Source organism: Temnothorax americanus, unplaced genomic scaffold (assembly GCF_048541705.1).
Source record: "Temnothorax americanus isolate GAGA-0224 unplaced genomic scaffold, ASM4854170v1 Scaffold21, whole genome shotgun sequence".
In the NCBI taxonomy this organism is placed as follows: domain Eukaryota; kingdom Metazoa; phylum Arthropoda; class Insecta; order Hymenoptera; family Formicidae; genus Temnothorax; species Temnothorax americanus.
Window position 1 is genome coordinate 2,251,465 of NW_027509349.1, and position 107,978 is coordinate 2,359,442.

General features: G+C 34.5%; 9 protein-coding genes and 1 long non-coding RNA gene across 19 annotated transcripts; 6 read left to right on the forward strand and 4 right to left on the reverse strand.

The window, feature by feature from the left end:
* Positions 1-645: 645 nt before the first annotated feature.
* Positions 646-6,150, forward strand: L(3)77cdf (phosphatidylserine synthase 1 homolog l(3)77CDf). Of its 2 annotated transcripts, XM_077406591.1 has the most exons (6): positions 649-1,099; positions 1,955-2,509; positions 2,704-2,973; positions 3,332-3,554; positions 3,844-3,910; positions 4,707-6,150. In XM_077406591.1, the coding sequence occupies exons 1-6, from the start codon at positions 870-872 to the stop codon at positions 4,760-4,762; spliced, it is 1,401 nt and encodes a 466-aa protein (XP_077262717.1). In that variant the 5' UTR covers positions 649-869; the 3' UTR covers positions 4,763-6,150. The 2 variants fall into 2 exon arrangements, with proteins under 2 accessions (XP_077262718.1, XP_077262717.1); XM_077406592.1 differs by lacking the exon at positions 3,844-3,910 and having other exon boundaries at positions 646-1,099.
* Positions 5,446-16,610, reverse strand: LOC143897725 (endothelin-converting enzyme 2). 3 transcript variants are annotated; one of them, XM_077406579.1, is made up of 16 exons: positions 16,154-16,610; positions 14,706-15,761; positions 13,857-14,289; positions 13,573-13,683; positions 9,239-9,344; positions 8,983-9,178; positions 8,534-8,692; positions 8,368-8,460; positions 8,043-8,228; positions 7,707-7,838; positions 7,407-7,589; positions 7,123-7,226; positions 6,696-6,883; positions 6,281-6,447; positions 5,930-6,079; positions 5,446-5,711 (listed from the first exon to the last, which is right to left on the reverse strand). In XM_077406579.1, exons 1-16 carry the CDS (start codon positions 16,349-16,351, stop codon positions 5,496-5,498), a joined length of 3,678 nt encoding a protein of 1,225 aa, XP_077262705.1. In that variant the 5' UTR covers positions 16,352-16,610; the 3' UTR covers positions 5,446-5,495. The 3 variants fall into 3 exon arrangements, with proteins under 3 accessions (XP_077262705.1, XP_077262706.1, XP_077262707.1); XM_077406580.1 differs by having other exon boundaries at positions 7,407-7,585; positions 7,703-7,838; XM_077406581.1 differs by having other exon boundaries at positions 16,143-16,278.
* Positions 16,611-16,762: 152 nt separating this feature from the next.
* Positions 16,763-22,103, reverse strand: LOC143897729 (uncharacterized). The gene is made up of 9 exons (XM_077406589.1): positions 21,670-22,103; positions 21,205-21,279; positions 20,276-20,534; positions 19,767-20,112; positions 19,296-19,490; positions 18,392-18,955; positions 17,988-18,257; positions 17,703-17,915; positions 16,763-17,476 (listed from the first exon to the last, which is right to left on the reverse strand). The coding sequence occupies exons 1-9, from the start codon at positions 21,698-21,700 to the stop codon at positions 17,282-17,284; spliced, it is 2,148 nt and encodes a 715-aa protein (XP_077262715.1). The 5' UTR covers positions 21,701-22,103; the 3' UTR covers positions 16,763-17,281.
* Positions 22,104-23,167: 1,064 nt separating this feature from the next.
* On the reverse strand, positions 23,168-44,877 carry LOC143897910 (uncharacterized). The gene is made up of 4 exons (XR_013257033.1): positions 42,628-44,877; positions 42,444-42,555; positions 42,025-42,359; positions 23,168-24,018 (listed from the first exon to the last, which is right to left on the reverse strand). It is a non-coding gene; the product is annotated as an uncharacterized LOC143897910 (long non-coding RNA).
* Positions 38,809-63,840, forward strand: LOC143897906 (acyl-CoA Delta(11) desaturase-like). 3 transcript variants are annotated; one of them, XM_077406871.1, is made up of 7 exons: positions 38,809-38,935; positions 49,957-50,240; positions 51,149-51,279; positions 58,593-58,798; positions 60,943-61,128; positions 61,492-61,782; positions 62,270-63,840. In XM_077406871.1, exons 2-6 carry the CDS (start codon positions 49,991-49,993, stop codon positions 61,772-61,774), a joined length of 1,056 nt encoding a protein of 351 aa, XP_077262997.1. In that variant the 5' UTR covers positions 38,809-38,935; positions 49,957-49,990; the 3' UTR covers positions 61,775-61,782; positions 62,270-63,840. The 3 variants fall into 3 exon arrangements, with proteins under 3 accessions (XP_077262997.1, XP_077262998.1, XP_077262999.1); XM_077406872.1 differs by having other exon boundaries at positions 62,494-63,840; XM_077406873.1 differs by lacking the exon at positions 38,809-38,935 and adding an exon at positions 45,038-45,108.
* A 247-nt stretch (positions 63,841-64,087) lies between these two features.
* Positions 64,088-71,275, forward strand: LOC143897907 (diacylglycerol O-acyltransferase 2-like). Of its 2 annotated transcripts, none has more exons than XM_077406876.1 (6): positions 64,088-66,828; positions 68,541-68,826; positions 69,072-69,346; positions 69,526-69,712; positions 69,934-70,133; positions 70,233-71,275. In XM_077406876.1, the coding sequence occupies exons 2-6, from the start codon at positions 68,600-68,602 to the stop codon at positions 70,391-70,393; spliced, it is 1,050 nt and encodes a 349-aa protein (XP_077263002.1). In that variant the 5' UTR covers positions 64,088-66,828; positions 68,541-68,599; the 3' UTR covers positions 70,394-71,275. The 2 variants fall into 2 exon arrangements, with proteins under 2 accessions (XP_077263002.1, XP_077263001.1); XM_077406875.1 differs by having other exon boundaries at positions 65,547-66,802.
* Positions 71,276-72,435: 1,160 nt separating this feature from the next.
* LOC143897908 (uncharacterized) lies at positions 72,436-74,783 on the forward strand. The gene is made up of 3 exons (XM_077406877.1): positions 72,436-72,553; positions 72,629-73,759; positions 73,862-74,783. The coding sequence occupies exons 2-3, from the start codon at positions 73,635-73,637 to the stop codon at positions 74,778-74,780; spliced, it is 1,044 nt and encodes a 347-aa protein (XP_077263003.1). The 5' UTR covers positions 72,436-72,553; positions 72,629-73,634; the 3' UTR covers positions 74,781-74,783.
* A 57-nt stretch (positions 74,784-74,840) lies between these two features.
* On the forward strand, positions 74,841-77,087 carry LOC143897909 (uncharacterized). 2 transcript variants are annotated; one of them, XM_077406879.1, is made up of 3 exons: positions 74,841-74,976; positions 76,507-76,637; positions 76,838-77,087. In XM_077406879.1, the coding sequence occupies exons 1-3, from the start codon at positions 74,974-74,976 to the stop codon at positions 77,085-77,087; spliced, it is 384 nt and encodes a 127-aa protein (XP_077263005.1). In that variant the 5' UTR covers positions 74,841-74,973. The 2 variants fall into 2 exon arrangements, with proteins under 2 accessions (XP_077263005.1, XP_077263004.1); XM_077406878.1 differs by having other exon boundaries at positions 74,908-75,044; positions 76,838-77,070.
* On the reverse strand, positions 76,379-81,733 carry LOC143897904 (retinol-binding protein pinta-like). The gene is made up of 6 exons (XM_077406870.1): positions 81,450-81,733; positions 79,855-80,079; positions 79,199-79,358; positions 78,787-78,892; positions 78,303-78,669; positions 76,379-78,136 (listed from the first exon to the last, which is right to left on the reverse strand). The coding sequence occupies exons 1-6, from the start codon at positions 81,628-81,630 to the stop codon at positions 78,063-78,065; spliced, it is 1,113 nt and encodes a 370-aa protein (XP_077262996.1). The 5' UTR covers positions 81,631-81,733; the 3' UTR covers positions 76,379-78,062.
* Positions 80,080-106,693, forward strand: LOC143897903 (putative cytochrome P450 6a20). Of its 3 annotated transcripts, none has more exons than XM_077406868.1 (7): positions 80,080-80,108; positions 100,879-101,051; positions 101,602-101,971; positions 102,224-102,564; positions 102,731-102,961; positions 103,073-103,324; positions 105,297-106,693. In XM_077406868.1, the coding sequence occupies exons 1-7, from the start codon at positions 80,095-80,097 to the stop codon at positions 105,458-105,460; spliced, it is 1,545 nt and encodes a 514-aa protein (XP_077262994.1). In that variant the 5' UTR covers positions 80,080-80,094; the 3' UTR covers positions 105,461-106,693. The 3 variants fall into 3 exon arrangements, with proteins under 3 accessions (XP_077262994.1, XP_077262995.1, XP_077262993.1); XM_077406869.1 differs by lacking the exon at positions 80,080-80,108 and adding an exon at positions 87,068-87,594; XM_077406867.1 differs by lacking the exon at positions 80,080-80,108 and adding an exon at positions 92,589-92,697.
* The last annotated feature ends 1,285 nt before the right edge of the window (positions 106,694-107,978 follow it).

Genomic DNA, 107,978 nt, shown 5'->3' on the forward strand with positions numbered 1-107,978 from the left:
TGCGTTTTTATTTTTCTAATTATTTTCCAATTATTCTTATTATTTTTCTTATATACACATATATAAACAGAGATTATACAAAAAAGAAAGAAAAAAATACATATTTATATATATAAAATTTTTGTCCTGGATATATATATATTAATAACTATATACATCATATAATACATTATACATTATATAATATAATATAATAATAATAATAATACCTTAATTATATAATAATAATGCCTTAACTTAAAAGACGCTTATATCGATGCATGTGGAAAATGGGCTAATCACGTGATAAGGCATGACCTCGCGTGTGTGTGTATATTATACACTGTATAATATGTATATACTTTTAACTATAACACCAGTAAAGTGCCGCTGCTATATATTCATTTTGATATACACATGGTCAATTGGTAATTGTTCCCTAATTGACGCATCTAATATGACGTTGAATAACGATCGGGAGATATAAAAGTGTTCGCAAGAAACGGATCTATCTAAATCGTCCTATCAAGCGAGCCTCCTTCCCGCCTGTTTCCCTCCCACTCCAAGAAAACGCGCGAGTCTCACGCCCATCTCACGCTCGCTTCCGTCTACGTTATATCGCCTCGTTCACGGCCAATCGCGCGCGCGCGCCCATCGGTGTGAAGTTGCGCGCGCTCGCCGCTGAGCGGAGTAGCGGAGTTCAAGCGAGTTGTTGACGCGCCGCGCGCCGCGCGAACGCACGCGAGTTCACTGGTTCACGCGAATCAGCCGCAGGCGAGGCGAGGGCAGGCGGTAGGTAGTGGACACGTTTTTCGGTTTTCGGCGCCGAGTACCACGCGTGTCTGCTCGCCGATGTTGATCGAAGGCTGAGGCAGAGTCACCGCGGTAGGATGTCAACAGCATTGCAGGAGGGCGACTCCAAGGCGGCCACCGCCGCCGTCGCCGACAACACCGTCGTCGATCATGCCGAGGAACACAGGCTTCGCGCCGGGACCGACAGCTTCCCGAGCATCAACGAGAGGCCGGTCGACGACATCTCCCTCGAGTTCTTCTATCAGCCGCATACGATCACCCTGCTGCTCATCTCCATCGGCGCCGTCATATACTCGGCGTTCGCCAGGTAGCCGCAGGCTCTCACGTTGACCTTTTAGCTCTTTCGAATTCATGCGGATTACGTCTCGCATGAATCTCTTCTCCTTTTGACTCTTCCCTCTTGTCTGTCTTCGCACGATATGAAATATACACCTGTCTCAGTAGGACCGCGTAAGAGACCGAAAGGAATTTCGTGTTCTGAGTGTAATTAGGTTTATATCTGCTACGCGATCAGTATCCAATTTCGATAAGATAATCATCTGAGAGTACAATGCGAAACTCCTTGGTGATAATCTGATATTGTGCTTTAAATGATGCGAGCTTTGTTATGCTATTGCATATAAACGAAACCTTAATTTTTTATAAACAAGAAAATGTTGGTGGAAAGGAAAAAATGTCGTTGCAATTTTTTCTAATTTAAGTAAATATGCAGCTAATTCTATCTATGAAAATACTATAGAGGGATTTCTGTCCTTGGCTCGTCTATTATAAGCCATTCATGCTTTTGTGTTTGGCTTATTTTACATTATATAACTTATATAACTTGCGCCATCAATTCTGCTTGATATTTTATGTCCTTGTTTAGACAGCAGTCCTAATTGTCAGAGATTTAAATTGAATTTGATCTAGCTTGTATTATTAAGTTCAATTTTTCACACAATAGATATATAGAAAAATATGCATCAATTTTTATATGTTTATTACGGCTTGAAACGCAGGTGAACTTTGAAACTTTGATTATTCTTTTAGTCGTTGCTTACAATGGAGTCAATGAGAAAATTTATGTAGATGTAATTCACAAGTCACAGGGGCTAGTGTGTCGTATTGTCGGGATACACAATTATGTTATTAATTTTGTCACATTTAAGTACATTTCTTTCAGAAATACCACCAATGTGGAGGACAACATGTGGGCGGGCATGTTGTGCGTCATTTTCTTCTTCCTCATCATATCTGTCCTGACATTCCCTAACGGTCCATTTACTAGACCTCATCCTGTAGTATGGCGGATAGTATTCGGCTGCAGCGTACTCTATCTGATGTTCCTGCTCTTCCTATTGTTCCAAAACTATGAGACGGTCAGGAGGATCCTGGTATGGGTGGATCCAGGTTTAGCTTCTTTCCACATTGATATGGACAAGGAGTACGGCGTCAACTGCTCGGACGTCACGGTGGAAAAGATTTGGAGCCACCTGGACGTGTTTGCGCTGGCCCACTTCCTCGGCTGGGCCTTCAAGGCTATTCTGATTCGACACCTCGGTATCCTTTGGGCTATCAGCGTCATGTGGGAGGTGACGGAAATCGCCTTTGCTCACTTATTGCCAAACTTTGTCGAGTGCTGGTGGGACGCGTTAATTCTGGACGTTCTAGTGTGTAATGGATTGGGTATCTGGGTAGGCCTGAAGATCTGCTCCATATTAGAGATGAGAGAATACAAGTAAGAGTTAGTTTGAATCTTAAAATGTCCTTTAAATTAATTCGTTTGTAACAAAGAGTTTATTTTGCATAATTTTATTTCTTTTTTTTTCTGTGGAAACTTTATTTCTGTTTCATAAAAGAAGTAGTTTTTCCTTTGTTTCAACGAAAAGTGTTGAAGCATACTGAATCTTTTTATTTGTTTCCTGAATACAGGTGGGTCAGTATTCGTGACATCGAGAGCACCACTGGGAAGCTGAAGCGAGCAATGTTGCAGTTTACTCCTGGCAGTTGGACATCTGTCAGATGGCTGGATCCAACTTGTACACATATGCGATTGGTCGCTTTGTGCCAGTTGGTGATATTCTGGCAAGTTTCTGAGCTGAATACCTTTTTCTTGAAGCACGTGTACGAATTTCCACCATCCCATCCGTTTGTTGTGGCCAGATTAGTATTGATCGGCGTCATAGTCGCGCCGTCCGTTAGGTGAGTAAGAGCACGAATTTTGACATTTAATAAGATGCAAATAATAGTATGCCACATCTTACAAATATTAGGTATGTTAGAATTTTATATTTGTGCCAAATTTGAACATTGAAATTTCAGAACATTGGAAGTGTGATTACTTCAAAAAATTATATTGTTATATATAATTTGTAGATTAAATATTATTAATATTATATATATATCATATTTTATAATGGTATAATTGTAAATTTAAAGCTTCTAATCTAATTTGGTCTCATATATTAATAAATTGATCTAACAAAATACTTTAAAATATGTGAATACAAGCATATTTGAGTATGCGAGATAGGGTTTGTTATCATAAACATAATTACAGACAGTATTACATGTACGTGACTGATCCGACGTGTAGTCGAGTGGGAACTCAGTGTTGGGTTTATGGGGCAATTATGGTGACAGAAGCTTTGCTATGTATACGCCACGGTGCTGCCCTGTTTGAGCGCACTCAAGCTCTCAACATCCTCCTCTGGCTGCTTTGCCAGTCTCTAGTCTCCGTTCTCTGTGTCTACGGCTGCGTTTTGTGGCATCAATACTTCGAGGTAGGTATAAACACGTTCAGATTTTAATCTCTCTCTAGATTTTTAAGAATAGGATTCAGGAAAAATGTTACTACAATATTTTTATTATCAGAGAAAATGAAAGGATAATTATTGCATAATAATTTAAAATGGAAGTATCGTATAAATATCTTTTTTTTTTTACGCAAACTTACAGTGATTTTACGTGTCAACACTGTCAACCTAGATAAGCATTGTTCGTCAATAGCTGATTAATTTTTGTAACTAACTCTCATTGCTCCTTTCAAATGCATGGTGCTGATCACTACAGACAGGAAAGAAAGTCACTATAAGACGGTCCATCTCCTATCTGAACAAGTTTGACACGGATATAAGTGGTATGTGTTAATTGATTACGCGTCATACGATGTGTAATCGCTTAGTGGTTTGCAATCTACTGAGTTTGCGACACTTGATTAATCGTTTGTTTGCTACTGCCATTGTTCTATCACTGTTATTTTCAGTCATCCTAAAACTTGTCCGTGATTTATTCATGACTTGTATGTACATTTATAATATTCTAACTGAACTATCTTGTAAATCTTGTTTTTATTGGTGACTCAAGTAATGAAGAACAACGATTAATCATCCGCAATTTCTGAACTTTAGGATTCTTCAGATCTTTGAATATTAGATTCCCGAGTCTTGGATTCTAGCATTTTTTAAGGCTCCTGGGTACTCGTCGCGGCTATGTTAAATCATGACATCAAAGGCGAGACCATAGGAGCCTTAATTCTGGACTTTTTGGATCTTGAAATACTTTAATTCTTGAATTTCTAAAAATTTTATCCTTTTACATCCTCGGATCTCTTCTTTAAATTCTAAAATATTTATAATAAATTATTTCTTGATTTTTTGAAAAATAATCAGATTAGAGAAATCGATCTTGATTGAAAATTTCTTTTTAATTACATTTCTTTTTCCATGTTTTGTATTTTAATTCAATTTTTCTTTTTTTTTATATCTACTGTATATCTATTCTATATATTTCTATATTCTATATGCGTGTGTGTGTGTATATATATTTTTTTTTCAAATCAAGATTTTTAAAGTTCTCAATCAAATGTCGCAACTCAGTCGACGTTGAAGCGACAGTCTCGACGTGCTATTTACGAACGTATCTGTGTATTTCAGGGAATATGGTTCGTCGTACGAAATCCGTGGAAGAATTGGATAAGAAGAAATTGTGAGAGGAAAAGTGAAAACCGCTTGATCGTGAACTGTGGACACTAATTATACTTTCTAGTCGAATGGGACAATCGCGCGTAAGAGTAAGATGGATGATGATGCGTGCGTGCGATTGTTTATGACGTGGTATGAGTGGTCTCCAAAGCTGTTGTTACTTTTGTTCCTCAGAATAAATGGAGAACGTTATTATCGCTTCAAGTGATCCGCGGGCGCTCGTATTTAGCGTTTCATCAAATTCGATGGAAAAACTATTCGCGTAAAAATCATTTATAGGTAGATTCGTATTCATTTAGTGATTACATTGTTCATTTACTTTCATGTTCTCTTTTAGTTACCTCGCAAATGATGCGCTTGCGGCAACCTGTTCATCGAAGCATTGCTTTTAATCTTAAGACACACGTTTTTATTGTATGTGAATGAGAATCTCTTCATATATTGAAGGATACAGAAGCAAAACATATGTTCTCCAACTTCTTTTTTTTATTTTTAGAACTAAGGACAGTTTTACGCCTCAATCACGGATGAAACCGTGATGAAATTGACGCTTGGTATTTCTAATTCGATTTCGAAACTGCATGTTAAAGATATTGATACGCGAATCTCGTAAGATGGACCGATCCAAGTTTTGTTTCTGTGTCTGTCGATTAGCCCGCGATTAATCATAGCCGATTGGCTCATTTGCTAGATCGCAACGTCCGCGGGTGCTCGTTCAGTCCTATTTTCCGCGAACGGCCCTCACTCTGGGATCATCGCAGTCTCCTTGGTCTCTATGTACGGGAACACGCTGCAAACGTCGTTGGGCGCGATCTGCGAGCCAAGTGGGCAGTTCCATGCCTCGGCAAGAAGCTTGTCGTTCGACGCCGAGACGAATACGCGGATCCGACTCGGTAGGTCCTCGCTCTCATACAGGGAGACGTACGACGACGCGAGTGGCATCTTCGTGCAATACGTCTGGAACGGCAGAGATATAAAAATGTTAATCATCTGAGGCAACTCGACGATGGTCAAAGGTTTCGAGGAAATTAAGAATCGACCGTGATCATTGCAGATTTTCGGGCTTATCTGAATAGTCATACAGGATCACACGATTCTCCGGCATGCTCCGAGAGAAATCATTCGCCTCATTAAATGAACTGCTGTTAATGTAAAACGAACTGTGAGAACAGTACCTGAGCGTAGGCGAGGTAGAATAATTGGTCGATGCGGAGTTGTATCCATGGTAGTCTCTTCGCATCTGACTTCGTAAGAGCCAAAGTATCATAGGCTAGTCTGAGTCCCATAATTTCAGACAACCGCTCGTTCAAGGTCAACCGCGGGATCTAGAATATTTACACATGTCGACATTTTGCGTCTACGAACGATTTAATAAATCAAGCGTTACGCAAAAGAAGCATCACGTTTGTTATGTTAAACCTTGAACAGAGTCTTTCTAACTATCCTTTCTCCCGTTTTGTTATTTATTGTATTTTACAACGAGGGAAATTATGCGTTATGGGACTAAGCATTCTTAAGCAGCTTACCCTAAAGGATACGGTTTGGTTAGTGAAGGGTAACGTCATGTTCATTGGTTCTTGGTACAGGTTCTCCTTTTGACAGTTGATGTAATCGTCGAAATGAGTGTTTGTGAGAGTGTTTCCAAACATCAGGGAATTCTGAGTATTCCTAGTTTGGTCCCAATAGTGTATACCTGTTACAAAGAACGATTCGGATAATAGAAGATTTAAAAGATGTTAGGAAAAAATGATTATTGTGATTTATTTTAATTTTTTAAATTTTTTCTTGAAATCTCTCTCAATATTATGCAATTCTTTTCAATTATTTTAAATTTTAATATGAATGATATATATAGTTGCATAGTAGATCTGAGAAATGATAAGGAAAAAGTTATTAATGATTTGTAAGATTTCTAGGTATTTGTATTATTAGTACATTTACCATTTGTGTCGAAATGATGGGCGATTTGGTGAGCTATTAAATTCCCAAGCGTTGCCAGCAGAAGATAGTCAAAAGATGATTTGTCGTTTATTAAGGACCAATCGATGATACCATAAGGAATCACGATAAGGTTTAGGGGATAGATCACTCGGGCCTTGGACTGGAATGGCGTGGCATAGTATGTCCAACTGCAATTTATGAAAGTAATATAAACGTAGATTTGAAAAGATTTTCCACACAAGTCGGAGAACTTATAAAGAAATTGAAAATTCTTAAAATTAAAGGACAAAAATTTTGATCTAGATTTATGATTTTTAATATAAATATGTAGAGTTAAACAAGCGTCTTTCTACGACAATTCTACGAATACTTTTAAGTTGGATTAATTAATTGGTCGCACTGAATTAATTATTTGTATCTTATTTACATTTGTTTTGGGTCACCAACTTGTCTTCTCAATTCGGCGTACATTAGAGTTCTGTATCTTTTCAGCAGAATCATTGAAGTGTTAAAATAATCGTACAGGGTTATCTGAAAGTTGATTGTCAATATGTACAGAGCATAATTGAAAAAATCAAGCAAGACACGGAATGATTTTTAATTACATGCCAATACAGAAGATGAATTCAAAATCCAAAATAAGAAAAAGACGGTACACGTTATATGAATGTGTAAATGTTATAAAAACCTTTGTGTTGTAAAATGTTTTACCTCTGATACATTATACTCGCTATATAGTAAGTCTCTGTTCTTGAAATAGGAAACAACTGGTAGTGCGAGCTCCAGACTGTTGATCTTTTTTAACAATTCTTCTCGTCCTTTCTCTTTCGCCCATTGCGCTTCTTGCATTTTTATTGATAACGTTTGTTTCAACTCGTTGAATATTTTTTCTATCTATTGAATGAAATAATAGCAAAAAAGACACAAATAATTCGTAAATTTGAAAAATTGGGCATTTATTTACATTTAATATATCTATATTAAATTTTATTTATATTTAAAATCACTTACCATACTATTCATTTGCTCTATTTCGTGATCGGCAAAAGATGATATATATAAACTGGACGCCTCCAACTTCAGAAGATAGGTAGCCACATGCAAACAATGATCCTTCACATTATCGCGCTTCGGCAAGACCAGCTGTGAAGAATTTCACTTTATCGTATCAATAAAAATAATTTTTATTAATACAAAATACTATAAAATTGTTAAAAACCAATTTCATTATTCGTTAAATTGTAATGTACTTTATATACATATGTTTCATATTTATTTCAGTTAAATTTACGTACGTATTTTTATTTTATTATATTTGAAGGCAAAGTATCTTAACATGTAAATTACCTCACGATAAAGTCTGTGCGCATATAATCCCATTATCGCATTGTTAAGACCCATAGGATCCTTTTTAGCGTATTCTTCTAATTTGCGTAAACCTTTAGTCAACGCGGTATAGAAATAAACTTGAATACTCTCGCTAGTGTTCATGTCCAGTCCTGTTAACGAGGGAATTAATTGCGCCCAATTTACCTGCGAGAGAAAATTGAAGGGAAGGGTAAGAGCTAAAAATGTAACACTCTAACTAAAAGATTGGAGTTAAATATTCTATTTCACAATTTTTTGTCTTTTTTATGGAAAAATTACTAAAATTCCCTGCGTTGTCACTTACGAGATTACTGTTGCTCTGCAATTCCTCTAAACTGACTTTGCTATAATTGTTCATCAAGTATGCTTCCCGTACTTCACTTTTAGACGGAAAGTTCTGCGAAATTAATGCAAGATAGCATTTTATTGATGAATAAAAATAGTTATCAAAGGCTCTGTCATTTAATTACCGAAAAGTACTCTTGCATTATAATAGAATCAATCACGTCAACGGTTTTTTCTATGTACTCTGATTCATTCTGTTCTGAATAGCTGGCATTTAAGCCTTTAAAAACGTTAAGCTCTGTTAGCGCTTTCCTGATAGATCTCATAAACCCACTCGTATCGTTCTGTAAAAAAAAAATTATTCGCTTTTTCTTCTATACACGCTTTACTATTAATCCATTTTATTAATTTTCTAATTTATATTTTATAATTGACAAATATTGTTTAAAAATTAACAAGTTTATAATTATCTACTAATTGTAGATGAAGAGAAAGAGCATTGACTAAATTAGACATATTAAAAAACTAAAAAAGGATTTTATAAAAACAAAAGAAAAATTATTTTTTATTTCTTCGTATTAATAAAATTTAACTTTCCCTTCAAACAATTTGCGATAGTTTAAGCGATTTGTACCTTACAGCTTTTATAATTATTGTACAAAATTTCGAGATCCACATATTGTCCTTTCATCTCGAATTTGTCCTCAGAACACGGATCTTCCGCATATTCCGCTTTGAAAGGACTCTCGTATGTAGTAGGACCTATCTTCAACGTGAAAATCTTTGGACGATATTCGTCCAATTCTGGCACGACGTCAAATAAAAGAGCGCTGAAGAGAAATAATCCTAATTTATAAATTTTATTTCAATGAACCTTCCTGAGAACTTACCTATGGTGTAACATTAATTGAGCGAATAATTTGGTGAAGTTCGTGTAATGATCAGACCACGTGGCAGGTATATAGAACTGTCCTATTTTTTTTAACGCGTCATTAGCTGCAACAGAATTGATTAACGGCCGACAATTTTATATAATTTTACTATATGTTTACATTCACGTAAATCTTTACCTCAAAAAAACCTAAGTAACAAGTGGTAGATCTTTATATCTCGAAAAATCTCGAAAAAATCTAAGCAGTAGTATCTTTATTTCCGAAAAATTATAACCCAAGTGATACACGTCACAAAATTATGTTACCTTATCAAAAAGAAGAGTCGCGTTTCAAGTGATCTATTACAATTACAAAAAAGAAATGATATCTCTTTAAGTTAGAGCGCCAATTACAGAGAGAACATGTATATTGCCTCAAAAAATAATTGTTGCACTACATTGAAAAATCTTTACATTGTGTCAATTAGAAAAGAATGTATAATAACAATTTTATAAGATTAAAAAATTTTATTTAAATTTAACAAGGGAATACAAGATATTTAAATACAAAGTTATTTACATGTGTATTTTTTAATGGCCACAAAGAATTACAGAAGTAACAGTACAAAATAAAAATATTTTATTAAAATACATAAATTTTTCTTGTAAAAAAACTTGGCGCTGCTAGACCTCGAAATTTTAAATAAATAAAAACAACAATAAATAAAAATAATTCAGAGAAGAATACAATGGGAGTAATATTAAATGATTATCAGCGTGGATGTGGGAGTGAGTGATATGGATGTGCGTGACTACGCGGACGGCGGATAATGCGGCTTATAATTAAGTATAGAATAAGTTTATTTATTTATTTAAAATTTCGAGGTCTAGCAGCGCCAAGTTTTTTTACAAGAAAAATTTATGTATTTTAATAAAATATTTTTATTTTGTACTGTTACTTCTGTAATTCTTTGTGGCCATTAAAAAATACACATGTAAATAACTTTGTATTTAAATATCTTGTATTCCCTTGTTAAATTTAAATAAAATTTTTTAATCTTATAAAATTGTTATTATACATTCTTTTCTAATTGACACAATGTAAAGATTTTTCAATGTAGTGCAACAATTATTTTTTGAGGCAATATACATGTTCTCTCTGTAATTGGCGCTCTAACTTAAAGAGATATCATTTCTTTTTTGTAATTGTAATAGATCACTTGAAACGCGACTCTTCTTTTTGATAAGGTAACATAATTTTGTGACGTGTATCACTTGGGTTATAATTTTTCGGAAATAAAGATACTACTGCTTAGATTTTTTCGAGATTTTTCGAGATATAAAGATCTACCACTTGTTACTTAGGTTTTTTTGAGGTATAATACTACCACTTTCTTTTTTTTTTTAGGTAACAACATATACACTACTATACGTGTACTTGGCGCCTTTTTTTACTTCTTTTAAAAAAGGTAATTTTGTGCGGATATCACGCCTTTTTGTAGTATATTACGCATTGTATAAACAGTATGTACAGGATAAAGCTATTTGGAGGTATAATACTACCACTTTGTTTTTCTCGAGGTAACAACATAACAGGGTAACAACATAATACATATACACTATTATGCGTGTACTTGGCGCTCATTTTACCTTTTTTTTAAAAAGGTAATTTTGTACGGATATCACGCCTTTTTGTAGTGTTACGCAACTTAATCTTATAAACAATATATCTTATAATTTCATAAACCGTATATAATACAAGGTATGAAGCTAAAAGTGTTACGGACTATTATTTCTAAAGAAAACAACAATTTAATATTTTGCTCAGTTTTTTAAAAATAATAATCTGTAACCCTTTTAGTTGTACACCTTGTATATATTTTTCAATTTCAACATAAAACATAATCGCAATAAAGCATGATTAATGTTAATAAGTCGTTAACTGTAAAATTTTTTATTTATTTTTATTTGCGTGTCTTACTGAATGTTGTTCGCAACTGTATATGTACCGATATCTTCAGGTATCGATATTTTTGATAATTATTTTTACGTCAGACATAATTTTAATTCATCCAATTTTTATTATGTCTAAACATAATTTTTGTCCAATTTTTGTTATGTCTAGACATAATTTTAATTCAGCGATTTTTATTATGTCATGACATAATTTTAATTCTGCCGCTAGGGAAATTTTAAGTCGATTTTTATGAATCAAGCTTGAATTCAATGTTTAGGTGTCCCAGGTTGCCGATGACGAGGTCCACATAGCGCGCTCTATAGTTTTCGGTGTTCAGGTGTATTAATACCTTGAATTTGATGGCCACGTGTTCCAAGTTGCCGATGACGAGGTCCACATAGTGCGCTTCGTAGTTTTCGGTGTCTACATGTATTAATACCTCGAATTCGATATCTACGTGTCCTACATTGGGTGCGTTCAGCCGATACTTTGCTAGCCTAGCAATCGTGAGCAGTCGCTCGTTTTCGCTCGTTTCCTCTTTTTTGACTTACTGGATTAAAAAAAGAAGAAACGAGCAAAAACGAGCAACTGCTCACAATTGCTAGGCTAGCGGAGTATCGGCTGAACGCACCCATTCAGATTTAAAGTTATTAATACACCTAGACACCAAAAATTATGAAGCGCATTATGTGGACCTCGTTATCAGCAACCTGGGACACCTAGACATCAATTTCAAGGTATTAATACACGTAGACACCGAAAACTACGGAGCGCAATATGTGGACCTTGTCATCGGCAACCTGGGACACCTAAACATTGAATTCAACATATTATTACACCTGGACACCGAAAACTACGAAGCGCACTATGTGGACCTCGTCATCGGCAACCTGGGACACGTAGACATCAAATTCAACGTACGATTACACCTGGACACCGGAAACTATGAAGCGCACTATCTGGATCCCGTCATCGGCAACCTGGGATACGTGGACATCGAATTCAAAATATTAATACACGTAGACACCGAAAACTACGGAGCGCATTATCTGGATCCCGTCATCGGCAACCTGGGACTCGTGGACATCAAATTCAAGATATTAATACACGTAGACACCAAAAACTACGGAGCGCACTATGTAGACCTCGTCATCGGCAACCTGGGACACGTAGACATCGAATTCAACGTACAATTACACCTGGACACCGAAATCTATGAAGCGCATTATCTGGATCCCGTCATCGGCAACCTGAGACACGTGGACATCGAATTCAAGATATTAATACACGTAGACACCAAAAACTACGGAGCGCACTGTGTGGACCTCGTCATCGGCAACCTGGGACACCTAGACATCGCATTCAACGTACGATTACACCTGGACACCAAAAACTATGAAGCGCATTATCTGGATCCCGTCATCGGCAACCTGGGACACGTGGACATCGAATTCAAGATATTAATACACGTAGACACCAAAAACTACGGAGCGCACTATGTGGACCTCGTCATCGGCAACCTGGGACACCTAGACATCGAATTCAACGTACGATTACACCTGGACACCGAAAACTATGAAGCGCATTATCTGGATCCCGTTATCGGCAACCTGGGACACGTGGACATCGAATTCAAGATATTAATACACGTAGACACCAAAAACTACGGAGCGCACTATGTGGACCTCGTCATCGGCAACCTGGGACACGTAGACATCGAATTCAACGTATTATTACACCTGGACACCGAAAACTATAAAGCGCACTATCTGGACCTTGTCATCGGCAACCTGGGATACATAGACATCAAATTCAAGCTTGATTCATAAGAATCGACTTAAAAATTCCCTAGCGGCACTTTCTGCCAAGCATAGAGAACCTACTTTTCCGTTGACTCAATATTTATTATATATATACCTAATTTTTACTTAAATAGAAATCTTCCTCCTGACCGATAAGTTTATCGACCTAATTTTGAAATACGCGCGCGATATCGAAACTGGCGATACCTGCGCCGCCAGCGTCGAAAAAGTGAAAGTGACGTTTCTCTGATAGATCGCGGCGTTAGGAGGAGGAGGAGGAGGAGGAGGAGGAGGAGGAGGAGGAGTATCTTAAAAATAAATTTTCACATTTGGACTTTGCGTCGCAATATCTCCGCTCGTAAGGCACGTAGCGGAATATTATGAGAGAAACCCCCCCCTAATTGGACCCCAAGCTATCGATCAAGCCTACTTAGAACTTGATCCGTTCACACGTTATCGAGATCTCAACATCTCGGGTACTCGCAACCCGTCGCGTCGCGTAAAAGAGTCACGGTCGGTCTCGCTCCGCGTGTACTTGGCGCGAGACACTACCGTGTCTCTTGATTCATTAAATACTACACGGCTTCAATTTACCCATTCTTGCTCTTTCACTAAACATCATATTTCTTTCGTATTGCACGCAGCTGTCGTAATATGTTGCGAAAGTCGAATGCACGTTCTCATGCTTCTCCTTTAACATCTGATCTAAAATTATTTAGAACAATTATTATCACATAATGAGAGATGTAAACATATTCAATAATTAATCTCTGTAGCAAAGTCAATCTTTTTCATCTTGGATCAAGATGAATGCTTCCTGCATGGTTTGATTTGCATGCTATTTATTATTTATTAGCAATTATGCGTTATAATCTTACCGGCGATTCGTTGGTAATTCTTAGATCTCCGAACTAGATCTCCGTCTGTCAACTGTGGATTTGCTTCAAAACCACCGCAGGCATACTCGTAGAAATCGTCGCAAGGATCTGCCAAGTGATTCATGTAGGACAATATCTTGCTGGCGACATGCTTGCAGTGTCCTGTCTCGCAAACGCTCGTATTCTTATCAGGAAATGTGGTCCTTGTCGCCCTTGTGGTCCTTGTCGTAGTCGAGGGATTTGTTTCATTGTAACTTATTGAAACGGTTGTGCTGGTTGTATGGTTGTAAGAACTAGAAGTAGCAGTTGCGTTCGTATAATTGGACGTGGAAGGTATGCTGTATTTCTCCATTTCATCAAAAGTCACGTTGTATTTCTCGGTAGTATAATTCTCCTCGTTCATAGTCGTTTCATTCATTACGTTTTCAGCTTCCTATAAAGTTAAATAATATCATAAATATTGATATATGTAAGTTTTGCAGATTTGAAAATATCTATGTAAAAAATCTAATTTATAGAAAGAATTAAGTTTTATATTATAATAGAAAAAAATGAATGATATATATATATGGACTTTCACACAATAATGAAACTAGCCTAATGTGGAGTGAATAAAAGACATTGAGAATACAACGCAATTATTGGTGAGTGAGTTATCCAAATTACAATATTTAATTATACGTATTGTTAATACTTTAACTTTATTGTTAATAATAATTAAATATTGTTATTTTGATAACTCACGCACCAATAACCGCGTTGTATTCTCAATGCCCTTTATTAACTCCACATTCGTTAATTAATACGTTATATCAAATCAATTTCAATGCATTAGACTTTCATTTATACATTTTTAACTTCCGTTGTTGTTGATGAAAACTTCTCATCCATAAGTGGAGTATAATTTATTGTGGAAGAAGAACTCTCTCTCGTTACGATCTTATTAATTAACGTCGCATTGTACTCCGTGACTGTAGATTCCTCATAATTTAAATGTTTTGTTGTAAAATTTTCAGTATCTCTATCTTCTTCAGGGTCTGATTGAGTTGGCAACGTTGAAATAATATCACTCGTTACCTCGAATTGTGAGTCCTCAGAATTATTCTTATCGGAGGGATATTTAGCACTTGCGTTTTCTTTAAGATCAATCTGATGAAAACTCGGCACCGTTGAAAATGTAATATCATCAATACCGATCCTTAATCTCTCATATTTTTTAGTAAAATTCTCGGAAGCGTTGTCTTCGAGACCATTTGACCGAGCTGACAATGTTGGAGTTATAATATTATTAGTTACAATGTCAACTTCTGATTTATTCAAATTGTAATATCCATCAGTAGAATCGTTCGTAGAAGTCTTAACGAATTTTGAAGTCACCACATCCTTTATAATATCAACAATCGTAACGCATTTTAACGTAGTGGTGCTGATGGTTGGTCTACTCGGCGATGTTAAAGCTGCTTCTTTAACGATAACATCATCAGTCACAATATCATGCCGATCATGCGGCAATGTAGACAAGTCGATGCTTTCTTCTGTAGTTTGTATATCTTTTACGATTTCCTTCGTGATGTAGTCCTCAGTATCTTCTTGAGCTATAGAAGCAGGCGATGTTATTTCATCTACGCTCTTTTCGAAGTAACGCTCGAAATAACGAGAGCCTTTAACATTTCTTAGAATATTATCCTTAGAATAATCTATAGTAATGGCATCGTTATCTTCTATTGGTCTATTGGTTCTGTTGTCTATGATCGGTGTACTGTGTGTGGATGTAATTGTTGAAATTACTGTTTTTGGAGGTTTCAGAGTTCTTGAAAGAACTGCCCTTTCTGTCGTTGAAGTTCTTTGAGTTGTTGATGAATCTGTCATGATTGTTGTTTCCTTTGTGCGTTCTTGATGATGATGCTGTTTAAAATACCCAATAAAATTATTTAAAGGTAAATAAATTTATTAGCAATGAATATTAATAAGTAAATTCAAAAAGAAAGACACTTATATATATATATATAAGTGTCTTTATATATATATATATATATATATATATATATATATATATATATATATATATAGAAGAGACATGTTGCAGGAAATATCTTATTAAATTTTTTTTTCTTTAAGAATTTTTCGGAAAATGTTTGCTAAGACAATTAAGCCAACAATTAAGAAGAAAATTGTGCGTAAAATTTGTAATGATTTCTGTGAAATTTTCTTAAATTTGTTAAATAAGTTGCTTCCTATTTTTTATATAATTTACTTATATATTTAGATTGTCTGAAGATATTTTACTCATAATACACCTGTGGCTCGTGTTCAATATATCGATCCTTGTATTCTTTTTGATTCCGCATCTTCCAGGGTACGCAGGCGAGTATAAGGATAAGGCATATGAAGAAGAAGATGAGCAGGGTGATGAGGCAGCTTCTGTACGACTGATCCCGTTGAGCGGCCTTGCCCTGCTCCCGATTGTTAATCTGATACGTTTTGCGGAGCGGCATGGTTTCTTCAACACAGTTAACTCACAACTATATACGTCAATTGGAACGCAGCTAAGAAAGTCTCGATTCTACATTGTAATGAATATGCGACGTATTTTTGCTTCTAATCTTCCAAGATTGATTGCGGTTTTCACTGACCGCTTCCTTTCAAATATCACAAAAATTATCACAAGATAATAGCTTGCACACAACAGAATGTTTAGATTGACCCTAAACTAGTAGTAAATTCAACTTTCTTTTTCATTCAGTATAAAATATTCTACTTAGGTGTAATGTAAATATTAATTTAAAAAGTTGATAAATTTATTTAATTGAAATAACTAACGCATTGGAGTTGAAGGAGCACTGATCAAGTAGGATTTAAGCCTAAAGGAAAGAATCTTCAGGAATAATTATAATACAAACTTGGGCTATTTCATAAAATTGATATTCTTTCTTAAGTTATTTTACACCTTTCGCATTTGCGACTTCTGATCTAGATTTATTATTTTATAACAAATAAATTAAAAAGACGTCGCGCTGTCAAAATGTTTCGTTACAGCTCTGATATCGTGCGTATGCCTTGTAATTGTTAAAAAATGTAACGAACGAAAGTGTTCGAAAGGGTACTCGGAGTATAACTACAGCAGTGCCTATACAACGAGTTTTCTCATAGAAGAATCGAAATTAGCGACATCGAACATCTTCGATGTGCGCGCAAATGTATATATAAGTTACTTACGTCGATAGAGCATTTATAATACAATTATCACAGATATGTAAACTACAAAATACCGTACGCAAATATAAAATGCAACTTGCGCCTTCGCCGATGATCCCATTGCACGTGCTACGACGATTCGTCTACGTCCTAATTGATGTACAATTTAAATACGAATCAAAAATATATATATACGCGTGTATGTATATAGGTATATATATTGTAAAACTCTACTCGCTCGCGTCGGGCGAATAGAACTCCATGTTGCGTTTTAAATCGTTCTCGAAGTCCATAACTGGCGAGTCGGAGCGCTCGTTTAATTCACCGGTGGCCGATTCGACTGCTTTCGAGATGGGAGGGACGTTCCCCATTTTTTTGCTGGATTCTTCGTTGAAATCGCCAGATTTAAATGTTTCGGAGGCTATCTGCAATGAGATTAAAGAATTTAGTATAATTAATATATACAGAGAAAAAGAAAGAAATCCCAGATTAAAAGGAAAAAATTTATATGCAAAATATATAAGTTCTTAAACGAGAAGATTACAAGCAGGAAGATTGAAATACGATCAAAATATCAAAGCAAAAAGGAAAAGTTTTATACTATATCATATATTGAGAAAGATACGAAAAGTAATTTAAGATGTAAATTACTTTTTTCTCTATCTCATCAGTCTTAAGCTTTTCTAATTTCTCTTTGTCGGCGAGCGGGATTGCAGTCTTTGATAACGTTTGTCTCTTTGGGGTGGGCTTCCTCGGCTTAAATGATCCGGATGCTTTTTTCGGTAGCTGCGAGCTCGTATGCTTCTTGGTCTCGTTCGATTGTTCGCAATTGTGAGTAACCAGCTGCTCCTTAGTCTTAAAAGCCTGCATAATGTTAATAGTCAGGTTAAAGAGTTACCCGAATAGCGTTCCGAGTGATTCGAGAATGAGACTCACGTGAGAACAGATATCGCACTTAAGACTGTGCTTGTTCATCTCGTGATGCTTGAGCGCTTGCGCCCGGTGGAAGTTGCGATTGCAGTGGCTGCAACTGAACCGCTTGACGTTGCTGTGCGTCAGCAAGTGTCGTTTGAGTTTGTCTGGCCGTGAAAACTCACTCATGCAGCCCAGATAGTTGCGAAATGGGCACTTGAGCCTTTTTGTCAGATCGTGAATCAGCATGTGCCGGCCCAGTCGATCTTTCCGCTTGAATCTGGCTGGGCAATGCTGTAATTTTAAATACAAAATGCAAACATCAATTCCCAAATAAGCAATATGCAGTTATATCTCAGTTTATTTGCTTAATTGCGGAAATTGTTTTAGCATCTTAAACATACATTATTGCAATTATTCATATTTACCGGACATGTAAAAGGCGTCTCCTCGCTGTGTATCAGCTTATGATTGGCCAGGTACTGCTCGGTTTTAAAAGCTTTGCCACAATCCTCGCAGGCGAATCTTGCTGATGCCGAATGAGTCTTGAGATGGCGGCGCAGAAATCTCTCAATGAGAAAGCTCTTGCCGCAGTGCAGGCACGCGTAATTGTGTGTGGTGGTTTCTTTATGATGCTGCAATGCCTCCAGATTCGAGAACGATGATTTGCAAGTCGAGCAGCAGTAATACTTCTCCGTGGTCTTCTGCTTCTGGACGGAGTGGACGTACTGATGGTGACCAAGATCCGACAGGGTGCTGAATACTTCGCCGCACACGTGGCACCGGTATTCCGAGCACTTGTGGCTGCGCGTGTGCTCCAGGAACTCTTCCAGATCCGAAAACATCATGCTGCAGCTGCTCTGCACGCATTTGTACACTTTCAGCGCCAAATGCGAGACGATTAGGTGGCCTTTCAGAGCTTTATACGAGTCAAACGTCTCCTTGCAGAATTGGCAATGGTATGTGCGGTCGATACTTCCATCCGGAGGTGCCTAAAAGTTTAGAAGAAAATAATGAAAATAAAATATAGTAAATAAAGTGAAAAAAAAAGAATATAAAGATTAAGCAGTAAAAAATATAAAATTAAAATTTAATTTTTTAAAATGTTTCTTGTGCCTTAAAAATATGCAACTGTTTGTTATAATATTTCAAACGGTTAACCACAATATAGCAATAATAAAATACGATATAAAACTTTTCTCTTAGAAAAGTTGTTATTCTAGCAAGAATGCAGTTTTATAAAAAAAAATACATAAGAAATTTTCTCCTTGTAAATATTCGAAAGAGAAAAAAGTAAATCTTACGTGGTAATTTTAATTAAAAATTTCTTACCTCTGGTGGTAACGAATGAATGGCGGTGCCGGGCCATACTTTGTGCGAGGACATGTGCTTCTTCACGTTCGACTTCTGCGCGAATGCACGACCACACACCACGCATTGATAAGGCTTTTCTCCAGTGTGAGAACGTTCGTGTTGCTGCCAGTAGAATTTTTTCGCAAACTGCTTGTTGCAATAACCACACTTATACTGCAACGATCAGATGTGTAATCAGATGTGTGTCTTAGTACAAAAGGTTTGTATTAATCTCGTGATTTATTTAGTAACTTATGAAAACTTGCATTTTAGAAAAATTACTTGAAAGCACAAATTTGTATTATATTTTTTATTATTATAATTAAAGTAACATTTCATAATCAAACAATTTGAAATTTATTACAATTTAATTTAACATTATACAATCGAATTTTATGGATCTTATGTTTCATTTTAGTTGGCAACAGAGAGTCGCTAACACAACAATACCTTTAAGTTCTGCGTCCGACTAATGCCATTTTCTGATTCACCGAGTGGATCTTGGAGGGATGTCTCGTTGTTCTCAAAAGAGGATTCGTTGTCCTCTAAAGGCGGCTCGTTTTCCGCCAGGGATGGCTCGTTGTCCGTCAACGAGGCGCAAGGTTGTTCAGACTGGCTGGAGGCGTCCTCCTGTGAGCTAATGTCGTTTTGTAGATGTATCGTCGGCACCTCGCTCGAGTCTTCCGTCGCCTCGATAGCAGCGTTACCGAAAGTGTCCAGGCTCTCTGTACTCAAGATAATCGGTACGCTGAACGTGGAGTCTGTCATAAAATAATTAGCAGCATCCTGGTCCACGCTGTAACAATTGAATCAGATTCATTAAAAATCGCATACATATTAAAGAATAAATTGTACAAAAGCAACAAATGATCTATATGTTCAAAATGGTACAAAATATTTAATTCAAATTTATTGTACTATGTAACGAATTATAATTACAATTATCAATGGTGATATACCTAAATAACATGTCTGCTTCTTCGAGAATAATAGGTTCTCCAAGCTGAAAGGTTTCCTGCGAATTGTACTGCGACTCATCTTGAGCGGCATCTTCCACGTGCATCACCTGACTCTCGTCGTTTGTTAAGAACTGAGTCAAATCCACTTGCTGTTGCGTCTTCTGGTGCGTCCTCTTATGGAGTACAAACATCTGGAGCGACGTAAACTGGCTCTTGCACTTGCCACATTGGAATATGTCTTCCTCATCTTGATCAATCGCTGGTGAAGAAATTAGTATTATATAACACACAAATGATATATGTATAAAGAATAATTAGAAAATATATTAACTTATATCTATATTTCAGATCAAAAATAATATCTGTATTTATATAAATTTCTGTTTTTTCCGAGACAATTACAAACTAACAAGTTAAACTAAAGTTGGAATACATATCCTTTGATACTATGATAAAATTGTCAAAGTTACATTTTTAAGAGAGAAGATCTTTTAATAAAACATAACATAATCAAATATCAATGCCAATGCTTAAAGAATAAATCTAAACCCAAAACAAAAATTATGTAAACAAGTTTAGGATTTATTCTCCCAATTTATAATAAATTTTAAAGAAATATTCAAAGTATCTGTAGCGGTTTTTTACTACAGCAAATCTTAAAACCGTAATATATGTTAAAACATCAGGTCGCTTCGCAATGCCCTAAATCTCATTGTGAAAGACGAGCACTTTTAATTAGATCTCTTAATTTATCGTAACTCAGAAAATGACATCTAAATAATCTGTGTCCGTCTGACATTCTCTTCTTGTCTTAGACTCCAGATTCATCCTTTGAAGCATCAATATACGATATAAGATCGTTCTGTACATAATAAAATTATTATATAATAAAAAAAATATCTATTCTTTGCGTTTTTAAGAATATATACCTGACTGTTCGACTTCAGCTATCAAGGTTTGCGACTCCAGCAAGGATTGCACAGAGGAACCGTCCAGCGAGACATCTATAAAAACATAACAAAGTTGAAATAATTAAACAATACCAAGTGTTAACTACAACATCTGGAGATGGTGGTAACGGAACGTTGCTAAGAGTGCAAAGCACAGGTCGCTGTATATAAAATGCATCGAGTCGACGGTCAAGTCAGCGTGACCCCTATTCTCTATACTCTTCAAACTTGCGTCTAAAGGGTCTAAAGAACCGCACACCCTCGTGCCACTGGAGCATATTCGAAATCGTCGCCGAGAGACGAGCTTGTCGAGGGAACGCAACCATCGGGAAGGAGACAACAACCCACCCAGAGGCCCGACGGAACGGAGGCTCGGGGCGGGTTGTTGACGTTTCCGGGCTCGGGTAAACCCCGCCTATCTCACGGGCCAACGCGCGCTCTCACCTGTCAGAGCATCGAGGATAGACTGCGCCATGTTTCGCGATCAGCACGTCGTCATCGTAGCGGAGGCACCGGACTTCCTAACTCGCGCGGGTCGGCGGGATCCGCCGGGATGGGAACATGACGAGCACCGCTCTCGCGTCCCCGTCGCTCGTCGCTGCCGAGACGGCGCCAGCGCACTGATCGATACCTAACACCTAACCTCAAAGCGCGACATCGCGCGACGCCGCCACCGAGGGTGCGTTCCTTTTGGGCGCTCAGCGCTCACGCGCCGTAAGCATCGCTCTATCTTCGTTTGATATTCGATGTGCAACGAAGATAGAATGATGCTTATAACAGCAGCTTTTACAGCGCGTGAGCGCCCAAAAGGAACGCAGCCCGAGCGAGCGCTTCACGGCCGTCACGTCGCGTTCGTCCAGCGTTCGACAGTTCGTCGACTTGATTGACACTTTTTTGTTTCAACGTTCGGCGATGCGATTCGAACGACGCGTCCTGTTGAATTACATTTAAATGTAACTCTTTCACCTTTTGTGAAAATAAATGTATCTTTCGAACGCAATCGAGGGTAAAAATATAAATATAAGGTGTTCGTTTACATGCGCCGAGTTTTATACAACTGCCAGGGAATTTTTGGGCTTGCAAACATCGATTGAACTAAAATATATATGGAGTTACATAATTGACATAAATATGTTGTAATATTACATAATTACAAACGACTGGTTTCAGAAATGATTTACATCAAATTACAAAAAATAAGTAATTCTAATTTACAAAAGATACCGAATTCCTAACATTATATACATACGTTCCCATTTTAAATAAATTTAAATAAATTGTCACCTTGCGCTTCCTTTGATCTGATCAGACCATGCAAATAATTAATATTTATTTGAAAAACACAAAAGAAAAAAATTAAATATAATGCCATGAAAAAGAAGTAAAATAATAGTATTATTTCAAGTATATATATTTATTAGAATGAGTAATATCACATAAAATATATATGATATTTTGTACAAAAAATTGAATTTAAATTTAGATACATGTTTTCCGCATTAATTCCTACAGGCTATTAATCTACAATGTGTTCTTTATTGCTTCCTGTTTTCTGCTCTTATTAACCTCTTTGCGACTATCTCGTATTTCGAAATTCCGTTGCGTAAAACGCTTCCTTGGAAAGCGCAAGGTTACAATTTACAATTTATTTAAATTTATTTAAAATGGGGGAACGTATATGCACGATGTAAGCCTGATCTACAATATGTGTTCTTTGCTTCCTGTTTTTTGCTCTTTTAACCTCTTTGCGATTCTTCCTTAAATTGGAAGAATAATATTTATACATATTTACATATTTACTTATTTATAACTTTTATTTCTATTTTGACCTACAAAGATTCCTATACTTTACTTGGAATTATATGTATATGCTCATATATAATGATATATGGGAGCCATATATGTATATACATATATATATATATATATATATATATATATATAATATATATTTTATTAATATATATTAAAAAATACATATATTTTATATTATTTAATTATATATTGTAATTATAAAGGTAAAAAAGTATGCGCAATTATATAATATTTATTATTATAATATATTAATGTAATCTAATTTAAATATATATAAGAGATGAATATTTAACGAGCTCGCGCGAAATGATTAAACGTGAGTGAATACATCGTGTAGTCCGTCCCATTCATCTTGCGCGTAACAAGGCAACAAAAATGATGGAAATTTTTTTATTAAAAAATTGCGTAGTTAATCAAATTTTATCTCTTCTAAATTTTACATTTGCATAAATAAAAAAGATACAGACACACGACAACCGATTATACTGGTATATAGGTACGTAATAATCTTATATATACAATATGTGTGAAGCTGATTAAACAAGTATAGCATATTTTCTTCGGAGCGGTGATTGTTAGTAAAATGACAGAAGAACAGGGAAGAAGGTGGATGGCATATATGAGGGTGATCCAAGGACTCCCTATCGCGAACGGTGGCGCAAGTTATCCCTTTTGGACATAATTCACGTCCGAGGGGTGGGGGGGGAGGGGCCCCACGTTTGCTCACTCGCTCGCATTGTTCTCCGGTGCCCGCGCTTCTCCCCTCCCGTGGCAAGTTTTTGAGCTCCCGCATTCTGCATAGCGTCACTTTATAATATTTACAGCCCTCCGCCAAATTCCTTCCGCGCGCCGTTTTATTTCGCTGACTGGAGAAGAGAAGGCGGTCGGTGCCGTTTGCCTCCCTCACCGATTCCTTCTCCTTCAAATTTACATGCATCATTGACGTGGTGTCCTGACAACGTCAAGACAAACGCAAAACTAAACAAAAGATAAAATAATACATTTAACAATAAAAAACTATACAAAATCGTCATAATATCGCGCTGGTCAATTGGCCAGTTGGGTCGAAAATAAAACGACTTATTTAAAAGTGTATTATGTCATACTTTAATTATATATTTTTTATAAAATTTTTTTTTAATTTTTTGTTTATTTGTAGTTTTGTAATTTACAATTTGATTTTAAGTTTATTTATATTATAAAAAAATTTTTAATTAATTAATTAACTCTCTTAAGGTAGCCAAATGCCTCGTCATCTAATTAGTGACGCGCATGAATGGATTAACGAGATTCCCACTGTCCCTATCTACTATCTAGCGAAACCACTGCCAAGGGAACGGGCTTGGAAAAATTAGCGGGGAAAGAAGACCCTGTTGAGCTTGACTCTAGTCTGGCACTGTATAACACTGATTAACTTTGAGGGCCTCTTCGCAAACTTGCATACCCCTCGATTCGAAGACCTCCACACATCCCAGGTACTTAACGTGAAAAGCGCATGTAGCTGAACGCACTGCACTTTCATCCGCTTGCCACTGATGAGGCTTGCTAGATTCGGGCACATGAGGGTCTTTCCGCCGACGGAAGCTGTCCCGGAAGCTTCGTCGAAGCCGATCCATTCTCTTTCCCGGCGACCTCTCGCGCTTCGAGAGGCGAAGACCATTTCCAGCATGGCTGGTAGCCCTCTCGAGCGGCTGGTGGGCGGACGGGTGATTTAGTTAAAAATCTTTCAATCATTTTATTAAATACAAATGGAATTTAATTATAAGCAAATCACTTGGAGCAGCCGCGCGCGCTTGATCTTCGCACTTCAAACGACTGCTGACTGCGTCAGTCCCATTAGGCACATCTCAGGAAATGTAGGAATGGATCATGTACTGAGTACAATTGATGAACGGCTTTTAATGGTACATCCTCCTTCTTCTATAACAAGAACTCCTCGCTCCATTAAAGATATAAGTAGGTGCGGAAAGCATCCGAGTGGAGAGCATGGTTATTATTTTATTCTATGCCATGTTTGGAAGGTCTGCTGAAGAAGAAGCATATATGAATCATTTTGCAATGTTATCTGCAGCAACTAATATGTTGCTTCAAAAATCAGTAACACGTGAAGAAGTATTTTAAGCTCATAAACTTTTTCTGTGCTATATGTATTTATTCCAAAAGTATTTCGATAAGGAAAACATGGTGTACAACATTCATCTTCTGTCACATATTTGCAAAGGTGTTTTCAACTGGGGCCCATTATGGACTCATAATTCCTTCTTATACGAAGGTCAAAACCGTCATCTTATGCAATTATATCATAATCCTTCAAATGTTATTTTACAAATCGCGCGCAAGTTTCTCATTTATACGTCAATACCCTATTTGTGCTCAAAGCTCGTTTTGTCGCAAAAGACTATTGAGTTTTCTGAAAGAATTTTAAAAAGAAACTTTATTCGTTTCATACGTTGTGGAGAGGAAATTATACTTTTAGGAAAAGGTGAAAGATGTTTATTATCAACTGAAGAAGAGCAGTTACTTGCGATAAATGACATGTCAACTACAACATGTTTAGCTTACCAGAGAATGATTTATAAGCGGATAAGATATTCATGCAGTAGATATTGTAACAACAAACTTAATAATGACTCATACGTATTAATTAGCTCTGGAGAAAATGTTATTAAATTAATCTTAAAGTTTCCAGTTAGTGTCAAACTGATTGAGCAGCAAATTAATATGCACGATGAATCTGTTATTAGAAATGAAAATATAACAATTTTCCATATTCGGAAAATAGATAGCTATGGCGGTTTAAAATGTATCGATGTAAGTCACATAAGAAGTCAGTGCATTTTTATAAGTGTATCATGTACTAACTATGTGTGTGATATGCCATTCGGCTGTTACGGAGACTAGTTGAGACATCTCAATGTAATGTCTGTTTTGTTTTTCACTCTTTTGCGCTTACTAAAGATTGCTTGAGATTTAATTTAGCAATGACAGTTATGTAATAACACACGCACAGTAAAAATTATATTTATATCATTTAAATCTTTAGTTGATATACTTACGAGAGATATGATGCGCATTGCTTAACATTTAAAATTTGTATCGTGTGTATAAACTTAATTTGTATTAATAAAATGTTTTCCTGCAGTTCTTTTTTATTTTTTTAAATGCTCTCTGTAAGTTATGTAAGTAAAATAATAAAATAAGATAATTTTTATAAGATAAATGACTGAAGTAACTAAAATCTTGCTTATTTTTCACTGTTTACTATAAAACAACTTATCAGATTGTCCGCAGTATCGTTAACCAGAAAATTAAGAACTGGATTATTTATTCAGAAATGTGTGTTTATTACTAGTACTTCGATCCCTTATTCTTACGTTAGAAAAGTGTATATGGCATGTTGAAAACAACATTAATTATGTTTTTCTCAGGATGTTGGAAGTTGTTTCCGGTGTTTCGTAAATTATTTAGAAGTGCTTCTGTCGTAGTATTTGAGAAGTGTTTTATTTGCGTTTGATTTGCCGTTTTTAAAAGAGATCTTTATGTTGTGGAGATGTTTATTAGTTGCTTATAAACAGAACGTTTGAGAGATGTTGTGAGACTGTATTGATGCACGCTGAAATAAATGTTACGTGACTGTTTTCAAAGAGTTTTTTATGTTGTGTTTAAATGGCGCTTAATAACATAGTGTCAAACATTTCCATTGTAGTTTTCTAAGTATTTTTAAAGTGTTTTTATGTAGCGTTTAAATGGCGTTTAATAACATAGTGTCAAACATTTCCATTATAGTTTTCTAAGTATTTATAAAATGTTTTTGTCAGCAGAGAATTAACCAGGTGTTTGCAACGTGCTTCTAAACAGTGTAACCATCAATAAAACACTTCATAAATAATGTAACCATTGATAAAACTTTTCATAAACAAATATAAACATTATCTCTCACTAACCATTTTCGCCAGGGTACGCGCTTGGAGCAGCCGCGCGCGCTTGATCTTCGCACTTCAAACGACTGCTCAGACTGCTGACTGCGTCAGTCCCATTAAACTGAAGTCTGACCGTTTTCTTCTTTCATTATACGCAATAATTTAATAGTTTCTAAATTTTCAGCTATTTCAAAAGAGTTTTACTGACCTAATTATTGCGACCACTTATGCGAGGTGCTGACTCGCTGCGTCCCATAACTGTGCGGTCTGACAACTTTCTAACGGTTTTTTATATTATTTATTAGTTTCTCACAAAATTTGAGCCATTACAAAACACTTTTATCGCACTTAATAATTTAATCTATTTCAAAGCGCGCCGGCGCCAGGTGTCCCAATACCTGACCTTGCGAGTGGGTGCTGACTCATGTATATACACCCGCAATATAACGTTATGTGAAAAAATCAGCCATTACAAAACTCTTGCAGTTTTTTAACGCCAGTTCTCCGCCTATCACTTTTGGTGAGTTTTTCAACTGAGAGAAACACGAGTATATATAAATATTCTAAAAAAAGTATCTTTTTCTTTTTACAGGACTATGGGAATTGCAGAATTATATGTATGCAATGCATAAATATGTTGCGCATATATTGGTTTATCTACTAATTAGCGCTTTATTCTGAGAGATATTTGGTAATGATGATACTTAAGTATAATTCATGATGTAAGTAATAATGAAGAGATACAAAAATGCGGTTACATGTATTAACGATAAATTAAATAATTATATAGCATAAAAAAATGTCTATGAATATTTTTGCATTGCATTTCTTAATTGAGCTAACATTTGAAAACAAAATCACAAATAATTTGGCGCCGACTTCAAAAAATTGAAAGGAATTCTTAAAAGTATTATTTCATACTTTTTACAGCTTTCTTAATTTTTAAAAAAAATTTTTTCATGTTTTTTAGAGCTTTGTTGTTCAAACGTTTCTTAATATTTTTTTACGGTTATAAAACTATATGTACGTTCAAAAAAAAATATATGAAACTAATATGTGCTACCTGTACTACGTTTACGCGAGCGTTATTACTGTAGTAACTTACGATAATTCCTTCGCGTAAACGGGATTTTGTAGTAACCAACGATAATTTACTCCGCGTAAACGAGTGATATATCGTAAGTTACTACAAAAGTAACGCTCGCGTAAACGTAGTATTAGTAAAAGTTTTCCTTAGGTGCGGAATATACATATCAAGAGACACGGTAGTGTCTCGCGCCAAGTACACGCGGAGCGAGACCGACCGTGACTCTTTTACGCGACGCGACGGGTTGCGAGTACCCGAGATGTTGAGATCTCGATAACGAGTGAACGGATCAAGTTCTAAGTAGGCTTGATCGATAGCTTGGGGTCCAATTAGGGGGGGGTTTCTCTCATAATATTCCGCTACGTGCCTTACGAGCGGAGATATTGCGACGCAAAGTCCAAATGTGAAAATTTATTTTTAAGATACTCCTCCTCCTAACGCCGCGATCTATCAGAGAAACGTCACTTTCACTTTTTCGCCGCTGGCGGCGCAGGTATCGCCAGTTTCGATATCGCGCGCGTATTTCAAAATTAGGTCGATAAACTTATCGGTCAGGAGAAAGATTTCTATTTAAGTAAAAATTAGGTATATATATAATAAATATTGAGTCAACGGAAAAGTAGGTTCTCTATGCTTGGCAGAAAGTGCCGCTAAGGAATTTTTAAGTCGATTCTTATGAATTAAGCTTGAATTCGATGTCTAGGTATCCCAGGTTGCCGATGACGAGGTCCAGATAGTGCGCTTTATAGTTTTCGGTGTCCAGGTGTAATAATACGTTGAATTCGATGTCTACGTGTCCCAGGTTGCCGATGACGAGGTCCACATAGTGCGCTCCGTAGTTTTTGGTGTCTACGTGTATTAATATCTTGAATTCGATGTCCACGTGTCCCAGGTTGCCGATGACGGGATCCAGATAATGCGCTTCATAGATTTCGGTGTCCAGGTGTAATAATACGTTGAATTCGATGTCTACGTGTCCCAGGTTGCCGATGACGAGGTCCACATAGTGCGCTCCGTAGTTTTTGGTGTCTACGTGTATTAATATCTTGAATTCGATGTCCACGTGTCCCAGGTTGCCGATGACGGGATCCAGATAATGCGCTTCATAGTTTTCGGTGTCCAGGTGTAATCGTACGTTGAATTCGATGTCTAGGTGTCCCAGGTTGCCGATGACGAGGTCCACATAGTGCGCTCCGTAGTTTTCGGTGTCTACGTGTATTAATACCTTGAATTCGATGTCCACGTGTCCCAGGTTGCCGATGACGAGGTCCACACAGTGCGCTTCGTAGTTTTCGGTGTCCAGGTGTAATAATACGTTGAATTCGATGTCCACGTGTCCCAGGTTGCCGATGACGAGGTCCACATAGTGCGCTCCGTAGTTTTTGGTGTCTACGTGTATTAATATCTTGAATTCGATGTCCACGTGTCCCAGGTTGCCGATGACGGGATCCAGATAATGCGCTTCATAGTTTTCGGTGTCCAGGTGTAATCGTACGTTGAATTCGATGTCTAGGTGTCCCAGGTTGCCGATGACGAGGTCCACATAGTGCGCTCCGTAGTTTTCGGTGTCTACGTGTATTAATACCTTGAATTCGATGTCCACGTGTCCCAGGTTGCCGATGACGAGGTCCACACAGTGCGCTTCGTAGTTTTCGGTGTCCAGGTGTAATAATACGTTGAATTCGATGTCCACGTGTCCCAGGTTGCCGATGACGAGGTCCACACAGTGCGCTTCGTAGTTTTCGGTGTCCAGGTGTAATCGTACGTTGAATTCGATGTCTAGGTGTCCCAGGTTGCCGATGACGAGGTCCACACAGTGCGCTCCGTAGTTTTTGGTGTCTACGTGTATTAATATCTTGAATTCGATGTCCACGTGTCTCAGGTTGCCGATGACGGGATCCAGATAATGCGCTTCATAGATTTCGGTGTCCAGGTGTAATAATACGTTGAATTCGATGTCTACGTGTCCCAGGTTGCCGATGACGAGGTCCACATAGTGCGCTCCGTAGTTTTTGGTGTCTACGTGTATTAATATCTTGAATTCGATGTCCACAAGTCCCAGGTTGCCGATGACGGGATCCAGATAATGCGCTTCATAGTTTTCGGTGTCCAGGTGTAATCGTACGTTGAATTCGATGTCTAGGTATCCCAGGTTGCCGATGACAAGGTCCACATAGTGCGCTCCGTAGTTTTCGGTGTCCACGTGTCCCAGGTTGCCGATGACGAGGTCCAGATATCGCGCTCCGTAGTTTTCGGTGTCTAGGTGTAATAATACCTCGAATTTGATGTTCACGTGTCCCAGGTTGCCGATGACGAGATCCAGATAGTGCGCTTCATAGTTTTCGGTGTCCAGGTGTAATTGTACGTTGAATTCGATGTCTAGGTGTCCCAGGTTGCCGATGACAAGATCCACATAGTGCGCTCCGTAGTTTTCGGTGTCTACGTGTATTAATATTTTGAATTCGATGTCCACGTATCCCAGGTTGCCGATGACGGGATCCAGATAGTGCGCTTCATAGTTTCCGGTGTCCAGGTGTAATTGTACGTTGAATTTGATGTCTACGTGTCCCAGGTTGCCGATGACGAGGTCCACATAGTGCGCTTCGTAGTTTTCGGTGTCCAGGTGTAATAATATGTTGAATTCAATGTTTAGGTGTTTCAGGTTGCCGATGACAAGGTCCACATATTGCGCTCCGTAGTTTTCGGTGTCTACGTGTATTAATACCTTGAAATTGATGTCTAGGTGTCCCAGGTTGTTGATGACGAGGTCCACATAATGCGCTTCATAGTTTTTGGTGTCTAGGTGTATTAATAACTTTAAATCTGAATGGGTGCGTTCAGCCGATACTCTGCTAGCCTAGCAATCGTGAGCAGTTGCTCGTTTTTGCTCGTTTCTTCTCTTTTTAATCCAGTAAGTCAAAAAAGAGGAAAGTATCGGCTGAACGCACTCAATGTAGGACACGTAGATATCGAATTCGAGGTATTAATACATGTAGACACCGAAAACTACGAAGCGCACTATGTGGACCTCGTCATCGGCAACTTGGAACACGTGGCCATCAAATTCAAGGTATTAATACACCTGGACACCGATAACTATAAAGCGCGCTATGTGGACCTCGTCATCGGCAACCTGGGACACCTAAACATTGAATTCAAGCTTGATTCATAAAAATCGACTTAAAATTTCCTTAGCGGCAGAATTAAAATTATGTCATGACATAATAAAAATCGCTGAATTAAAATTATGTCTAGACATAATAAAAATTGGACAAAAATTATGTTTAGACATAATAAAAATTGGATGAATTAAAATTATGTCTGACGTAAAAATAATTATCAAAAATATCGATACCTGAAGATATCGGTACATATACAGTTGCGAACAACATTCAGTAAGACACGCAAATAAAAATAAATAAAGAATTTTACAGTTAACGACTTATTAACATTAATCATGCTTTATTGCGATTATGTTTTATGTTGAAATTGAAAAATATATACAAGGTGTACAACTAAAAGGGTTACAGATTATTATTTTTAAAAAACTGAGCAAAATATTAAATTGTTGTTTTCTTTAGAAATAATAGTCCGTAACACTTTTAGCTTCATACCTTGTATTATATACGGTTTATGAAATTATAAGATATATTGTTTATAAGATTAAGTTGCGTAACACTACAAAAAGGCGTGATATCCGTACAAAATTACCTTTTTAAAAAAAAGGTAAAATGAGCGCCAAGTACACGCATAATAGTGTATATGTATTATGTTGTTACCCTGTTATGTTGTTACCTCGAAAAAAACAAAGTGGTAGTATTATACCTCCAAATAGCTTTATCCTGTACATACTGTTTATACAATGCGTAATATACTACAAAAAGGCGTGATATCCGCACAAAATTACCTTTTTTAAAAAAAGGTAAAAAAAGGCGCCAAGTACACGTATAGTAGTGTATATGTTGTTACCTAAAAAAAAAAAGAAAGTGGTAGTATTATACCTCGAAAAAACCTAAGTAACAAGTGGTAGATCTTTATATCTCGAAAAATCTCGAAAAAATCTAAGCAGTAGTATCTTTATTTCCGAAAAATTATAACCCAAGTGATACACGTCACAAAATTATGTCACTTTATCAAAAAGAAGAGTCGCGCTTCAAGTGATCTATTACAATTACAAAAAAGAAATGATATCTCTTTAAGTTAGAGCGCCAATTACAGAGAGAACATGTATATTGCCTCAAAAAATAATTGTTGCACTACATTGAAAAATCTTTACATTGTGTCAATTAGAAAAAAATGTATAATAACAATTTTATAAGATTAAAAAATTTTATTTAAATTTAACAAGGGAATACAAGATATTTAAATACAAGTTATTTACATGTGTATTTTTTAATGGCCACAAAGAATTACAGAAGTAACAGTACAAAATAAAAATATTTTATTAAAATACATAAATTTTTCTTGTAAAAAAACTTGGCGCTGCTAGACCTCGAAATTTTAAATAAATAAATAAACTTATTTTATACTTAATTATAAGCCGCATTATCCGCCGTCCGCGTAGTCACGCACACCCATATCACTCACTCCCACATCCACGCTGATAATCATTTAATATTACTCCCATTGTATTCTTCTCTGAATTATTTTTATTTATTGTTGTTTTTATTTATTTAAAAGGTCTAGCAGCGCCAAGTTTTTTTACAAGAAAAATTTATGTATTTTAATAAAATATTTTTATTTTGTACTGTTACTTCTGTAATTCTTTGTGGCCATTAAAAAATACACATGTAAATAACTTTGTATTTAAATATCTTGTATTCCCTTGTTAAATTTAAATAAAATTTTTTAATCTTATAAAATTGTTATTATACATTTTTTTCTAATTGACACAATGTAAAGATTTTTCAATGTAGTGCAACAATTATTTTTTGAGGCAATATACATGTTCTCTCTGTAATTGGCGCTCTAACTTAAAGAGATATCATTTCTTTTTTGTAATTGTAATAGATCACTTGAAGCGCGACTCTTCTTTTTGATAAAGTGACATAATTTTGTGACGTGTATCACTTGGGTTATAATTTTTCGGAAATAAAGATACTACTGCTTAGATTTTTTCGAGATTTTTCGAGATATAAAGATCTACCACTTGTTACTTAGGTTTTTTCGAGGTATAATACTACCACTTTCTTTTTTTTTTTAGGTAACAACATATACACTACTATACGTGTACTTGGCGCCTTTTTTTACCTTTTTTTAAAAAATCGAAGTTACTCTAAAGCTGTACGGCGTAAACACAGGAATTTTTCTAATATAAAAAATATTACGTCGAATAATCAAGTACGACTAATACAAAGGTAACAGTACAAAATAAAAATATTTTATTAAAATACATAAATTTTTCTTGTAAAAAAACTTGGCGCTGTTAGACCTCGAAATTTTAAATAAATAAGGACAACAGTAAATAAAAATAATTCAGAGAAAAATGCGATGGGAGTAATATTAAATGATTATCAGCGTGGATGTGGGAGTGAATGATATGGGTGTGCGTGACGACGCGGACGGCGGATAATGCGGCTTATAATTAAGTATAGAATAAATTTATTTATTTATTTAAAATTTCGAGGTCTAACAGCGCCAAGTTTTTTTACAAGAAAAATTTATGTATTTTAATAAAATATTTTTATTTTGTACTGTTACCTTTGTAATTCTTTGTGATTAAATATTTTATTCTATTGAAAAATACATATATAAAATTTATATTTAAATACAAATTGTATTCCCTCGTTGGATTAAATATTTTAATAAAATATTTGTATTTTGTACTGTTACCTCTGTAATAATTCTTTGTGACCATTAAAAAATACACATGTAAACTTTGTATTTAAATATCTTGTATTCCCTTGTTAAATTTAAATAAAATTTTTTAATCTTATAAAATTGTTATCATACATTCTTTTCTAATTGACACAATGTAAAGATTTTTCAAAGTAGTGCAACAATTATTTTTTGAGGCAATATACATGTTCTCTCTGTAATTGGCGCTCTAATTTAAAGAGATATCATTTCTTTTTTATAATTGTAATAGATCACTTGAAGCGCGACTTTTCTTTTTGATAAGGAAACATAATTTTGTGACGTGTATCACTTGAGTTATAATTTTTCGGAAATAAAGATACTACTGCTTAGATTTTTTCGAGATTTTTCGAGATATAAAAGTCTACCACTTGTTACTTAAGTTTTTTCAAGGTATAATACTACCACTTTCATTTTTTTTTAGGTAACAACATATACACTACTATACGTGTACTTGGCGCCTTTTTTTACCTTTTTTAAAAAAGGTAATTTTGTGCGGATATCACGCCTTTTTGTAGTATATTACGCATTTTATAAACAGTATGTACAGGATAAAGCTATTTGGAGGTATAATACTACCACTTTGTTTTTTTCGAGGTAACAACATAACAGGGTAATAACATAATACATATACACTACTATGCGTGTACTTGGCGCTCTTTTTTACCTTTTTTTTTAAAAGGTAATTTTGTACGGATATCACGCCATTTTGTAGTGTTACGCATCTTAATCTTATAAACAATATATCTTATAATCTTATAAACAGTATATAATACAAGGTATGAAGCTAAAATTGTTACGGACTATTATTTCTAAAGAAAACAACAATTTAATATTTTGCTTAGTTTTTTTAAAATAATAATCTGTAACCCTTTTAGTTGTACACCTTGTATATATTTTTCAATTTTAACATAAAACATAATCGCAATAAAGCATGATTAATGTTAATAAGTCGTTAACTGTAAAATTTTTTATTTATTTTTATTTGCGTGTCTTACTGAATGTTGTTCGCAACTGTATATGTATGTACCGATATCTTCAGGTATCGATATTTTTGATAATTATTTTTACGTCAGACATAATTTTAATTCATCCAATTTTTATTATGTCTAGACATAATTTTTGTCCAATTTTTATTATGTCTAGACATAATTTTAATTTAGCAATTTTTATTATGTCATGACAATTCTAATTCTGCCGCTAGGGAAATTTTAAGTCGATTCTTATGAATCAAGCTTGAATTCAATGTCTAGGTGTCCCAGGTTGCTAATGACGAGGTCCACATAGTGCGCTCTATAGTTTTCGGTGTACAGGTGTATTAATACCTTGAATTCGATGGCCACGTGTTCCAAGTTGCCGATGACGAGGTCCACATAGTGCGCTTCGTAGTTTTTAGTGTCTACATGTATTAATACCTCGAATTCGATATCTACGTGTCCTACATTGGGTGCGTTCAGCCGATACTCCTCTAGCCTAGCAATCGTGAGCAGACGCTCGTTTTCGCTCGTTTCCTCTCTTTTGACCTAATGGATTAAAAGGAGAGGAAACGAGCGAAAACGAGCGACTGCTCACAATTGCTAGGCTAGCGGAGTATCGGCTGAACGCACCCATTTAGATTTAAAGTTATTAATACACCTAGACACCAAAAACTATGAAGCGCATTATGTGGACCTCGTCATCAGCAACCTGGGACACCTAAACATCGAATTCAAGGTATTAATACACGTAGACACCGAAAACTACGGAGCTCACTATCTAGACATCGTCATCGGCAACCTGGAACACTTAGACATCGCATTCAACGTATTATTACACCTGGACACCGAAAACTACGAAGCGCACTATGTGGACCTCGTCATCGGCAACCTGAGACACGTAGACATTGAATTCAACGTATTCTTACACCTGGACACCGAAAACTATGAAGCGCACTATCTGGACCTCGTCATCGGCAACCTGGGATACCTAGACATCGAATTCAAGCTTAATTCATAAGAATCGACTTAAAAATTCCTTAGCGGCATTTTCTGCCAAGCGTAGAGAATCTTCTTTTCCGTTAACTCAATATATATTATTTATATATATACCTAATTTACCTAAATAGAAATCTTCCTTCTGACCGATAAGTCTATCGACCTAATTTCGAAATACGCGCGCGATATCGAAACTGGCGATACCTGCGCCGCCAGCGTCGAAAAAGTGAAAGTGACGTTTCTGATTATGACGTCATCATATCAGACGTCGGCGTTAGAAGTAGAAGAAGTATCTTAATAAAAAATTTTCACATTTGGACTTTGCGTCGCAATATCTCCGCTCGTAGGGCACGTAGCGGAATATTATGAGAGAAACCCCCCCCCCTAATTGGACCCCAAGCTATCGATCAAGCCTACTTAGAACTTGATCCGTTCACTCGTTATCGAGATCTCAACATCTCGGGTACTCGCAACCCGTCGCGTCGCGTAAAAGAGTCACGGTCGGTCTCGCTCCGCGTGTACTTGGCGCGAGACACTACCGTGTCTCTTGATAATACGCTGATTTTTTTTTATGTGCAATGACCTTTTCTGCCGCATCGGTCAATTTAATGATAACTTCCACGTGGCATTTTTTTTACGCGGCTGAGACTCGCGTGTGAATAAGCTTTGTGCTCTCCACAAATTAATAAACATTCAAGTGATATGTTAAATAACTATTAAGTAATTTTTTTACAAATCATTATTTTAAATAATTAATGCAAAATAGATATTAAATAAATGTCACACACACATAAATATTTTCTCTACATTATTTATTTAAACAAATAGTTCATGTAAAACAAATTTCAAAAGAAGTCAGATTATCGTAATAAGTACGATCGAGTAAGCGGAGTAAGAACGTTTAGCTTACTGATATACATATAATAAGTTTAATAAATACGATAGAAAGAAAGAAAGATACATTTTTTGCCCGCACATAAAAAGCACCGCGTAAACGGAGGAATTATTTACCGTGTAAAAAAACTGCGTAAAAGAAAAGCAGCGTATAAAAATCGCATATTGCTTCATGTCGCTATATTTTATTAAAAATGCAATTTAACAAATGTTTTTATTTATTAGGTGATAAAATTTTCAGTGTAATAAAAGTTATTTAACAATAAAAACCGATAAGAAAAAAAAATACATATATAAACTTTATATTTAAATACAAATTGTATTCCCTCGTTGGATTAAATATTTTAATAAAATATTTGTATTTTGTACTGTTACCTCTGTAATTCTTTGTGACCATTAAAAAATACACATGTAAACTTTGTATTTAAATATCTTGTATTCCCTTGTTAAATTTAAATAAAATTTTTTAATCTTATAAAATTGTTATCATACATTCTTTTCTAATTGACACAATGTAAAGATTTTTCAAAGTAGTGCAACAATTATTTTTTGAGGCAATATACATGTTCTCTCTGTAATTGGCGCTCTAATTTAAAGAGATATCATTTCTTTTTCGTAATTGTAATAGATCACTTGAACGCGACTCTTCTTTTTGATAAGGTAACATAATTTTGTGACGTGTATCACTTGGGTTATAATTTTTCGGAAATAAAGATACTACTGCTTAGATTTTTTCGAGATTTTTCGAGATATAAAGATCTACCACTTGTTACTTAGGTTTTTTCGAGGTATAATACTACCACTTTCTTTTTTTTTAAATTGAATAAACATGAAACATAAATTCTAATAACTTTTTATTCCACATACACCACAGCCACATACATAATTTTTTTTATACGTTTTACTCTAACAATAAGGATACAAAACTGATTTTTTGTAACTGCATACTGACAACTCTGCTGTTATTTACATTTATTTTGCAAGCAATAAATTCAGAACTTGGATATATCCAGAGCAACCAATACGTCAGTACCAAATTTAAACGAGCAACAAATGTTTTTCTAATACTTTACTCTTGTAATTTGCTGCACGCTTAGTTTTTCCGCTATTGTTTATACTTATTTTGCAAGCAACAAATTCGGAACTCGGATATTTTGAGAGCAACAAATTTAGACAATACGCCAGTACCAAATTTAAACGAGCAACAAATTTTTTCTTATACTTTACTTTTATAACTCCGCACGCTGAGGTTTTCCGCTGTTATTTACACTTATTTTGTGAGCAACAAATTAGCAACAAATTAGCAACAAATTCTTACGTTATTGTTATGTGTAATTTCGTTATTATATGTATATTGTCACGCTAACTTAATCTTCTTTTAGCGGAACATTGTTTTTTAAGAAAACTTACAGAGCAACAAATTTTTTTCTTTGGCAATTTTTTAGCAACAAATGAGCAACAAATAAAAATATTAATTAAAATCGATTCTGCTCACTTTGTTCCGCTAACTTATAAGACGTTTGCTTCTATATAATATAATCCAAATTATTTACAAATCTCATAATAAGGAACAGAAATATTGAATTATGTTACGTACATTGTGTTACTCTGTGTTAATTTTAGTCTACATCGAAAATTTGAAGCGTTGCTTACATGAGACAATTTGAACTTTTTGCGCAAATGTGCGCCTAAGCAATTTAGATACAAAAAACTATATAACCAGGGCTGCGTTGAGAAATTCAATCTGGATAACTTTGAGCTATAGTTTACGTCTACAGCATAGCATTAGATGAGTTACCTAGGTCAATAAGTTAAAGGCAATAAAAAATATTAATAAAAGTTTAAGTTATGTTAATAAGCATGCAAATGTAAATAAGCATGCGTAGTAAGCGTAGTTACGCAATGTTATAGTTGTGCAATCTGTTCATATTCCACGGCTAGCCGGTAGAGCTCTTTGAGAGTTTTTTCGGGAGGGTTTTCAGCGAAGTCTTTTACGACGGTCATTGTTCCCCAACTAATATACGCAATATCATCGTCCCTTCTCGAATCGTTAACTCGAGTGGGGAAACAATATAAAAACATGCACATCCGACCAGTGCGCGCTTTCGTTGTTGAGTTGAACTCCAATGAGTGCGCACCAGTTCTGCCAAAAACTACGTTATAAAGTAAGTACACTGTATTGTTTCAAGTAATTGTTTCAAGTAAATATGCATGTAAAGTAAATGCTATATTTCTTTGAATTTATCAAATATAGGTCTAACTCACTGAAATATTTTGTAATGTGAACCACATGTTTTGTTGGAAATATCATAGTACAATTAATTCAACAAAATACTTTTTTAATGCTGAACATTTCCTGTATCAGTACTGGATATGTTTGAGCACGTTTTATGGAAATTATTGGATATTACACTTAAATCAGATTGCATAGGATTTTTTTATAAAATGTGTTTCTTTAGAGCATGTATACCTTTGAAAGACTGATAACATTTGTTCGAGTTACAATATAAAATCGAATACATATGAGCTCTGTGTTTTAATTTAAAATGCGGTACGATATAATTATAATTATCAAAAACATAATCGCACAAAGAACATTGAATCATAGTGATGATGAGTTTTTCTTGAAATGAAATAATCTTATTACAAAATGAACTTACAATTAGTCACAAGTAGAAAAATTGCTAAGATATATAAATTGTAACAAAAATCTTTCGCCGTCCACTATAACTCTTCAAAATAAATACCTGATCGTTTTATTCTAATCGGTTGATATTTTGTATATCGGCGGAGCACAGTTCTTCGATCATAGGCAAATCAAGGTCCCACTTTGTCTTAAACTTATACAACACTCGCTGAATTATTAACCACAGATATCGACTCTCAGGTGGATATTCGAGGTGAAGTACATGAAAAAGCTTAAACAACGCATCTAGTGCTTGCAGTGTACTCTCTATCTTGAACAAAATATTATTAAGGCAGAGAAAATTTTCTTTTATCTCTGTCAAACTTTGTCCCACGACAATCATGTAATGTCTGTACAGTGCTGATTACCAAATGTTTTGCTGATTGAATTCTTTTTTCTTTGATTATTTCGATATCTCCAGAATGCTATAAAAATAAAATACAAATATTGCGGTAAAGACCATTTAAAAAAAGGTAAAAAAAGGCGCCAAGTACACGTATAGTAGTGTATATGTTGTTACCTAAAAAAAAAAAGAAAGTGGTAGTATTATACTTCGAAAAAACCTAAGTAACAAGTGGTAGATCTTTATATCTCGAAAAATCTCGAAAAAATCTAAGCAGTAGTATCTTTATTTCCGAAAAATTATAACCCAAGTGATACACGTCACAAAATTATGTTACCTTATCAAAAAGAAGAATCGCGCTCAAGTAATCTATTACAATTACGAAAAAGAAATGATATCTCTTTAAATTAGAGCGCCAATTACAGAGAGAACATGTATATTGCCTCAAAAAATAATTGTTGCACTACTTTGAAAAATCTTTACATTGTGTCAATTAGAAAAGAATGTATGATAACAATTTTATAAAATTAAAAATTTTTATTTAAATTTAACAAGGAAATACAAGATATTTAAATACAAAGTTTACATGTGTATTTTTTAATGGTCACAAAGAATTACAGAGGTAACAGTACAAAATACAAATATTTTATTAAAATATTTAATCCAACGAAGGAATACAATTTGTATTTAAATATAAAGTTTATATATGTATTTTTCAATAGAATAAAAGATTTAATCACAAAGAATTACAAAGGTAACAGTACAAAATAAAAATATTTTATTAAAATACATAAATTTTTCTTGTAAAAAAACTTGGCGCTGTTAGACCTCGAAATTTTAAATAAATAAAGACAACAATAAATAAAAATAATTCAGAGAAGAATGCGATGGGAGTAATATTAAATGATTATCAGCGTGGATGTGGGAGTGAATGATATGGGTGTGCGTGACGACGCGGACGACGGATAATGCGGCTTATAATTAAGTATAAATTAAATTTATTTATTTATTTAAAATTTCGAGGTCTAACAGCGCCAAGTTTTTTTACAAGAAAAATTCATGTATTTTAATAAAATATTTTTATTTTGTACTGTTACCTTTGTAATTCTTTGTGATTAAATCTTTTATTCTATTGAAAAATACATATATAAACTTTATATTTAAATACAAATTGTATTCCCTCGTTGGATTAAATATTTTAATAAAATATTTGTATTTTGTACTGTTACCTCTGTAATTCTTTGTGACCATTAAAAAATACACATGTAAACTTTGTATTTAAATATCTTGTATTTCCTTGTTAAATTTAAATACAATTTTTTAATCTTATAAAATTGTTATCATACATTCTTTTCTAATTGACACAATGTAAAGATTTTTCAAAGTAGTGCAACAATTATTTTTTGAGGCAATATACATGTTCTCGTTAGTTATACGTCGCGTATACTACACAAGACAGGAAACATTAACACAGTATTGTGCGTTACATAAGACAAAGACTTAAGGCATAAAACACAGCCTTAAGGTTATAAGACAGTCATTCTGTTTAGGCCCTAAGGAAACGATGAAAGTAGTGGTATTTCACTGGCGATGTTGCCATTTCCCACTTATGCTACACCTCTCATGTCTCCTTACTCCTTACAGTGCCAGACTAGAGTCAAGCTCAACAGGGTCTTCTTTCCCTGCTAATTTTTCCAAGCCCGTTCCCTTGGCAGTGGTTTCGCTAGATAGTAGATAGGGACAGTGGGAATCTCGTTAATCCATTCATGCGCGTCACTAATTAGATGACGAGGCATTTGGCTCGTCTTAAGGGGAAGTATTCTTAATTAAAGCTCAAAGATAATCAACTAAATAAAAAACATATAATATCTCTTAATGAAATAATTATACTTTTGCACTAATGATGTATAATATTATAAAAATATATAATGAAAAATTTACAGCTCAAAATATCAGGTAAATCAATTTCTTTTATCAGCAGGAACAAAAATAAAATGTTAAATTAAAAGTTAATGAACGAAATTTACCGGAACAAAAATGAAATTTTAAATTAAAAGTTAATGAACGAAATTTACCGAACAAAAATAAAATTTTTTATTACAAATTAATGAACGAAATTTACCGGAACAAAAATAAAATTTTAAATTAAAAGTTAATGAACGAAATTTACTGACTACAATCTAATAAAAAATCTGAGATACATAACAAATGTATATTAAACATACCGGCACAAAATCGTTTATTCTATCTCTCTATTAATCATCATCAATTAGGTTCATAATTTCTCTCTGTATTCGTTTCAGTTTCTTTGGGTCTGAAATTTTACGCTATTCACTTTCTACATACAAAATCCAGTGTTTTATACCATCTTCTGCTCTTTCATTTTTTGATATGGACTTAATCGATTTGGAAGCTATTGACCAAAAATTATTTGCTTCACTTGTACAAATTTCATTTGAAACTGCAGGCTTTCTTTTTTTTGTAGCTATTGCATTGCTTGGTGAACTCGAATTCGAATTACTAGTTGTTGGATGTGATTGAATCTTTGGATAAGTGTTTTCTGCAAAATAAAAAAAATAAGTAATAATATATTAAATATATTAAATTAACAATTATATTAAATTATAAAAATGATTTTTAATACCTTTGTTATTATCTGTTGTTTTCAAAACATTATGAATATCGAGAAGTTGTAAATCTTCAGTCTCATTCTCATTTAAATTACATTGTAATAATTCTGACTGAGAGTTCGAAACCTATAAATTGTCATAATTTTTATACCTATTTAGTATATTTTTGTAAAATTATATTAAATTATATTTACTCACTGTTATATAGAAAATTCTCCTTTTCTTTGAGCGATGTGAGGATTCAGGAAACTCATATCTTCAAACAACCACCAAGTTGGTTTATATATATCATCAACTGATGCGCCACTTGACTTGGACTGTTTTATTTTATTTAATTGATCTAAATATTGTGCGATCTCTTAAATTATTAATTTTTTTTTGCAATTTCAGTTGTTAATGGTTGTCCTGTTAGTTCTTGATATTGATTACAAAGTGTTTGAAAAGCTTTATCTCGTTTCATACGATTATGATATTCAACAGATTTCGTGACATATAAACAAGGATGTTGTTGATACAACATCAATAAAATTTTTACATTCTCCTTATCTATATAATTTTCCATTATTCAAAGTATAGTTTTCTGCAAATTTTTTTATATTATTTTATATCTTATGCTATTTTATATATTATATTATTTTTTCTTGAAAAATAATGTATGCATATGCTAGATTAAAATATTTTTAAAATTTTTTAAATCTAATTTAATCTGCATTTTTAACTCTCAGTCTGAACATATACATCTACAACGTCCAAATCTAACCTAACCTAACATATATACAATAAATATAATAAAAATCCTTATATTTGCATGTAATAAAAAAACCGTTTAGACATTTGAAATGTTGTTAAATAAAAAAATGCTACATAAAATATTATTAAATTATAATTAAATACACTATTTTTATCCAACTTTCTAAAATGACATCATGAATTAAAATCGACAAATGTTTCATGAATGTTTTCAGATTTTTTAAAATACTTTAAGATAAAAATAGTGTCGGAATCATGATGTATTTAGAAATATGTTTAGGCTTATTAAGTATAATGCAATAAACTAGTTATAAAAATATAAGGATTTTATTATATTTATTGTATATATGTTAGGTTAGGGGATGTACCTACCCCACGAAACTGATCAGTTCAAATTTGCCAAATTAAATTACTTACGTCGGATGTCGATAGCCGATTGGCCCTGCGCAATTTTCGGAGCGCGAACGGGGATTCGGAGTGCAAGCTGATAAAGCTCCAGTTTAGTATTACCACAGAGCTGACAAGTCCTTCGACGATCGAACGACTAAAGAATATGTCGTTCCCAACGTACATTTTTATTTTTATTTAATTCCTTGGATCTCTACACGCACAAATTATGTAAGCATTTACTTATGAACTTATACTCACGTTGCACGTTGTAATTTTCGATGTTCAATTTTTAGATGTGGCGTAGTTTGGGCATTATGCTTAAATAATTAATAATTTGTATCCAGACGCTTAAAAAGAACCGAAATCTACGGTCAAAACGTAGTGTTGTTTAAATAAAGTTGGCCAGTTGGGTCGAATAAACAATATTTAAGCTGATTTTTTCATTATTCACTGGCGATTTAAATTCTCATTTTGGCTGTTTTTACTTGAAGGTCCATATAAAATTTAGTGTAATTAATGTATAGATTTTTTATCTATGTCAAAGTAAAGCCTTATTATATGGCTACAATTTGTGGATTTTGTAAATTCAATAAGTTTACAAACGTAAGTGTTATATTACTAAAAAAAAAAAAAAAAAAAAAAAAAAAAAAAAGAGAGAGAGAGAGATTTGGTTTATCTCTCCCCAAGGGATAGGAGACATGATCCACCATATAGGTAGATTTGACCATACCCTATAAACTTATGAAAAAAATAATAAATATAAAAATATTTAGACTACAATTTATATTAAGAATTCACAAATTTAGACATTAAAATCACATCTCTAATGTTTTCATTGAGCTTTTTGAACAAAGAGCTCAATCCGAGCACATTAAAACACGTTTGTCTCACTCACAGTCGAAACGCACTACCGAGCGTCATGTTGTCATGTGACATAGTAGCGGCCGATGACCCGTATGTCGCAACTTAACAATTGCGCGCTTGGCTCGAAATCTGAACGAAATATTTGAAATGGTTCAACTGTCCCTTATGGTCAAATTTCCCGGACTCACCCTATATGCATCTTATGATTGGAACGTATTTAGATTAACTTCGTTAATATGTCCCTGCAATGTCCAATTCTTTTTGCTCGTCAAAATTTTTTGGCGTTTTTTATTTCAGGCATTCAAATCTAGTAACTCTAGATTTACCTGGCCTGCGTAATTACATTCTGCGTGTATCTTAAATGACTTGTCGTTAAGAGTGTTGAATTAGAAATGTGCCTAAGATTGAAGGCCGAAAATCTATGACTATTTATCTGCCATCAGCCTAACAAATTATGCCGCACGTACGTCATATGGCGCGTAGATTATTCTAGAATCATTCTAGGATATTTGACTTTTATAACTTAATGTCATACACTTTATTGCATATTCAATTGTGATCGCAATCGTGAACTTGATCGCGGTCTGACTTATAGTGTGACTAAAAAAATCTTTAGTAACCAGTCAGTGCGCACATATATAACACGCCTCAATCCAATCTTGTTTCTCCGCCAAGGTATATTTATCTATTTTATATTTTACTTGTTTTTTTCAATAAGTAATTGAGAGATCTCAGTTCTCGCGATCCAAGATTACGTACCAATTACGACTCTATATTAATTTTATCTTAATTTGTTTTAATAAACGCGTAGGAAAATTATTAAATAATATTCTTTGCATATACACTAACTGATTTTTAATTTTTGATAAGAGTCGAATCTGTTTCAATTTGTCAACATAATTTCTCTGTTGTTTAAATTTTCGCAAATTTTTATTAGAATTATAATATTATCATACATTTAAGTGTCAAAGTTTTATATTCCATATTTTTAAAAACACTTAATCTATTGCAATAAGAAGAAAGACAAAGCTTATGTCAATTGGCTGCTTATAGCGACTAGCAGCAAAACACGCAGAGAAAAAAGCACTTGTTCTATCACGTAAAACTGTCAGCAGCAGCAAGCAACTTTTCTCGCTGCGTAGTTTGCACAGTGGCAGAGCTCCTCGCAGGTAAACTCGCACGAAAAATTGCATCGTGGGAAACAGGCTTTGTTTTATAATGTAGATTTTAGAGTTACTTAGATATTCGATAAAATTAATAAGATATTGAGAAATATTATTCTCAACGCACAGATTTTATTATTAGATTCTCGAGAATTCGATATACTTCTTTATTTTAAATTTTTTTCAATTTGTTGTAAAAGATTTAAATATTACATTTTTTGATTAAAAATAAGAAGAAAAAGAATATAAGGCATTCATTTACTTGTAATATTTTCTTTATAGTTTATCAAAAGACCGCATATTGTTGCATTGATATATTATACACATCATATTAACATATTAAATTAATTACAACATTCTAAATGTTGTAATAAATTTAATAAAATAGTAAAAAATTATTGCAGATGTAATACACATTTATATACGAAAATGCAAATATGTTTTCTCTAAATCTGAATCAGTAAATCACTAAAGTGGCATTTAGACTGATATCAATAAATAGTCGATGCGTTCAGTGACTTTTCACTGATTCAGATTTAAAGAATTGTTTCGAAAATATACGTGCGGATGATCCTTTCAGTTTTTTATATAAACCAAAACTTATTTGTTTGACACTTTAACATAATATAGTTACAATTTGATGGTCAGTATGAGTCTAAGGTACGATTATACGTGCAAAAATAAAATTTTATAATACAAAAAACTATATTGTGTGAAATGCGATTTTCATCTACCCCCAGTGCTCGGAATTAAATGTCCTTTTCGCCCTTTCAGAAATCGATTTGAAAAAAGCATAAATCCGTACTGAACTACACTATTCTAATTATTTGTATTATAAAATTTGATTTGTCGTATAACTGTGTTCCAGACTTCACTGGCCATCAAATTATAATTTTTACTTTTACTTTTGTTTTCAAAATATCCTTAGAGATACGAAGCAATGTTATAAATAACTTATTGCTTAAAGCTGTGTATCGAATTATGTTCGGGATATGCGAGAAACACGTAAGAAACTACGCAGAAATAACTAGTTGAATTGACTTCAATTCGGCGTCTATAAATAGTTAATGTCGAATAGTTGATGGTTGATATCCTTTATCTGTCATCTTCGGTTTTCTTTCATCACAATTATTTTTACAAAATATATATAATTAATCGAGTTAATTGAGCAATTACGAATATTTCTGTAAGATTTTTATTGTCAATCGGCTAACACTACATCGAATCAATGCAAAGTCGGAAAGCACAATGTATATGTACATATGGAGGGGTAAAAACCACAGCGGTGTAAGTCAAAATTAAAAAAAATTTTTCTCGTATGCATGGCACAGATGCAATTTACATATTGTACAGATTGCATCTGTGCACACAAGACAATATTTTAAAAATTTTGATACACCACTGTTGGATTTCCCTCTCCATATTTGCCTCGTCATATCCTAGTTGTGTTTATATATTACGTCTGCTTTGTCGTACTTTTTAATAGTTATGTGATTGGGCCTTGAATATTTAATTGGCAACAGTTCGGGGGACAGTTCGGTTCTCAAAGGCGAGCACCAATAACGGTTTCAGAGTGTCGAGAACAGCGAAAGGAACAGATCAACTGCGTTAAGCTTCCGAAAACATTGCCTTCTCTCGCAGAGGCAGAAGTATTTCGCTTGTATTCTCTAATATATATTAAAGTTAAAGATACAAACTTTTACACTACTGTGGTTTTTGCCCCTCCATATTTGCCTCGTTATGTCGTCGTTATGTTTATATATTACGTCTGCTTTGTCTCGTACTTTCTGTATTATTATATAAAATTCTTACGGGTGGTGTGTGTTTGAACGTTATTAACTTGAAAACTATTGGACCGAATTTTTACCACAAGTATATGAAATAGGGGTAGAATTTTCCGGGGAGTGCTATAGAGTGTGTAGTTTTTCGTTACCGATTTTCTGGAAACCGATTTTTTTATCCGTAAGAATCATACGCATACGTGCGCTCGCGCAAAACTCGGTTAATCACGATCGCGTTAATTACTGAAAATTGTGAAACGACGGTCGCGCGGCATTTTACACACGGCACTCCCGACATTCATGTGATTGGGCCTTGTAATATTTGGCAAGGGGATAAAGTTTGGTTCTCAAAGCCGAGGACTGATAACGGTTTCAGACAGAGTGTCGAGAACAGCGAAAGGAATAGATCAAAGATCAAGTGCGCTAAGCTTCCGAAAACATTGTCTTCTCTCGCAGAGGCAGAGGTGTATTTCGCTTGTATATATATATTCTCTAATATATATTAAAGTTAAAGATACAAAAAAAAGTAACGGTTCTTGAAAATCCGATCTGTTTTTCTATATACAGTGTTTGTTATGTATACGATTTAGAATTAGCCGAAAGACATAAAAGTTTCATACAAATATTTGTAATTACTCAGTTAACATACAACGATTCTAATTATGTTAAAGAAGACGTAAAGGAAACAGCCAATATCCGATTATTCACTTATGCACTGAGTATATGCTAGTTTGACTAATAATTTTTTTTACTCGGAATGTTAAATGTAATTAAAAATGCTAAGTAATCATTGTCTTAACTGTAATAGCGTCGTTTGTTTATAAATTATATTATGTCTCGATATATTCCATCACGATTTTAGTACTCATTCTCGCATTCTCTGAGCTGAAGAGTAAGTGACTTCATATCTCTTTTTGCTCAAGTTCTGACTATTTTCGATCACACAATAAACTATGATCATTAGTAAAGCTGTACTTGGATTTTCTCGCGGAAAATTACGTTATTTTCAAACCATCGAATTTTGAAGTTACTCACTTACTTCTCGGTAAATGTGAGATTATTTTGATTTATAAACTATTACCACATCGCTGAATGGCGAGATGGCCCAGAGCAGAGTTGAAATGTTGGATTTATAATTTTGTATCTTATTAGTTATTTAAAAAAATCGGTATAACGTTAACTTACGTACTGTTAACCGCGTTAAACTTTCAAAGCCTTTTTTTATTTGTCACTTGTTAATTTCATTTTTTATTGAAAGTCTCTTGTTTATTCAATTATTATAAATGCTAAGTAGTTAGAAGTGACGTTTCTTCCTTATCTATATTTAAATATCTACGCGTCATGTGCTTCTTGTTTAACTATCCAATAAGAAACACAAACTTGTTCCATATTTCATGTACAGTAAGTTGCATTAATTCGATGGGTTACAGTAGCCTGACTTATTAGCGTAAAAAATGCAAAATAAAATAAAAGAGAGAACTAGTTGCTTTTTATTTTTCTCATTATACATTTTAGTATTTTGATGAACCACGTACGTGTTAATTATTAAAGATCCAGCGGCTACTAACTCAAGCTATGACTCAGTGAATTAATGTGCTTTACTCTACATCAAATATTTACATGTACAGCTCTAAGTTAAAGATAATATTGTGGGGTAAGGAATTTACAGAGCTAATTTTTCTCGAAATGCCAGAATATAAAGCACAATTCTTTGAAGTGTATACACTTCCGCTCAAAAGTATTTGTTACCTTATAGAAATGTGATTAGAATTGAGTTTATTAATTAATAAATTTTTAATGAAAAGGCCAATGGTATGCTACATGTCTTTATTGCATAAGACAGGTGATTACATATTATTTAAACCATTAAACAGTGATTTGACAAGAAAATAATTTTCTAAATTTTTGCTTCATCGATATGGCTGTCAATTTTTTGTATCACAGCTTTATACAATTTTGACATGGATTGATTAATTTTGTAATTAATTTTTGGCTCCTAAATACACCAACGTGATGATCTCGGAAAATGTATTTATTATTTGATACTTTCTGCAAGCAAAATGATTACATAAAATTAGAAAGTAAGGGATACCAGCATAACATCAGTTTCTCGTTATTTCCACTACAATATTTTATAATTTGACTTATCGTATATTAAATAACCAATAATTTATGAATGTTTAAACCAAAAACAGGCATTCCGAACATGTTCCATTGTGCGTTCAAATTTACGCACTTTTGATCCCATGTGTGTTATAGACACTGCATATATTTATTAATTAAAAATATAAATTAAAAAATATATTACAGAAACTTATTTCACGTTAGAATACGTAATTGATTTATGTAGAATTATAAATTGCACTTAAAATTAAAAAATCAAATATATCGTGTAACAATATATAATAAATTTTATCACTTGCACGTTGCTTAAAAGTTCAAAAAACAATCGCACTGGCTCTTGAATAAAACATTAATTAATTATGTTTTGTGAAACAGCGATTTTGATTGTATTATTTCTAACAGTACGATAAAAATTGCTTTGTTTCTGTGGCTATAACGATATCACTTGTTTTCAGAAAAATTTATTTATGATCATCAACATTCAACAAAATGGAATGCAATACAATTACTTCCATTATCAAAGAGAATAAGGAGGATGCTCTCGACGGTATGCACTTGGCGGGAGTGAACGGGAATGATGACAGCTATAAAAAATCCGAAATGAAAAGATCAGGTGTTTTCAATTTTGAAACTGATGTAATATGGCCTGTAGCTCTGCTATTCTTTTTATACCACGCTATTGGCATTTATGGTTTATTGACTTTCAACTACACGGAAAATTGGAAGACTACATTATGGAGTAAATATTTTCGTTCAAAGTATTTTTACGCTTTTGTATATAGAGACGAATCTAACAAAGAGATTTCCAAAATTTCTGAAATTTTTCTCGAGCAGCTATTAATGCATAGAAATTCTTTTAAAATAAAATCTTTGATTCTCAAATTAGTCAAATCCAAAACAGTTAAAGTTAATACTTTTTTAACCTATTGTAACTTTTTGTATTGCGAAAGATATAATAAAGTCATTAAGTTTAAATTACTAAAGATAATAAATTTGACACTAAATAATTTTATTTCTAATGCAATTATTTTTTACATCTGTTAATTGAGTTTAAACATAAATAAACGCTGTTGATATTGTTGAATTTTTTGGGTATTGTGTAAGATTATTCAATATAGTACACCATATAGATACATAATTTAAACGAAATATCCGAATAAATATTAATAATTATTATTGCAATATAGACAAAACATTTATATTTATGACCAAATGATAGGTAATATTATCAATTATCTCTAATTATTCTTTTGATGGTGTTACTCGATTATCATGAAAACTTTCATCCGTGGTCTAAATAAGAGTGCAAATAAATATATAAATAAATTTTCCAAATAAATAGATTTAACAATAACGGAATCATTAAATAATAATAATTGTCTGCGATTAATTTACATATTTAAATTCTCATTCAAATTAAAGATCAGCGTTTTTCAATTAAAATCATTCACTGAGCGTAATCAACGTTATGAAAAATAAGTCTTAAAAATCTTCTTAAAAATTTTTGCGTATATTATAATTATATTTTTAGAAATATATATATTTGTGAAGAATTTTAGAAATATAACATAACTTGCATGAATTTTTGTTTATATATAATACACACATATATATGTATATATATATTTTTTCTCTTATATTTTTGAGTACTTGGGATGTACTTCATATCCAATATCGGAGCATCTGGTGGCGCTCATCGACTTTGGAGTCACAAAAGCTACAAAGCAAAATTACCATTAAGAATCCTACTTTTGATATGCTTTTATGCAGTTGGACAGGTAACTTTAATATAAATTTTATTAGCTACTATAACAAATTTTTATGTATATTATATCCTGGCTGAGGTAATATTTTTCCCAATAATTTCTTTACAGTTTTTGAAATAATTAAATCGTATAGATTTAATTCCGGGGAGGGAAGGGTATTTGTTTGTTGTGCAGCTGATACAGCCTTAGCAAAAGGCTCGTCCGCCAAGGCGGAATGACTTTAAAACTCGTTTAAATTACACCTTAATTTCTTTTATTGAGAGCCGGTGGTTCGGCGCGTTACAAGCTCGAACACGACGGCGGCTGTCGTTTACAAAAGACGCGTATAGCGCGGGCTTCGGCAGCGAACTGAGGCTGAGCGCGGTGAGAGCGTATTGACAAGACTTAGGCGATCATACTGGAGGTGCGTGATCGATGCGACGGCCGATCGGATCGGTGTTTTGAAAAGATGCTCGGTGATCGTGATCTCGACGATGTAGATATCGTGGTACGAGGGGGAAGATTGTTGACGAGCTTCGCGAATATAGTTTCTAACACGGCGATCCCGAACATACCGCCCGCCTCGAATTAACATTCGAAAAGGACAAAACCGCAGAAAGCGCAGGGCTATACAGTTCACTTTCCCTTATTTTGCACTGGGCGCGAGAGGTGAGCGTTATTTGGCGGTGCCGCCCGCCGTGGCAGACTCACACGACTCGGCTTTGTTAATTTCAACGGGAAGAAAGCTTAGTTTAACGATCGGCCTTTTGTATTCGGAACGGCTCGTCTTGACGGTGACCACACGGGTCAAGCCGTCAGGGCCTGGATGGCAGGCCGTGATGCGACCGAGCTCCCAATGACTCGGAGGGGCCAAGGGGTTGCGTAGTAGCACGATCTGGCCGACTCGCGCGAGTCGCTGTGCGACACGCCACTTCGGGCGCTGCTGAAGGGTGAGCAAGTAGTCGCTTGACCAGCGCCTCCAGAAAACCTCGGTTAACCGTTGGATCATTTGCCAGCGAGATAGCCTGTTCTCGTTGAGATTGAGCACGCTGGGCTCGGGCGGTGAAATAAGAGCGGCGCCGACGAGGAAATGACCAGGCGTCAATGCTTGATAATCGTCGAGATCGTCGGAAACGGGTGCAATGGGGCGCGAATTTAGGCAGGCTTCAATCTGGCAGAGAAGTGTGGTCATTTCCTCGAAAGTAAAAGTATGGAGGCCGACAGAGCGTTTCAAATGATGTTTCATACTTTTGACGGCAGCTTCCCAGAGGCCACCGAAATGTGGCGCAGCCGGGGGCACAAAATGCCAGGCTGTTTGGTCGGTGGCGAGTAGATTTATAACGTTCGGATCGTGAATCGCTTTCGCGTAGGCTGCGGAGAGCTCGCGGTCGGCACCTTGAAAGGTGGTTCCGTTGTCGGAGTACATAGAGTGCGGTAGTCCGCGGCGGGAGACGAAGCGTTTGTAGGCTGCTAGAAAGGCGGAGGAGCTGTAATCGCTAACGAGCTCTAAATGAACAGCCTTTGTCGTTAGACAGACAAATAAAGCGACGTATGATTTCTTAGATTGGTGTCCGCGTCCGGACGCGGTTCGGGTGGCGATCGGACCTGCATAATCGACACCGGTGTGAGCAAACGCCTTAGCCGCGCGGTTAACTCTAGCATCGGGTAGATCACCCATGAGCTCGACCGGTATTTCGGCGCGTTCTCGCACGCAGCGGACGCATTTGTGGAGCACGGAGCGAACGGTACTTCGAGCGCATCGGAATCCAAGTAGGGATTGAGGGAAGCTAAAGGACTGGCGGTCGGTATCGGTTTTTGATCGGTCAAATGCGAAAGCTCTCGGGGGAACGTATCTGCCTGCATAGTTCTGAGCCAATGAAGTTTGGCTTGGTTGATCTCACCCGCGCGTAAAGACGTAGAGGGCCCTTCGCTGCGCTTGGAAGGCCGACACCTAGCTGAGAACCGGTATAGATAAGCGGTGACGCGTAGCAGTTGGGGCCATGATGAGAAGCGCGAGGGGAGGTCCCAGCCGGGAGAGGTATGAAGCGCGTGGAGGCAGCGTTCCGGGCGCTCTTCGAGATTGTCTGATGGCGGTTCCGGAATGCGGGGAGTTGGCCAGCATTCGGGAGGCTGTTTCAGCCAGATAGGACCGGACCACCAAAGGCTGTGCTTGGCTAATTCGTTTGGAGCGAGGCCTCGGGAGGCGCAGTCGGCGGGATTTGTTTGCGTCGGGACGTGGCGCCATGACGCGTCCGGGAGAATCGATTGAATTGCGGCAACCCGATTGGCGACGAAAGTCTTCCATCGAGATGGGGATTGACTTATCCAGGCTCGCACGACCTCCGAGTCTATCCAACAGAAGCACGCGAAGTTCTGCATTTGAAGGGCAGAACGAACGTAGCGGATTAACCGGGCGAGCATGTGAGCGGCGCGTAATTCAAGGCGGGGGATGGTCATCGTTTTAAGAGGGGCAACTTTAGATTTTGCGATAAGGAGAGTGACCGAAGTTGAGCCGTCTAAATTGACAATACGCAGGTATACGGCGGCGGCGAAAGCTTTGATCGAGGCGTCAGAAAAGCCGTGAAGGGTACTATGCATTGAGTGAGAGCCGTGCCCGGTCCAACGCGGTATTCGAATAGCGTCTAGAGATGAGAGCTGGTTATAGTATTCGAGCCAATGGTCTAGACGTTCGCGGGGGATTTCATCGTCCCATTGGCATTTGAGTAGCCATAATTGCTGCAAAAGGATCTTCGCTTTTATGACGACGGGAGCGGCCCAGCCTAGGGGATCGAAGAATTTCGCGATGGTCGACAGAATGGCGCGTTTAGTGCCGCCGGGCGAAGGAGGGATTGCTACGCGAAACTGAAAGCTGTCGAGCGCGGGATTCCAGACGATACCTAAAACTTGGAGATGCTCATGGTCCTGCAAGGTTTTGTGAGTCGCGAGTCCGTGATCTGAGGGGTCGATATCAGAGAGAAGGTCGGGTGAGTTGCTTGCCCATTTGCGGAGCCGGAAGCCGCCTTTGGCGAGGAGGCCGACTAATTGATCGCGCGCCTGACGGGCGAGGATAAGATCATCCGCGCCGAAGGCGCAGTTATCAACGTAAGTCTTATCCCGTAGAACCGGGATTGCTAGGGGGAACTGAGCTTCATGATCCTTGGCAAGTTGCTCTAAAACGCGTAGCGCGATGTACGCGGCGGCGGCGGTGCCGTACGTAACGGTGAGGAGGAGGTACTCAATTATAGGATCGAGAGGGGATGGGCGCCAAAGAATGCGCTGGTAGTTGACATCGAGGGCATGGAGGCGGATTTGCCGATACATCTTGGCGATGTCGGCTGTATAGACATAGCGGTGTTGACGCCATGAAAGGATAACGGCTGCTAAGTCGCGCTGGAGTTTAGGGCCGATCAGAAGGTGATCGTTCAGGGACGTGCCGTTCGTGGTGCGGCTAGAAGCGCTAAAGACCACGCGTAGACGAGTAGTAGCACTGCTGTCGCGGAGGACGGCGTGGTGAGGTATGTAATATGATTGGGAGCTCTCGCGTGACGACAGCGGAGGTGCTTTTATCATGTGGCCGAGCCGCTCATATTCATCGAGAAAATCGCGGTACTCGGCCGCGAGGGTAGGTTCCCGCTGGAGACGGCGTTCCAAACGAAGAAAGCTGGCGAGAGCGGCGGGGCGTGACTCGCCCAAGGTCGGCGGTCCGTTCTTGAACGGTAGCCTGACGACGTAGCGCCCTTCGGGCGTGCGGGAATGTGTTACTTGGAAATGCTCTTCGCATTGACGGTCCTCCGGGCTTAGATGAGTCTCCGGAGGTATCTCCTCGTGTTCCCAGAACCGACGTAAAGCGACGTCGAGATCCTCGTGGACGACGCCGTGATGCGTCGGGAGAGAGGTAGGTACGCTCGTGTGGGCTGGGGAAATAGGGCCGGAGATTATCCAGCCGAGAGTTGTTTTTTGAGCCGTGGGCTCGTTGACGGACCCCTTGCGAACACCTTCGAGAACGAGCAGGCCGAATAAGTCGGCGCCGATAATCAAGTCGATCGGATCCGAGCTCATGAGTGAGTCGTCAGCTAATTGGAGACCGGCTACATGGTGCCATTGGTACGTGGTTTTGGTCCGGCTAGGGACATATTTAGTCAGGGACCGAAGGATAAGCGCGGTGGACGAGTAGGCAGGGCCGTCGCTAAACGCCGGGGTTATCGTGATTTGAGCCGCATGGCGGACGGCGTACCGCGAGTCGCCTACCCCGGTAACAGAGACGGAGCGCTTTAATTTGGGTAGGCGTAGGCATTGAGCAAGCGATTCGGTCATCAAGGTCGTCACGGAACCCTGATCTAGGAGCGCGCGAACGATCACGTAGCGGCCGGACGGAGCATACACGCGAACGCGCGCAGTCGCGAGCAAAATGCTGGAATTGGGCGCCACTATTTTTGAGACGAGATGCGAAGCGGCTTCATTTTCGATCGCATTGTGAGCAGGTATCGCGGCTTGCACCGGCGCCAACTCGTCGGGCTTGGCGAAGTTCTCAATATGTAACAGCGAGTGATGTCGCTTATGACATTGTTTGCACGCGTAAGAGCTCGTGCATTCTTTGACTGAATGCTTCGTGCTGAGACAGTTCAGACATCGCCTATTTTTTCGAATGAAGTCGGAGCGTTGGGATGGAGTCTGCTTTAAGAACGCGGGGCATTGATAAAGCAAATGGTTCGTTTTGCACAGCGGACACGCAAACGGAACGGCGGAAGCGGTATGAGACGCGAGCGTTTTCTTTTCTTTGTACGCGGCTGGCGCGATGGCATCTAAGGCGCGAATGCGAGCGTCGAGAAATTGAGCGAGTTCATTATAAGGTGGATATTCCATCGAGTCGCCGAGCTTGAGCTCCCAAGATTTACGCGTCAATTTGTCGAGTTTTTGCGCCACGAGATAAACCAGCAGATCATCCCAATGCTCGACCCGTCGATCGAGGTTTTTAAGAGCTTGAATAGCCGCGTTCGTTTGGTCGCGAAGGTTGCGAAGATCCTTGGAGGTTTCGGAGTTGACCGACGGTAAATTTAATAGATTTTGTAAATGAACCGTGATAAGGCGCCGTTTGTTGTCATAACGAGACACTAGAATCTTCCACGCGACGTCGAAATTATGATCGGTGACCGCGAGATGGTCAAGCGCCTTACTTGCTTCCCCTTTTACACTCGAGCACAAGTAGTGCATACGATCTACGTTTGACAAAGTAAGTTCGTTATGAACTAAAGATTTGAAACGATCGCGGAAACTTTCCCACTTATCTGTGCTTCCGACGAAGGTCGGTAAGTTGATCCTGGGAAGATGCGTCGTGGTGCGGAATGGCTCGGAGAGGCTGCTTCCGTCGCGTAGAGTGCCGAAAGGGGACGGATGGTTCTCGTGACTGGCGAGAACGTCGGCCATGTAGTCGGGCAGCTTCGTTGTAATAGTCCTCGCAGGCGATGAAGTAGTTCTGGGTGAAGTAAAGGTGCGAAACTCTTAGCTTTTCGTCGGCAAGAAACGAGATTTTGCCGTGGAGCTCCTGGCACTTCGCGAAAGTTTCTTTTAACGTTGTAAGACGCTGTCGTGTAACGGCCGGAGTCATCTTGGCTTGACCGAGCTTCTTGAAATTGGGCAACGCGCGAGACACGGCGTTCATATGCTGGTCTTGCATGACCAATAGTTCTTCGATTGAAGCCATGGTGGAAACCGTTGCGAGCGTTGCGTAGCCGTGCTTTGAAAGCCAATGCGGTGTTCTCCTTGGCGACGATCCGGCTCGAAGGACCAATGTTTGTTGTGCAGCTGATACAGCCTTAGCAAAAGGCTCGTCCGCCAAGGCGGAATGACTTTAAAACTCGTTTAAATTACACCTTAATTTCTTTTATTGAGAGCCGGTGGTTCGGCGCGTTACAAGCTCGAACACGACGGCGGCTGCCGTTTACAAAAGACGCGTATAGCGCGGGCTTCGGCAGCGAACTGAGGCCGAGCGCGGTGAGAGCGTATTGACAAGACTTAGGCGATCATACTGGAGGTGCGTGATCGATGCGGCGGCCGATCGGATCGGTGTTTTGAAAAGATGCTCGGTGATCGTGATCTCGACGATGTAGATATCGTGGTACGAGGGGGAAGATTGTTGACGAGCTTCGCGAATATAGTTTCTAACACGGCGATCCCGAACAGTATTAATGTTCCAACGATAACTGTGTTCCAAGTCCGACAAACAATCGGCGCGCAGTTTATTAAGTTGGAATATATGTATATACGTACATACATTGTAATTCGTTACTTCTGTAACTATTAATTCTCTAGTTGCGCACCACGTACCGCGCTTGACTCGTATCGCCGTCTTTTAGTTAATTTGTTGTATATTATATGTTTTTTAAGGACCTTGCAGTATTATATGGGAAATTACAATCATTCACGAGTCAGAAATTTAATTAGATAAAAAATTGTACATTTGTGTATTTTTCTATTGGGTCTTACAACAAACTATACGAAAATAAAAACATAAGTATTTTGACTTCTGCGAATTAAGAAGTTATTAATAATAAATGAATTTTGGAAGATTTGTGTAAAAACTTGTAACATTTAACTAAAAATTACAAATTTTAATTAGCCATAATTGTAATAAATTTTTGAGCTGTACAAACAAATCGGTATTTGTTACTATTCATACAAAATTGTATAGTATTTTATGAGAAACTAAAAACTGGATTAGATTCTAATTTGTATAGTTTTACGATATGTAAATTGTGGTAGATTTCTATATAGTCATTTATAAATAATTGTAGTATTCTACAAGTAAGCAAATGTTTTAATTTTTTAAGGTTTTGTTGATTCTCAAATTTTTAATATTTGTAAATTTTTGTATTATTTTTTATTAAATTGTAGATTTTTATAAAATACTACTTGCAATAATTTCTTGATTTGAGAACATTGTAATTTGTGGTACTATTTCGTAGATATTTCTGCAAAAAAATAACTGACAACAAGCATGTTCAAAAACGGGACATAAGACGTCTAAAAGACATCTTTTAGACATCTTTTAGATGTCTTACAAAAAGAGCACGTGTCACACATGTTATATAAACAATCCCTACATTAACAACTAGAAAACATTACAACCTATCAGATAATGAACAAAATATGAACAAAGTGACATCTTCGACGGATTGCCATCTTTCTCCGAGTTACCCCTTTTTAGCACATACATCTAGTTTTTTTCGCGAGCCCTTTCTTCTTCTTTCGTTTTTAAATGCAAACTTTGCAATTATTTATGTGTCGTTTTATCTGTATTTTTTAACACAGTTGTATATATAAATAACATTTTCATTGTTTGCTTTTAGAATTCGTTATACATTTGGGTAAAAAATCATCGTATGCATCACAAGTATTGTGACACTGATGGCGATCCCCACAACACCCAGCGCGGCTTTTTTTATACGCATATGGGATGGGTAATGATGAAAGAGCATCCGGAATTTATTAAAAAAAGCAAGCAGATCGACCTATCAGATGTTTTATCAGATCCTGTCGTGGCTTTTGGAGAAAGGTAAAGGACCCTGCCATATTCTTATGGAAATTGGGTTTCGGTGAAATTAGCTGAAACTTTGGAAATAAATAGTTTATGTAATGCTGATCAAAAGTCACAATGGGCAAAATTCACAATAATCAACTGTTTAGATGCTATCAGCGTTCATAAGTCAAATTAAGGTGTTATTTTAGTACTATTGTGGTACAATGGATTTTGGTGTAATTGGCTGAAACTGTAGAAATAGATAGTTTATATGATGCTGATTGAAAGTTATAATGGGCAAGATTCACAATAATCGTCATAATCGATCGTTTAAGCGCTATCAGCGTTCAAAAGTCAAAATAAGGCATATTATGTCAGTGTTATTGTGGGATAGTGGATTGCAATGTATTATTCTACAGAATCACTTATTCTTCTTGTTAATACAAAAATATGTATTTATGCAAAAGTTATAAATTACGTACATTTCTTAGTTTACATTTCTATTATTTTTGAATAATAATTTTAAATAAGGCAAATAGATATAAATATATGATAGCATCTCTAGTGTGCACATGTTTTTGAGCATTTATGAGACGCAAATGAAGTTTGAAGAGTTCATAAAAAAAACTTTCATGGAGAATTGCTATATAATGCATGTATAAGACAATGAAATTCGCATTCAAATCCGTCCAGTAGTTTTAGTAGAAAAAATCATGGACATACCTACACATGTACCTACATACACTCGCCGAATTGAGATTCATTTTTTTGAAATCGGTTAAAAATTAAAAATTTGCCCTAATTAAAAAAATTATAAAAATATATATATTTATATAGAAAACCATAAAATTATAACAAAAAACAAAAAACTATAATTTAGAAATAATAAACAAATAACAAAAGATTAAAAAGAGAGCAAAATAAAATCTTTACAAAAACGCTGTAATTTTTAGTAAAATATACAATTGTTAATAGTCAAAGCCCAAAAGTGCTCGGTTAAGCTCCAAAGTATCCGTGCGTATATGTAATGACGACTTGTATATGTAAATGAAAAATTACTAACAAAAAATTACTAACTTTGTGTCAAAATGCTCGAAGTGCGTGGACATTTCCCAAGATTTATTACGTGAATTACGTCAAAAGAAACAAATTTTTAACAGTTGCGGCCCGAAAGTGCTTTGTCTAATCCGAAGTATTCGCGTGTACTTGTACATTAGTCCAGTCAAATTAGACATCGGCCACGCGTTAAAAGCGCGACTTCCAGAAGCTTTCCTGGGCTCAATTTTTAACGAATCTGAACGACTGACCCCTCATTTTGTAGGTCTCTTTAAGCTCTACAACTTTGTCAGTGGCGGCATATTTCTATCTATTATTGGAAACGAGATAAACTCAAAAAACCGCGACAAAATACATTTTTTCCTACTTTCACCGGCTAGAACTCGACAAATCTTGATTTTATGTTATAGGGTCTTCTCGAAATGAATTGTAGGGCTTTGAAAGAGCTACAAAATGAGGGGTTAGTCAATCATGTACGGCCGGTCAAAATTCGCCGAGTTATTGCAAAAAAACGAAATTTTTCATTCTCAAACTCAGAAATAAGCTCTTCTACATCCCCCCAACAACCCTAAAAAAGCTTCATAAATCTCTCTTCACTTCCGAGCAAAAGCCTTTTTTTTGTCTAATTTGACTGGACTACATGTAAAATAAAAAATTTTTAACGACTGTTTTTCTGCTTTGCGCCAAAATGTAAATGCGCAGACATTCTCCAAGAAGAAACGAAAATCCTTAACAGTCGAAGTTCGAAGTGCTCCGTTTAACCCGATATATTCGCACGTTTTTTGTTATATTTATTATGTCTATATCTACATACGTTTCTTTGTATAATTAGACATCATAGACGCTCCAAACTTCAACTATAATATTTATGCGATCATAACATGTTTGAGCATTTGTTATATTTTTTATCATATATATTTTATTCTTTATTTATTCCTGTGAATTTATTCCTTTGTACAGTACAGTATTTTAATTTTTTTTACACAAAACGTAAATTCTCGAAGATATTTTCTCTCTCTTTCTATTAAGTAATCTTTAGATTCAATTTTCAGATTTATAAAATAAATATATACTTAACGCGCTAAAATAAATTCCGAAAGATCAGAGTTGCATTATTTTTACAGGTACTTCGTGCCTCTTCAACTTTTTTTCTGCTTTATTCTACCTTCGGCGATACCTGTATATTTTTGGAACGAGACCTGGGGTAGGGCCATCATGTCGCAAGTATTCATACGATACATGATTACTACGCACTCCGTGTGGACTGTCAATAGCATTGCTCATGCGTGGGGCACTAAACCATACAACAAGTGCGTAATGTAAATATATACCTAATCGCGATACAATTTACAATTTGCATTTTTATAGAGTTACATCCACACGCGGCAAAAGTAAATTATAAATATTCATGATTTTAACGTATTTATTAGCAGATAATTTTCTTTCAACAAAATATTAAAATATAATTAACATCTTCGTGAGGATATGTGAATGCATACTCAGTGATCTCAATTTCAGGCAACACGTTGTCTAAATAATATCGTATAAAGATGTCTCTTCGACGTCTTTTAGACATACGCGCAGTCTGAGATTTTTAATATAATTATAAGCAGAATTAATGTTTACTTTCATTATGAAAGATATTCATTTAATAACACAGTTTCTGCTTTTAGGAATATAAGACCGTCAGACAACAATTTTGTTAACTTCGTGGTAGCAGGAGAAGGCTATCACAATTTCCACCACGTGTTCCCGTGGGATTACAGGTCGTCCGAAAAGGGAAATAACGCATTGAATTACACTACCTTCTTCATTGATATTTGCGCAAAATTAGGACTTGCTTATGATCTTAAGTACCCGTCCGCGGATCTCATAAAAAATGTCATACTGAAGACAGGTGACGGGACTCATCCTATGATGTCTGAAATACCGAGGTCGGAATCATATACCTTTTAAAAAAAAAGGTAAAGAAACGCGCTAAGTACACGCATAGTAGTGCATATAATGTTACCTCGAAAAAAAAAAAAAAACAGTAGTATTATCATACCTCGAAAAAACCTAAGTAATAAGTGGTGGACGTAATCTTTGTATGGTGTATGGTGTATGAATAGTACATGTAAATATCATTTCAAATTATGTTACACTTCTGACTTATACCAACCAAACAGTTGTCACGTGATCTGCTGCATGCGCGTGCGGCCACTGAGCATGCGCGTGTGGCCGCAGGGCATGGTCGTAGTCGCTGCATCTCGTCGGTATGACAGGAATCATAACCTGATTCCTGTCAACTTTAACCGTTAATATCTCGCTTCGCGGGGCAGAGCGACACTTTTTTCTGCCAGATTCGGTCGTTTCGTGCAAAAACGCGTCGATTAAGCCCAAGTTGAACGAAATCGGTGAGAAGGCCACTATTCTTCAGATTTACCGTTATATACATTTTTTTACTCATAGATCCTGCTATACAACATTTATACGGCATCCTTCAACGGATCAACCTCTTCAATTTCTATCTCAGATAAAGAAATTGAATTGTTCGGGGACCAGTCATAGAATACATCACTCGTTTCAACATTTTCTTGATTTTTGTTATCAGGTTCATGACATTGTACGACGCGACAGGTTAAAAAAGATCGATGCAATCTGTCAAATTGCAATTACTCCGATTTGTTTGACAGGACTTCGTGTCTCCTAGCAACCGGGTTTTGCAAAAAGTCGCCAATAGATGGATGTCGTAACTCGTATTTCAAATTCTGTCGTGAGGAAATATAAAGGCGTGCGGTTTCGAGGAAATTCGGCGATTCGGCGAATTGTCCTGGCGATACATATATAGGTCAAAACGCCTCGTCTTTTGGATAACAAGAATCCTCCTCGTTCATACGAGGAAGGAATCACCAAGAGGCGCAAAACTCGCCCTCTTCCTCTTGATCAGATTTTTGCGGTTAAAAGGAAGGTGGTTGCGCCCGTTGCAGCCCCAGGCGCTAGTCGCCCAGTGGAAGGCGCTAAGCCGCTTCCTCCAAGCGCTAGTCGCTCAACTTCCGGCGCAGAACGTCGTCTGCCGGCGCAAGGCGCCCTGTTCCCGGCGCCAGTCGCCCAGTCTCCGTCGCTCCGCCGACTCCTAGCGCTAGTCGCTCTTCGATTTCCTGCGCTAGTCGCTCGTCCCCCGGGTTAACGCCGACTTCCGGCGCCGGTCGCCCCACCGACCATTCGCCAATCCTCGGCGCAAGTCGCCCAATCTCGGTGGAATCAACAACGCCAAAGAGGAAACGGCCATTTGCAATCGGGACGTCGACGCCAGAATCAGAAGGGTCTACGCCGAAGAATCCGTGGGTTCTTCCACCCCTGATCTCTCCGCCTCCGTTATCACCTATCAGGTGGAGTGAGGACTACTGAAGGGACGCAGACATTACGGCAGGAAAATCCAGATTCCTCGACGCAGACGGAACATCGAGAAAAACAGGATTCGTCAACGCAGACGGAATCATCTGAATCCATTCTAGCAGAGAAAAGGAAAGTAGCGACGCCGCAAATCAAACAGCGTGGAGGACGAGGACGCGAAGCCGAGGACGACACGGAAAATAATTTTGTGAAACAAGAAATATTATGCAAAAATGTTGTAATGTTAAGAAATAATATGTTCTAATAAAATGTTAAAATAAATAACAACAAAAAAGCAACAAAAAAATCTAAGCGATTATTTAATCGGACGACGTTTCGTCCAAAAATATATAAATTTAATAAATTTTTCTTGTAAAAAAACTTTGCGCTGCTAGACTTTGAAAAAACATTAAAATTTAAACATTAGTACTAAAATTGTTGATTGAATAAAAAAACAATAAACATAATTTAGGGAAAAAAGCGACAGAAGTAAAAAAGCAGCACCCAGTTTTTTTACAAGAAAAATTTATTTATTTTGTTTTAATTAAATATTTTTATTTTGTACTGTTATTTCTTTAATTCTTTGTAATTAAAATAGTTCTTTGTGTAATATTAAAAATTTGTTAAATAAAATTAAAAAGCTATTACCACTTGGGTTTTATTTCTTTAAAGTTGCATAACAATTATCTTTCAAAGCAATATACATATTTTCTTTACAATTGGCGCAATTTAATTTAAAGATTTCACATCTTTTTTTGAAATACATGTCACTTGAGTTAAGTTAGGTAATATAATTTTGTGAAAAAGAAATTAAGATTTTACATCTTTTTTTTAAATACATGTCACTTGAGTTATTAGATAATATAATTTTGTGAAAAAGATATATATAAGCTATCACTTAAGTTAGATTTTTGAATTTACAAAATACATTGCGTGTACTTGACACTTTTTTTTACCTTTTTTGAAAAAGGTAATTTTGTACTGATATCACCTAGCTATTTTGTAGTGTTAAGGCTCCTGGTCCCTGAGCCGAGAACTCTGCGTTGACGGTGGCGACGTACCGTCGCGGCAGAAAAATCAGAACTCTCTCCAATGGAGAATTCTGTCCTTTGTGACATGTTGACAACCTATTTTGTTATGCATGCTATTTCTTTATTATTTGCTTTGTGCTTGTGCTCTAACGTTTGACGTATTCGTGAAAGTCGTAAAATTGACCGAAAAGTAAAATTTGCATGCGGAAGGAACGTTTTCACCTCTTTTCGATAGTCGTTAAACGGCTGTTTTTCCCGTATGTTTATTAGGCTTCGTTTTATGGCTGTTTGTTTATTGTCGAGAGAAAAGGGTAGTTTTTGGCCAATTTCGGAAGTGTTCTGAAACGATCTATATAGTGATGTTTTATTGAAATGTCTTTTTATTTGAAAATGGCATGCACAACAAAATTGGGTGTTTTCCTCGCCTCGATAGTAAGAATATTAAATATGGCCGCGGTGACTACCCAGGAGCCTTAAGCAAGGATCTGCAAAAATGTTTATTTTTTATTTTTTAATTATTCACAAAATTAGCAATAACAACAAATACATAAAAATGGTTAATATTTAAGTAAAAGTAAATTATACATTTCTCACAAAAATTGAAGGAACACTAAATTTATCTTTAAAAATAGGCAAAATTCAAGCAGCTGTAACTTTGTTAAAAATGAATAAAACTTAAATTTCAATTTTACTTTTAAAAGGTTATACTATTATTTTTTAGTTTCTGTAAGTTTGGTAACTTTTGCATATAGAAAATTACCAGCTGGACAAAATATAAAATTTTTCTCTCACTTTGTAGGCCTGTCACGTGCAAAAAAAAATCTGCAAAAATTTTTAACTTCCCATGTAAAAGCTTAAAGTTTTCCTTCCAAAATCTTCTTTTAAAAATGTTTCTACGTGTGCGCGTTGTTGTTCTGTACAATTGTTTTCTGGGTCAAAATGAAAAAGATAAAAATCGCTAATTTTTACATTATTTTCATCAATTTGTATCACATCTACGTTATTTAAAAAAAATTGGCAATTATACCGTTTAATAGAGCAAAGTTTCAGCTTTAAGAATCTGTTTTTTGAATTGCAATACGATGATTTCTAAGGGAGTTATGAGCAATCAAAGTCAAAAAGCTTATTTCTTGTTCAATCCGCGATAAATTAGTAACAAAAAATTGTAGAAACATTTCTAAAAAAAAATTTTGCAAGAAAAACTTAGCTTTCACGTTAAAAAGTTGAAAATTTTCGCGGATTTTTTTTGTGAACATGACAGGCCCACAAAGTGAAAGAAAAATTTTCTATTTTGTCCAGCTCGTAGTTTTCTATATGTAAAAATTACCAAACTCACAGAAACTAAAAAATAATAGTAACTTTTTGAAAATAGAAATTTCAAGCTTTTAAATCCTTCAAAATATTTTATTAAAACTATATATAAATAACAGATAAAAGAAGGAAAAAGAAGACCATCTGCAGTATGCAAAGATACCTCAAAAAGAAAGAGAAGTAGGAAAAAAATTATATTTTTCTTAAGTGTGGCATATTCCCCCGAGTTACCCTAATAATAATTTTGTCAAAGTATATATGTATATATAATATACTTATATATATATTCTCTCTTTGTAATTGGCGCAGTATTAAAAGATTTCACATATTTTTTTAAATAGATACCACTTGTTATTTAAGTTTTTTTGAGGTAGATATCGCACTTGGATTGAATAAAGTAAAAATTTTGTAATATAATAATTTTGTTAAGAAAAATTAAAGCTACTACCACTTAAGTTAGAATAAATTATATTTATTTTTTAATTTAAAATTAATGATAGTTTTTTAGTTTTTTTTTTCGAGGTAACAACCACGCGTGTACTTGGCGCCTTTTTATTAAAGTCGTGACCGTATAAACGTCCTGAAAAATTTTTTTGCGCAGTCTCCGTGAGCTTTAAAATGCCCAGAAAGGCGGAATCGCGCTGTTTTGAAAAACGTGTAAACATTATCGAAAAAATATTACGCGGATAATTACGCAACAATTAAAGTTGATTATCGAAATGCTTCCACCTTTGATGTCGTTTCCATTAAAACTGCAAAACAGTGTTTTTACAGATAATTTTGAAGAAAATTTATTCTTATTATAAATATTATTATACACTATATGACGACGATGCCCCATTTGCTACGTCACACCGTTAGACCGGCGCGGCATAGACGGTACTGCTTTTTACGACCGACGCCCAGCCGCTAGCACGTGCTTGGAGGGGGGAAAACGGCACCGCGATTCGGTCTCTGGGGATCATTGTACTCCTCACAATCAGTACTGTAGAGACCGCGGTACAATATTTTCTGTTCTGTCGTAGGACAGGCCTGCGATTTGTATTTTTCGGTCGATGTTGTATAATAATCCCTACTCCTTCTGTTTCGAAATTTCGCTTCCGTGAGTAGCCTCTAATAGATGCTACGAAATACGGGAATAAATTGGAAAGAGCAGGCCTGTTGTAGAAAACAGTCATTTATCTATTCTATCTGATGCCGTACCGAAGAAAGGAATGTAATCTGAAATTCTTTATATAGTTGCCGCGACAACTTGCTTGATCTGCAGGTATAATGAGTGGAATGCGGAAAAATGTGAATATCATATAGTGATCTAACTATTTAAGCTCCAGTGCGTATATAGTGTGAACTAGTGGTCGGAATTACTTGTACTTTTAAGGCAATTTTTGAAAGCTACTTCTACTTCTCTCACTTTGCATCTCCGCTCGACTGGCACCACACAAGTGATGAGCGTTAGAATCCCTATACAGGGACTCTAATGAGCGTGCCGCTCAAGCACCAGGACTGTCACATGTCCGCAGGAGGCGGTTTTGCGAAAGGAGCTCTTTCTAAAATTACTAATCTATCCTTATCGAGTTATTTCTTATCGAAATCCTTTACGTCTTCTTTATTTTTTTTATATAAGCTATCAGTATATTTATATTATAATTACAACGTGACATAGCTTGTTTGTCAGTGAAGATAAAAATGTGTGTTTAATTTAGAATGTTTATCCATTTTTATATATTTTATTTTAGAAAAAGAATTCATAATTCGTATTTAGTGATTATTAAGAAGAATTGCAAGCTCGTGCGGACATGTAAAACCAATTGTTTGAATTTATTTTCCAATAATAGAAGATTTGAATGTTTGAATAATAATTCGAATGTGAAAGAAATTTTGAACGAAAATAGTAGTTTTTTGGTGATACGCCGGTTTCGATATATTTGTCTATAATTTCAAAAAGAATAACGTGAGGCTTGACAAGGTTTAAATTTTTTAGAAAATTTTAAATTAATATTAAGAAAGAACATTGTCTGCATTTTTCTATTTTTTTATTTTTTAAATAATAAATCAGAATTTTGTTTATCACGTTTTTATATTCGATATTTACATAAATTGAGCAGCATGTGTTATTTCATAGTGTGGTACTATGTGTTTCTGGATGCATCAGAAAAAATTTATTTATATTCAGAGCAATAAATTTATTTCATTACATAAATGTTACTGAAAAATAAATTTTGATAAAATGTAATAATATTTTATTATTTGCATTCTTATATACTCTATTTATTCCGTTTATTTATCCCGTAAAACCGTTTATTTATAAGTCGCAGAGAATTAATTGTATCGTAATTGATTCAATATTTTTTATGAAAATATATAAAAGAAAAAAATATTTCTATATAGTTTATTTTGAATTATATATATATATGTATATATATATAAAAAGTGATTTATTCACGCAATTTATTCACGCAATTTATTCATCGCAATTTCTAAATGTACAAACAAACATGTTTTAAAAGCAGTTTTGCTATTGTAACTACAATCATTGCATTAAAATAGTAGTTATATAACGAGTATATGAATGAGTATATGAGTAATTCATAAATAAGTATTCAAGGATAATAAATTGCTAATTACTACGTTTTACAAAAAAAAGGCATAGTGAGGGCCGATTTCACAGTCTCCGATTAACTTGATCCTCCGATTAAACTCACTCTGCGTCTCTTTCTAACTGTCCCCTTAGAAAGAGACGAAGAGTGAGTTTAATCGGAAGATCAAGTTAATCAGAGACTGTGAAATCGGGCTGAGGATACAAGATTCATTTTTCATAAGAATAAAAAGTCAAAGTAGATATAGTAGAATACTTGATTGACAGTTCCAATTCGTGTGAGATTCTCGATTAATTAAATCAGCAACTTGATTCATCTAAAGAATTAAAGAAAAAAGACAACTTCCAATTACTTATATAAAAATTTAATCAAAGGCGAATATTATAATTGCGTGTATGAATTAAATAGGAAGGATCGGATTTCTGCAATAATTTGAACTCGATACGAAGATTTAGCGAAGATCGAGCATGGAAATTTTAGGCGTGAAATTTGCACCGTTAAATGTACCTCTACAAAGAAGACTACAAACGTTAACTGCCGCCATATGGATATTCATCACCCTTTTCGGTGCTTTTTGGGGTTACATAATCACGGCTTATTTTCTACTCTACACAGAAACAATACGCTACTTCCTGGTACCGTACTTCCTCTGGATGTATTACGATTGGGACACCTGCTATCGTGGCGGTAGAAGGTAATAATTCTACTAATCACACTATTAAAGTAGCCGACACTGTGTACAAATAAAAATTTTGACAATTGCTCGAAGACAATTAATGCAGTACAGTAAATGAATAAAAACTATAAAAAGTCTGTTGTGACATTATTGAATGTTATATATAAGAGAATAATATTAGCCGCGCGATAAAAAAAGTGTTTATAGAAATGATTATTGATGAATTATTAATGTTTAAGAACTAACTATGTCTTATATTTCAGTGAATTATGGACAAGAGTGGTGAAAAAGAACGTATTCTGGCGTTATTTTTGCAATTATTTTCCGTTAAGATTAGTGAAAACGGTGGACTTAAATCCCAATAAGTCTTATCTTTTCGTTTGTGTACCTCATGGTATTTTCTCGATGGGGATAATTAGTTCACTCGGAACGGACGCATTGGATTGCAAGAAGCTATTTCCCGGACTTGAAATACGTCCAATTACTCTCGATCAACACTTCAAAGTACCTCTGTTCAGGGAATATGTTTATTCTTTAGGTATATAAAAAGGCTTTTATTATTTTTTCTCTTTATCATAAATTTTTCTCGTTTATAATAAGCAATTAATTTTATAGTAAACGCTTTCGATATCTTTTGCAATACATAAATACATTTATGTGTAGTAATATTATATTAATAAATAACATATGAAATAAAATACGTAATACGTCATACAGGTTTCTGCGCTTCTAGCGTGAGAAGTATCGAGTATTTATTATCAACACCGCCGGAAAGCCCGTATACAGGAAAAGCTACAATTCTTATTGTCGGTGGTGTTTCCGAAATGATGGAATCTACGCCAGGCACTTATCGTATTCTTTTGAAAAGAAGAAAAGGCTTCATAAAATTAGCATTAAAACACGGGTGAGCGATTAAAGATATTTTTTTACATTTGCATATATAGTTTTTAACGTACACGAACTATTATTTTAATGTTCAGCAAAAATCACATTAAAAGAAAATATTGTCTTGCAATCTGTTCAGATAATGGTTTTTATAAAACATGAATCATACGCCGTATAATAGAACAATAGACACTCATAATAATCAATGCGATTCGAATCTAATAAAATTTTATGATTTAGTACATCATTGGTTCCTGTCTTCTCCTTTGGTGAAACGGATTTATACAATCAAATATATCGTCCAGAAGGATCGACTTTTAGACGTATACAGAATCATATTCGCAATCTCATTGGCGTACCACCCGTCGTTTTCTCGGGCAGAGGGTTCTTTCAATATTCATTTGGCCTTATTCCGAAGCGATTACCTGTCACCGTAGTCGGTAAAGTTCTTTTTGTGTTTATACAATTTTTCGTATTTATGTTTATATTTATTTGTATTAATATAATTATTTCAAATTTCATGTTTTACTTTGTTTTAGTGGGCAGTCCTATCGAACTGCCGAAAATAACGGACCCCACGCCTGAAGAAATTGACATACATCATGAAACATTCGTCAAACATTTGGTTGAACTCTTTGAGACGCAAAAGCACAATTATATAAAAAATTCAAAAAAAGTTACTCTCGAACTCAACGTATAATGCGTATAATTTTTTCTGCATTTTTTATATAATTGTGCTTTTGCGTCTCAAAGAGTTCAACCAAATGTTTGATGATATAATTCCAAGTAAAGTAGGAATCTTGTTCCAAGGAAGAATCGCAAAGAGGTTAAAAAGAACAAAAAACAGGAAGCAAAGAATACATTGTAGATCAGGCTTACATCATGCATATACGTTCCCATTTTAAATAAATTTAAATAAATTGTAACCTTGCGCTTATTTAAGGAAGCGTGTTACGCAACGGAATTGCGAAATACGTGGTAGCTTTCCAAGGAAGCGCAAGGTTACAATTTATTTAATTTTATTTAAAATGGGAACGTATGCATGATGTAGGCCTGATCTACAATGAACTTTGCTTCCTGTTTTTTGCTTTTTTAACCTCTTTGCGACAATCTCTCGTATTTGGCAATTCCGTTGCGTAACGCGATGTTTCTCTGTCGCCCAAGATAAAAATTGACGAACTTCAAAAGAGACTAGAAACATCACGTTACGCGACGGAATTGCGAAATACGAGATAGTCGCAAAGAGGTTAAGAGCAGAAAACAGGAAGCAATAAAAAACACATTGTAAGGAATTCGGAAAACATGTATCTAAATTTAAATTCAATTTTTTGTACAAAATATCATTATATATTTAATGTGATATTACTCATTCTAATAAATATACTTGAAATAATACTATTATTTTACTTCTTTCATGGCATTATATTTAATTTTTTTCTTTTGTGTTTTTCAAATAAATATTAATTATTTGCATGGTCTGATCAGATCAAGAAAGCGCAAGGTGACAATTTATTTAAATTTATTTAAAATGGGAACGTATGTATATAATGTAGAAATTCGGTATCCTTTTGTCAATTAGAATTATTTTTCGTAATTTGATGTAAATCATTTCTGAAACCAGTCGTTTAGATTCTAACCCCTCGGAGCTCCGCAATGTGCAAGTTTCTAATTTGCACACTTTTTTCTAATATCATAAGATTATTCTGTTGATGCTGTACGGCCACTTCACACAATATCCTTTGGAAATATTATTTAATGTTATATAATATTGTTGCGTTCGCCGAGTCGTTCGTTCTCACACACACGCTCACACTCCCGACGCCCGCGGAAATGAGGAAACACTGCGGTTATTAAGGAGAACAAACTTAATGTTTATTAAAGGCTCGCGATAAAGAGGAGCTCGAGACATAATCTCTCAGCTGTTTCCTAAAATCAATAAATCTATAAATCAACAAGCTCGTTGCTAAGGACATTTCGGAAAGACGGCTCGTCACACGCTTCAGCTCGGACTCGAAGCATACCGGGCGGCATGCACGCAACAATATTACTATAGAATATTGTATTTGATGTTCTAAAAGATTATGCTTAGAATACTATAAATCTATTTCTTGTTGCTTTATGTAATTTATTTAATGTTGTAGAACGCTTCTCTCTCTCCACGCTGACATTATGTAACTTGTAACTGCAAACGTATTTCTTGTGACGTGCTATACATTATCAAAGATAAAGCATTAAAAATTGATGACCGCGATTGTTTCATGCAACATTTCTTATGGTTTACAAAGAACATCATGTTGTTTTCTATAGTTACAAAAAACCATAATCTCTTGTGTGTTTTATCTCTAAATGACATGCATTATTCTAATGATTGACTGAAAATACGGTATGTGGTATCCCAGAATCATTAGATATGTAAAAATAATATCTGTCTAAATTTGAATCTTTTTACAGGGAACTTCATGTTTTGGATTATCCAGTAGAACATACAGTTTCTTCTTCCGATGCAAATACAGCTTACATAAATATAAGAGATCGAATATTTAAATACACAAGAAACGGAAAACTTGAACAAATATAACGTTAAGCGAACAGTGCGAGCAAATAGAAGTTATACGAATTGATTCAAAAGATATTATATCCCTTGCTTTGTCTCTGGAAAATAGTTTCTTGGTCGACGAAAAAGAAATTGCTAAGAATATTACAAGTTTTTACGTACATTCTGATTTTTTGCTTCTTACAACACTGCAATGTACATTGATTTGTGTCTCGTTGAACAAAGTTGTTAATATAAAGCAGCTAAGTAAACGTGATTTAACTACCCAGTCCTGGGATTTAAATATGAACGAGATTTTATTTGCGGGTAAATACGTATTTTTTATAATCTCTTTTATTTTGTATATAGCATATTTTTCTGACTTTAAATATATCGTTACAGGTATCTAAAGAGGATTCGAAAAAGGTTCTCGTATAATAACGGCGATACCGTACGACTCAAAAATAATTTTACAGCTGCCTACAGGAAATTTAGAATGTATACAGCCAAAGGCATTATCGATGCATATACTAAAATGTTACCTGAATAACTGTGATTATTTGACGGCACTTGCCATAATGACTAAACAACGTATAAACTTGAATTTATTATACGACCACGATCCACAATTATTTCTGGATAATGTGAGAAAGTTCCTTAGAAGATCTTGTACAGCATAAGAAGTTAAATTGATTGAATCTGTTTTTGTCAGAATTATAAAATGTCGATGACACCCGTACAATGTACGCGTTTTGTTATGCAGATCGCCCTGTCAAATCTGACGCTAGAAGTAACAAAACTACAATTAATAAGGTAGACGAGATCTATAAATTATTAAGAGACGCCATGGAGAAACATCAAGTTGAGGATAATTTAATACAACCAATATCATGATAAGCTTGGTGAAAAATCAACAAAGACAAGGATTGGAAAATGCACTTAGTAAAATAAAGCAAGTGAAAATGTTGGAGGATTCACAGAGATCAGAGTTACGTGATTCTACCGTATCCGCTCATGAAGCGTTGAAAGTGTTTACTGCATGATCGTCACTATAATATCGATACGTTATATGATGTTGCATTAGGCATGTATGATTTAGAACTCGCAATGTTTATAGCGTCTGAATCATCGAAAAAAGATCCCAAAGAATATATTCCATTCTTGAACAATTTGAAAAAATTAGACTCAAATTACATGAAGTATTCTATTAATGTGCATCTTAAACGTTACGAATTATAGCGTTAGAGCATTTGTCTAAAGATCCAACTAACAATAAGTTTGAGGAATGCTTAAATTTGATACGTAATCAAAAATTATACCAGGCGGCAATAAAATTGTTTTAGAAGAATACTACAGAGTATAAAAAGGTGGCTGAAGTTTATGGAGAATTTTTGTCAAGTGAAGAAAAATGTGTGGAAGCTGGTATATGATGTTTTATAGAAGTGGCGATCTTGACAAAGCTGTAGAATCATTTAGTATATCAAATGATAATTGGGAGGATGTAATCGCAATGTCAAAAGAGATGAAACTAAGGTAAAGATATACAATTTTTTTCGTATATGCATGAAAGAATATTATCCTATCATTAGAATTAATTGCATATGCTGTTCTACACATAAGAATTAATTTTTTCAGCCCAGCAAATTCATACAAACTTTATAAGACACTGATGGTTGAACGTTTGAAAGCAGAGCGGAAATATAAACACACACACACACACACACACACACACACACACACACACACACACACACACACACACACACACACACACACACACACACACACACACACACACACACACACACACACACACACACACACAACAACACACACACACACACGCACGCACGCACACGCACACACAGACCCACGCACGCACGCACGCGCACACACACACACACACACACACACACACACACACACACACACACACACACACACACACACACACACACACACACACACACACACACACACACACACACACACACACACACACACACACACACACACACACACACAAAGACACACACACACACACACACACACACACACACAAACACACACACACACAAACAACCACACACACACACACACACACACACACACATACACACACACACACACACACACACACACACACACACACACACACACACATACACACACACACACACACACACACACACACACACACACACACACACACACACATACACACACACACACACACACACACACACACACACACACACACACACACACACACACAAACACACACACAAACACACACACACACACACACACACACACACACACACACACACACACACACACACACACACACACACACACACACACACACACACACACAACCACACACACACACACACACACACACACACACACACACACACACACACACACACACACACACACACACACACACACACACACACACACACACACACACACACACACACACACACACACACACACACACACACACACACACACACACACACACACACACACACACACACACACATAAACACACACACACACACACACACACACACACACACACACACACACACACACACACACACACACACACACACATGCAGCTATAATATTAAAAGAATATCTAAATGATGCTGAAGAAGTAGTTGCGCTATTATGTGAGGGAAGATCTTGGAAATATGCAATATGAATAATATCTGATGTTCGACGTTTAGATCTGAATGGTTAGAAATCTGAATGGTTATAATAATCAAGTGAATCAATATCTAGTAGATGTGTTTATCTTTCTAAGGTATATACAATATTTTTTTACGCACACATATGTGATATATAATAATATCAGTTTATCTCTCTATTATAAGGTATTAATTTGTGATATTAAAAAGTGTTAAGTGTTATTAAGAGATAAAAGAAAATTTATTATGTATGTTAATAACATTGTTACATAATTATATACCGTTATGGGCTGTTAGTTGCGAACTGTTGCAACAGTGTAGATACTATCACAATTAAAATAAAAATTACAGAAAGGATACACTCGTTTTTGCAAAAGTATTTTGTAAATATTTTATTGACTTACCTACATATTTCTGTAATATTTCACATAACCGTAACAGACATATACATCTTTGAATAAGGATTTATTTCAGATTTGTTACAGATATACAGGGTGATTCGAAACAATTTCCTGTTTTTAATAAGTAATCCATATTCTTGAACAAATTGTTAACTATTTTTCTTTTTGCAAAATATTATCCGATTTTTAGTTGCTGAATTATTAAGCTAATAGTTTGTCTATTACGGGCCGGTCAGAAGATAGACAGGAGCGGCACAATTAACCATCATCAGATGCTGACGCAGAAGTTGAACATCTGACGGTGAATTGTGCCGCTCCTGTCGACCTCCTGTACCCGGCCCGTATTAAGGTTGATTTACACTACTTATACGGCACGGACCGTCACGTTCCGACAACGACACATACGTTAGACAAGGATACCTATTGTCTCCATCCTTGTCTAACGTACGTGAACGTACGTGTCGTTGTCGGAACGTGACGGTCCGTGCCGTATAGTGTGAATCAACCTTTAGACAAACAATTAGCTTAATAACTCAGCAACTAAGAATCGGATAACATTTTGCAAGAGGAAAAATAGTCTTACAATGTGTTCAAAAATATGATTTATGAAGGACCGGAAACTGTTCCGGATCACCCTGTATGTGAAAAAAAGTATCTAAAATATTTCCCATATATTTCTGAAACATTTTGGAGATATTTTCGAAGCATTTGAGAAATATTTCCGAAGCATTTCAGAGATATTTCTGAAGCATTTCAGAGATATTTCTAAAATATTTCTGAAACATTTCATAAATATTTATTGGGCATTTTAGAGATATTTCTTAAGCATTTCAAAAATATTTCTAAAGCATTTCAAAAATATTTCTGAAATCTCAGCTTGGCGGACATTTTATCTTTCTGAAACATATCTGAAACATGTCTGAAATGTTTTTCGTTGACAGCTTTTTGAAAGCTTTCTGAAATATTTCGTTGCTGTGTGGGAAATTTCTTCCCAAATTATTTAAGAGAGAGAAACGTAATTACATTAATTAAATATTTACATCTTATTATACATTATTACTTACAAAGTAAACAAAATATTTGCTATTCTTTCAATACAATTATTCAACGACTCGATATTTTGAAATGAAATCAGTTTTCTTATTTAATTATTGAAAAATTATTGAAAAATTTGCAGTGGAATGTTTTGGGTGCCTATAATGAAACGCTTGTGGCCAAAAATTTCGTATTGCCTCTCGAAAAAAGGGACGTTCATGTTTGCAACTTTGAAGCTATATGGAGCGGTAATTGGGCGGCCGCGTATTTCAGGTATTGCAAGATACATATACATCTATTTTATATAGATTGAAAAATTGTCGGAAATTGATTTTAATTTAAGATAGATATACAATTGTTATCTCAAATTGCAAAATGTTCCTATTAATGAAATAATAAAAAGTGGTTTGTTATTTACAATTGTTACTAGTAGCTCACATTGCACAAGCACTGATTGAACTGTTAAATTGCAGCAGTTTGGTCCGAGATGATTGCTGCCGACTTATTCACGGCTTTCCGAGAGATCAAGTCCAACGAATATTGCAGCAGAAGGATTTGGGTGCGAGATTCCGTAACACATTTTTGTCTTTGGGCGGCAGTTATCCTGCCGCTGAAGTATTTAGGAAATTCAGGAGAAGGGATCCGAGCTCGCCGGCGTTACTGGGACAATCTCGGGTTAACGCGAGCGACGAAGGAAATCAAGTGATGCGATTACATGATTAGATAGAATACTACTCTTCAAGAGTGCGCAAAAATAACGATGAATCCTGTACAGTAATAGATAATTGTTACCTCGATCTATACATAACATAGATCCAGGAATTAATTGAATTGTGAAATGGTCAAATTAAGCAATAAATTATTACTTGTAAATTGCTAAAAAAAAACGCGAGTTTTTGCTTAAATTAAAAAGTGATATAAATAATTTAAATAAAAAAAAAATTTAGTGTATTATAAACAAATTCCTTTTTCTTGGTACCGTGGTTTTTTTAATCAAATGCTTACAGTATATGCTTTCCCCGCATACTCTCTTTCCGTCTTAAATATATATGTATGCTGCTCGGATGGATTGTTATAATTAATACCTTTTTAAGAAAACATATTATAAATTTATAAATTTAGTTAAATTTTTAATTATAGTTTTAATATATTATTTGATTATTATTATTTCTACACATATTTATAATTTATGTCATATTGTGACGGCATACCGTGCTTCGTTTCTGCTGCATTTCTACCATCACATTGTACTGGCATATTGTGCTGGCAAAAACAAAGCTAAATGAGGACGCAGCGGAGCGGAATCCGCTGCAAATTCGTGATTAATTTTGCTGGCATACCGCTAGCATATACTGCTAGCATTTTGCTATCTGGGGCTGTAATGCTACAATGGATAAAAAGGTGAACCTTCGCTATCGTGACGATAGTAAGTCCAGCTTATATATTTGCAAATTATCAAAGCGTATAATATTTATGCGCATGCAGCTCATATTTATCATAAGTTATGCGTCACATGGCAGTATGCTCTTTGTAATTTGTATGACCTTTAATGTCATTATCGTGATTAATCAGCATCAGCAATAATAATGTGTGTCATAACTCGATGGAATAAAAAAAATGCATCTAATCGTACACTATAAAGAACGAACATTTACTGTCGATACTAAAGCTATTGCTCCAAAATAATATTCGATTTTATCATTCGATTTTATCATTCCCATCATCGTGCCTAAGCCAGTCGCAATTCTCTTCAATCAGTTTCTTCCAATATTCTGCAATAATAAATATTTACATTACATATACGTTAGTTTATATGAATCTATATAGATTTATGCTTTTATATATATTTTAGATAATGAACTCTTATGTTCGCTTAACAACATTTTTTATCGTCCATTAAGCGCGCCACATTTATTTCCTTTAATTTAGTATAATTACCTATTAATTCCTGCATTGTATCACCAGTGCCGCCATATTCGACGGGCAAAATCTCAGAGGGGATATCCTCGAAACACTCAAGCGTATGTGAACAAACGTGAAATCTGTTTTTTATCTTTTCGGTCATAAAAGATTTGAAAATCCTCACAATAACATCCAAAAATGCCGGGGCATTGAATAGTTTAATCTTGTGGTATCTCATAGGGTAGCAGCTTTGCCACGTGTGGACTATATTCATTAATATATAAGGTCGGGCTTGAAAAATTTGTTGTATAGTTGGACTGGTCACGTCTATTAATAACATGCAACCGTACATTGATGCTGCGGGATAATACTTCATTGCTACTTCTATCGCTAGCATACAAGTCTAAAAAGATCGCCCATGAAGAAGTAAATAATGAATGATTGATAAAATTGGAAATACTTCATCGCGACAACAATTGCCCATAAACTGTTCGAACATTATAATATTTCAATATTTTACCTTAAATATATCCGACACTTGGTGTCTTCTCGGATCATGCAAAGTGATGCGCATAATAAATATCAACCTTCCTTGACAATCTGGCTTCCGCAGGGGCAAACATATTCTAAAAATGAACAAAATATTTCAGAAATCTTCGAAAAAATCGAAATTTATTTTAATTTTAATAATGCATTTAGTATTTTTGAAAATTTTCAATAAAATATTTTTCTTATTGTTAGAATATAATAGAAACAAAAAAAGAAAATTACCAATAATTTATCATTATTTTATGCAAGATGTTATTTTTAAAATTGAAGCTGCAATTAGTGAAGGGTTCTGTTATGTATCCGAAAAAAAAAAATAGATAAAAAAGATTAAAAAAATAATGAAAAGCAAAATTAGATTAATTATCCGAAATACTGTTTGTTACCCCAAATCAAGCAGTTCCTGCAGTTCTGATCGAAACGGATCTTTATTCAAGTACCATTCTGGTAAATTGGATCGTTGCTCATAATAATTTCGTATCCTGATCTTAGTTTTCTCAAGATTAAACTTACACACTCTCAAAAAACGCAGAATGAGAAAGTCATCTGTGTACACATTAAAGAATCCCTTTAACTAAAAGGCTATAATTGAAACAGTAAATCAGGTATTATAAATAAAATTTTATAAATGCGTGCCAAGAGATAAGATGGGGATTTTTAATTAATAGAAGATTTAAATAAAGTTTTGAAAAACATTTTGGCTTACAAAATGGCAAAATGCAATAGTGCGATAACGAACTTTGTCATGTAGATCTTTTATCGAGTTACTATTTTTCATCATTTATTATTATTTGCCGAAACTTTCAGATTATTTTCGATTTTCTCTTCATGGTCAGACACAATTTGTTACATTATTTTTTGTTTTTCTTTTCTTTTACACGATCAAGAATGAATTCGAATAGCTAAACATCTGACGTGTATCGGTGTAATGTCATGTCAACGTCAATTAAAGATGAATGAGTTGTAAGTACTGCCGAAGTAACGAGCCGTAATTGAATTTCAACAGGCCCCGCGCCCGTAGGATCGCTGATGTCATTTTTACCGATTTGTATGCGCAGTTCGTCGTCGATCCAGCGTTTGATTTCTGCGACAGCGTCCTCTCTCGTTGCGTCGGTCTCGTTCAAATTTGCTGCTGCATATCTTTTATCCTCTTCAGTCAGCTCTTGTGGAACATGAGGCACAGCGTCATCGTTGCAAGTGCTCGCCATCGCGATGTTGGTAAACGTTGATGAACCCGAAGCTTCGTCCACCGAGGAGAGACTCGTATCTACAAATTACGTAGATGCACTGTCACGTGTAAGATAAGACAAATGCAACAATGTTTAATGTAATGTGTTATGTAACACGACAAATAACAGGGAACAATCAAATACGATCAAATTAGAATAAATGCCATTTTCGGTCCGAGCTTAGAGAGATCTTTGGTAGCTTAATATATAAATTTCCGTGCATGTATATGCACTTTCGGACTTAAAACACAGTTTATTGTTGGAACAATGGCCCCTTCCTCCTCGTAATTAAAACGATACGATTTAACTATCTAAATAACTGTAAAGAATTTTAATTTCTTAATCCGATTGCAACACCCATATTAGATCTTTTAAAAAATATAAATAGACGAATATATATAGAAAACGGGCTAACTAAAAACCAAGCGCGGTAAATGATTCACAAAAGTTTTATTTTTATCTTTATTTTACATATCTTTTTCAATTTTTACCCGCCGACAAATTTAGTCAAGGCCCACAGTCAAGGTTGAAAGATATGTAAAATAGCAAAAAAGAAATAAAACTTTCGCGCATCATTTACCGCTCTTGGTTCTTAATTAGCCCGTTTTCTATATTCGTAGATTTCCATTGGAGCCTATATACTTCAAATTTTAAATATGAATAGAATTCATGTAAGATAAACTTATAATCAAAAATTATAATTATATTGTTATACTTATAAAAAAAATTAAGCATATAAGATTAATAAGTTAAAATGTATGTCTAATTTCTTATTAAAGAGTTAAAATGACGTAAACAAAAATGAGCTCTAGTTGCAAAACGAATAATACAAATTTCTTTTCTTATTTTTCTAATTTCGGAATGCAACAAATTTTAATTAGAAGTTTAATTTCATACATTCGCTCTCGTGCATTATGCTCTCAAGTGTCTCTCTGTGCAATGAAAGAAAGAGAGAAATAATTTATTTTCCTCGAAACATAAAATTGAATCTAATTATATTTTGCTTGCGTACCAAAATACATATTATATACATTATGCACATTTCTGTGTTTTAAATGCAGATATTCTTTCTTGCTCCTTTAACTAATTGAAGATATAAAAACGATCGCTATATAAGTAAAAAACGTCTTGATAAAAATAGCAAAATACAATAATTGCGAGAACAAACTTTATAATAAAAAATTTCTATTTAGTAACTATTTACTATTATTTATTGACACGTTTACTCTTAATTCTCTTTTTGCTAAGAAAAACGCCACATGTTACTTTTTTTTTCTTCAAGTAACTATATATCAGATGTCACGTCACATTTTCGCGGATTGAAGGTGACTTCTTTTTATCGTCGGAATTAATGAAATATAATTGGATTTCAACGCAATATTTCATGTGGGATCGTTGTCCGTTTTACCGTTACGTGCATGTAAGTCGTCCTTCTCCTTGATCCAGCGTTTAATTTCCGCGAGGGCGTTCGCTCTAGCCTCATCAGTCTTGTTCAAATATGTCGCTGCATATAACTTATCCGCGCTGGTCAGTTTTTCACGCAAAGCGTAACACTCTACACTGTCGTCGTGGTCACTTGTATTTGCCATCGTAATACCACGAGATGCTTCGTTCGCTCTGGAGAATAATTTACGTCTGAGAGCCGCATCAGAGAATAAGCAGAGATGCTCTGCCCATAGACTTTATATAGACCGGCCCCTGCCGTAAGAGCACACGCGTCGTCTCTCTTTTAACGGCAAGAACGCTTGCGTAACGCTTGCGTAACAAAAGAGAAGGAGAACGATTTATTTTTTTCGGTAAAAGGCAAAATAAAGTATGTGGCCAAGGTAAACTACTTTATTATTCGGTTAAAGTAAAACTAAACGATTTTTTAAATACAAAATTAAATACTTCCTGGCATTATTGAGCTTTTGGCAAAATCACTGATAAATCTTTCATGATAAAAAAGTCGGACGCGCCATACTTTAATGCGTGTTGCATAAAGAGATAAATTTGTTTCTGCAACGAGTAGTGTCTTATCTTCATTAGTATGCAGGTGCCGTCATTCAGTGATTTTGCTATCGTGACGATAGTAAATTCTGGTGAACTCGAAGGTTCCCCCGGTCTTTAAGAAAGGACCAGAAGATATGTCGAATTCTTAACGACTAAAACCCCCTAATGACCTACTCGGCACATACTGGGAATCTGGCATTTCTATACTTTCATATATATGTGGAAACAATATTAAATAAATGTACAGAGTATTAAAAGTTAGAAATATGTAATTAATTACGTCGATTGTGAAACCCCACTTGTGCTACCAAGTTAACTCTCTATATGAATTCATAAAAAGTTAAATTTGAAATTTAAAAACGCGTACAAATTAAAAGAAATAGAGTATTTTTTAATGCATTGTGATTATTAGCTGTCTACTATGTTTATCGTCTCGGTGTTTTTCTCTGCCTGAGCGTTTGGGTCGTTCACCCGGCGGTGACGAAGTCTATGACTACGAGCGGAGATATTGCAATGCAAAGTCTAAATGTCAAAAATTTTTTTTAAGATACTTTCTACGTCAACCGCTCTCATACTACGTTTACGCGAGATGTAAAAAATAACAATTTTAAATGGATTTTAATTATAAGCAAATCACTACGCGCTTGGAGCAGCCGCGCGCGCTTGATCTTCGCACTTCAAACGACTGCTGACTGCGTCAGTCCCATTAAACTAAAGTCTGACCGTTTTCTTCCTTCATTATACGCAATAATTTAATAGTTTCTAAATTTTCAGCTATTTCCAAAGAGTTTTACTGACCTAATTATTGCGATCACTTATGCGAGGTGCTGACTCGCTGCGTCCAATAACTGTGCGGTCTGACCACTTTCTAACGGTTTTTTATATTATTTATTAGTTTCTCACAAAATTTGAGCCATTACAAAACACTTTTATCGCACTTAATAATTTAATCTATTTCAAAGCGCGCCGGCGCCAGGTGTCCCAATACCTGACCTCGCGAGTGGGTGCTGACTCATGTATATACACCAACAATATAACGTTATGTGAAAAAATCAGCTATTACAAAACTCTTGCAGTTTTTTAACGCCAGTTCTCCGCCTATCACTTTTGGTGAGTTTTTCAACAAACATGAGTATATATAAATACGAGTCTTATCCTTCTAAAAAAAGTATCTTTCTTTTTACAGAACTATGGGAATTGCAGAATTATATGTATGCAATGCATAAATATGTTATACGCATATATTGGTTTATCTACTAATTAGCGCTTTATTCTGAGAGATATTTGGTAATGATGATACTTAAGTATAATTCATGACGTAAGTAATAATGAAGAGACACAAATGCGGTTACATGTATTAACGATAAATTAAATAGTTATATATAGCATGAAGAAATGTCTATGAATATTTTTGCATCGCATTTTTTAATCGAGCTGACATTTGAAAACAAAATCACAAATAATTTGGCGCCGACTTCAAAAAATTGAAAGGAATTCTTAAAAATATTATTTCGTACTTTTTACAGCTTTCTTAATTTTTTAAAAAAATTTTTTCATGTTTTTTAGAGCTTTGTTGTTCAAACGTTTCTTAATATTTCTTTACGGTTATAAAACTATATGTACGTTCAAAAAAAATATATGAAATGTGCTACCTGTACTACGTTTACGCGAGCGTTATTACTGTAGTAACTTACGATAATTCCTTCGCGTAAACGGGATTTTGTAGTAACCAACGATAATTTACTCCGCGTAAACGAGTGATATATCGTAAGTTACTACAAAAGTAACGCTCGCGTAAACGTAGTACTGGTAAAAGTTTTCCTTAGGTGCGGCATATACATGTCGGAGTTACTCTAAAGCTGTACGGCGTAAACACAGGAATTTTCCTAATATAAAAAAGTATTACGTCGAATAATCAAGTACGACTAATAATACGATGATTTTTTTTATGTGCGATGAACTTTTCCGCCGCATTGGTCAATTTAATGATATTTATCTAAACATTATTCTAATATATTCTAATACATTCTGAACATAGATACGCAAATTCATACACTTACTCGATTTACACCGAATATTCGTTCCACGTGGCATTTTTTTACGCGGCTAAGACTCGCGTGTGAATAAGTTTTGTGCTCTCCACAAATTAATAAACATTCAAGTGATATGTTAAATAACTATTAAGTAACTTTTTTACAAATCATTACTTTAAATATAATTAATGCAAAATAGATATAAAATAAATGTCACACACATATAAATATTTTCTCTACATTATTTATTTAAACAAATAGTTCATGTAAAACAAATTTCAAAAGAAGTGTTGTGAGGCGGAAGTCGCCGTGCCCGAATTGCGACACATAGCTGTCAGCGCACATCCCGAATATTGCCAAACTCACCTGAGGTGGCATTCCGGGTGTCGCAAGCGGCTTCCAGGTCGCTCACTCGGAAGCAAAAGCGCTGACAACTAAGTCAGCATCGCGGAAGTAATACGCGAAGAGATAAAAAGCCCGCCCTTCCGAGAAGCGGATCCAAAAGAACTCAGTGCCGACCCTGCGATCCAAGAGGAACGGCACAACAGAAGTCAGATTATCGTAATAAGTACGATCGAGTAAGCGGAGTAAGAACGTTTAGAGCTTACTGATATATACATATAATAAGTTTAATAAATACGATAGAAAGATACATTTTTTGCCCGCATATAAAAAGCACCGCGTAAACGGAGGAATTATTTACCGTGTAAAAAAACTGCGTAAAAGAAAAGCGACGTATAAAAATCGCATATTGCTTCATGTCGATATGAAAAATAGATGACCAGATGTATACGTTGATTGTACGTCGATGTAATCTTGGCGATGCTCGGCGGCAAGAAGTCGGATCATTGTTATTATACGCAATGTAATTGCACCATAATTACAGCCGATTATATACAATGTCGAGTGAATCATATCAAATTGTACCGTGCGAGTTCGCTTTTCAGCTTTAATGTAATTTTTGGCAATAACGCCTTACTGTCGATCGCAATTAATACGTAAGAAATACTTTCCGCATCGCGGATCTCAATAAATATCGTCCAAGATCCTCTAGTTTAATTTGCTCTTTTTTCCGACTTTTTTCCGCACACGTCGCGCTCATCCACTCCACAGTCCGCGTCTATCTCTTCGGGGCTCTCAAAGTGAGCTACGCGCTAAACGTGTTCCGGGGATCTCCGAAAGAGAGAAGAAGGGGCCGGTTGATCCTTCACTTTTATCCTTCACCAATCTCTCTTCTGACGCATCTTTATAGACAGTGTCGGGACTGCCTCATCTTCATTTTTGTCCCGTCAATATGAAAAAATGTGCTTTACAAGTGCTTTACAAGTACTTACTATGACTCATTTACTATGACATTTGGTAAACTGTCAAGCTCAATGGTATTAATGTATCGAGCTGTGCCAAAAATAATAGCCTGTGTCTTACTCGAGTTAAGCGGAAGCCCATTACATTCTGCCCACCGTACAATTGATTCAATGTTTTCATTTATCTCCAGGACACCACTACAGGCATCAAGCTAGGTAAAACCATTTTTATTAATTTCAGTGATATTCCATCAGAACCGACTGCATTTGACTTGATTCTAGCCAAAGTTTTAGCTATAATTTTCGGCGTTGCGTATGTGAAATATAGTTTACATCATCAAAGATCCTATCCGGTTGACTGATCTCACTGATGTTTCTATCCTGTGCCATCTGAACCGCATCATTCACAAACCAAACCGTGCTCTTGCCGAGCCATTCATGAGACGCGTAGAAACGCATAAGGCTTCTCTATAGTCATCCCTACCAGCTTTCTTTCTATCGCTCTATCGCCGTCTACTTGACTCTCTAGCGTATTAGACACGCATTATACGCAAGCGGTAAGGAATATAGTTCTTTCGTTGCGATAAATTTGTCTCGCCCTTAACCATTAGAGGTGCGTCTAGAGATGTTCGTTTAATCTTCGTCATGTTCAACTTCGTAAAAAAAAAAATATTAATTGAATCGCGGCGCATCGTCCTTTTGCGCGCTACGCAATGGCGAAATTTCTCACGACTCCGTCCTGGAATTCGGAATCATATTCGATCCGAGAGATCTTGGAGCGCCATTTGAATCTGGAGCGGAAATGGAGCTCGCGAAAGAGTAGAGCTCAGAGTCGTGCTCCAGAGAGCTATTTTAATTCCTTCCTATGACTGGGATTCTTCACTGGTCTCCGGAGGTCACCCTCACCATTCGGATTCACATTCTTCGGCGATCGTCAGAACGAGCTAAACTTTTCGACCAGCGGGAGCGTAAAATTAGTAAAATCTTACCGGAGGTTGTAAATCTCGCACGAAAGCCGATCTTGTTGACCCTGATTGGACCAATGACAGAGACGGAAAAATAAGTATAGCGAGAATATCTCTGCTTTTTCAACTCTCTAGGAGCGTGTAACGACGGTATAGAAATTATTTAGCCGGTTATCGTGTATCTACCAAACATCCAAAACTTGGATCGCGCAACGTACGTTATCTCGAGACGATCGCTTAAGGTTATCGAGCTACAAGATAAATATACGAGATAAATCCCCTTTTTGCGGCGGAGAAAAATTATGTATAACGGCGTACGATCGATTACAACAGGTCAATTAGGACGGTTTAGCTGAATAATATAACGCCGCAATATTTTTTAATGATGTTATTAATAGCCGCAGTTTTTAATAGATTTCACAATAACCGGTTAGAAGTTCAGGCTACATGGTCCATATATGAACTTCGCATATGAACCTTTGATCGCGTATAAAGCTTGGTTTAATCTACCAAATCTTAAAGTATTATATATAAAATAGAGGTATAGAAAAGACTGAAGAATATAATAGAATTAGAAATAGCTTGATATCTCAAACATACACACACACGGACATTTTGTAAAAATGTAATTTTAGTTCTAGTTTTAGAACATTCTGAACACGTTGACATAGAAAACTAATAAACATTTTTTTTCACAAAAACAGCTTCCTGAGGAAGCAACAATGAGTGATTAATTAATATATAATAATAAGTAAAAAATAGTTATTTATTGTTTTTGCATAAGTAGTAACATTGTTACTACTTATGCAATACTTAAAATAAAAAGAAAAACTATTTTACGTTTCATAAAACGGCTTTTGTCCAATGGGCGCTGCGCAACAGTCGCAACACTGTGGCGTCTTATATAATCAAAATTCCGAGATTATAATAATGTATGGAAATTAATGTGACACTACTTTTTAATTATTGAATGGTTTTTGCCAGAGCGCTCGTAAACGCCAAATTCATGATGCAATCTCTCTCAGGCCCGTTTACCGGGATTCGCCCTCTTATAAAAGCCATGGAACAGGAGCTGTTTGATGGTTGTAATCAAGTCTTCAAGAGTGAAACTGCTGGAAGAAGTCACACGAGTAAATTGTGTTTTCACCTGTTACAAAAGTGTCTTTCTGATAATCCAAAATTTGTTGTAAAACACCGGGAAGTTCAACGCTTGTAATTGTTTTTGGATAGGAACATAACAACAAGTTCTATTCTTTATTGTAAGTGATAGTTCACGTATCAATCAAAGTTATTAATTGAATTTTATATTTTCAATAATATCTTGAAAATATAGGCATATATCTTTTCAAATATTTTCTTTGGCTATTAAAGATTACTACTTCAATAATTTCATAAATATATGCTCGCTTTGTGGAGGATAATGAATACCCATAACATGGAAAATTTTGAAAAGTATGTCTAATGCTTTCAAACAGTTCTCATATTCGTACTGTAAATGTCTCACTATTGTTAATATTCCCGGTGGAATGTGCGTGACAAACTCATCAACGTAGCACGGGTATTAATTAATATTAGACCCCGCGTTTGATACGTAAGGAAGACGAGGATAGCGATGTGAGAAAAGAAGACAAAGTTTACGCCGTTCACTTTGACCTAATATTTCTTCCGAGATTCAAGCCGCTTACAGCATACGCATACAAGCGAGCAGCCGTGTACGTGTGCGCTCGGCGTTCGGCCGGCTTCGGGCGCTGTCGCCAGCCGCCGCGGCCGCACCGCCGCACCGCGAGAATCATGCTTATACGTGTACCTATATTATATTATATCTCGCCGCTTATATGATGTCCCTTTTAAAAATGAAAGTGTAAAAATAAAATAGAAATATATTTTTTATACATAAAAGATATTAAGTTAAAGAAATAAAGAACAGAAAGAAATAAAAATAATAAATAATATAATAATAGAAATCCACTCTTGGCCAACATGTACATACGCCTTTTTCTTAAAAATGTTCCGCTATCAATTTGGAAAAATAACTTTTTGTTAGTGCAAGAAAAATGGAATTAGAAATTAAATTAAATGTTAAACTGTTAAACTTACACTTTGTAAACTTCATGTAAGAATACAAACAAAATACTTTTACATATTGGTGTAATACTTTGCTATATTTATGTATTAATTCTTTGCACTTGTATAGCTTCTCATTAATTAATAAAAAAATGGAAAACAGTAGAACAATTAATTTTTGTAAGGTTCTCTCATCAATCAGGTGTCCCCTTTGCCGTCTAATCTATCGACATGACTCCATATATGGCAATCGAGTCGTGTGATTTTCCGTGAAAAACAACTTATTTGCTTAGGCTAATATTTGTCGCTGAGCCACTGAGCCCTTCTTTCGTGTACTCATCCCTTTCATCTTCGTTTCGATTCGCGGCAGCGAATCCGTGAAACGGCTAAATTACTAAATAATTTCGAGACTCGCGTCTTTGTCGTCATCCAGACATCTGCATGACTGCATCTTATCCTTATAGCGTAGAGAGCTCTTTCTAAATTTCACGGTATTTTCAATCTTTCTAATTTCTATCTGTCAGATTTCTGTTTGTATTTTTTTAGTTCTTTTTTCATTTTTTTTCGTTTTTTTCTTTAATATTTCTATTTATTTTTTTCAAGATTTTAAAAGAAATAGGTTTAGAGAGAGAGAGAAAGAGAGAGAGAAAATGTTCCAAATTGTCGAGAAATCATATTAGTAGAAAATGTCCAGAAGTATGTGTGTGTGTGTGTGTGTGTGTGTGTGTGTGTGTGTGTGTGTGTGTGTGTGTGTGTGTGTGTGTGTGTGTGTGTGTGTGTGTGTGTGTGTGTGTGTGTGTGTGTGTGTGTGTGTGTGTGTGTGTGTAGGGATTATTTGTACACGCATCTACTTTTACAATTTTTTAGATACCGGGATGCATTTTTTTTAATCGATAGAGTATCATAGAAAGTATGTCCTCCTGAAATTTTATTAAAATCGGGGTTGACCGGTATAGATTTTATTCAAATTTTTTTTTAGAAAAGTGTGTTTTATTTTATAGCTTTCTCAATATTTGAGATAGCGATCTATATCTAATTTGATTAAATTTTTCAGTTTTTTCTACCCCTATTTCATATATAATTAATTAAGATTTGGTTAATTAGTTCTGGAGTTACAGACGTTTGAAATTTCGGAGAATTTGTACATAAATATTGATCGCGTATAAAGCTAAGTCTAATTAACCGAATTTAAAAGAGTTATATATGAAATAGGGGTAGAAAAAATTGAAAAATATAACAAAATTAGAAATAGATCGATATCTCCAAATTTGCTGAAGTTAAAGCTTTCTCTATGAGGAAGCCATGTGCAAATTTCTAATTTGCACAATTTTTTAAACCGTTCTTTTCATGTACAAATATTTTTATTTACTATAATAATTAAAAATACATATGTATAAGAAAATATACATCCTTTACTATTGATAATTCTAAAATTAATTGGTAATGAGAAAAATAAAGCGCTTCCAGAAAGAATATTAAAAAAATAAAAAAGAATTTCTCGTCATCTTTTAAAAAATACATTTTGCAAATATAGCCACTCCATAATTACATGGTTTACACTAAATAAATAAAATATTTTTTTGCAGTTAATACTTGCAGTATGCTGCAAGATAAAGTAGTTACCCTTCGTTTTATATTGCATCTCTGAAAACGTAACACATAAATTCTATGCGCGGTAAGAACCCGCGTGTCTCGTAATTATTCCGTGTTCCATACGCGCACCTGCTGTTCCATTTCGCTATTCGCAACGCGATACTAAACAATACTTTAAATCGTTTCGACTGCGTGTTCTTCTCTTTTTTTGCATATTTTCAAAATTTTTATATTTTTGGAGTAACAAAAGTAAAACACGACGTTCGGGGCAAAATCGACGGGGCAAAGTCGACACGCTGTTTTATTGGCTCCCAATAATAAACGATGCTTGTGATGCAGCTATATGGCCCATGACAAATGTGTGAACACGTGTAATCGCAAATTTACTTACATAAATTGTTTTTCAGACTTGAGTTTAGTTAGATGAAAATAATTGAATGTTCAACAATTTTTGTTCTCATTATTTCCAATGATTGTTTTAATTCCAAATTTTTGTACTTTCTAAATACACGATAAACAAATGTATATTTAATTTCAGACAATAAAAAATAACAATTAAAGTAATTTAAATCGACCTGACTGGCAATATATATAACGTCTTTCCGATATGAACATTGAAAAACTGTGAGCCAACTTGGTTTGTCGGATTCACACAGCACTTTTTTCAGATCGATATCGAGACATTATTAATTTTGACCATGGTTTTGGTCAGTTGATGTAATTTCTAAATTAAATAGTTTTTAATTTTATTGCGAAAACTATTTAATTTAGAAATTACATCAACTGACCAAAACCATGGTCAAAATTAATAATGTCTCGATATTGATCTGAAAAAAGTGCTGTGTGAATCCGACAAACCAAGTTGGCTCACAGTTTTTCAATGTTTATATCGGAAAGACGTTATATATATTGCCAGTCAGGTCGATTTAAATTACTTTAATTGTTATTCTATATACTGGCAAAAGAAATTTATTATTCTGTTTATTATACACCGTCGACCTAGTAATCGGTGCTCCATCTTACAGTTGTTATTGCGATAAATATTACCACAGCCCCAGTGGTCGAATTGGCACGACACCCGCACGGTATACGGGAGGTTCCAGGTTCAAACCCTGGCTGGGGTAATATTTTTCGCAATAAAATTAAAAACTATTTAATTTAGAAATTACATCAACTGACCAAAACCATGGTCAAAATTAATAATGTCTCGATATTGATCTGAAAAAAGTGCTGTGTGAATCCGACAAACCAAGTTGGCTCACAGTTTTTCAATGTTCATATCGGAAAGACGTTATATATATTGCCAGTCAGGTCGATTTAAATTACTTTAATTGTTATTCTATATACTGGCAAAAAAAATTTATTATTCTGTTCAATAAAAAATAAGTTCCAGATCAAATTGTGTCGATCAGGCAAAGTGTCGAGTTTACCCCGGCATTTTTCAATTTGAAAATTTGTCTTTGCGTCACTTTTCCTTTCCTGGGGGCAAAACTAAGCGACGTACAGCAAAATTTCCTTAAGCAATTTTGTACCTGAAGGAACGCTCTTTAAATTGTACCATTAAATTTGCTTGAAAATTTTAATTAATTGTTGAAAATTGTGTCGGGTTAGCCCCGGTCTCCCCTACTTTAAAAAAGAAAAGTTAGAGATATTTAAGGTATATATCGGTTCTCATACGTCTTGATCATTTTCACATGTGATCGTGCGCGTTATCTCTACTCGCTCATTCAGTAACAGCCCTACTCTCGCTCGCTCGACGAGTCAATAACGGCGTTGCGGCCGTATTGTAAACACGTCCTCCAAGCCTCTTCGCGCGCGCGACGTTACGCAACAGCCCGCGCCGAAATTCTTTGCAACATATAGTGGAGGCAAATAGGTTTTTATCTTGGAACCGGTTAAAACTACTCGGATTTGAATGTTTTTTTTTTAAATGTAAGTAATTAAAAACACTACAATGTTTATGGGTTAAAAATTGAAGCTTTAAATAGGAAATTCAAAAAAATTCCGAAAAATTGAAATTTTAAGACAAAACATTTTTTAAACGTACTAGCTTGCATTTTTTGCTTCTATATAATATAATCCAAATTATAATATTTACAAATCTCATAATAAGGAACAGAAATATTGAATTATGTTACGTACATTGTGTTACTCTGTGTTAATTTTGGTCTACATCGAAAATTTGAAGCGTTACTTACATGAGACAATTTGAACTTTTTGCGCAAATGTGCGCCTAAGAAATTTAGATACGGAAAACTATATAACCAGGGCTGCGTTCAGAAATTCAATCTGGATAACTTTGAGCTATAGTTTACGTCTTTACGTACACTATAGCATTAGATGAGTTACCTAGGTAAATAAGTTAAAGGCAATAAAAAATATTAATAAAAGTTTAAGTTATGTTAATAAGCATGCAAATGTAAATAAGCATGCGTAGTTACGCAATGTTATAGTTGTGCAATCTATTCATATTCCAAGGCCAGCCGGTAGAGCTCTTTGAGAGTTTTTTCGGGAGGGTTTTTAGCGAAGACTTTTACGACGGTCATTGTTCCCCAACTAATATACGCAATATCACCGTCCCTTCTCGAATCGTTAACTCGAGTGGGGAAACAATATAAAAACATGCACATCCGACCAGTGCGCGCTTTCGTTGTTGAGTTGAACTCCACTGAGTGCGCACCAGTTCTGAAAAACTACGCTATAAAGTAAGTACACTGTATTGTTTCAAGTAATTGTTTCAAGTAAATATGCATGTAAAGTAAATGCTATATTTCTTTGAATTTATCAAATATAAGTCTAACTCACTGAAATATTTTGTAATGTGAACCACATGTTTTGTTGGAAATATCCGAGGAAATATCATGCATAGTACAATTAATTCAACAAAATACTTTTTTAATGCTGAACATTTCCTGTATCAGTACTGGATATGTTTGAGTACGTTTTATGGAAATTATTGGATATTACACTTAAATCAGATTGCATAGGATTTTTTTATAAAATGTGTTTCTTTAGAGCATGTATACCTTTGAAAGACTGATAACATTTGTTCGAGTTACAATATAAAATCGAATACATATAAGCTCTGTGTTTTAATTTAAAATGCGGTACAATATAATTATAATTATCAAAAACATAATCGCACAAAGAACATTGAATCATAGTGATGATGAGTTTTTCTTGAAATAAAATAATCTTATTACAAAATGAACTTACAATTAGTCACAAGTAGAAAAACTGCTAAGATATATAAATTGTAACAAAAATCTTTCGCCGTCCACTATAACTCTTCAAAATAAATACCTGATCGTTTTATTCTGATTGGTTGATATTTTGTATATCGGAGCACAGTTCTTCGATCATAGGCAAATCAAGGTCCCACTTTGTCTTAAACTTATACAACACTCGCTGAATTATTAACCACAGATATCGACTCTCAGGTGGATATTCGAGGTGAAGTACATGAAAAAGCTTAAACAACGCATCTAGTGCTTGCAGTGTACTCTCTATCTTGAACAAAATATTATTAAGGCAGAGAAAATTTTCTTTTATCTCTGTCAAACTTTGTCCCACGACAATCATGTATGGCTGTACAGTGCTGATTCCCAAATGTTTCGCAGATTGAATTCTTTTTTCTTTGATTATTTCGATATCTCCAGAATGCTATAAAAATAAAATACAAATATTACGGTAAAAAAACCATATCACAATTTTTAATTTTAAATATAAATATTGGAATGTCTATCATAGAATACAAAATTCTGAATCTATACATTTATTATTTTTTATGTAATTTTTTTTATAAATAAACAATTTAAGTTAAGTATATAAATTACGTAAACTTATATATATATTTAGATGTTTCTTTTTTAATCTTTTAAGCTCTATAAAGCTGGCAGGACTAAATCAGCAAAATCGAATGCGGCACGGGGTACAAAATAAATTTTGGCGGTACAAAATAGTACAAAATAAGTACTAAATAGTTTATTAGGTTGCATTCGATTTTGCTGATTTGGTCCTGCCAGCTTTATAGAGCTAATCTTTTATTTCTTTCTATCTTTTTTCGAAATAATTAATTTTTGTTTTATAGAAAGAATTTATAAATAATAATTTAAGAGTTACCAAAAAATAAAAAATATATAGGATAAATTAATATATATACAAAAAATGTAATAATAATAATAATAATGATACTAATAATATTATAGTAATACTAAAATGACTCACCGTTACATGGTTTATTAGACTATCTTTACAAAGACCTGTGGAGGACTTAAATGTTTTTCCCCCTGATTTTACGCGATTTTTTGGTGGGATAAGATGCGGCAATAAAGACAACTGTACAGCTATTTTGCAATCTGCAAGTATGATATAATTACATGTTTGAGGCTTTGCGCCCAGTTAATAATATTCATACTTTTTATAAGAAATGCATTGCTTGCTGTCTGCAAACATATTTAACGCGACTGTCATCTTAAACAAACTGTTATTAGCATTTAGAAAAATATTTTTTCTTAAGGAGGTTCGATGGCTTCATCGGAGGGAGTAGTGGGACGCGGGGGTTCTGGAAACAGCGCACTAGCGTTTGAAGTAGTGGGAATGAAAGGGATTGCTCTGATTGGTCGCCGCGTGCGTATAATGCGTGCTGCTGTTCACGTCGTTCACGACCGTGGCAGTCTAGCAGACGAAAATTCAAGCAATTTAAGCTTTAATAATTAATTTTTCTACGAAATGTGCGGTAACCTTCCCCTTTCTTTCGCTCATTTATTTGTAAATTATTAAGTTACATGTGCATATTTTTCTTTCCTTATCATTTGCATTTTTTCTTGCACTTATTTCATTCTGAAGGTATATGCAATATATCATTTCCCATAAAAACCTATGTTAAAAATGCAGCCAATTTAATGAAATTTTAATATGTTGTTTTGGAATGCAAAATAAAATTATGTGAATTTTTTGGGAATTTTTTACCGTCCCGTTTTGAAAAAAATCTAATCCAAAAATTGTACTTTTTAAGTTTTTAGAGTAGATTTTTTTCAAAACGGGACGGTAAAAAATTCCTAAAAAAAATTCACATAATTCTATTTTGCATTCCAGAACAACATATTGAAATTTCATGAAATTCTGCATTTTGTTGTAGCCATCGAACCTCCTTAATGTTAATAACTAAATTTAAGTAAACTTAGCCAAGATTTTGTAATACCTATATTAATTATTGTTATATCATGTTCATAACTTCAATATTTTTTAAGTACTTAATTAAGTACTTACTTATTTAAGTAATTAAAGTACTAAGAAAACGCTTTCTTGAAGAATTATCGAGGTGCGTTTTTTAAAATGGGACACCTTTTTTTTTTTTTTGACGCTGGTGAAATCTTCTATCACTGGAATCCCGGCGGGCCGGTTTCAACCAGTGACCCCCAAAGGGGAAGACCCCCTCGCCACCGGGGAGAGGCCGAGGGGAGTGTGGGATTCTATGCACGTGGGCGTCAAGTGCCCACGCGCATAGCCTCTACCCACTAAAACACCAGTGAATGTCCATCTGAGGCGCGTATTTTTTTTTCCCACAGAAGAAGGGAAGGCCCCGGGAAACGCGATGATTTTTCCGGGGCAAATGGGACACCCTGTATTGTATAATTATATATAAAAAGCATTTGATTATCCTCGTGGATTATATATATATGATTATGTTTAATATCACACGTGTGTATTATATTATATTTTTAAAATTTGCTTATCCGGTAGAGGGTATTCAATGAGATCTGTTTTGCGTATTTAAAATTTGAACAGTGGTATAAAAACAGTATCAAAAGACACGACAGTGTCTCGCGCCTGTGCCAAGTTATATAAACCTACTTAGAACTTGATCCGTTCACTCGTTATCGAGATCTCAACATCTCGAGTACTCGCAACCCGTCGCGTCGCGTAAAAGAGTCACGGTCGGTCTCGCTCCGCGTGTACTTGGCGCGAGACACTACCGTGTCTCTTGATTATAGAACGGCACATCTCTCTCTTGTATCAGTTGTATCGTCTACTCTTATAATAAAATGGCACACTTAAAAAATAACTTTGAAAATAACAATTTTCTGCAGTAAATGGACACCGAGGGACTTTATACATGACTATACAGAGCGGTTCTTAAATAAGTGGTCAAAATCAGGGATTAGATTGAGTTCGTCATAAGAATGAAAAAAGTTCCCATAAACGTTAGTCCAAAAGCGCATCCGAGATCACATTATCAACAGCTGCGAAATTATGAGAAATATGCATAGGAATCTTTGAGCGTGTTAGACAGTCAATGGTTAGACGGATGGAAGTGCGTGTGTTTTAGTTAACGGTGGACATTTCCAACAACTTATAAATAAAAATATTTCCTTTCATATGGTTTTCCATTTTCTGAATCAGATATTTATTAATAATTAAATGAGACGTAACTCCTGCGGGATACGTTTTTGGACTAAACATTTATGAGAACTTTTTTTATCCTTATAACGAGCCCAATCCAATCACTGATTTTGACCAACTATTTCAGGACCATCTTGTATATAATTATATATAATTATACCTAATTATATCTAATTATATATGGACATATTTCATATATAGTTTTGTATATAATTATGCATAATCATTTACATATAATTATATATAACAAATTTTTTACCGGCCAGACTGTTCGTCAAATTTTATAGGAGAAACAGATCCCATCGGATAATTAGAATTTAAAAATGTACATGAAACATTATATTTATTCATATATAGTTTGTGTATAAAAGGAATATACTTATTTGTTATATATAATTATATAATAGCTTATACATAACTTTGTATATTTCTGTATAATTTTATATAGTTATATATAATTATATATGAAAAAAATTTTTATTGCTTATTTGGTAAAAATTTTTTTTTATAGAAACAAATATATATAACTATTTATGAAATATATTTATATATTTAATATTATTAGATATTATATATATATATTATATATATATATATATATATATATATATATATATATATATATTATATATATAATTATACATATATAAAATCCCCCGGGAAAAAAAACCCTTATAATATCTTATATATGTTTATATAAAAAGCGATCTCTTATATGCTTATATATGAATTTTGGCCGTATAAGATCTTATATGATCATGTATGATTATAAATAAAAAATATCTCTTATAATGTCTTATATGCTCATATAGAAGAAAAAATCTTATATGTTTATATATAATATGAAATAGGAGTGTATATGAAATAGGAGTCGTGTCAAAATTTTTTTAATTTTTGGAGGATAAGTTTAATTTTTTATTAATAGATAATTTTTTATTAAGAATTGATTTTCTTGAAACCGGTGCCAAAATTTTTTTTTTTTTTTTTTTTTGATGATTTTGAAAAGAGAAAATAAAATGGAAGAAAATGAAAGAGAGTTAATAATGGCGGGTCAACGGAGGGTGAAAACGCGCGAGGCGTGAGCAAAAATAAAATTTGAAGACTTTAATATAAGGAATTACATTTTTGAAATATTTGAATATGCTAATCTGCATCTATAATATTATCTATCATTTTTTATTAAAAAAAAAAAATTCGAAGAAGTAGGTTAGAGTTTGAGAAAAAAGGAATCTATCGGATACTTTGAGATGCAATATTCTGATCTGATCATATATAATCTTATATGACTATATAATTTTATATACGATTATATTATTTTCAGTTTAAATTATAAGGTATGTTTGTAAAATAATACAATTAATATATTTGTTCATAAGAACTATAATATATATTATATAACAGTTTTTTTCACGAATTATTACAAGTAATTTCACTGTTTATAAAAACATTTAATAAAAATTAATGTCAATTAAAAAAATTAAGTATCTTATGCAAAATTAGAAAAAAAAGAAAACTTAAAATAACATAAGCAATGAGAAGTGCCGTTTTCGGTCGAGCGGATCTTGATGCTTAATAATATTTCACAATATCAATTATTATTAAATACATGTTTCAGTTTTTTAAATTGGCATTGTGTGCCAATATGGACTTTGTCGGACTTAAAACGCAATTGTGTAAACTGAAACTAGAAATAATATCTCATATTAATTTCATATTGTCAAGTAAAATAATATCTTGGTAACAACAAATTAAACACTTTATAGTTCTCCCTGGGAAATTCTACCCCTATTTCATATACTTTTAATAAAAATTCAGTCAAATGGTTTTTAATTCAAAAAACTTCTGATACCGGTTTCTAAAAAAATCAATATTAAAAGTATATGAAATTTAATAAAAATTTGGTCAGATGGTTTTTAATTTGAAAAATTTTAGTACCGGTTTTCAAAGAGATCGGTAATAAAAAATTAAACACTTTATGGCACTCCCCGGAAAATTCAACCCCTGTTTTATATACAATTCTTTAAAATTCCGTCAATTATTTACCAAAAAAATTGAAGAAATTAGAAAAACCGGTTTCCAGAAGATTGGTAACGAAAAACTATACACCCTATAGCACTTCCCGGGAAATTCTACCACTATTTCATATACGTTTGGTAAAAATTCGGTCCATTGGTTTCCGAGATCATAGAGAACAAAAAAAATGCAAACCCTGTTGCTTTATAATAATAGTATAGACTAGTATAGATATACTAGCGTTTCGGCTCAAAGCTAGCGCGTGGACCTCAAAGCTAGGAAACTATAGATCTATTAAGGCTTAGTCCCGGAGGACATATGTAATAAAACACGCAAATAGGTGCTAGCGTATATTTACATTTAACGCCAATAGATTTCCGCATCACCTTTGAGGTACTATTGTAAATGCGTTTTTTTTAGTGGTTTCCCCAGTAGGCCTATTCCACTATAAATAAAAATTTTGGTACCATATTTTAAGGGGGTGTATCATATTTTAATTGATTCAGCTGAATATCTCCCAAAGTAAAAGAGATTGGAAAAATTATTTCAGACAAAAGTTGTTTGGTTCGAAGGGGGATATAAGATGGTGTCATTGGTTTGACCATGAATGGTCGTTTGAAGCTCACGTGAACAACATCTTTAATTTCTTAAATGGAAACTCCTATTCTTCAATGCATATTCTTGTAGCTAATCTCGAGAGCTTTTCAAAACACTATAATAAAGTATTTTTTCATTAAGAACTTTTGGAATTATAAGGCTTAAAAGTTCTAGTGTTTTGACATAAAATACAAAATATCTTGTAAAACATTAAGTTTTCAGTAATGTTACCTTAATACTTTTATGCACAGAATAATGAGACGAATCAATTGGTATGAAAAAAAGACATAGTTGCTTTTAAGAAAAAGTATGCAGATGCGTGTTGCAAATTACGTATTTTTTCTTAAAGGAACTGTGCCTTTTTTCATACCAATTGATTCGTCTCATTATTCTGTGCATAACAGAAAAATTAATGTTTTACAAGATTTTGTATTTTATGTCAAAATACTAGAACTTTCAAGCCTCATAATTCCAAAAGTTCTTAACGAAAAAATACTTTATTATAGTGTTTTGAAAATCTCTCGAAATTAGCTACAAGAATATGCATTGAAAAATAAAAGTTTCCATTTAAGAAATTAAAGGTGTCGTTCACGTGAGCGTTAAACAACCATCCATGGTCAAACCAATGACACCATCTTATGTCCCTTCCATACGGCACAAAATGTTTTCAAAAAATGTTTCTAAATGTTTCTATAAAAATATTGCAAGAAACATTTTAAAATAGTTTTAGGAATATTTTAAAATGGTTTAAAAACCTTTTGTGGGGTAACACAGTTTTAAGAATATTTGAAAAATCTTTTAAAAATATTTTTCTAAATGTTTTTGTTTATCATCCAGGCAAAATTTTCTTAAATATTTGAAATATATTTTTGAAATATTAATTCAAATCTACATATTTTTATTGTATCATAATATCTTGTTTTAAAATATTTAAAAAATATTTTTATTTTTTATTGATTTTATAATTTTTTTTTTAAATATTTATAAAAATATTTTTAAAATATTATGAAATATTCTTTTAATAATTAAGAAAAATGCATGGTAGCACATCTTTCCGTGCTAGTTTGCAACTACGCCGCGACGCCGCGACGCCGCTAGACGGCGCATGTATAATGGTAAGACTAACTAGTAAGTAAATTTCAGTTGGGATCTAATAAGCAGGCCTCCGGCGAAGCAAAATCATAACATTCGCGACACATGTCTTCGCCAGGAATATAACGCAAGGCTTACCCATCACCACTGCGATGCTATAAATATATAAAATATGATATTTTCCAAAGATATGTAAAGATGTATATTTTTCAAATATTAAAAAAATCTTTCAAACGTGAAACAATTATTGCTGATTGGGTCAAACATATTTTATTTTTTGAAGCAATATTTCTAAAAGATTTTACAAATATTATTGAATTTACTTATTTGCAATCTTTTAAAAATATTTTTGAAAATATTTTCTGACATGATCTGGCGGACATAGAAACATTCTAAAAATATTTTTGTAAATTATTTTAATATTTTTCTAAAAAATATTTTAAAAATATTTTAAAAATATTTTGTGCCGTATATGAGAGCTTCGAACCAAACAACTTTTGTCTGAAACAATTTTTCCAATTTCTTTTACTTTAAGAGATATTCAGCTAAATCACTTAAAATGATACATCATGTATATATGCAAGTGTATGATGAGTGTATGTCTTATTCTTACATCGGTTTTATTTTCGCTTTTGTTTTATTTGAGCTTATAAATTTTATTTATATTTATAAGATCTATGCGCGAGAGATTGTTATAGGGATCGTTATAGAGAGCGTCAACAGTACGCTATCTCCTTATTATTTTTTTTATAAAAAAGTTGTTTTTTCTCTTGTTTCAGATCCACTATGGTACTTTTTGAATTAATCAAGGCTTTTATCATTGCCCTGATAATTACATACATATATTATAAATACCGTTTTAATTTCTGGAAAAAAAGAAATGTATTTAACCCTACACCTTCGTTTCCATTGGGAAACTTGACAGCCATCATTATAGGAAGAAAGCAAGCAGGCGAGTACCTCTATTACCTTTTACAATATAATATTGACATAGACAATGTGAGTGTATAATTACTTTTTTGAATGTCTCCACATTTTTCATTAAATAAAATATACAAATAATTTAGATAGAAATGATAAAATTGAAATTTAAGAGTAAAAGTAATTTACAAATACAAAGTTTTTAATATGGCAATATGGTAAATTAGGATTGTGTGTAGAATAAATCCCAGATAGATTTTGATTCATATTTAATAAAAAAATATATGACTAATTGATAAGTTATGTTTTCGTCTGCAATATAATTCTGCAAAAAATCATTTTTACATCAAGAAACAAATATGCCAACTAAATAAAAAAATTTTTTATGGAAAGGAAGCCTTACATAATATACTATTCGTTATATGACTTATAAATACTACAATTTATTATCACTTTCTTTTTTATAATCATTACAGATATGTTTGTACTTTTACTAAATTATTAATAATTTACACTGTTTTTATTTGTATCTTTACTTAAAAAAAATCGCAGAATTATGTAAAAGAAAAATTTATCAACAGGTGTATATGCTCATGATCTCTATTTAAAATATAAGGATCATCGTATTTTTGGAGCGTATCTGCTTTTTAAACCAATCTTGGTGATCGCCGATCTGAACATTATTCAAATAATATTGACAAAAAAGTTTGAAAGTTTCCACGACCGTGGCGTGTACATTAATGAAAAAATAAATCCATTGTTCGACAATTTGGTTTTTATAAATGGAAAAAAATGGGAAAATTTACGCCAAAAATTTATTCACACTTTTACTAAGGAAAATTTAAAGCAAATGTTCGATATTGTGAAGGAATGTGGGGAAGAACTTACAAACTATCTGGAGACCAAAGCACAGCTGAGAGATTCCGTCGAAATGAAAGATATGTTTGCAAGGTATATTGTTTTTAAGACGAAAAGTATAAATATTATAGGATGAAAGAGAATAAATAACATATTCACGTAATGTAATTCTTTTAACTTAATTTATATATATATATATATATATATATATATATCTCAATCTTTCTCTTTATTCATTTAAGTTATTTCTTATACTATATATATATATATAATTTTATAACATCTTTAATGTTTCGTACATTTTGATAAAAGTTATTAAAAATTAGTTGCCAATTTGACCAACAGATACACCACTGATGTAATCATGTCAACGGCATTTGGCATAAAATCGAATTGCATTGAAGAACCAAATAATGAATATCGAAAACAAAGCAAAAATATTTTACGGATGAAAATTTCCCGACTCATCCTGAATATGTCTATGCCTAAAATTATGGATTTATTTTCAATTCCCCTCATAGACCAATCAGTCAACACCTTTTACACGAACCTATTTCGAAAAAGTGTAAAAAATAGAAGAGCGCATAAAGAAATAATAAGACACGATTTTATGCATATTCTCATTAAATTGATGGACGAAGGCTACGACATTGAGTCTGACAATGATGAGAAGACCGACGTAACATGTAAATATATATTTTTACATATTATATATTACATTAATACCCGCAGTTTCCCTACATGTCTTAAAAATTTACATCTATTATCTCATGTTGCAGTTTTGTAAATAAATAATTAAGATTTTTTTTGAACAGATTATTTAAAAAACTACATTATTTTATTCACTTGCAGCAACCGTAAATAAACTTACCATGGAAGAAGCTACTAGCCAAAGCTTTATCTTTTTCCTAGCTGGCTTCGAAACCTCCGCGGCGACGTCAATGTTCGCTATGTATGAATTAGCGGAAAATCAAGATCTACAGAACAAAGTTCGTCAGGAAATTGACGAAATATTGACAAGGCATGGTGATCTGACCTACGACGCTGTAAAAGAAATGATATATCTTCAAAAAGTAATAAATGGCAAGTATTAAAATAAGTAACAAAAATATTTTGTTATTAATATGTAAGTTTAGATAAATTGCTTGTATTTTTGATCAAATATATCTTTATACCTTTCTTCTACATATCCAGAAACTCTTAGAAAATATCCACCTATCCCAATGTTGAACCGAATCTGCACTAAAGATATAGACTTACCAATAGTGAACATTCGCATCCCCAAAGGGATGCCTATCGTCATACCGGTGCTTGGGCTGCATCGAGATCCCTCGATATACCCAGACCCGGAAAGATTTGATCCGGAACGATTCGCAGAAAATGAGAAAGCGAAAAGGCATCGTTATGCCTTTTTGCCTTTTGGAGAAGGGCGTCGTATCTGCATTGGTGAGTATAAAAATATAAAAACGTATAAAAACTTTTTTAATTATATTTAAGAAATGTACACTGAAAAAAAAAAGTAATTGGATGAAAAAAAATATAAGTTAGTTCAACGAAATGTCTCATTGCGGGGTGCCAACGAAAGATGTATTTATTGCAATAATATTTGCTATTGCAATGTTAACATTATAATTTATTGTTTTAACATCATATATTATTCTCTATATATTTTTTCTGATTGCTAAAACGCAGTCTTTTATCAAAAGTATGCTATACAAAATTGGAGGATTACCTGTTAGATTTGAATTATATAATCACAACTTAAATTCTTTGAAATACAGGTTTAGTTGGAAAGAAAAAAGATATAGTTAATAGAGAGGATTACGTATTTACCACCAATCAATTGCGAATTTACATTCACAAAATGAATATGTAGTTATCGCAATAATTTTTGTAATTGATAAGACACGTACCGTAATTAATAAAATTGCATTATTTTACTTAAATATTTATTTATTATTTATTTATTTATACATGTGACGGTTGGTCGATTGCCACATATATAAATACATAAATAATAAATAATTATCATATCTATTACCCGAGTGATGAATTTCAATGATAGAACTGCGAGTGAAGACTCTTTCGCCGTGGGCCCTTATTTGCGGTCTCTGATCGACTTTGACATTTGAGAAATAAGGCCATCTAGCGGTGAAAACGTTTATCTCGGTAATTCCGGCAGAAATTGAGTTATATAAATAACATTTTTATTTCTAATAAAATAAATATATATTTGTTAAAATGAATTTTTTTGATGACAGAATCAGATATTGCTTTCAATGGCGTTTTTACTTACACTAAATAAATATGTATAATACTGATCGCAATAACGTAGGATTAAGAGGATTGCATTATAGTTATATTTGAGCCAATCTTATCTACTTTCCGTTGAAATAAAAACGCACTCATAAAAATGTTAAAAATACTTGACAGAAGTGCAAGGTTAGTCAATTATTTAATTATAGGATTGACAACACTGCACTCGCATTGCGGGCGTTATTACGAATCTCATTCTCTACAATAACAGTGTACTTGTTACAATCACAGTACGGATTAACGCATTAAGTATAATTATTTGTATCAATTATAGTATTTCAAAATCAAGTAAATTTATTTACTATTAAATATCTAATTTTGGTGAAATTGCATATGCATTTCAAGCAACGAAATGTGTCATTAAATCAAAAAATATTTTCAATATTACTGCGTCTTTTGAAAAAAATATGTAGTTCTTGGATTACACTTCCCATATAATAGTATTAAGAGCGTTGTAGTTAAATTAATTAAATGATTTTTCAATAACACAGATGCTATTGAATCAACAATTTTTTTCTCAGTGTATTCGATAATTATTTAGAATATTTAGATTAACGTACCCTCCCTCCCCTCCAATAACTTTAACCTTGACATATGTTGTCAAGAACATAACCCTGAGTAACTTTTCTTTATAATTTGACCGATTTATGACCGACGATTAAGTTATAAGAAAAAGTTACTCGGGACAACATATGTCAAGGTTAAAGTCATTAAAGGAGGGTGCGTCAATCTATAAATAATCATCGTTATTAATTAAATATTTTTATAAATATTTTTGCGAAAAAGAACATATTTTAATTAAGTGTAACTTAATTAAAATATGTTCTTTTTCGTGTAACTTAAGTTCTTTTAAGTGTAATTAACTTAATTAGAATATACACTTAATTATATGTTGGTTTCTCTTTTTTTCGCAAAAATATTTATAAAAACATTTAATTAATAATTTAATCTTGTAAATTTTTGTATGGTTTTTTTTCTATGAAAAGGATGAGTAAATACTTTTTAGATTGATAAGAAAAAACTTACTAAATCTATATAATAATTAAGTTACTACACAAATGTTTTATATAAGTTTTATTCCATTGGTATTATTAATTTTTAGGAAGGCAATTTGGATCCATGGTAACAAAAATTGGACTCGCGTCTCTTCTGTCAAAATATAAATTTAAACCTCATCCCCGGACAGCAAAGCCGTTCGTTTACAATGAGAAATCATTTGGTCTCGCTATAAAAGGTGGTGTTCACCTTATTATCGAGCAACGATAAAATAATTGCGACGATATAATTTTACCGGATCCACGTGACAAAGCGCAATACATCTTAGACAAATTTAACAACTATCACGAAAGATTGAAGTTTACTATTGAATTTAAAAGGGACCGTACTTTAAGCTTTTTAGATCTGCAACTTCACATAATTAATGACACTGTTATCTTAGACTGGTATCACAAGGATACATTTTCAGGCAGATATTTGTCTTATTATTCGAATCATCTTGAGTGCCATAAAATCGGCACGATATACGGGTTGGTCGCGATAGAGCCATACTACTATCCCACCCTGTATTCTAGTCCAAGAACATAAAATTGTGTATTAATATATTGAGAAACAACGAGAAATCCTTTGGATTTAATTTTCAAAAGAATTAATATAAGATTGAACATGTTATAATCAACGGTAAACTGAATCATAAGGTGCGCGATAAAAATGAGGTGGAAGATAATGACGCGATTGAAAATAGAAGAAAGATTATTGTAATGCCGTTTATAAACCAATATTTCCGAAAAAACAGCTCATTTTTTTAACAAAAAAGAACACATAATAGAGTACAGAGTTCTTAACAAATTGAATAAATTCATAAAAACACAAAAAGACGTTAATGCATTGTGTTCGAACAATAATGTTATCTATAAAATCAACTGTAATGATTGCAATGCCTCCTATGTGGGGCAAACCAAACGGCATCTAAGAATAAGAATCAACGAACACAAAAACAATTATAAATTGGATCCATCAAGACATATTCAGTTATCACGGAGCATATGTTGAGTTCGGATCACACATTTAATTGGAACAATCCTGAAATTTTAGACTTTGAGACGAATTATTACAAGCGACTCATTTCGGAAATAATACACATAAAGGAGCAAAAATGAAAATTGAGCCTGTGCACTTCGAGTGATTCGCTACTAAAAATAGTAAAAATTAAAGAGGAAGCAAAATGGTGCAAATTAGAAATTTGCACTTGGCTTCCTCATAGAGGAAGCGATGTCTTAAGATCACGGTCTTACATACAGGTCTCTCAACTCTGATGTGTGTATGTGCCAAATTTACCGAAATTTCTATAACTCCAGAACTAATTAACCAAATCTTAACGAGTTGTATATGAAATAGGGGTAGAATTTTCCGGGGAGTACTATAGAGTATATAGTTTTTTGTTACCAATTTTCTGGAAACCGTTTTTCTTTTATTTTTCTAATTCCTATGAATAAAAAAATTGGTTTCCAGAAAATAAATAACGAAAAACTATACACTCTATAGTACTCCCCGGAAAATTCTACCCCTATTTCATATATAATTCGTTAAGATTTGGTTGATTAGTTCTGGAGTTGTAAAAATTTCGGTAAATTTGGCACATACACACACACATACACACACACACATACATACATACATACAAACATTTTTTAAAATTGCAATTTTTCGACGTTTTAGAACATTCTGAACACATTCAGAAAAACAAAAAAAAATTGTTTTTTTTTTTTTTTTACGAAAACAAAGCTTCCTCTATGAGGAAGCAAAAAAATGGCATTAATTCCAATAAAGACACTGAGTATCTTGATGGTTCCTATTTTAGTATTTTAAGCGAACTTAGTATTTTAGCGAAAAAAGGGTCGAAACGTACGTAATTTTGTAATTGACACTTTAATCGTGATGTATTGACATGTAATAAATTTTAACGATTGTAACCACGCTTGGCTCTTATTGCCTGATTAATTCTAATATTCCTCATTATTATTAGTACGTATATAATTCTAACATTCACACTTATTGTCTCTCACACGTTTTACATTACGGTCAAAAACATGTGTGTGTCCACATTTATTTACTTTTTTACAGCTCAAACGTATGTTTTAATTTTTAACTGTTGACTCGCTATAGTTGATGTGCAGACTTCGCTGACTTGACTCGATTAATTCCCATTGTCGACTGTGGAATAAATCATGGACCCCTTCGGACTTCTAATAAGCAAGTTTTTTAAAAATGCGTTTCAATTCCGTTTTTACTCAGTTAACAATAATATCAAGATTATACTCGTTTACTCATCTTCCGACTAAAAACCGTTTGTAACTATTTGGATCTAGAAATGTACGATTCTTGACTATTTTGTTTATTTATTGTAATTAAGTTTGGCTGAGGAAGGCACGGTGTTGCCGAAACGTCCCCATTTTAATATTGTTAATAATACATAATTTTAATTTTCAACATCCTTGCTGCTCGTCATTGGCCGTTAACCTTGTCTCTTTAAATATGTATAAATATTCATCTCAGACCAAAAGAAACGCAAGGTTACAACTTATTTAGGAATTCGGTATCCTTTTGCAAATTAAGGCTATTATTTCGTAACCTTGCGCTTCCTTGGTCCGATGAGACCAAGAAAGTGCAAGCAGGTTACAATTTATTTAAATTTATTTAAAATGAGAACGTATAAATGACAGACGATGTAAATGATTCTAACTGTTCTAGGTATCAGAAACGCAAAAATCAAAAATTTTCTTATTCA

Coding starts and splice junctions, on each gene's coding strand:
- LOC143897904 (XM_077406870.1), bottom strand. CDS start 81,630: ATGGCAAATACAAGTGACCACGACGACAGTGTAGAGTGTTACGCTTTG. Junction 79,359..79,854: donor CGAACTGCGCATACAAATCG/GTAAAAATGACA, acceptor ATGTGTACACAG/ATGACTTTCTCATTCTGCGT. Junction 78,670..78,786: donor AAGTGTCGGATATATTTAAG/GTAAAATATTGA, acceptor CGATCTTTTTAG/ACTTGTATGCTAGCGATAGA.
- LOC143897729 (XM_077406589.1), bottom strand. CDS start 21,700: ATGGCGCAGTCTATCCTCGATGCTCTGACAG. Junction 18,956..19,295: donor TTCATTCGTTACCACCAGAG/GTAAGAAATTTT, acceptor CTAAACTTTTAG/GCACCTCCGGATGGAAGTAT. Junction 18,258..18,391: donor AGACGCCTTTTACATGTCCG/GTAAATATGAAT, acceptor TTAAAATTACAG/CATTGCCCAGCCAGATTCAA.
- LOC143897907 (XM_077406876.1), top strand. CDS start 68,600: ATGGAAATTTTAGGCGTGAAATTTGCACCGTTAAATGTACCTCTACAA. Junction 69,347..69,525: donor GGAATATGTTTATTCTTTAG/GTATATAAAAAG, acceptor TACGTCATACAG/GTTTCTGCGCTTCTAGCGTG. Junction 69,713..69,933: donor AAATTAGCATTAAAACACGG/GTGAGCGATTAA, acceptor TTTATGATTTAG/TACATCATTGGTTCCTGTCT.
- LOC143897909 (XM_077406878.1), top strand. CDS start 74,974: ATGGTTAGAAATCTGAATGGTTATAATAATCAAGTGAATCAATATCTA. Junction 75,045..76,506: donor GATGTGTTTATCTTTCTAAG/GTATATACAATA, acceptor AAAAATTTGCAG/TGGAATGTTTTGGGTGCCTA. Junction 76,638..76,837: donor TGGGCGGCCGCGTATTTCAG/GTATTGCAAGAT, acceptor GTTAAATTGCAG/CAGTTTGGTCCGAGATGATT.
- LOC143897908 (XM_077406877.1), top strand. CDS start 73,635: ATGTGTGGAAGCTGGTATATGATGTTTTATAGAAGTGGCGATCTTGAC. Junction 73,760..73,861: donor TCAAAAGAGATGAAACTAAG/GTAAAGATATAC, acceptor TAATTTTTTCAG/CCCAGCAAATTCATACAAAC.
- LOC143897725 (XM_077406579.1), bottom strand. CDS start 16,351: ATGCCGCTCCGCAAAACGTATCAGATTAACAATCGGGAGCAGGGCAAG. Junction 7,839..8,042: donor CGCACAGACTTTATCGTGAG/GTAATTTACATG, acceptor AATTCTTCACAG/CTGGTCTTGCCGAAGCGCGA. Junction 6,884..7,122: donor GTTGGTGACCCAAAACAAAT/GTAAATAAGATA, acceptor CATAAATTGCAG/TTGGACATACTATGCCACGC.
- LOC143897903 (XM_077406867.1), top strand. CDS start 92,615: ATGCACATCCGACCAGTGCGCGCTTTCGTTGTTGAGTTGAACTCCACT. Junction 101,052..101,601: donor TATAGGAAGAAAGCAAGCAG/GCGAGTACCTCT, acceptor ATTTATCAACAG/GTGTATATGCTCATGATCTC. Junction 102,565..102,730: donor TGAGAAGACCGACGTAACAT/GTAAATATATAT, acceptor ATTCACTTGCAG/CAACCGTAAATAAACTTACC.
- LOC143897906 (XM_077406871.1), top strand. CDS start 49,991: ATGGAATGCAATACAATTACTTCCATTATCAAAGAGAATAAGGAGGAT. Junction 51,280..58,592: donor GCTTTTATGCAGTTGGACAG/GTAACTTTAATA, acceptor GTTTGCTTTTAG/AATTCGTTATACATTTGGGT. Junction 61,129..61,491: donor GGCACTAAACCATACAACAA/GTGCGTAATGTA, acceptor TTCTGCTTTTAG/GAATATAAGACCGTCAGACA.